This window comes from Heteronotia binoei, chromosome 1, assembly GCF_032191835.1.
Source record: "Heteronotia binoei isolate CCM8104 ecotype False Entrance Well chromosome 1, APGP_CSIRO_Hbin_v1, whole genome shotgun sequence".
Lineage (NCBI taxonomy): Eukaryota > Metazoa > Chordata > Lepidosauria > Squamata > Gekkonidae > Heteronotia > Heteronotia binoei.
The window spans coordinates 154,061,848-154,186,454 of record NC_083223.1 but is presented as its reverse complement, the minus strand read 5'-3'; the positions used below and the strand labels follow the sequence as shown (position 1 = coordinate 154,186,454).

The following is a 124,607-nucleotide window of genomic DNA, read 5'->3' as shown; positions in this document are numbered from 1 at the left end:
CTGGGGCAGACTGCCGGCACTTCGAAGGGACCACACCTGGAAAGGGTGTGCAGCCAATCCCTCCCCTACACTTCCTGGATGGGAAGGACCCAAAGGGTAGTGAGTATGGAGAGAGTAAGAAAACATATTTTGTTATTGATTAATATCATACTGCCCCATTGGAAAACGCCATCAAATATTGATGATGCATGTAACTGGGACTTTGTTGTATTTTGATCTCTGAAGGCGGCCTCTGCAGGCCAAAATGCATCAGGTCATATATGTATCTTTCTTGTGCATTTGTCTCTTTGATGATTTTATGAGGCTTCATTTGGGCCCCTGCAAGATTTTTATATGTTTTTGTAATAAACGTGTACTTTTGTCTATAACTATTGATGTTTTTAACCTTTGGCCCCTTGGAAGAAGAAAACCGTAGATTTATACCCCGCCCTTCTCTCTGAATCAAGAGTCTCAGAGCGGCTTACAGTTTCCTTTATCTTCTTTCCCCACAACAGACACCCCGTGTGGTAGGTGGGGCTGAGAGAGCTTTCAAGGACAACTCTTATAAGAGCTATGGCTGACCCAAGGCCATTTCAGCAGCTGCAAGTGGAGGAGTGGGGAATAAAACACGGTTCTCCCAGATAAGAATCCACACACTTAACCACTACACCAAACTGGCTCTTCTTAATATTCCAAACTTCCTCTGGAGGAGTTTATATATATACTAGAAATAAGGCCTGTTGTGAAAATAAATTCAATGGGCTTTAGAAAGGCTCTGGGTGAGTGGCCCAGTCTTGGGCACTCAGTTTCAATTTACTACGGTGTCATACCATGATGATGATCACACAGATGCTGAAGCTCAGAATTCCTTTCATCTGCAGTGTGTTGTTGACGCCTTTTCCTGTCATATTCAGCCTTGCAACTTTTAGCATCAGCATGTGCTTGTAGTGTGATCTGTTTTTTTGGGCCCGGCAGTGTTATGGTATACCAAAGGGTATATGCTTCAAGATGGCCCATTTTCTGTAGAAGTGATCTGACTTCAGCTTTCCATCTCTTCCCCCCTCCCTGCAGCCTCTAACTAGTACCGTCTTTCTCCACAGTGGGGACCAAAGCAGGAGGGAAGTAACCTCAGTAGGGCATAATGTCATAGAGGCCAGCATTTTCTCCAGGGGTACTGATCTCTGCCATCTGAAGAGCAGTTGTAATTCTGAGTTATCTCCAGCCCTCACCTGGAGATTGGCAACAATGTTCCCCAGAAGGAAATGGATAGTTTGGAGGATGGAGTCTGGCAATGTACCTGTCTGAGGTCCCACCTCTCCTCAAGCCCCACTCTCTCCAGGCTCCACACACCCCCCCCCCCGATCTCCAGGAATTTCCCAACCTATCTCCTTCCCTGTCAACCATCAACCTCTGACTTCAGCTTTCCATCTCCCCCCCCCCCCTCTTTCTGCAGCCTCAACGTAGGAAAACAATAGTCTTTCTCCGCAGTAGGGACCAAAGAAGCTTACAACATCTTTCTCTCCCCCTTTTGATCTGCACAACAACCCTGTGAGGTAGGTTGGGTTGGAAGTCTGTGACTGGTCCAAAGTTACCCAGCTTCCACAGCAAGAACCTGGGTGTGGCAGACCCTGCTCTGAAACACTAACTCTTATGACACACTGGCTGTCATAGGGAGGCTGCTGTTGAATAGTAGCAAACAGCCAGGCCTAGTTAAGTAATGCCAGTCAGGTGGCATCAAGAGGGTACTGCCAGGCCTAGGGTAGCCAACATTCAGGTGGAGCCTGAAGAGCTCCTGATATCACAAGTGAACTGCAGACAGCAGATAGTCCTCTCCCTGGAGAAAATAACTGCTTTGGAGGGCATACTTTATGGCATCATATTCAGCTGAGGCCTCTCCCTTCTCCAAACTCTGGCTTCTGTAGACTCCACAACAAAATCTCTAGAAATTTCTCAGCCTGGAGCTGGCAACCCTAGTCAGCACTGGGCCCAATATGTTTTCTCTCAAAGGCCAAAATAGGCCTGGAAAGGGCCTCCTCCCCCACCTTTTCCTGACAGAAACAATACTATGGTTGCCTAGCAACAGCTACTGAAGGAAAATGGAGGATCCAATGGGATGGGCCAAAAGGATGCAAAGGTGTGGTGCATGTTTCTTTAAGAGGATTATATATAAGTTAGGAATGGGGAGTGGGAGTAATTGCAGCTGTGAGCCATAACAACAGGAATTTAAATTGAGACAGCTTTGAATGAAACTAAGATGTTAAGCTTGAATACTGGAGATGCAGAAAAGGTGGAACCACTGCAGAAAGTTCCAATACAGAGTCAAGATCCTGTAAAGGAACATGCTGAAAAGTCAGGAAGCCAGCGAAATAGAGTATCAACAAAAATATGTTAGCAAATGACTCTAAGTGCCCTGCAAAGAGAGCACAGTGTAATCATTGTTTAAAAAAAAAAACTGGACATTTTGTTAAGGCTTGTTATAATCACCAGAGTAATTACCAGGTGCATGCAATTTGTGTACCTGGTACAAAAGTGTTGTATGTGGATAGGAGTAGGTCTGCATCTGAAGCAAAAAAAATTATGCGCACTCTTAAAATTTATTTTATTCAATTTATATCCCACCCTCCCCACAAAAGCAGACTCAGGGCGGCTTACACATTCATGTAAATACATGGAACATAAAACCACATTAAGATATAAAAATATAAAAATTAAACTCTTTCAAGTGCTATAATGATCTTTGAATTTTTCTATTCTGTTGTTCCAGCTGGGTGTTCTATAAAAAGACCAATCTTAGGTTCATGTTCAAGGTGGTCCAGTTGTTTCGAAGTCTGCTGTAGCCTGTGATCTTAATTTACAAATGCCTGGTGGAAGAGCGCCGTCTTGCAGGCCCTGCGGAACTATGCGAACTCTCACAGGGCCCTAACTCCAATCCACCAGCTTGGGGCACAACAGAAAAGGCCCTGGCTCTGGTCATCATGAACCTGGCCTCTTTAAGACCAGGGATTGGGAGCAGATTTTGTGATCCTGACCGAAGTGCTCTCTGGGAAATGTGGGGAAAGGTGGTCCCTAAGGTATGCAGGTCCCTGTCCATATAGGGCTTTAAAGGTAAGAACTAGCACCTTGAAACGGACCCGGTATGCGATAGGCAACCAGTGCAGCACTTTCAGCACAGGCTGAATGTGCTCCCGTAAGGGAAGGCCCATTAACAGCCTGGTTGCATCATTCTGCACTAGTTGAAGCTTCTGGGTTTGAGACAAGGGCAGCCCCATAGAATCAGAGTTGGAAGGGACCTCCAGGGTCATCTAGTCCAACCCCCTGCACGATGCAGGAAACTCTCAAACACCTCTCCCTAAATTCACAGGATCTTCATTGCTGTCAGATGGCCATCTAGCCTCTGTTTAAAAACCTCCAAGGAAGGAGAACCCACCACCTCCCGAGGAAGCCTGTTCCACTGAGGAATCTCTCTAACGGTCAGAAAGTTCTTCCTAATGTTGAGCCGGAAACTCTTCTGATTTAATTTCAACCCACTGGTTCTGGTCCTACCTTCTGGGGCCACAGAAAACAATCCTGCACCATCCCTTCAAGTACTTGAAGATGGTGATCATATCACCTCTCAGCCGCCTCCTCTCCAGGCTAAACATCCCCAGGTCCCTCAACCTTTCCTCATAGGACTTGGTCTCCAGACCCCTCACCATCTTTGTTGCCCTCCTCTGGACCCGTTCCAGCTTGTCTATATCCTCCTTAAAATGTGGTGCCCAAAACTGAACACAATACTCCAGGTGAGGTCTTACCAGAGCAGAGTAAAGCGATACCATCACCATGTAGAGGGCATTACAGTAATCCAATCTTGAGGTGACCATGGCATGAATCGTCACCAAGTTGTTACGTTAGAGGTGGGGGACCAACTGCCTTATCAGTTGAAAGTGATAAAAGGCTGATTTGGCAGTGGCTGCCACCTGGGCCTCCATTGTTAAAGGGGAGTCCAGGAACACCCCTAAGCTTTTAACCTTAGGCACCAACATCAGTGGCGCTCCATCAAAGGTCAGTAATGAGACCTCTGTTCCTGGACCACCATGACTTAGATACAGGTCCTCTGTCTTTGTCAGATTCAATTTCAGTCTACTCAGCCTGAGCCAGCCTGCCACAGCTTGTAGTGCCATGGTCAGATCTAAGCAGTAGACAAGTGCACCTTTAAGACCAACTAAGTTTTATTCAGAATGTAAGCTTTCATATGCTCTAAGCAGACTTAATCAGACAAAAATGACATGGCAAGCAATCCTAAATATAGAGAAAGTGGGCAGTGAGTTGGCATGTAGAGTCACGGAAATGTTTTTAGCAGATTAAAAGATTCAAATTGGGAGAGCTCATTGGTGTACTATCCACAAGCTAATGGAGAAATTGAGCAAACAACTAAATTGGAAGGAAAGGCATAGGTTGCTTTTACAACTGATGTTTTGCAAGCATACAGGGGCAACAAGGCATGCTACAATGCAAAGACCACCAGCACAGTTATTACATGGGAGAGAGATGCACACCAAATTAAATGCTACTTGAATTTTAAAGGCAAGGATTGATGTACCATTAGATTCTGAATTGAGAAAAAGAGTGGGTCAGAAGCAAGAAAAGTATAAGTCTTATGTAGATAAATGCAGGGGTACTAAGGATGTTAAATTTGAATGTGGCTCATTTGTTAGAGTAGAAGACCTGAGATTTTGTAAAAGGGGGAATATGTTTACTTTGCCTCTCAAGATTGTGGAGAGGAAAGGTCCATACACTTATAAATTATCAAATGGGCATATATGAAATGCTTCTTATTTGGTATCTGACCTGTGTATCTGGATGGAAATGAGTTTGGAACTGGATGATTCTCCTTGGTTAAGAACATAAGAGAAGCCATGTTGGATCAGGCCAATGGTCCATCCAGTCCAATACTTTGTGTCACACTGCGGCAAAAAAAAGGAGGTTCACAAGTGGTGCTAGAAGCCCTTCCACTTTGCCCCCCCACAAGCACCAAGAATACAGAGCATCACTGCCCAAGACAGTCCCAATAATATGCTGTGTCTAATAGCCACTGATGGACTTCTGCTCCATATTTTTATCCAAACCCCTCTTGAAGCTGGCTATGCTTGTAGCTGCCACCACGTCCTGTGACAGTGAATTCCACACGTTAATCACCCTTTGGGTGAAGAAGTACTTCCTTTTATCCGTTCTAACCCGACTGCTCAGCAATTTAATTGAATGCCCACGAGTTCTTGTATTGTGAGAAAGGGAGAAAAGGACTTCTTTCTCCATCCCATGCATAATCTTGTAAACCTCTATCATGTCACCCCGCAGTCGACGTTTCTCCAAGCTAAAGAGCCCCAAGCGTTTTAACCTTTCTTTACAGAGAAAGTGTTCCAAACCTTTAATCATTCTAGTTGACCTTTTCTGGACTTTTTTCAATGCTATAATATCCAGAATTGTACACAGTATTCTAAATGAGACCATACCATTGATTTATACAGTGACATTAAGATACTGGCTGATTTGTTTTCAATTCCCTTCCTAATAATTCCCAGCATGGCGTTGGCCTTTTTTATTGCCATCGCACACTGTCTTGACATTTTCAGTGAGTTATCTACCACGACCCCAAGATCTCTCTCTTGGTCAGTCTCTGCCAGTTCACACCCCATCAACTTGTATTTGTAACTGGGATTTTTGGCCGCAAAGTGCATTACTTTGCACTTATCCACACTGAACCTCATCTGCCACGTTGACGCCCATTACCATTACCATTGATCTAAAATGATGTTGGACCTGTTCATGAGGGGACCATCCTAAGTCGTCTGTTGGGACTTTCAGATACGTCTTGAGAGACAGTATTACCACCATTATTGTGAGAAAATGACCCCTCTGTCACAAACAAGGTTGCCAGGGCGCCTGGAGAAGCAAGCTTGCATCCGCCTGGCCAGTGAATGCGAGTGAAGCTACCCAGGAACTACATAAGACTCCCGTGTACCTATTAACAAGTATAGGAGCGCTTGAGTCAGGCACCGAGTGTCTGCAGCCGCGCTCTAACTCTTCCCCGCCATCGCGTGGAACCCGCCATGGTAAGGAGGAGGCTACGCCGCCACGGAGCTGTCCAGGCGAACGGTGTGTAGCGCTAAGCATGGAAACCACTGTGTTTTGCTAACACCACATGTAGCCATCTTCCTGCCTGGTTGAGCTTCATTCCTTCTATGTGGGAACCTCACGTACACACCTTGAGTCATTCCTAGCCCGCAAGCAACCCACCTAGTCTATGAATGGATTAATGGCTCCACTATTAATCCTGATTGCCCAGTGATTTCCTAAACAACTGTCTTCACCCCGGAGAGTTGAGAAAGAGGAAGGATCTCTCCTGATACCACCAAGCCCTTTTGTCTACACCGGAATACCTAGGTGCATATCTGATTCTCTATTGTCCCTTTCCAGTTAATCCCATCTCCTCCCAATCACCCAGTCATTCCCACATTGATACCAACGGAGCCGCCCCAGGCCCTGTCGCAACCTGGAAGTTTCCAGGATGCCCAGGATGAAGGTGATGTTCATTGGTTGAAGCACACACCCAATCAGGTGTCGCCATTGACCCACCATTGGTCCAGCCGATGTCCAGCCTTCCTGGTCATCAGCAGAACCTCCTATTACCACTCCCAGTCACCTCCCATCCCCTCAGGACTAAGGTGACTCTATATAACCTGTGGACTAGCTACCCACAGGTGTGCCTTCTACTCAGTAAACCCCCATTCCCGCTGGGTAGTAACACCCCCGATTCCTGATCAGTTTCGGGACCTTTCCCCCATTTCCTCATTCGTCGCCATCGGAGCCTTCCATTGGAGTCTGCGAGAGGTAGTATTGCCCTGTATGTCAATTCCTTTATGTTCCCCTATCGATCTCTCTATTTTTCCTAGACCTGTATGAATGTGTGATTGATTTTGTACCTTGTGTGAACGAACTATTGTTTCAAATAAACCACAATTGATTTTATTAAATTAGAGTTCTTTATTGAGCATTGACTCTCTGATCGGTTGAGCCTCGTATACACAGATAACAAAGATTCCGTTGTGGGGCTAGCTGTCTCTCACTCTAATTCCCCAATCTCATTTTGAGAGCAGTTTCCCTAACAGAAATTGGTGGAGAATGCGGGCATTATCCTGTTTGTATGAACGCACGCGAGTCGACACGCGTGTCTTCATACAGACAGACGTAAGGTTACACCGTTCAGAAAGTCTTGCTAGTGAGGCTATCGCGTGAGTGATTGAGTGAATGAGTTCTGTGTGAACGGCTCTAGCGAGCATTTCTATAATTTGTGGGTCGGGCTGCTCCCCTTTCTATCATTCAGCGTTGGACTTCTCAGCCGCCCCGAGGAGGCCAGACACCTCGCAAGAGGACTGAGCCCGATCGAACGCAAGGGGGAAGTCCCGTGAAGTCCGGCCGCCGTCCCGAGGCCTTCTAAACGCGTCTATCGTGGGAGGGAATGTCAGGACAGGCTAGGATTGTTTAAGATCTGGATAGAGCACCCTTCCCTTCTCCTTTTCTTTTAGAGCTTAGTGCACACACGCACACACACTACATACACATACACCTACACACGCACACCCAAGTCCTTACACGAGTCTAGGCCAAGGCTAGTCTAAGGCACCCGACAGTCAAGAAGGCAAGCGGGTCACAGGACCGTTGCAATCTGACTGCTGGGCAACATTTATTTTGTTTTTGTTTGCCCGAGACGCGATCGTTGGGTCGGCTCGCGGCGCCCTTTTCTGGCTGAGACGCGATCGTTGGGTCGGCTCTTGCCTAAAACTCTGCCCGGTGACGCGATCGTTGGGTCGGCCCGTGGCTCCCTTTTCACCCGAGACGCGATCGTTGGGTCGGCTCGTGGATTTTCCCTTTGGCTGAGACGCAATCATAGGATTGGCTCATTGCCTAAAACTCCGCCCGGAGACGCGATCGTTGGGTCGGCCCGTGGCTCCCTTTTCACCCGAGACGCGATCGTTGGGTCGGCTCGTGGATTTTCCCTTTGGCTGAGACGCAATCATAGGATTGGCTCATTGCCTAAAACTCCGCCCGGTGACGCGATCGTTGGGTCGGCCCGTGGCTCCCTTTTCACCCGAGACGCGATCGTTGGGTCGGCTCGTGGATTTTCCCTTTGGCTGAGACGCAATCATAGGATTGGCTCATTGCCTAAAACTCTGCCCGGTGACGCGATCGTTGGGTCGGCCCGTGGCTCCCTTTTTACCCGAGACGCGATCGTTGGGTCGGCTCGGTGCCCCGTAACTTTAGCTGAAACACCACCTGAGGTTGGCAGTAAGCGAAATATAAGTAGAACTAAAAAGAGAAATCCCCACACGCCACAATGGATATTCTTGCCAAGAAGGAAGAGATCCCCAAATTGGATAAGTGGCTGATAAAGAAGGGAGATAATCCCTGGAAAAAGGGACTCTTTAATCAAGGCTCTGATCCCCTCCAATCCCTCAGAGACATTTTTGAAGAGGGTTGTAGCAACAAAACAATTAGCGCCGGCAAAAGAGATCTTTTTGCCGCGTGGGGCTTGTTTGAAGCCCTACGAGATAGCACTACCCTGAATAAGCAGCTCAAGGAACAGCTTGCCCAGAGGGAAGGGCAAATAGAGCAGCAAGAGGTGCAGATGGAAAGAAAGGAAAAAGAATTAGAGGCAAGCCTTAAGAAACATGCAGAGGTGCTGGAGGACGAGTTCCGGAAGCATACCGTAGAAAAGGAACTCTTGCTCCAGACCCATGCAGCAGAGACGGATAAAATTCGGCAAAGCCATGAGGCAGAAAAAGCAGAAGTTTGGCAAAACAATGAGGCAGAAAAGGCGGAATTACATAGGAAATACGCCGCAGAAATAAATAGACTAGCGGGAGAAAATAATAGCTTGGACCTCGACCTGCAGCAGGCAAGTCGAACCATAGAAGAGGTCAAGATAGAGAAAAACACCCTGGCCTTAATACACCAAGATACCATAACAGCTCTAAAGAAAGCCCAAACGCAAATAAAAGCATTGAGCAAAGAGCTGGAGCAAACCAAAAACCGGAATGACAAACTGCAACATGCCGTTGAGATAGCCACAGAAACGGTGAAGAAAACCAAAGAGGCAGCTAATCATGAGGCGTGTAAAAAAGAAATTGCCTCATTGCAGCAGAAGTTAGACCGTAAAAATGCTCTTATAGCAACGGTCTCCCCATCCACCTTCTATGCTTTTTCGGACGAGGAAAGTGAGGATGAGGAGGAAATACAACCCTGGGGGACTGCTCCCGCCCCAGTATACCCGGTAGTCACCCGACAAACCACCACTAGACAAGGGCCTGACAAAGAAACTGTACAGATAACTAAGGAAGTTAAAGATTGGAAGACCGAGGACGTTAAAATGGCCTTCCAAATCCTCGGCCCTTATAATAGGGAGACATCGGTACAATGGATGATGCAACTGAAACGGGAATACCCGGACATTACCATTAAGGAATTAAATCAGGTTTTGCGACTGGCCGCAACAGGCCCAAATGCAGAAAAAGTAAGGGCCCAATTGGTGATCCCATACCCAGATGCACTCACCACCCGGGAATGGATAGCTGAAATATTAGCAGTCACCTGGGAGGAAGAGAGCGTTAAATATGTTTACAACCAGTTCGTACAGGGTCCGGATGAAGACCCCCTGATTTATCTATCAAAAAAACAGTTCCTAGCCGTAGTTGCAGATGTAATCATACCAGACGAAGGGAAACCGCCCGATTATAATGACGAGGATTTTGTCCTTGATGTCATCCAAGGTCTTAATAGGACCACTCGACAGATGTTAGGACCCACCCATGCACATAACCCCGAGTGGGATCTCCTTCATTCTAACCTCAAGAATATCAGTAGATATATAGGTAAATACGGGCCTGATAAAAGGGGTAGCAAAAAGGACCGCGCTAAGGAAGCCGTTAACACGGTTACTTATGCCAACAACGGGCCTCACTCTCAGTATCAGAAGAGGGAAGTTAATCCGGACCCCTATAACCCACCGCAGCCTCCAGTCAATCCTCCAACAGGACAAAATAAGCACGCGCAGGTGCGGAACAATGGGAAACCGGCCAGGCAGAAGCCCGGAGCGGGGGGGGGGAACCCTAACTATCAACCAAGAGCCCCTCCTCCACCCGTGCAGCCCTCGGCCCCTTTTCCTCCTCCCGCAGTGCAGCCGCCTCCAGCCCCACAGCCTAATACAATGACGGGCCCTTATGGGGAGGCATATCAAGATTTGCAGAATCAGAGTCGGGGGTACAAGCCTTCTTATAACAGAAAGGCCGAGCGAGCTCGTTTTTGGAATTCGCTACCGCCCGGAGAACAGACTCAGAGGAAAGCGCTCTGGAACTTTTTACTCCATGCAGGGTGCGACATGACCAATATGGATCTAGCACCCACTGCACTTTTGATAGAAAGGCAACAACAAGTGATGCAGGGGTGGGGAAATCAGCAGCCGTCGGCTCCCCCACCTCCACCAACCCAATCCCATTTTGCAGCACCTCAAGGGTACTCACCGCCCGTAGCTGCAGTAGTTCAACATCCACCCCCTCCAATGCACCCCACTGTTCAGTTATACCCGGCTCCGATAGCCGCGGTCCAGCAGCAGACGGTCGTTAACGGTCCGGAATATGAGGAACAGGGTCTGCGCTAGGGGTGCCCGGGGCCCACTAATCTCCCCGAAGGAGTAGTGGCTAAACTTAAGCCAGACACTTGGGGGAGACCAATGGTAAAGGCAGGCATTGGGGCTCCAGGGAACATTAAACCTGCCACTCTATTAGTAGACACAGGGGCATCGATTAGCGTGCTCCATCCAACGCTAGTTACCCAGGGAACCCAGACAGATAAAACTCTGGAACTGGCCGGGTACGCGGGAGGAAGCCACCTCTCACACATCTGGAAAAAGATTCCAATCACTGTAGGGAGACTCAAAGCCAGCATGAGAGCCTGTAACAATGCAGGAGAAGACGATGGGATGATTGGTGCCCCCTTCTTAAAGAAAAACCATTTAACTGTAGATTTAGCCAACGGACTCCTGTGGCACATCCCGGGAGGCCCGGACTTTATTAATGCTATACACCGATGTGCAGCTCTAAAAGCTCCCTTCCCTGTATGTTCAGTAACGGGAGATCTATGGACCCTAAAGTTTCCCGGGGTATGGATTACTGACAAGGCGGAGTGTGGGACTGTGAGAAACGCTTGTGTTCTCATAGAGGGCAAAGATCCTCCTCCCCAGCGTCAGTACAAATACCCCGCGGAGGCGGAAGCAGGAATAGGGAAAACTATTGAGGGTCTGTTGAAGTGGGATGTCATCCTCCCAATGCAGTCCATCTGCAATGCCCCCTTGTGGCCGGTCCTAAAGGCAGATGGAGTAACTTGGAGGATGACAGTGGACTTCAGAGCCCTCAATGCAGTGACTCCCCCGGTGGCCCCGGTGGTCGCTAAATACAACGAAATTGTGGCAGCCATTGCAGCGGGATCTAAATTTTACAGCGTGGTGGACTTGGCCAACGCGTTCCACTCGATCCGCCTGCACGAATCTTGTTGGTATAAATTTGCATTCACCTTCCGCGGCCAACAGTACGTGTTCAAGCGGACACCGCAGGGCTTCCATTCTAGCCCAAGCATTTGTCACGCGCATGTTGTGCAGATGTGGGACCGACTGCTGCCTGGATCAAAGGATTGTGTGCTCACTTATGTAGATGACGTGCTGATCCACGCAGAGACAGAGGAGAAGGTCCGGGAGGTCACTGAGGAGGTCCTCACCCTCATCCAAGAAACAGGCTTTAGAGCAAGCAGGGAGAAAGCCCAGCTAGTGAAGACCGAGGTGAAGTACCTCGGCATCACACTAGGAGCAGAAGGGAGAACACCGGATTCACAGAGAGTAGAAGTGATTTCTAAACTCCCCGCCCCCACAGACCCCCATTCACTAAGAGCTTTGTTAGGCACCTTTAACTTTTCCCGAGATTTCATCGAGATGTTCTCCGAGAAAGCCCGACCTCTTTATGAGCTCCTGAAGAAAGACGTGCAGTGGTACTGGGGACCGGAGCAGCAAAAGGCTTTTGCAGAGCTCAAAAATGACCTCGCAAAGGCTCCGGCGCTTGCCCACCCCGATGTTACCCAGCCGTTTTTCATTCAATTGGCTATCTCGGAGCACAGTCTGGGGGCTACTCTGATCCAGAGACGAGCGGGATCTCAGAGGGTGGTGGCCTACGCCTCCAGGAACCTTACTTCCGTGGAGGAAAAATTCTCCCCCTGCGAGAAGGTCTGCCTCGCTCTGGTTTGGAGTTTAACCCATTGGGAGTTTATAATAGGAGGAGCAAGGGTGGTAGTTCAAACTACTCATTCCCCTCTTAAGTATATTCTCTCCGGGAAAGTTAAAGATGGGCAAGTTTCGAACCAAAGGATCGCCCAATGGACGCTTGCGTTAACTAATAGAGGGGTAGATTTCCAGAAGGAGCAAAAGGAACCGCCCTCGCCCTATGGCCTCGTAGTTGAAGGGGAAGAGCATGAGTGTCCGCTGCCAGTGGTACAGCATATACCCTGGCCAGTTAATGGAGGGATAACCCTAGCAGAAGCCCGACAACAAGAGCTTGTTTGTTGGTTTTGCGATGGGTCTTCTTTCCATGTAAACGGCTCAGCTCGAACCGGCTACGGCGCCATTAGAGTGCGGGATTCCCTAGTCCTTAAAGGAACCGTCCGCCCTCATTCTAGCCAAGCCGCAGAAGTGGAAGCAGTGCTAGCAATCCTCCAGTTCGAGCCTTTGGATGTTCCCCTAGCCATTTTTACAGATTCTCATTGGACGGTGCAGGCGATCACGGCCTGGCTGCCCATTTGGAAGAAACAGAATTGGCAGAATAGCGAGGGGAAAACAGTCGCACACTCTCAGAAATGGCTGCAAATAGCGGAGAGAATAGAGGCGCGAACTGACTCCACATACGTGACTCACGTTAAGGGACATCAGAGACAATATACAGAGGAAGGGATGTGGAACAATAGAGTAGACGCTATTGCCAAAGAAGCTGCATTCGCAGACAGCAATCCTTTCCGCTCACCCCCCACCTTTCCTTTACACCCGGTCACCACCCGGAACCAGAGCAAGGGGAGGGAAATCCTGATGGATTTGGGCGAGCTCCAGAAAGACGACTCAGAAATCCTGGAGCTTGCCAGAGCCCAGAAGGACGAAACGGGGAAATACACCATCAGTCAGAAAGAGGGCATTTACTGGGCAGTAGATAGCCAGGGGGAGCAACACTGGATTGTGCCCCTGCAAGTCAGAGGGGATTTAATCAAGTTTGTGCACGAGCAGGGACACCGCGGTGCAACTCTAACTTTGGAACGGGTAAAGGAGACGGGCTGGTGGCCGGGCATGCGCCAGGAAGTAGCACAGTGGGTTAATAATTGCCTTGCGTGCGCTATGGTTAATGCCGACACATCAGGACCCAAAGCTCCCATCCAGCACCAAAGAATAGAGGGACCCTGGGCTCGTATACAAATCGATTTTATCGGCCCCCTTCCCCGCACAGCCAGAGGGAATCGATACTGCCTCACGGTAATCGATCCTTTCAGCAAATGGGTGGAGGCTTTCCCTTGTAAACATAATACTGCCGCTACTACTGCTAAAATTTTATTTAACCACCTATGGACGAGGTGGGGAATCCCGAGGGTCATGGACTCGGATTTGGGGTCACACTTCATCGGGGAGGTCACAAAGGAATTGTGCAAAGCCTTGGGGGTGGAACAGCGGTTTCACATTGCCGGGCACCCCCAGGCATCAGGGGCAATTGAGAGGACTAACCGGACAATCAAGGAAGCCCTACGGAAAGTAGTGAAATCCACAGGCAGGGATTGGGACGAGAAGCTACCCATTATCCTGATGGCGCTGAGGGGAACTACTGCCGTCCATGGTCACACACCGCATATGGTCATGACAGGAAGGAAAATGGTGTTGCCAGAAGCCTTCTGGCTCAAAACACAACTTCCATCTGACTGGATGCCGGTGGTTGTGAATGACGCGTGGGTGCAATCGCTAGTCACGGAGGTCCACAATATCCACCTGGAGGTAGCTAAACAACTAGGAAAAACACAGCAGACAATGGACCAGAGATTAGGCTGGGTTAAAAATCCTCGAGTGTGGGATCCAGGCCAGCTAGTGCTATATAGGAGATTCTCGCAAAACGAGCACTCCTTGGAAGCCAAATGGTTAGGTCCCGTCCCGATAACACTGAGGATCAGCCCAGCAGTCTACCAAGTAGAAATTCAGAAAAAGAACGGGGAAACCTGGCGAAAGTACTTCCATTGTTCCCAACTCAAGGAATGGAAGGGGACTGCGCCAGCTAACCCTAATCAGATTCAGCAACCTGAAGGGGCGCCGCCGCAGAGAAGAGCCGAAATCCGACAAATCTCTGTCATGCCCTGCCCTGAACCGGTGGATTTTCCCTTAAGTGACACATTCCTCACCCTTGGTGTAACTTGAACAAGTCCAAGTATAGGAATAAGATTCCTGAGACAGACCTGTCCACAGTAATCTAGGGGGGGAGTGCAGGAGAAAAAGAACTCAGAACACAAACATGTACTTTCAGAACTACAACAGTTTTTTTTTCTCTTTTCTTCTCTCCTGTGAAAATTGCTCCTTCCCTTTCCCCCTCTTCCCCAACCTTGTCTTAGTACTTTGACTCCTTCAAGCTTATAGAAATAGCAAGAAGGGTCTACAGCGCAATCTTATCTTTTATTTTCAGGTACACAATATGGATTACCAGAATGTGAAGGTGAGATTTGTGAGAACAATGATGTATACAATGTATTTAGTGTTGATGTTAATGCAGGAGGAATGTACAGCTGATAGAGCAGTATTGCCCACTATAGTCCCATTCTCTCATTGGAGATGTAAGACAAGCCTATATCCCAAGGAAATCATGCTGTGCAAAGTCATAAAGTCTAATTATGGGGAAAATGACAGCAGACTCCCCAGAAGCAGCTATGACTTTCGCAGCTGTGATGAAGAGTGGGTCAGACCACCTAATATGATTCTGTTATGTGCTGGGACCAGAATGTTAACGCAGGAACTGTACTGTTTCTCTCATGAGGATACCATGAGACCCCTAGTGCCAATGCATTGTGTTTATGTCCCAAAGGGCCCACGGAAATTAACAACAACTCCCACAATAACTCCTAGCGCTACTCCAGCCTCTAAAGGGTTTACTGAGGACATGGGGCCATACTGTGAAATTGCAATCGTGTCGACCGCAGTGTGGAGCGCAAAGAATCCTTTCAAATTTATATTATCAATTGGCTCTAGGATAGAAAAGCCGCTTGCGTTCTCAATACAGACACCTAGTGGAGAGACGCATCACTACCAGCTGACTGCATGGTCAAATAAAAATTGGATTGTTACTGATTCGGAGTTGGGAACACAGGGACCTCCTGACTGGTTTATGGTAATAGACCCTCTATGCCAGCGGGAGTCCGCGATGGGAATGAAATTCACCAAATTGGGCACCTTCAACACAGAGCTTCCATCGGAAGAAGGAAACTACACCCTCACAATAGGGAATTTTACCCAGCTCCAATTCAACCCTCTCATTCCAGACGCGGAGAGGACATTAAGTGCCAACTCTCACATAATTGGCTCCCATGTGATTAAGCGGGATATAAGGGAACAAGTTTTAATTCGGCCACAGATGGTATTAAAGGAGATCAGGGTCAGCCTGACGGGATTAAATACCATCGAAAAATTGCCACAATGTGCTCCCTACCTGGAACCCAGTAAAAAGGGTTGGGAGGCTTGGCTGCAGTTATGGGTGGGGAACACGCCTCGCAGATTGAAACGATCTGTAGGAGACTGGGTTGCACCAGTTGCTGGAGGAGTAGCGGTTTTAGATTCTATAAATATAGAAACCCTTGCAAATAAATTTGCCTACGCTACCTCCTATATTTCCCAGCTGGGAAAACCCATCAATGACTCTTTCCACACCATCTCTGAAGTCCAGCATTCCATTAGCTCCATTTTAGTAAATTGGGAAAACCAAATTGAAAAAGATTTTGCCTTGCTGTTGAGAGGCACTCAATCACTACAGTTAAATATTTCTTTGGCGCTGGCATGCACTCAGGCTCAAGCTATGAATTTAGCAGTAACCATGGGCATGATCAGGCAGGCCACGGAAGGAAATATTCCTCTGGAAATCAAGCAGTTGATTAGACCAGAAATTCCCACCCCACAACTGGAATTGGAAGCCTGGTGGACTCTGGTGAATACCTCTTTCTCAGTGGACAGGCAGGAATTGAGACTTCTCATCCTGATGCCCACTGCACAAAGGTTCTTTTATGTACACCCCGTTGTGCCACTAGGGCTGCAAGTGGGACCTACCGAAGTTCTGTATTCCTTGGACTCAGATAAATGGGCCAGGAATGACAACGGAAGTTGGGAAGCTGTGGATCTCAAGGCATGTGTACACAAAGACAACCTGGGATTTATTTGTGATGAGCAGACTCTACAAACTCACCACCCCTGCGTGAACCCCTTAAGGGACTCCCCTCAGGAATGCAAATATACGCTTAGGCAAGAGAATGCCTCTGCCTTTGTGTACTTGGGAAGAGGGTGTGCTTGCGTGAGGACATATTGTGAGTACCTCATCATAAATACTTTCCACATCCAACCCATGTTGCCAGATGTCAACAGATGTTTCTGCAACCTATCTTCCATTGTGGGATGCGATATAGAATTCACGGTCCCCATATGGACTAGGGAGGAAATCCTGCTGGCCCCTAGTCTGTTCAAATTCATTCAGCCAGTTTTTCTGGGCATGGGGCTGCGGGCGATTAGATCCCTGCTGTCCCATCCCCTTTTAAAACAGACCTTGCAGGAAATCAAGAGGAGCGGAGACACAGCGTCCATGGTGGTTAAACATGATGGACAGGAAATCTCCGGGCTACTGACACAAATCAAGGACACGGGAAAGCACTCGTTCCTTGACGCGCTCCTTGGCTGGAGCCCTACTGGGTCAGCGATACTTAACGTAGCCCTGCACCCCATTGTAGTCATTTTGGTCTTCCAGATTATACTCTGCATTGCAATAATTGTCTTGGGGTGCTGGCTGAGAAAGCAGCTCAAGAAGGTGGACGAGCTCCAAACCATGTGGAGATATCGTCCCCTCGTCATAGAAAAGCCCTAAGTACCGCCTTGAATCCCTTCCCCACTTGTGCGAGGGGGGGGGGGCTCCCTTTCTTCATTCCTTTTCCAAGATCTTTCTTTTACTTGTAAGGGAGGGCTGTAAAGCCCAAGGGAAAGGGAGAGGGGAGAAAGGCGACGAAACCGAACCGTGGAGAGCGGACCAGCAGTGGCAAGGTAGAGCTTGCAAGGGCTGCCACCCGAGGGTTCAGAAGTTTTCATTGGAAGACTCCCATCGGGTGCGTGCCCTGCTTTGCCACTTCAGGCTCCCATCTGAACTGGATCGCGCCAGGCGCTTCAGTTCAACAGGCCCGCTGGGACCCCCGGTTTTGCAGCCCCACATGTTTAACAACAGCGGGGACCGGTCGGGTCACAGGCTAAAGCCGCCGGATCATCCCCCTCTGGTGCCTCGATTCCACCAAGTAGCTGTAGGGTCACAACGAGTCAAATGAAGGCTCTGCCCACACTATATTTTAAATCCCTACACCCTGTGTATGGGTTTGGAAAACTTCCCCCTTCCTAGCTCACCCCTGAACAAGGTTCTAAGGGTGAAGACTCCACTGCCCCGTCGCTCCCAGATCACCATGGATTTGGGGCATTTGCATAAATCTCTTCAGCACATGCTCCAACTTTTGGGATGGGAAGCGGAGGACGATGGGAAATGTAGTCCCCACAGCCAGCCTTTACATTATGCATGTCAGTATATTCCAGCCCCTAGCTCTGTTCCTATGGGAAGTTCTATCTTTTACCAAGTAAAGGGTGGGCTCGTTGGCCCAGGGGAACGGGGTGAGAGGAAGCCCAAATTGAGCAGAACAAACTCAGGGCATTCTTGCAAGTGTTGGATCGCTTCTTGATGGTCTAGATAAAAGTCCCACCAAGTGATCCATCACTACAAGGCCCGAAGTGACCCTGGGACAGAACCTGTTCTGACCCAGAGAGACTCCCAGCAGTCCAGTGTTTGAGCTCTGTGACTCTTCCGGCGCTCCGTGATCCTGAAGGAACACAGGGAACGGAGAGGGGAAGAAGTTGCAGACGCTCAAAGCATCAGGAACCTGGTGCAGCCACTGTTCTGACCCATTGGGACGCCTGAGCGTGCAGCCCTTACCCACATAACTGTGGAAGGGACTCAGGCTGTGCAAGGGCACCCGAACCGAGGAGCTTAGGAAAAGCCACCTCCCGCGGGCACCCTAGGTCCGCCAGCTACCTTTTAGATTGAAAAGGCAGCGCGGGTGAAGAGCGACCTTGGGACCAGTACACCTGAACTATGGCCCGTTCACAAGCCACTATCCCCTCAAAGAGCGGACCGAACCTAGGTCCATATATTTGAAAAATAGTTCATAATACCCCACTCCCAACATGCCTTAGGCTTAGTTCATCTGCATAAACACACCATGCGCATGCACTAACCCAAGGCACAGGACTGGGGACACCTGGGACTTAGAGATCCAACACCCTATGTGGGTAATGAACTGTTGTTATGAAAACTTGTCTATCTTTCACCCGAGAAGGTTGGGCCGCCGAAGCAGCCCGAGGATTAAAAGAGGGCAGGCACTGACACTTGCCCTCCGGAGCACGGAGCTCCAGCTAAAAGTTCCGCCCACCTAAGGGTCTCAGGGGGCCAGAACAGACTCTGCACCAGGTGCCATACTTGCAGGGGCACCCTGAGTTTGTAAAGGCGCACACGAGACCAGGCAGAATGCTTGAACTCGGCCCCCACCGGGAGAGCCAAACGCACCGAAGCACCTATAAGTCACGGTGACTCTGGTTTTCCCCACAAGTAAGAAGTGCCCAATAGTGTAAAACCGTTGAAGCATGACCGCAAACCTTTTGGGGCGATTCTGAAAAAGGGGGTGCCCCACAATGGCCCAAAGAACCCATTTCAAGGCAAAAGAGTATTTGCATATGTGCCTCCCACTTGGACTACTTAATGAACTGAATGTCCTCATTGCCTGGCGCCTCTGTAAACCGCCCTGTCTGCCAGCAGAAGGCAGTGCTCAGCGGAAGACATGACGTGTCAGTCTACCCGTTGCCATCTCCCGGGCGGGAGAAGTAACAGAAAATGGGATTTCGACCCACCAGCCATGTGTATCTATGTTTGTGGGATATTATGCATCTATTTTTGACCAAAAGAAGGGTGCCCGCCCTTGGGTGGGCAGGCTGTGAAAAATTAGAGTAGGCTTTTTGAGAGATTACAATACCGAACCAAGGAGCATGGAGTGGGAGAGCGAGGGAGCCGAGTTAGCCCTTTGACGAGCTATCTCATCAAGCTTTCCCAAGAGGCGTCTCCGGGCACAGGCCTCTCCAATGGTGCAGGTTCGGAGAAGCCCACCCAATGGAGTGACTGGCCCAACTTGACACACTCCTCCCCATGGTTTCCACTACACTATCAGATTAGTGTGGGAAATGGCAGAAATCTCCCAAGCCGCTTTTCAAGAAATAATTTACATATCCCACGCCTACTGACAGGATATGGGCATCATGATATGGGCACGACCTCGCAGGAAGTGGTGACTACCATGCAACTTAGATCCCACCCCTGCCGGTCAAGAATTTGATTGACAGGCAAGGATCCTTGGGCCACATACCAACATGGACCAAGGTTTCCCTGTGAAAATGTTTTTTTTATTTATTTATTTATTTATGTTTTCTATCTTTTACCAAGTAAAGGGGGAGTCCCCCCCTCCCAGTCAGGGAGGGACTCCAATAGGCCCTAAAAGAGAGCCACGCTTAAAGCTGGCTCTCCGGAGCCCAAACGGGCTCCAGATTAAAATGGGGAAAGCGGCCAATGGGTCAACTTCCCCGAACCTACAACATGGGAGAGGCCTTTCCGCGGCCGTGCTCCCCGGTTCGGGGTGTTGCTCCAAAGGCCTGCACTTCCAGGCGTATGCCTTCCCCTTCCGCAGAACCGGGAAGGCATGAGGAACGAGGTACTCCAAGGTTGAGGGGAGTCAAACCAAGGTCGGCCGGAGAGAACTGTAACCTCATTAGGAAAGTTGGTCCTGTAAAAATGCTGTGACAGAGTTTGCTAAATGTCATTCTAAACATGTATAAACAATGTCTAAATGTGAAAAAAACTTCTCCCAGAACCCCATTGTTCCTTAAATTTACATAAGTTCCCTGGAGATCCCTCTAGATAGGATCTCCTCAGACCATGTGAACGGGCCCCCGACCGGGTCCGAGCAGGATCGGAGGCCTCCGTGTTGGGCATGCTCCATGTACGACTTGGCTTCACTATGGGCAGCCTGGATACAAGGGGGGGGGTGGGATATCCGCCGTAGACTCCTCGACGCCGCCAGCCTCCTCCCCTCCAGAAGGAGACTACAGACAAGCTAAATGAGAAGGGAAACTTCTCCTTTCCCCAGCGTGGAAGTTATCGAGGGGGGGGGGAAGAAGAAACCCGAAGACCAAAGGTCAGACAGATGAATTATGTACTAGCATAGTGATAAGATTTGTGTTTTACTATATATATGTATGAAATGTAACCCAGTGATTTTAAATGACTCGTCTTGGGAATCCGGGTATAATATGAAATGTTTATTGCATGTCTGATCAATTATGGCAGCCTAGCCGGTCTAGGCTGCACACATGATTTCTGCTTTTAAGTAACCCTTGATTCAAATACCTTGTATTTGGAGATTTACCATGCTTTTTTTTTTATTTTATAGATTTTAATACTGCTGTATGCTGTTTTTAAGTAACTTTTAAATCCAAATACTTTGTATTATGAGGTTTTTATTATGTGTCTTTATGAATTTTAATACTGTTGTATGAACCCTTGGTTCAGATACTGTGTATTGTGAACTTGTGCCATGCGTTTTAATAATGCTATATGAAATACTGAACATGTACAATGTATCCCAGAAGGCCTCCCTGTAAGCATGAACGCCAAGGAAGGATCTGATGGCCCATTGGCATTTTTAAATTGTGTTTTTGAGTAGTTTTAAGATAGTGGCTCCAACCTTTTTTTTTAGGTAGCCGGTATTCCCTAGTAGACACCCCACGCCTCAAGGGCTTACCGCCCTCTTACCGAAGCCCCGTTTTGTTTGTTATCAGTTGTACCTACGAGACTTTGCCACTAGACGGTGACGTCAGTCTCGAGGGGGGGAACTGTGAGAAAATGACCCCTCTGTCACAAACAAGGTTGCCAGGGCGCCTGGAGAAGCAAGCTTGCATCCGCCTGGCCAGTGAATGCGAGTGAAGCTACCCAGGAACTACATAAGACTCCCGTGTACCTATTAACAAGTATAGGAGCGCTTGAGTCAGGCACCGAGTGTCTGCAGCCGCGCTCTAACTCTTCCCCGCCATCGCGTGGAACCCGCCATGGTAAGGAGGAGGCTACGCCGCCACGGAGCTGTCCAGGCGAACGGTGTGTAGCGCTAAGCATGGAAACCACTGTGTTTTGCTAACACCACATGTAGCCATCTTCCTGCCTGGTTGAGCTTCATTCCTTCTATGTGGGAACCTCACGTACACACCTTGAGTCATTCCTAGCCCGCAAGCAACCCACCTAGTCTATGAATGGATTAATGGCTCCACTATTAATCCTGATTGCCCAGTGATTTCCTAAACAACTGTCTTCACCCCGGAGAGTTGAGAAAGAGGAAGGATCTCTCCTGATACCACCAAGCCCTTTTGTCTACACCGGAATACCTAGGTGCATATCTGATTCTCTATTGTCCCTTTCCAGTTAATCCCATCTCCTCCCAATCACCCAGTCATTCCCACATTGATACCAACGGAGCCGCCCCAGGCCCTGTCGCAACCTGGAAGTTTCCAGGATGCCCAGGATGAAGGTGATGTTCATTGGTTGAAGCACACACCCAATCAGGTGTCGCCATTGACCCACCATTGGTCCAGCCGATGTCCAGCCTTCCTGGTCATCAGCAGAACCTCCTATTACCACTCCCAGTCACCTCCCATCCCCTCAGGACTAAGGTGACTCTATATAACCTGTGGACTAGCTACCCACAGGTGTGCCTTCTACTCAGTAAACCCCCATTCCCGCTGGGTAGTAACACCCCCGATTCCTGATCAGTTTCGGGACCTTTCCCCCATTTCCTCATTCGTCGCCATCGGAGCCTTCCATTGGAGTCTGCGAGAGGTAGTATTGCCCTGTATGTCAATTCCTTTATGTTCCCCTATCGATCTCTCTATTTTTCCTAGACCTGTATGAATGTGTGATTGATTTTGTACCTTGTGTGAACGAACTATTGTTTCAAATAAACCACAATTGATTTTATTAAATTAGAGTTCTTTATTGAGCATTGACTCTCTGATCGGTTGAGCCTCGTATACACAGATAACAAAGATTCCGTTGTGGGGCTAGCTGTCTCTCACTCTAATTCCCCAATCTCATTTTGAGAGCAGTTTCCCTAACATTATTACCATGAGGAAAGGGGGAGATGTGGTGTATGTTTCTTTAAGAAGACTATATGTTAGGGGCAGGGAGTGGAAATGATTGCAGCTGTGAGGTGTGTTTTATACTTGTGTGACTGAGCATAATAATGACTGCTTTGAAGATTAATGTGGAGGTATTACTGATAAGATATAACAGAAGGCAACTTCCCCATTGGTCCAATCCTCATCTGTCCTGGGGCTGGAGGGAATGAGTGACATACAGTTCAGCCAAAGGAAGGGTAGGTGAATCTTCACTAGTATGGTTTGGCTTTTATATCTATAGGATAGGATAAATGTTCTGCACTTCAGGATCCTGTTTGACAGTAGCTGGTGATTATTTACGAACTTATGCAATTACACTTTAAAGAACCTTGGTTGAATACATCCACAAGACTCACCCTGCTTATTCTTCTACTCAGAGTATTGCCAAGAGTTCATTTTATTCACATGTACAAAGTTAGGGAAGGTACAATATAAACAACACAAAAACATTAGCAAAAAAGGGTACTACTTGAAAACATTCTAAGTCACATATTGCTTCAAGCTTTGTTTCCCCCCTCAAGCTTTTCTCTAAAGTGATTTCAGTGTTCCCGAAATCTAAGTGAGGGAGCTTCCTTTCACAGCTACCTCTCACCCCTTTTTCTGTTAGGATTGTAAGCAGGAGCAAAGTTCAACTTTCTGTATAACTTTGCTGCCATGGTTCCTAAGGTGTAATTTGGTTTTCTCAAGGTTAAAGCCAAAAAACTATCCAAACATTTCTCATACAGTCTTACCTGCACAGCTCATCTCAGGGTCACAACCCAATATGTTTTTGGGAGAAAATGTAAACATAACTCTAACATACAGCTAGTAGACAGTGTATGCTCCTAGTTGTATTCTGGCTCAATAACAGTACTTTCCCTTACACATGGAAGCACCAAGAAGCTATTTTTCAGTACCAATGCAGTCTGGAATAAAAATGCAGAAATGGCTCTGAACAGGTAAAAGTACCTATTGCTTAAAGGAAGTGGTTCTCAAACTATAGGGTGACATCTCAAAGAACACCACACATTCTCAGGAAGGGAGAGGATCCTACAGTGGGCTGAGCCAGAGACACTTCCCCTAAGCAGCAGAGAATAGATACTGCAACTAGAAAAAAATTCCATGCCAGTAATGGAAACCACAAGGGGTGAACATGTCATATGGGCGCTTCTGGACCATGATAAGAGAGACTGAGATGCCACTGCTATTTATAACTTTTTATAACTTATTATGATCTAACAAACTGTATTGATCACATTGATTTGGTTTTTAACTGTTGTTTTATACTATTTTTAGAATGCTGTAATCCACCCCAAGCCCGTTTTGGGAAAGGGTGGAATAAAAATTGCCTAAATAAATAATACCAGTGTTAAATTTGTGCTCCAGATCAAACATCCTTTCACCTTGCAGCTGCTCGGTCCCTAATGAGAAGGATGCTTCAAGTTTAGAGTGGGCTTGAACAAAGAGCTTTAAAAACACCAACTTCAATAAAATGTAGCCATGAAGAATTAGTCACTGTAATTAATTTGGATCCCAAAAGGTGTCAACAATCACTAAGCATTCTGGCTTTCCCCTTCTCCTGCAAAGTTTATTGCTAGAAGGTACTCCCATAGAGCACAGGCCATGTTCCTTTCTTCCTCTTCCATGAATGGAGATTCACAGACAGAAAGGACAAAGCAATTTTGTCCCTGTCCCTCTCCACCACAGCCTCCCACCCATATGGCTATTATTCCTCATAAGTCCTGTGTTCCTAGAAATAAAGACTGCTGGGGATGAAAACTATGAAAAAGCTATGACAACCAGCAATCTCCACATGGTCCACATGGTGGATCTAACCCACCATTGTTCATAAATGTGGCCATACAGGGCTTTTTTTGAGCAGGAATGCACAAGAATGCAGTTCTGGCTGGCTTGGTGTCAGGGGTTATGACCTAATATGCAAATGAGTTCTTGCTGGGCTTTTTCTACCAAAAAAAGCCCTGGGCAAAACAATGGTGACGTCAGGTGTGTAGCCTAATATGCAAATGAGTTCCTGCTGGACTTTTTCTACAAAAAAAGCCCTGTGGCCATGAAATGAGAAATCTGACCTTTCAATGTTCATGACTTCATTATGGTGTAAAGATGCAATACTTCATCAAGCTGGAAGAGCAGATAAGAAAATGATATTGTTACTTCACTGCAACTAGTAAAATATTTGTGAGCTAGACTGTTCCATGCACTTGGCAACTGAAGGATGTACTGCTCCAACCTTCAGAGATAATAAAGACAAGAGGACCATAAATGCATGGTAAAACTTCACTGCTGTTTTTAAAACGGAGATATCTCAATTTAAAAAATGCCATTGACAGTCTCCATTTTACAGTTGTATTAACAAAATATACTCATACTTGTCTAACCACAACCTGAAATTCAGATCTTCATCACTATCTCATTTAGCCGCCAGTTCTCCAAATATACTTATCTAATGATTAGTCAGGATGGCTGTTTTTCCATTGCAAACATGGCAGCCCTCAGCATGTTTATTCATAAACAAGTTACAATGACTTCAGTGAGCCCCTCTTAAGTGTGTTTAGAATGACACTCATAAATCCCAATAAAGATGCTCTGCCAAAACCACAAATTATCAAGGTTAAAAAAAATAGTGGCTGTATGTGCAAAACCACCAGCAGTATGTTCTCTCAGAAAACCATATGCAGAATTTTGGTGTTAAGTTACACATTTCTATTTATTTTCAGCAAGCATTCATCAGAAGGAAAGTGCTACAATTCTGTTGAAACCTCATGATTGTTCTACTTTGGGAAGTGAAATCTGATTGGCCAGATTGGCAACTTAAAAATAATGTTACCTTTCATTTAGAAAAGAAAAAACCTTTAGGATAAGACCAAAAAAAAATTAATACACCCCTCTGAGTTCCTTGTCAATGCAAAAAACTGTTACAAATCCTCAGGCAAAATCAGTGCTTTAATTTTGTAGCTATATGGGAGATATGGAACTAGAACGACAAAGGGCCAAGATACCATCATTCCATGGAAAAGCTCCAGAAGAGTACCTGAATATAGAACAAAAACTGAAATTAGTTAAGGCCAAAAGCTTTCTACCACAACCAGAGAAGGGTCAAGTTATTCATATTAGGCAGAGTACCTGATGTATCCTTGGGAAGAACAGATAACAACTCAGCTCAAATTTCACAAAATTACTGAGGTGTGTTTGGAGATCAATACCAATTACACAGAAAAGTTACCTTCTCAAATGTCATTTTACTGAAACAACATTCTTGGAAGAGATTCTGCTATTGTGGCCATAAAGGTTCTTTAAGTGTGTTCTATATACCGACACTAATTTTTTTTCAAGCAAATCACCAGGTTGGAGTCTGACACTAAAAAGATCAATAAAGATACAAACACTAAGCATTACCCAAGATTTGTCACATTCTATAATCACCGATGGCTTCTTCTTCTGACCTATACAGACCTGTTTTTAGGGGGAACAGATATATGTTATATGCTTTGCCCTGTCTACTCAAGTCCTACATGTACCAAATGGAACACACACCAGCTAGATCAGACTAGTAGCAAAGTCCTAATCAGAATTTTAGAAACCACTAACAACCAGAAAACTGTATATCAAAAGTGTTTAGGAAATACATTTTAGTCCATCCACACAAAGCATTAAAAATGCATTACATTCCAGTTCAGTGGCAACAAGTCCTTATTACTGTCCAGTCACTGAACAGACCACCACTACTGGTTAATGATTGTCTATATTGGTCATTTGGTATGGTGGGTTTATGATAGCAAAGAAATGCAGCTTAAAATACAATCACAGCACATTATAATCTACTTCACTGACAAGTCCTAATGGCCACAAAACTCAAAACTGGAATGTAAACATGAAGTCATTATCAAGAGTTGTGAAAAGCTTCAAAATTCTCAAAACACCTGTAAGCATTTCAAAACCACAGTCCCCAACAGCGAGTTCTGAGGGAATCTTGACTATTCATACTGGCCTGCACAATTTGTGATCCTCCAAACCAAGTGGATGCCACCTTCCTCTGAGTGAGGCCATGGAAAGCCATCCTACAGCACTGGAGGGCTCTGTTTGGTTAAGCAGATCACAAGGGCAGATGTACCCTGTTCCAGGGTGAAGTCTATATCACATGACAACACAATGGCATTAACACCCCTCAAAGAATTTTTAAAGCAGCCTTCTTTGTACAGTCTAGCAGCCACCTAATATAGAAAGTTTACATTAGTTACAATTTAACTTTCTTCCAATAGATGTTCATGTGACTTAAAGATCACTTTTTCTCTGTATCAGGGTTGAAGGATGTATCAACATAAGGGGACCGTGTATTAGTCAAGGAATTCTTCCAGGGAGTTTTTGGCTTATTAAAAAACCCATGTTCATTGTAAAAACCTAGATATTTCAGAAGTCAATAGAAATACCTCCTGAAAGACATTATTTTAAAAGAAGTTCTCAAGAAGCTATATTGGCAAATACAGCTCCTATCTGTAGGGCTCCAACTGTTCTGCTTACTGCAGAGGGAAACAAACAACAAAACAAACTACTAGAAAATCCTTTTGTAAAAGCCTTGCATAAGGAGTTCAGGGCTTTGCACTAGTATCTTGAAAGCACTGGAAAACATTTGCTGAATTAAAAACAGAGATATCCAATCAAGCTGTGAATCATCGAGCTCGAGCCGAGTAACACCTCATGTATTCAGTCATCCAGGGATTGTCAGAGCCGGAAGATTTTGTTCTCCAGCTTCTTTCTACTTCTGCTGAGTGAATCCGCCTCTGAGACAACTTCCGTTTTTCTATTTGCCTTCTATTCTTTGCTCTTAATGCCGATTCATGAATCTGCCAGAGATAATCAAGTGTTAGCTGGTTTTCTAGAATATTCAATTTGCAAATTATTTGCTAGGGGCATCCAAATGTAGAATTCTCTTAGCCTGAGGATCTGAAGTACCTTATGTTTCCCCTCTTCAAAACGCTCATTCCCTAGTAAGATTGTTTTTAATGCAAACAGTTAAACCAAATAATTTTGTTATAATTAATTCTCTGCAGTTGTTCCCATAAAATCTCTGCAGCTGTTACCATAAAGAGAAAGTGAGCAATATGTGTGAAGTACATGTTCACCTCATTTTTGTACTGGGGGGGGGGTTACCCCTAAATCTATCCTTAGATATGCTCACCCAAGAATTTTTTCTGATGTTTATGAATGTTGCTGGATTGACAGACTTCTTCTATTTGAACATTAAAAGGACGTTGAACAAGAGTAGCAAAGCAATAGACATACCCTACCTCCTTTTGCAATTTATACATAGTGGATCAGAAATTAAGAAAATTACTACAAGTCAGTGTATTTTGCTAAACTTTAAAATGCTGACTCTCTGCTTAGCTTCAGAGATCTGACAAGATCAAGCCAGCATGGGCTACCCAGGTCAGTGCTTCAATGGCCTAAGCCTACCTAAATTCACTTTGGCTTAATCAGAGGCCCAGTTGATTTCTATGATTCTGCTTGATCTCTCCCATAATTCTGTCAGAAGTATAAGAACAAACTTTGTCAAATCCAACACATCAAACGAGCAGCATTTAATTAGAACTTACAGCTTTTCAAGGTCACTCAAGTTCCAAGAGCCTACCATGATGGAGTCATCAGTATTTCAACCCCTTGGGCCATTGCTAAATTTGAGCTCATTCTGTCTTGCGGCACATGGTGCTAACTGCCTGCTGTTTTTATAAAGATTACTCTTTCCCTCAGATAAAGAATAAGCCATGTTTCTAGCAGAGTTCCTTCCACAGCAGCACTGAAATGGCAGCCAGAAACAGAGAAAAAACACCTTTGCATTAAATCAGTGTCAGCAAGCACAATTCAATGTAATCTGTAAAAGACTTAAGTTTATCTTCAGAACTATATTTTTATTCATTATTACTCAGGTGGGTAGGAAACAGCAAACATTTGAGTCCAGTGGCACCCTTGACACCAACAAAATTTTATTCAAGGTATGCGCTTTTGTATGCAAACACACTTCTTCAGTTATGATCAACACAGAAGTGTAGTTATGTACAGGCTGACATCGTTCTGATTTCAAGGGCAGAACTAACTATGATATTCCATTCTATAACATTTGGAGTTCCAGAACAAAGCAGGCATTCAGCTTGGACCCTATATACACAAGTGCCTCAGTGGAGTAAATGAATTCTCGCTACACTACGATCCTTTCTAACACGGTTCCTCCATTAAGGAGAATAGCAAAAATGGTAGCAACTTGCAGAACATAAATTCAGAATGATCATGAGGATGTGCAGTGGCAGGCAATTAGGGAGAAGGAATACGATTCTGATCTCCACCAGCAGCCCCGGACACACAGGAAGAGGGGGAGGACATCAGAGGAAAAATCATAAAAATGGAGTAGTATCCTGGTCAATTCTCAATCGGCTAATGTGCTGAAAATGGCACAAATAATGGCACGCAAAGGGACAAAAGGGGAGTTCTAGCTTGAGGTTGCAAAAACTATGCAGACCAAGAGAGGAAATGCAGGGACTAGAAATAGACTGGAATGGTGATGGGGAACCTTTGGGAGGTGGGGGAAGATTTTAGACAAGAAGTCAGTCATAAGCACAAAGCTAAAGTTGGCTTACTTCATTTGATGAAGCAGATGCACAGACATTGTGAGTTTTCTGATTTCCTGTATCAGTCTGTTTTTCTCCCCAGCCATACAAAGCAAATGGGTGTTTTGTTCCCTTTGGAATTTCTGTCCTTTGAGGACTTTTGGCTTGTCGTCTGTCCCCTCGGCTGGTCAAAGCACTGTGACCTGGAGAGTTACCAGGTTCATGACTTGTTGAATTGTTCCTTTCTTTCCCTGCAGACTTCTTTTCCGCATCCTTGATTTCAGCCTTCTCTTCAGCTTTTTCCTGCTCTTCTTCCTCTGGAGAGAGTCAGAAACAGATTTAGCTTTAGCCTATGAAACAGGATAACCAGTTATTTTTTACAGTTGACTTATAGCAATCCCTGGTGAAGTTTTCAAAGCAAGAGACAAAGGTTGCTTGCCACCGCCTGCCTCTGCATTTCAACCCTGCTATTCCTTGGTGGTCTCCCATCCATACACTGACCAGGCCCAATCCCACTTAGCTTCTAAGATCTGACAAGATTGAACTAGTCAGGTCAGGGAACAGCCAGTTAACACTGCTCACTTACTTAGTTCTTATCTTCATTTAGCCACACTGCAGCTGAGACTAAGTGCTGTTTGGCACAGGATCCATTGCAAACATGCACTGGATTTCATGGTATATCTTTTGTTAACCCTGCATGTTGGGAAAGGCAACATTTCTTTACCAAGGGAACAGATGCATTTGGATATAGCAGTAAAGGAATCAATGATCAGGAAAGGAGTAGAACAAGGTCCAGAGCTTTCTCAGAGCAAGAAGCCAGATCAAAAATGACTGTGGGGTGTCAAATTGTAAAAGGACTATAGCTCCTTCTCGCACCAGTTTAGCTGGCATTGCAGGTCCTGCAGTTGGCATGCAATAGTCTTTGCTACTGCCTTTTTGGGAAACTGGGGGAGGAGTGGAGAACAAGAAGCTTATGCAGTTTTTAAGATGCACGAAACCATAGCAACAACTTACATAAGCAGCTATGAATCCATGAGAGAATCACTAGTACAGTTAAGGAGCTGCCAGCAAATCTTAAACATTTTGCATCCATGGATGTAAAAGCACCAAAATCAGAAGCATCACTGAAATACATTTAATATGTTGCAAATTCCACCTTTTTAAAGGAGTGTATGTTATTGAAAACAAAAGGCCTTATGGCAAAGTGGTCTTTCAGACCTTTTTTGCTTATCTTGACTGTAATGGGGCTATTCAGAAGCCTACTAAGCAGGCTGATGTCCCTCAGTCAGCATGTGTGATTATGCCAGGATCTGACACACTGTCAAAGTTTCTGATTTGTTCACAGTGAGGCAACCATCCTCTTAGGCAGCTGAATTCTAAGATGGGAGGGAAGAAGGCCTGGTGGTGATATAGCCTGATCTCATCGGATCTCAGTAGCTAAGTAGTGTTAGTACTTGGAAGGGACACCACCAAGGAAGGCATTGGCAAACTAACTCTGCTTCTCACTTGCCTTGAAAGCCTGTGGCTGGGGTCGCCATAGGTTGACAGCACTTCACACACACACACACACACAAATTCTAGGGTGGACCCATACATATTTGGCAGCCCAGTCCTATGCAGGAGTAGACACACCTAGCTCCATTCAGTTCCCTTATGCATACTGTATCCTAAGTGGGATCCATCTGATTGCAGATTATTTTAGTTGGTTTCATGGCCTGGAGACTGTAGTACTCCAGCGTTTCTGCAGAATTTGTTAAGGAACACAAATGCTGCACAGATCTTGTCTCGTTAACGGACAGAAATTAATCGTGCATTTAGAAGATTATTTAAGCACAAAACATTGATCCAGCCGTTCCTAGTAAACTAGGCCCGGTTTCTGAAGCGCACTCGCAAGACTCGGCAGCACGGGGCTTGGAACAGTCTCTTTTCCTCCTGGCAAGAGACCCGGCAAGAAGCGCGGCTTCCCAAGCGATGCCGCTTGCGTCAGGCTAAGAGGGCGGGCGGGCGGGCGGGGGGCAGGAGAAAGGAGGGAAGGTTTGAAGCGAACCAGCCGCCTAGCCGCTGTGCCATGAGGCTTCGGGAGCTGCGGAGCACCTTACGCCTCCCATGCAGTGTGAGAGAGAGCCCCCTCCACCGCCTGCTCCCCAAATCCGTAAACTGAAGGCCGCCGTCCTCTCAAATCTCGCAAGGGTGGGCCTTTTGCTTCCAGCTTCCTTGCCGGAGCCAAGGGGAGGGGGAAGTACTCGGCAGCAGCAAGCGACTCCGTGCGTTTCCGCGAAATAAGGGCAGAACCGCCTTCGCCTGTTCCCTGCGGGACAGATGGCTTAGGCGACTCGGCTTCATCACACGCTCGGCGACTGGAGGCGGGCGTCAAATCGGCGAAGCGCCTACGGGTCCCTGCGCCCTCCTTCTTCTCCGCAACAGACATGAGCGCAGCTGGACACGCAGCCTCGCCCAGCTATTTCATGGTTTTAGAGCCGGAGGGGGAGAATCTCCTCTCTCTCAAAGAGCAACATCCAGTGGCAACCAGGGACGGATGGACGTTCTCGACGCCCACCCCACCCCCCGGCTCCACCACCACTCAATCCTGCCAGCCCGATCCCCCCCACCCCCCCCCCCCCCATTGCCTCGCCTCCCCTCCGCGTCCCCGCAGCCAGCTAGCGAGTCGCTCAAGGTCATGCCAAACGCCCGAGCCACCAGCCAGGCTGTCCGCGTCCCCTACCGGAGGGGCATAAGGGCGTACCGGATGCACGCAGGGGTTCTGCCGGGCTGGCCCTGAGGCTCTCCCCAACTCCATTCAGCCTGCCAGGATGAGGCTCGCTGCTGGGCACTTCCGCCGTCACTGCCGCTTCCTCCTCCTCCTGCTGCTGCTGCTGGGCGGCCGGGGGACTAGAAGTGCTGGGAGGCGATGGCGACCCGCCGCTGTCCTGCTCCCAGTCATCCCAAAACCAGGGCCTGTGCGCTTGTTCCAGAAGGCGCCGACTCAGGCGGTAGCGCAGCAGCTCCTGGTAGCAGGGGCCGCACGCCTCCCATTTGGGCTCCTTGTAGCGCTTCATATACTCGCTCTTCACGCATCGCGACGGCACCATGGCGGGCTGATCAGACCTGCCCCGCGGGGTCGCCCTCGAACCAGGAATCGCCACCCCCGGGCTGAGGGCTCTTCGCCCCACCCTCCCGCTGGAAGGTTTAAACACAAACAGCGACGGCCTGTGTCCGCCTCCTCCCTCTTGAGCCAATCAGCGAACGAGTAAGGAGTCCTGGTGTTACGTCAGAAGCGAGCCTTCGAAGCTCTTTAAAACATCAAAAGATACGTCTTGCTGTTGGGGCCAAGGGGTGAACTGTGCCTTCAGCTAATATTCCTTGTAATCTTTTCCTAGTTGGGGTTGGGTGGTTGTTTTTTTTAGTTTTTTGGTCCCTGGATTTTTTTTTTAAACTCTGCGTGGGTGATGCTCCTTCTGCAGTGCCTTTAGTCATACACTTTTAGTCACCCACCAGTTCAGCTGCTCAACAAACCACCTTATGCACGTGATCGCAATTCTCTGCATCTCAATGTACTTTCGTTCTATCGAGCCAGGTATCTTTTTTTGAAAAAACTACTTCTATCCCAGTTTTCCTATCGTTCAAAGACATTTATGCTAAAATAACTTAAACAAATAGACCAAAACAGCACATTTTAAAAACAGAGCAGCAATTTAAATCTAAAATAAAAAGAAAGAACAGGACAGCCTTAATAGTCTGAGACCAGCAAAGCTATGAGGCATTTTGGGGTAGTGTTAAAAAGGTGCTGAGCAGTTGAAGTATGCAAGAGGAAGGCAACCAAGATGATCAAGGGGGTGGAACACCTCTTCTACCAGAAAAGGAAAAGAGTCTGGGACTTCATGTAAGAATAGTGGTTTATAAAATTATGCATTAGGTGGATAGAAGTTTTTTTTTCTCCTGGGACTTGGTGACACTCAATAAAGATGATGTGGCAGAAGGTACAGGACAGACAGAAGGAAACACTTCTTTACTCAAAAAGTAATTAAACTGCCAGTGGATATAAGGCACCTCTAAAAACATATTTTTGGACAGGCAGGCCCATTAACCATCCTGGGCCCAGAGCATTTAGAATTTTGAAATTTAATGTTACCTATAAACTCTGCTCCTAATGCTGAGGTCTTCATCCTACCTGGTGTACATTCAGCCTCAGTCAAGGTGATGCAAAGAACCCTCCAGCCTGTCAAGGACAAAGGGGAAGGCTGGAGGAAGAAAGCGCCACACCCAGGACCGGATCTACATGTTCTTTGAAGGAGGGGGCAAAATTTTAAAAAATTACGCCCCCTTGTGGGCCCATTCTATCTTATGGGCCCATAGAATAGAACGGGCTCCATATCCCTATTTGGCGCCCCCCCTTCCAGCGGCACCCTGAGCAAGCACCCCCTTCACTCCTCCCTAGATCCAGCCCTGGCCATACCTCACGAGATCACAAAAGCTGGAGGTAGGGGCAAGCAATTTCTGGAATGAGCCTGATAAAAGAATCAAGTGTTGCCAAAAATCAGCATCCAGAGATGTCAAGATCATAATTCGATTCCTTCAGTTATGACCTCCATGTGCCGTCCACTTTCCCCTTTCCCCCAAATCCATCTCTGTCGCTATTAGGATGTCCTTTGTTTCATATGGAGAGAATGCTACATCTTCGTTCAGACATCATATCTGGGACAAAAAAGCTGGTCTCCAACCCTCTCCCCTGTCATTCTTTTCTGTGCCCATCCTACTTTCCTTTTAACTGGTAGAAGAATGTACACGCACATACACATTGTGTGTGCTTGTGCCTCTTTGGCACTCTCCTTGGCGCCTACCCGGTTTGGCACATGACATACTGAACCACTGTCTCCTGTTACCCCACATCACTGTGGATCGACAGATATGTGATTTCACAAGTTTAGTCATGCTTAAGGTGCTGGAGAGACTCCATGTTTGATATTAAAGCTGAGCAATTAAGATCAGGCAACAAGCTATCAAGAAGGACCAGTTATGAAGGTAGAAAGCCAAAAGGGGAGCAGGAGCTATCCATTGTTTTGCAGAGAGTGCCACTTGTATGAGTATCTACCAACTGGGTGGAAATTGTGGATGTGTGTTTGCTGCATAGAGCTCGTGGCTCTCAGGGAGCAGGTTCATTCCCTTGAGGCTATGGTTGCTGATCTGGAGAAACTGAGGCAGAAAGAGAGGCTTGGAAAGAGATCCACCAGTGGCCTCTAGCTACAGGGCTCCACTGCACAGTCTGTCATTGCCAGCTTGTGTACTGGGACCTGCTTCTGCTGCTTCAGAGTCACTGACAGCAGCATCAGCTGGTTTAGCATTAGCAAATTCAGGCTGCCCCATGACAGGGACAAAGTCTGCTGAGAAAAATCAGGAAGGCTTCTGCAAATTCTCATGAACTTTCAGCATTAATCATGACCGGAGTGAGTCCTCAAGAAGCCAGAGAACAGAGCCATGGACAATATGTGTTTGAACTCCCAGGGGAACCTGGCTGCTCTCTTGTGCATAAGAACATAAGAAGAGCCCTGCTGGATCAGATCAATGGTCCATCTAGTCCAGCATTCTGTCTCGCACAGTGGCCAACTGGCTCCTCTGGATGGTCAACGACAGTGCACAGAAGTGGATTCAAGGATAAGTGCCTCTGAATGTGGAGGTTCCCCACAGTCACCATGACTAGTAGTCATTGACAGAAATCTATCTATCCCCCTCATAAAGCTGTCTATGCCTTTGGTCATCATTACATTCTCTGGCAGGAAGTTCCACATTTTAATCACTCTCTGTGTAAAAAAGCAGGGCTTTTTTTGAGCAGGAACGCAGAGGCACACAGTTCAGCTGGCTTGGTGTCAAGGATGTGGCCCAATATGCAAATAAGTTCCTGCTGGGTTTTTTCTACCAAAAAAAGTCCTTTAAAGAAGTATTTCCTTTTGTCCATCCTGAACCTACTGCCCATCATCTTCATTGGATGCCCTCAAGTTCTAGTATTTTGGGAGAAAATGTTCTCTTTGTCAACTCTCTCTACCCTCTGTATAATTTTATAAACCTTTATCAAGCCCCCCGCCTTAGTTGTCTCTTTTCTAAACTGAAAAGTCCCAGACTCATCAAGAAGGTGCTCCATCCCCTTAATCCTCTTAGCTTCCCTCCTCTGTACTTTTTCCAGCTCTCTGCAATGTTTTTTGAGATATGGTAACCAGACCTGTAGACAATATTCCAGATGCTGATGCACCATAGATCAATACAGGGGTATTACAGTATTGGCCATTTTATTCTTAGTCCCTTTCCTAATAATCCCTAACATAGAATTTGCCTTTTTTACTGCTGCAGGACACTGGGTTGATGCTTTTATCAAACTATCCACTACTATCCCAAAATCTTTTCTCCTCTCAGTCTCAGCAAGTTCAGCCTATACTTGAAGTTGGGATTTTTTGTTCCAGTGTGCATCACCTTACACTTACCAACACTGAACTTCATTTGCCACATTGCTGCCCACCCAATTTGTGGAGGTCCTCTTGAAGCTCTTCACAGTCAGCTCTGTTTTTCACCATTCTGAATAATTTGGTGTCATCGGCAAACTTGGCTACAGCACTACTCACCTCTAAATCAATTGCAGTCAATAGATTTAGAAAGGTGTAACTCTGTTCAGGATTGCATTGTTTCTAACCTGACTGTATAGATCCTAATTATTTTCTTCACCTGTGAGGAGTAAAATGCTGGTGAATTGCTATTAAATATAATTTGAAGCCTGTTTGATGTTTCTGTTGCTGTGATTATGAAGAACCTGGGAATCTTTTAGAACTACACAACTTGCTCATACACAAGGCAAACATTTCAATGGCTCCTTAATCTCCCAATGTGAAGGAACAATTTCTGTCAAGATCATTTCCAAAGTTGCCCACTTGAGGTCCTCTGGGAACCTTAGTTTTACTTTCATCTTCTAATGCTGAAGAAATGTGCCAGCACATGAAAGCTTAATACCTTGAATAAAACTTTGTTGGCCTTTAGCTGACGCTGAGCCTTGTACTGTAGGGAAAATTTAAGAAATACTTGCCACTGAAATTATATAACATCAAGGATGCTAGCACCACATTGTTTTGATTGTTTTAATTATTGAATGTTAAATTTTATAACGTTGTGGATTTTAATTGTTGTGGTTTTATGTTGTGAGCCACCCTGAGCCTGCTTTGGTGGGAAGGGCGGGATATAAATCAAATATAGAAAATAAGTAAGTAAGTCTTAAAGATGTCACTGGACTCCAACTTCGTTCTGCATGAAGAATGCTTAGTAGCGCTTGGTTAGTTTTTAGACTTACAGAAAATTATGTGAGCTGGTATCTATTTCTCTTCCACCAACTTTATGAAATAACCCACTTAGCCAAAATCAACAGTTCATACTTTATTTATACCTTTAATGATGCTGAAGCACTTCTAGATATTTTTGCAGGAATGACATAATAAAACATTTAAAAGGAAATCATAACAATGCTAGACTGAAATGATACTTCAGTTGTTCATTTACCAGCCACAATAAAGCATCTTGACATTGCTTGCATACATTCGCCATGTTTAAGATTTCCAAACACCAGTCTTATTTCTACCAGAACAAATGGCACTAGCAGGCACGGGATGGACCCATGCCCACTATTACTCGTAAAAATTCAAATATGAATATGAATTCAAATATAGGCTGGGTTCTGTCAGTAAAAGGTGACGGGTGGTGGGGGGACCCTTTCCAGGCCTTTCTGGTTAGGCCTTTCTGGAAGGATTCCTTGGAACCAGAGATAGAGCTGCCAGGTAGAGGATGGGAAGTTCCTCCATATTTTGTGGTGGAGTCTGAAGAGGGTATGGTTTGGGGGTGAGGGAGAGGAGAGGCCTCAGCTGGATAAAGTCTGTCTTCCAAACCAGCCATTTTCTGCAGGGACAAAGCACACCAATAGCAAGGAACATGGTCCTTGTAGCACAAAGCCAACCAGAAAGCCAAACTGTAACAAAAAGACTAATTGTCTAGAAGCAATACAACATTTATAAAGTAGAATGTAAACATTCTCAAGGAGGCTATATAGCAGATGAGATGAACTAAAGAGATGAAACAATCATTGAGATCAAAGTTCCTGAACTCTTTGGAAGAAGAGTCTCCAGGTCCAGAGGCTGCCAGGCAGAAGGACAGCTTAAGACAGAGGGCAATATTAGCTGTTGGGTGGGAAGGAGATAGGGTTGCCAATTCCAGGTTAGGGAATTCTTGGGAGATTTGGAGATTTGAGAGATGGACTGGAGCCTGGGAAAGTTGAGGAGGGAAGGGACCTCAGAAGAGTATAATGGCATAGCTGCTATCCTGCAAAGCAACCATTTCCTCCAGGGGAATTAGGGTTGCCAATCTCCAGGTGAGAGCTGGAGATCATCTAGAATTACAACTGTTCTCCAGTTGACAGAGATCAGTTCCCCTGGAGAAAATGTCTGCTTTGGAGGGTAGAGTCCAGCTGAGGTCACTTCCCTCCCAAACTTCGCCCTCCCAAGACTCCACCCCCAAATCTCTAGGAATTTCCAAATCTGGAGCTAGCAACCTGCACGAGAACTGATCTCTGTAGTTGGAAGATCCATTGTGAATCCAAGACATCTCCAGGTTGGCAACCTTCAAAAGAGAAAAGGAAGCAGGAAAAAAGGAGCAACTATGGGGGCTTTCAGAAAAGAGAAAGAGGAAATAGTAAGGCTGCCAGGTCCGACTCAAGAAATATCTGGGGTCTTTGGTGGTAGAGCCAGGAGACTTTGGAGGTGGAACCAGGAGCAAGGGTATGACAAGCATGATTGAACTCCAACAGGAGTTCTGGCAATCACATTTAAAGGGACCACACACCTTAAATGCCTTCCCTCCTTTTGGAATAATGAAAGATAGGGGCACCTTCTTTTGGGCCTCATAGAATTGAACCCCCAAGTCCAATCTTTTTTAAACTTGGGGAGTGTATTGGGGAGAAGCACCAGACAGTATGGTGAGCATTTGGTGCCTCCGCCACAAAAACAGCCACCCCAGAGCGCCAGATACTCATAGATCAATTCTCCATTATACCCTATGGAAATTGGTCTCCATAGCATATAATGAACTGCCCAGCAGACATTTCCCTCCCCATCCCCTCTTCGTGACAACCCTGATGCAGGGGAGGGTCTCTAAACCATGGAATCCCCTGCCCCCAACTGTGGATTGGCAATCTTAGGGAGAGGGAAATGAGATTCCTCCTGTAAATTCTTGCAGGTTCCCATTTGATCTCAGAATTTACTTTCTCAATTTGAAAAACATGTCACTTTTGTATTTAAAATTCAACTTAAATACTTTAAAAATTGTCAATGCTGTGGATTACTTTAAAAGAGTAATGTTTCATTACTTGCAATTGCCTAAGGCAATATACAAAAGGCAATGATAAATGTTAAGGAGAGGATCATTGGATACAATGTTTCTTAGGCCTCAAGAGCGCTATGTTGGAGATTCATGACAGGCTGCTTTTGAGTGGCTGGGGGGATTGGATCAGGACCATAACATTAGGAGGGATCAACTCACCCCCCCAAAAAAAAAAAAATATTTCCCTGATCTAATTTACCACCACTACTGGCAGAATCTGCTAGGCCTGTGGGCTAAAAGACCACTGCTGGAGGTAACTTCTGTTGGGGAAACAGTGTGATGAGACAGGGTTAACTTCTTTCCCACCCAGCACTATAACTTCAATTCAGTTTGGACTCACTTCAATTGTTATAAAGCTGCTGCTGCTGCTTAAGGAGATCTATCACAGACCTCTCACTTAGGGTTGCCAATCCCCAGGTGGGGGCAGGGGATCCCCCGGTTTGGAGGCCCTCCCCCCGCTTCAGGGTCATTAGAAAGCGGGGGGAGGGGAGGGAAATGTCTGCTGGGTACTTATTATTTCCTATGGAGACTTATTCCCATAGGAAATAATGGAGAATTGATCTGCAGGTATCTGGGGCTCTGTGGGACCTGTTTTTTGAGGTAGAGGCACCAAATCTTCAGCATAGCATCCAGTGGCTCTCCCCAAAATACTCCCTAAGTATCAAAAAGATTGGACCAGGTAGCGTAATTCTATGAGCCCCCAAAGAAGGTTACCCTATCCTTCATTATTTCCTATGGAAGGAAGGCATTGAAAAGGTGTGTGGTCCCTTTAAATGTGATGGCCAGAACTCCCTTTGGAATTCAATTATGCTTGTCACACCCTTGCTCCTGGCTCCACCCCAATGTCTCCTTACTCCACCCCCAAAGTCCCCAGATATTTCTTGATTTGGACTTGGCAACCTTACTCTCACTTATTGCTTGGGCATGACAAATTTTTACTGTGCCGGGAAGACTGAACATTTTTCTTAATAACCCTGATCATGAATACTGTTAAGCTTGACAAGTATTTACAGTCTTCTTAAATTATTATTATTATTAGTTTATTTCTATTCCGCCCCTTCCCCCTTTTGGGGGGCTCAGAGCGGAGTACAACATGATCTCAAAATTTAACAGTAGCCATAATTGGCATGATGAAAATGATGTTATAATTCAAATTAGCAGAATTTGTTTGAGAATTTACTTCACATTTATTTCCATTCTGCTGAAGGGCATAATCATCTGAAATCAGTGAGGCTGACTATTAAGAAATGTGTGGTGTATTGCAGCCCAAGGAAACAAAGAACATATAAAAGTGAAAGGCAAACAAATTCCTATGGCATCAGCTTTGCAGGCTGGGGAAATAGTCCTTCCCACCCCTGCTATAGAAATCAGTTGCACTGCAAGTGTGAAAGCCAAACTGACCCCTCCTAACTATAACAAAACCATTTAGCAGGGGGGGAAATAAGCAGAAGGAGGAAAAATAAGCAGAGAGATTATATTTCTCAGAGCCACACATTTCTAGGAAGGCTAAGGCAAGCCTGTTTGCAGTCCTAAGTGATAAGAGATGGCAGCAGCTGTGCTGTGTATGGGAGGCAGGAGTGGGAATGTATGTGTCTGTGGCTTCATAAGTGGCAGATGGAGCCTGTGTCTTGCAGTGAATTGCCTTTCTTGAGGGAGATTGGATACAATCCAGAGGAAGCTAGCTCATCCAAATCCCACCAAACCCAACAAGATGTAAAATATTGACAGTGACAATTAAGTATGTTTCCCACTGTACCTAACTTTTTCCCAGACAGGGTCCAGCATCCTGTTGTATTACTGGTTAGAGAGGCTTTGGGGACTGTTCACACTTGACAACATGCAGGGCTGGGAGGGAGGGGCTGCCCTTGTTGGCCATGCCCCTTCCCTGCTCATTCAACACAATGTGAAAAACTTAATGCCTGTACAGTTTATATATGGTCTTTCTCAAGTCATGCAGGTATACTGGGGCAGTAAAGGCTCTGTCCAAAATGTCTGTCACCAGCCTCAGTGGAGCATTACCAAACCTGACACCAACTAAATCTTGGTCTAATCCTATCTTTCTAGGGTTGATAGGATTATAGGACAATAACATTGGGCTGCCATCTTTTCCACCTGATCTTCACCTGATCTTTCCACCTGCCATCTTTTCCACCTTTGGCGGAAATTTGGCATGCAGGAATTTAGCAAGTAAAGCTTGAAAATAATATGATGGGGGAAGACTTCCTCTAATTTGTGTAAGAAAGACACAGGAGCTGAACAAATATTAAAATTTGGCTTACCATCCTGGAAAAGATGATTAACACTGTTGAATCATCAAGACTTGGCTGGGAATCTGCTTCCCAAACCCCCCACCCTGCCGAGGGACCCCTGGATTAGCAGCCTCCTCCCCTGCTCTCCAAAAATGTGGAAGCGGGGGGAGGGGGTGGGGAAACGGCATAGTGTCTCTTTCCCTGGCTGCCTCCCTCCCTCGCAGGCTTTAGGCTTCTCCCTTCCTCCGGGTCACAAAGACCCGCCCACCGCCGGCCTGCTATTCGCTCCAGTCCGGCCTCCCTTCGCGAGGTGCATACTGGGACTCGTAGTCCTTGCATCCTCTCCGGCTGCCACAGGCGTTTCCTCGGGGAGTCTGGCCGTCGGGGGGGGGAGCTCTGCCCCCAGAGGACCATGTGCGTTTCTACCTCTGGAGACTTCAGTCGCTGATTGAAAGGCTTCCTCTTGGGATGGGGTGTCTGTGTTACTTTGAAGAAGTTGGCAGCAACTCGTGAGTAGAGAGGCCAATCCCCCTTCAGTGTTGCCAGAAATGGGGGGGGGGGGAGTCTGCTGAGTACTTCATTATTCTCTATGTGGAGATCGATTCTCATAGGGTATAATGGGGAATTGATCTGGAGGTTTCGGGGGCTCTGGGGGTGCTGTTTTTTGAGATAGAGGAACCAAATTTTCAGTATAGTATCTAGTATCAAAGTATCCCCCAATTTTCAAAATGATTGGACCATGGGGTCCAATTCTATGAGCCCCAAAAGAAGGTGCCCCTATCCTTCATTATTTCCTATGGAAGGAAGACATTTAAAAAGGTGTGCGGTCCCTTTAAATGTGATGGCCAGAACTCCCTTGGAGTTCAATTATGCTTGTCACACCCTTGTTCCTGGCTCCGCCCCGATGTCTCCTGGCTCCACCCCCAAAGTCCCCAGATATTTCTTGAATTGGACTTGGCAACCCTAGGTGGGGGGTGGGGAGGTCTGTAATCTTCTAGCTATGCTTTCTGTTGTGTGTAAAGTGCCATCAAGTCACTGCCATCTTATAGCATCCCATCAGGTTTTCAAGGCAAGAGATGTTCAGATGTGGTTTGCCATTGCCTGCCTCTGCTTAGTGATCCTAAACTTCTTCAGTTGTCTCTCATCTAAGTACTAACCAGGGCCAGCCCTGCTCAACTTCTGAGATTTGATTAAATAGGGCTATACCATGCCACCTTCCCTTGCATACTTTGTGTTACAGAGGTGTAAATCCAGATCAATACCTCAGATTCTTGTAATGTAACTGAGAACCCTGCTTGGCTCATTACCAGCAGACAGGAAAGTGCTACTGATCTGAGCCTGCTGCACTCTATGAATAGGCCTCTTGTCAATAACTAGTGCACACACATACTTGCTTTTCTCTCTGGATCATTTTCAGATTGCCAAATACTGGGTCTAAAAGTCTGTCTCGCTATGTTATTCTATCTAACCCAGATCTCTTTTCCATGAACAGATGATTACCCTAATCCTGAAGATAACTCTTTAAAAAAAGGAAAGAAGCAGAATGTGTTAGCTGTTAGACCAGAAGAAGGGAAATATAAGTTAATCACCATGAAGAGTTAAGCATCCCTCTTTCTTGTCTGCTAGATCTTTCCTTAAGTATCCCCCCCCCCCCATCCTTTGTCACTCATGTTATTGTCAGAAACGTAGACATAGGGACATGTTTTGCTGAACTAATATTTAGTTCCCTCATTTACAGAATACTTTCCACATATTTGCCGTGGACTTCTGGGATGTGTTCTAGCACACAGTATAAGTTTATATGGGCCACTGGCAGGACCTGTTAGTTCTCATGGAAACATAAAAGTCTGTGCTAGAATAGATTAAACTGCAACAACCAGTTGTGTTGGGGAAAGATATCAATCAGGGAGATTTCAAATCATCTCACTGAGATAACCTTGAGAGTACTCCAAGAAAACTCTGGGTTTTCTGGAGCATCTGGTGCTGCATTGGAAAGAAGTGAGAGACTGTTATGGGATGTAAGGGTGGTTTGCATCTACCTAGTCCTTCTTTAGGTTAAAAATTTAGGAGAGAATAGCTTCACCTATGGCTTTCAAAGGTTTGAGAACTTATGTCCCAGCATTTTCATTCTTTGGGAACACAGCTCTAAGAGTACACCTTCTGACCTGTAGCTACAGGGGGTATTTGGGGGAAGCCCCGGGGGGGGGATTAAAATATTTATTTATTTATTTATTGTACTTATAGTCTGCCCTTTCCCATAACAGGCTCATTTTTAAAAAAATGTAAGCTGTGTATGGAGTTTCCAAGATGAACCTGGGCCCAGTCAGGGAAGCTTCAGTCTCATTTTCTTTTTTCCAAGCAAAAAAACAAATAGGTTTTAAAAAATGCAAAATAAAATTGCAAAATGCAACTAGAGATTCCCTCCCCCCTTCCAACTCATGTAGACAAGGAAGCCTATAGAGTCACAACAGCAGCAGTGGAGGTAGCAGATGGCAGCCTTCTGCCCCCTTGAAGCTGAGTTCTCTTCCTCTTCTGCTGGCTGTGGGTGGGAGAGTCATTCTATCAACAGCTTCCAGGGCTTTTCTTGAGCAGGAACACACAGGAACGCAGTTCTGGCTGGCTTAGTTAGGGATCCTGCTAAAAAAAAAGGTCTCCAACAGAGGGAGGGCACAGGCAGCCACGCACTCCCAGATCACGTGCTCTATCCTCTCTGCCACCTCCAGCCTCCAACAGACTTGCAAAGAGAGCGAGAGACATGAGGCTGCCCATGAGTGCCCCCTCCCAGGAGAAGCTGGGCCTGCTGCTGCCCGCTCCACCACACATGGGTCTCTCCCTGGCTATGTTGGGGGGGGGGGTGTTGAAACAAGACCTCTCATTGGGCTGTGTGAGAATACATATCCATGAAATGCAGCTGATGGCACTGTACTGTTCTGTGTCAATATGTGGAAAGTAACCTACTGAACAAATGGTGTCACTTCAGGTGTGGCTTAATATACAAATAAGTTCCTGCTGGCAGCTTCCAACTCTCTCTCCCGCTCTCTCTCTCTTCCCCCCACCTCTCTCTTCCAGCTTCCCTTCCCTGCAGGATTTTCCAATTCCCTGCCACCCAAAATTTTCTGGCTAATCTGCTGACACCTTGATTCTTTACAGGCTCCCTTACAAATACTGCTTCCCCTGGCTTGCTTGCACCATTGGACCAGTTCTGCATTTGATCTGATGTGTGCAGCGCTGGTGCTAGGCTATAAGGCCCCCCAGATCTCCCTTCACCTGCAGATAAAGCATGCCCCCAACTCTAGTTTCCCCCTCCAGGCACCCAGCCAGCATCGCTTCACCTCAGCTGCCTTACCTGAAAGGCATCTCAGAGGTGGGGTGGAGCTCCTTGCTTGCCATGCCCCAGTGTGGTACATCATGTCCTGGCTGCATGTGCTGAAATCTGGATGCATGCCTGGATAAACACATGCACACCACCTTTGCCTCTGCCACCTTCTCCCTCCTGGGTGATTTAAAATGCATAGGAAGGTGCAGGTGAAAGGGGTCACTGATCAACTGATCGGGGGGTCCTTTATCTGTGAGTGGGAAGGGCAGCAGCTCTCCCTTCCTCTCTTGCTTGCTCGCTCCCCCCACCCATCACCCAGGAAGGGGGGCACCCAATTTGGCACCCCCCAGGGCTGCACCCATATGCGACTGCCTAAGGTCCCCTACTGGATGCACCAGCCCTGGATGTGTGTGTGGGGGGTGGTGGTGAAAGATAATCCTATGATTATGGATCATCCTCCCACCCCCCACCCCCAATATTGCAAAGATTTCCTTTCCAAGTCAGCACAAGGTTTTGGATATTACCATGTGCAAAATGGATTACAGCTGTGCATTTTACCACTGATGAAATAATAAGAGCTCTGCAGCAATTAGACTGGAGGGAATAGTTTGGAAAGCCAAAGTGGATATGACAGAGCTATCATTCTCCATCGTGTTTATGGATGCTTTATCCAGTTGCTTTCTACCCAGTTGCTTTATCTATTTAAACAGGTTTTGGTAGTGCTTCAAAAATCTACAAAACCTATTTAAGCTGCTCCTCCCTGCACTCCTCCCAAAAACCAATAATGGGACAAAGAAAATAAATATGTACACCACAGTGAAGTACAACCAAACTGTACATCAGCAAAAGTGGGATCTAATTGCGCCATTATAGTAGTTGCTGATTTTTTTCTGGACAAGACGGCAGTCCAGATCTTGTATGCAGGGTCAGCCTGCCGCCCTGCCTCTAGCAAAGCTTATAACTTTCAGGTGTGTTTAAGGAAAGAAAAAATGCTTAATGCTGCATTTTCTGTTTGTGGTTCCCCAGTCCTTCTTGCTTTCTCCTTCACACGGGAAAATTTCTTTTCTGCTGCCTCTTTTTTCCTGTTGCTATTTTTGTGTTATGGTTTATTTTATTTAACACTGCTTTAAAGTGTGTCAGAGAGGTTTTGATTTCTTAGGATCTCCTTCACAATAATATCACTTCTCTTGCATTGCCTGTCCTTTTTAAGAAATAAGGAATTGTGAAAAAAGGTTTCAAGAGTTTTAAACTAGAACCATTTGTTATGAGGTAGTGATTGTGAAGAACTCAATGGTCTCTTTTCATGGTCATTAACCCCTATCAATTCTCAGTGCATGTAAAAGAGAACTATATACCACTCTGGTTATCTTCTAGCATTTAGATTGGCAAAGGCTCTTTAACATCAAAATCCTCTAGTAACATTTTAAGCCAGTCTAACTATATATATAACTCTGACCTGGATAGCCCAGACTAGCCTGACCTCATCTGATCTTGGAAGCTAAGCAGGGTTATTCCATCATCAGCCCTGACTAGTATTTGGATGGGAGACCTCCGGGATCATGATGCAAAGGCAAACCACCTCTGGATGTCTCTTGCCCTGAAAATGCCATGGTGTCACCATGAGTCAGCTGTGACTTGATGGCACTTTCCATTATCACCGACTCTCTGTGTGCCACCAAAGCTGATACAAATTCTGCCTCAGTAGTTAAGTGGGAGACAGTTTCTTATTACAACTTGCCCAATGTTTATCTGCAGCCCCATAAAAATGCATAGCCAACTAGAACATTTCAAGTCCGATCTTTCTCCAGCCCAGTCTACATCAGCATATCCAAATAGCGTAGGATTGTTAGTGACTGGCAGACTTAATTTAAAGGGTGCACTACCTTTCAAGTATTCCATCACCCTTTTAACCGAAGTCCAATCCTCTACAGTGGGTGACCAACTCTTCTTGACAATATAACTTACAGCTGATGCAGTATTAGGTCTTGTCATTGCTAAGTATAAAAGCTTGCCTACTGCTGCTCTTGACACACACATGAACACACACAAAGCTTCCTTATGCTGAAGCAGACCATCAGTCCATCAAAGTCAGCACTGTTTACTCAAACTGCCAGCAGTACTCCAGGCTCTCAGGTAAAGGTCTTTCACATCACCTACTAACTGGTCTTTTTAACTGGGGATGGGGTGAGGAACTTAGATAATAAAATGTAGACCTCCAATGGCAACTTTTTGTGTTCTGTAAGACAGAAAAGAGTGAAACCACTGAAGGACTATTATACTTTTAATACCTCCTGCCTGCCTACAAAGCAGATCTCCTACTGATCAGCAGCCCCTCCCTTCCCACAGTTCTGCACTTATTGTTATCTGGGTGTGGTTCTCTAGGCTCTTCTTCCTTGCAAAAACTTGTTTCCATTGGTGTAAAGCATTGGATTAATACCTTCCAGGCCTACACTTTCCAGTAACTCCAGTATCTTCTGTTTTGCACTACAATAGCATCCATCTGGTTCCCATTCATTTGGAATTCCCAAGAAAAAGCTAGCATTGCCTTGGTCTTTGACTTCTATTTCTTTGTTTAGATGAGACATCATTTCAGTGGTGTCATTTTGATCTTCACAGCAAATAATCAGATCAGCAAATGTACTCAACATGGCAACCCAAACACCCAGGCTCTGTCATTCCCAAGCACTGTAGGGTTGTTTTCTGCTTGTGAGTGCAGCAAGAAGAGGGACTTCATCCTTCCCTCCTGTGCTGTTTTCGTGAGCCGAAAAAGCATTGCCTGTGCTCTGGGGATGCATGCATGGGACTGCAATATGTGGAGACACAAAAAGGGGCTAACAGGCTTCCCGTTTGCTTTGGGAGGGAGGAGGAAGAGTTCTTACTGTTCATGCTCAGACCAATATGGCTCATAGCCAAAGGGCAGCCCACTTACAAACTGCATCAGAAATAGTCATCTGTTTATATTCCCTGCTTTGAATTACTATCATCTCTGAATTACCCCCTTTAGCTCATTCAACATTGCTCACAATCAACAGAGAACAGTTTTCCTGTGCGATACTTTCATCTTTCTGCCCTTTAGTCTGTGCATCAAGATGTCTACTGTGAATGCAAGAAAAATAGAGTGTAGCCTTTAAATATAGCAGCCATTTGTGCCTGTGTATTCATTGCTGCCAAGGAGAGTGAGCTTCTCTTTCATGTCTCCAAGTAAGTTCCTGGAATGGATTATAAAAATGCATGGAATACCTTTGGTGCTACAATAGCATGCAGCCTGCCGAGTGAGATTTTCCCTTGGGCGGACAGAGACCTACAATGACGGCTGCTGTGGAAATATCAGAGGGAACTATTTCAACACCCTACCCCCAGGAAGCTTTAAATGACTGCAGGAGACTTCTATGGGACTCAAAATGCTGTGACCTTTGCGTTGTAGAACATGGAACAAACGGAAGATATGATTTTGCCTATTTGGGCTCACTCAGTCTTGTCAATGTTCCTATCACATAAAGAGACTTTATAAGGGATCTCCCCTCCTTCATAGAGATAGAGATCTCTGAATTACACAGATTCAAGGGGGTTAGTCTGTGGTTGCCAACTCTGGGCTGGGGAATTCCTGGAGATTATGGGGGTGGAACCTGAAGAGGGATAGGCTGGGGAGGAGAGAGAACTTAGCAGGGTATAGTACCACAGAATTCACTGTTTCACTAACTGTTTTCATCTGGGGACCTGATATATATCATCTGGAGATCAATTGGCAGTCCAGGAGATCTCCAGGTCCCACATGAATGTTGGCAACCCTGTATGATAGCCCTCCTGTTTGTATATTTGGGCTGAGGCATACAAGCCTCACTGGGCAAAGGCTGGACAGATTTAGGGGCAGCAATGTTTAAAAGGGACACACAAGAGGTGCACCCCAGGATTTCTCAAGAGGTCACAACAAATGCTTGAGGTGCACCTCTAGAACTGCACAGTGCATTTATTGGAGGCCACAAAATGTTTGGGGCTGGTTCTATCCCCTGGCTCAGACCCACTTTTGGATCCTGATTCTCTTTCCTTTCCCCTTTCTGATGAGCAGGCCACCAGATGAACACAAGGATCCGTCCACTGGCACCTACTATCCTCTTAGGAGAGAGGGAACCTCCAGATAGTGGCTAGATCTTTCTTCTTCTTTTATTCCTCCTCCTGGCAAATGGCTTCTGCTTTGATTCAGTTTGTATCTGTAATGGCTCCTTGGGTTAGAATTGCATATCCCTGTAATCCTGCAGTCAAAAGTGCACAGGGCAGCAGCTGTAGGGAGGGCTTTTTGCCCTTCTAGCAAGACATCCCTGCCCCTTTCCAACAGAGGCAGTCTTTGGAGTCCTCTTCTTTCAGAGCCACGTCACATCCAGCCATTCATCAGAGATGAGCGTGGATCTGACACATTTTTTCCCTGTCTGAGTTTCTAGCCTCAGTGCTCTGCAATGCACAGTGATGTCCCCTGTGACTTTGGTCAGCTGCTGCCCAGGGAATATCCATATGAAACCTATTCAGTATTCTAAAAATGGAAAACTGCAAATGGTTGCTTGTACCAAAGACAGATTCACAAGAAATGCTCCCAGTGTTTTCCCTTCCTTTCTACTAAGCTTCTTTTTAACTAGAAAAAGTCATTGCACTGACACATAAAAGGTATGGATTCTAAGGATGTTTTCTCTTGATTATCCACATAGAGGGGCCCAAATGAGTCTGTAATGACAACACTTCATCTGGTAATCTTCACAAATTAGGCAGATAAAATACACACCAGATAGCTATGCTAACATTTCTAACAGTTCTCCACAAGGGTCAGTTTCCACAGCAGAATGAGCCCCGAGAGGTTCTGTGAACTACCATTGGCAAAGGCTCCTATGTCTCCTTCACACTTCCTGCTCAGTTTGTTGGGAAGAACCAGGGCTTTTTTTGTAGAAAAAGCCCAGCAGGAACTCATTTGCAGATTACGCCACACCCCCTAATATCACCATTGTTTCACATAGGGCTTTTTTTTGTAGGAAAAAAATCACAGCAAGAACTCATTTGCATATTAGGCCACAAGCCGTGATACCAAGTCAGCTGGAACTGTGTTCCTGTGCATCAATATGCAGATGACACCCAGCTCTATCTAATGGATGGCCGGCCTGACTGCATCCCAAAAAATCTGGACCTGGTGCTGCAAGCCGTGGCAAGTTGGCTCCGACTGAGTGGGTTGAAGCTGAATCCAACAAAGACGGAGGTCCTTTGCTTGGGTCGTGGCGCTCTGGGAAGGGAAATTCCTCTCCCGGTTTTTGACGGCGTGTCGCTGAAAGCGGAACACCGGGTCAAGAGCTTGGGGGTTCAATGGAGGCCCAGATAGCGGCCCCTGCCAAGTCTGCATTTTTTCGTCTTAAACAGGCAAGGCAGTTGGCCTCCTTCATCGAGCGCCAGGACCTAGCAACAGTGATCCATGCAACGGTCACCTCAAGACTGGATTATTGTAATGCCCTCTACATGGGGCAGCCTTTGTGCCAAACCCGGAAGCTGCAGCTGGTACAGAACACAGCAGCTAGGCTATTGTTAGGACTCCCGAAGTGGGAGCACATATGGCCAGGGCTGCGTGGGCTGCACTGGCTGCTGGTTGCATACCATGTTCGGTACAAAGTGCTGGTTATTACCTTTAAAGCCCTATATGGTTGAGGGCCTGCCTACCTGAGGGACCGTCTCTCTCCCCATACAAACCCCAGAGAGCACTGAGGTCAGCAGGAAAGAACCAGCTGAATATCCCTGGGCCGAGGGAGGCCAAATTGAAGAACACAAGGGAACGGGCCTTCTCTATCGCAGCTCCACACCTGTGGAATCAACTTCCGGACAAAGTGCGGGCCCTGCTAGGCTTCCCAATCCCCAGGTCCCAGAGGGGGATCCCCCGGTTTTACAGGCTTCCCCCCTCCCCCAGCCAGCTGGCCGGCAGGGGAAGCCCCGCCCCCAGAGTCATCATGCACCTCCATGAACGATTCCCATAGGGAATGATGGGGAATTGATCAGCGGGTATCGGGGGCTTTGGGGGGCCCTGTTTTTTGAGATAAAGGCACCAAATTTTCAGTATAGCATCTAGTGCCTCTCCCCAAAATACCTCCCAAGTTTCAAAAAGATTGGACCAGGGGGTCCAATTCTATGAGCCCCAAAAGAAGGTGCCCCTATCCTTCATTATTTCCTATGGAAGGAAGGCATTTAAAAATTTGTGTATTCCCTTTAAATGTGATGACCAGAACTCCCTTGAAGTTCAATTATGCTTGTTACACCCTTGCTCTTGGCTCCGCCCCCAATGTCTCCTGGCTCCACCCCCAAAGTCCTCAGATATTTCTTGAATCGGACTTGGCAACCCTAGGCCCTGCGGAGTCTTGACCAATTCTGCAGGGCCTGCAAGACTGTACTCTTTTTAAGATGGCCTTCGCTGAATGCTGAGCAAATGATAGATTCACTGCTGTTGTATTTAGGGGTCCCAACCCTCCCGCCCTGGCGGGGGACCCCAGGATTTCCACCCTCTTCTCCCGCTCCCCCATGGAAGCGGGGGGAGAAGGGGGAAACGGCAACCCTACCCCAAGCCATTCCTCAGGAAACGGTGCGGGAGGGAGCCCCTCTCGCTCCTCCCGAGGAGACCCTACCGCCAGGCACAGGCTGTGCCTCGAGCGCAGCATGGCCCGGGCACCTGCTGGCTGGCTCCTCCCCCCCCCTCCGCGCCCTGCTCCGCTCCAAGGCCCCGCCGGCCACAAAGGGCAACCCCCCCTTTCCTTCCCCCCAGGCCAGCCGGAGGGGCGCTCAGGAGCCCGCTGGCCTCTCGATCAAGAAGGCCCAAAAGGCAAGGAGGGAAGGGGACGGGAGGGAGGGAGCCTTTGCGGTGGGGGCGGGGGAGGCCAACGTGCAGGAGCTCCGGAGAAGGGCAGCACACACACACATGGCCCAGCAGGAGCGCCCCTGCCCAGCGCGCCGCCAAAGAGGCAGTCCCTCTCTCTCCTCCCGAGGAGTCCCTGCCAGTTTGGTGTAGAATTGATCCACGGGTATCTGGGGCTCGGGGGGGGGGGGCTGTTTTTTGAGGTAGAGGTAGATATAAATAAAAAGTATTATTATTATTATCATCATCATCTCTGCTCAAAAAAAGCCTGGGGAGAACAATTCTCCTCATTTCTGTGTACTCCCCAAACTTAAGTCACAACATTTTACTGCCTCAAGTGGCTGCAAATATATAATCTTAGGAAACAGGTGAATGACTGGGGGAGTCTTTCTCAGAACCCCTTTCAGTGTGCTAAACTCTTATCTCTTGCACAGTTGCACTTGCAATCCAATAACTGTGTTTTGCTTTAAAATATATTACTGCCTCTGGTGCAATCAAGCTACCCTTGGTCTACCTCTAGCCCCAAACAGTTTCCATGTAATCTTATGAGGAAATCCAACCTGTGTTCCAGATCACTGCTCTAAATGGAACTGTGGGGAGAACAGAACACTAAAACCCTGATACATAGCACCAGGGGTCCTTTAATAGAAAAAGAGGTGCCGGAGCTCATTAGCGCATCTCATTTGCCTATGCCACACACCGCTGACATCACTGGGAGGTATACTAAATTATATCAGCTCAGCATCTACCTTAAAATGCTTCTTGAATTATACTTGTCATTAGAAAACCTTATTCCCATCATAATTTTTGAATTACTTTCTCCTATGTGACCACAGCGGCATGATGATTTCCATCTGTCTGCTTTACATGTTTTGGTTATTTTCCCATTTTTTGTGGAAAAATATTAGAAAGTTTGTCAAATCTTAGAGTTCAGCAAAATTCTCACAGGGGGGGTTGAACAATTGAGCTCAGAAGCTAAGTTTTTTGGGGGGAGGGGGGTAAGAAAGAACAAGTGCAATAAAATTCAGAGGTTCTGGAGCTCTGCTCCTGTGAGTTCCTGCCCAAAATGACGCCTGCACAGCACCAAAATATGCAAGCACATGTAGCATCAGTGTGACTCATTTAAAATGCTATATGGGGGAAGGATACTTTAAGAAACAGCAAACAGCCTCCCCTCCACCCCAAAACTGCTGGTGAAAATGGTTTGAGAGGGAAACCTTAAACTCCTTGATTCCCCTCACAGTTCTTGGAGTCTCACAAAGCCACAAAATGACCAATCTTACTTCTGACTATGAGTCAGGCTGGGAACTATGTCCTGATTTGTGTCACATTTATCATGTATTCTGGTCTTTCATTTTCCAAAGATTATCAAGAACAGCTGATTTTGCATTTCTCAAACACAGCTCTGATAATACCTATGTTTTGCTAATGTGCGATTGTCTGAATTCATTAATCTCTCTTTCCTTTCTAGGAAAAGAGTAGGTGCCACTGTAACATAACACAATATGTCACAGCAGAAACAGGATACTAAGGGCCATAACAGATGTGATGCTGGATGCCTGTCTCTCTTCCTTTCCGGGGCCATTTCAGTTGGCAAAACCACACAGGGGAGGATTAAATCTCCTTTCCTCTAGCACTGCAAAACTAATCTGGGTCAGGGAGCCATGAGGGATCATTATTTTAAAAAAGACAAGGAAACCTCTTTTATGGATCTCCCAGAATCATACCTATTTGAGGCCTAGGAACATAGGTAAGGACACTGGAGAGTAAATTTTGCTTAGAATTCCACTGTGCAACACAACACTTGAGAAGTTTTGGCCTGTCACTGACAGCATAACATACAGCATCCTACTTAATCCAGTCTGACACACACACACACCCCAACCCTGAAAAACAGTGTTAGCTACTGTATGGGAGCAGGTCTGAAATAAATGGTCTGAAAACCATTTTGACCTGAGACTGTACTCTGTAACATATGTAACCTTATGGTTAATCCGGCATTGAGTTGTAACACTGCCAGGGATATTCATGTAACAGAAAACCTGCAATAATCCCCAAGTATGTTTTTTAATAGCCATAGAAAGCTTGTCAACACAAGGGTCTCCCATCAACACCATAGCAGCTTGGTGGTAACACTGGAGAGAATTTTTTGTATAGAATATCCTGGTGCGAAGAACATGTGAGCACTCCAGCTAAAAGACTGATCCAGTATGAAGTTCTGTGGCTTAGAGTCTTTGCATGAGGTGTTCTCTTCTTCATTCAAGCTAATATTCTATCTCAACACGTACTTCGGTTTCATTCCAGGATGTATTGGTTTCCATGATTTCAAAGGGATGTTTCCTTAATCTGGAGACCAGGTGACACTGATAGTTTTTGAAATGCCACTCGAAGTAGTCCATCTCCTGGTCGTTTATTTTTTAAAAATAGATGTGCTCACATGTATGTAATCTCGGTCATGGTAATTCCATGCCTTAAATGTGGAAAGTGGGGTATGGGAGTCTGAAAGTGGGGTATGGGAGACAAAAAGGGCTTCCTGAAGTGCAGCCCCCCCCCCCAACACTTCATGGTTTATCACTCTACATCTTCTCTCCTCACAGGCTTTTCTCTTCATATGAGCTGAGTAGTAATACTAGAAGTAACAGCTGGAAAATGGGGGTTGGGAGAGGTAAGTGGAAGGGACAGAGAGATGCTAGAGGTTTACAAGAGACATGATAGATTATGCATGGGATAGAGAAGGTAGAGAAAGAAGTACTTTTTTCCCTTTCTCACAATACAAGAACTTGTGGGCACTCAATGAAATTGCTAAGTAGTCGGGTTAGAATGGATAAAAGGAAGTACTTCTTCACCCAAAGGGTGATTAACATGTGGAATTCACTGCCACAGGATGTGGTGGCGGCTACAAGCATAGATGGCTTCAGGAGGGGTTTGGATAAACATATGGAGCAGAGGCTATTAGCCACAGTGTATTGTTGGAACTCTCTGCCTGGGGCAGTGATGCTCTGTATTCTTGGTGCTTGGTGCTTGTGGGGAGGCAACAATGTGAGGGCTTCAGGTGTCCTGGCCCCACTGATGGACCTCCTGATTACACCTGTTTTTTTTGGCCACTGTGTGACACAGAGTGTTGGACTGGATGGACCATTGGCCTGATCCAACATGGCTTCTCTTATGTTCTTATGCTAGCCTCCAATGGGACCTGGGGATTCCCTGGGGATTACTGCAGGTTCTCTATTACAGAGGTCCCCAACCACCAGGCTGCAGACTGGTACTGGTCCATGGCCTGATAGCAACCAGGTCGCACTGCCCCTTTTGCCCACCCAGGACCTGGGCGGATGAAAGAGGAGATGCAGCCTCACTCTGAAGCTGCCTTCCCTTGCAGGGGAGCCAGCCTCAGAGTGAGGCAGAGCAGCCCCATCACCGCTTTCACTCTCCTGGGACACAGGCGGATGAAAGAGGCAGCATGGCCTCACTCCAAAGCTGCTTCGAGCAAGGCCACACCACCCCTTTTGTCCACCTGGTCCTGGGCTGATGGCAATGGCAATGACCTTCCCTACCCCTTGGGGTCTTTAAATGAGATGTGAAGGCAGATAGATTGCTTCTGCCCCTTGCTGCCTGGTGGCAGAAGCAGCCACAGCCTCCCCCCTCATGGGGGCAGGGGCACAGGCAGGGGCAGCAAAGAAAACCAGCACTGCCATTCCCCCACCATCCCTGGAAAAATTGTTTTTCAGGAAACCAGTCCCTGGTGCCAAAGCGGCTGGGAACCACTGCTCTATTACATGAATCTGGCAACTTTATCCCCATCTGCCTCTGGTGCCCAGTGTGTGTGGGGAGAATCCAGCAGCCATAAGAGGGTTTGATTTCCCTCACCTATACACTACTTTGGCTGTTAAACTGGGCTTCTTCCCACTCTTAGTCCCCATATAATTGCTGCTATCACATCTATCTTATACCTAAGAATTGTCTTATTGAGGGTTTATATACATTGTTAATTTCCGCCTAATTTCATATCAATTTCTTCTGCTTCTTTATCTGCTCAAAAGATTCAAAGGAAATTGTGTAGCACAATAAATGTACCTCATCTTTTTCTCTTGCCCTTTTGCTGTGGAGTTTAAGGTGGCAAGTAGGGTTCTCCACTCTACCATCATATCAACCTTGGGAGGTAGAATAGGCAGAAACACTAAATGTGATAGCTGAGTGAATGTAAATCTTCCCAGTCCTAGTCTGACACTTTAACTGGGAAGAGTAAGTAGGGTTGCCAGCCTCCAGGTGGGACCTGGAGGTTTTCCGCTTTTACAACTAATTTCCAGCTGGCAGAGATAAGCTCCCCTGGAGAAAATGACTGCTTTGTAGGGTGGACTCCATGGCACTGTACCATGCTGAGGCCCCTCCCCTACCCAAACCCTCCCCTCTCCTAGATCCACCTCCAAAGTCTCCAGGTATTTTCCAACACAGGCATGGCAACCTTAGGAGTAAGACATTGGCTTTTGAATGTTCTTTGTAGCTCTGAGCACGGGGAGTGCTTAAAGTAACAGGAAAGAGTTATGCTCTGCTCTCTCCCCTGGCAGGTTTCGCAGCAGGAAACTGGAGATAGTCCCAGAGGCCTCACTAGATCACAGGGGCCCCTCGAACAGTGCCCTATTTAATGGTGGATGCAGACATACCAAGCATTTGGCCTGGTCGCTGTGGGGCCCTTAATCAGGTTGTAAGCCATGGCAAATCGTGGACTAAACCAATTCCAGTGTCTGGCCCTGCTTGTTCCTCTAAATTATTCAAAGAATCCGATACTAATACACTATAAGTGTCCAAACCACACTTGGAATGCTTATGTAACATTTCAGATATTGCAAGGAAGCAAAACTTTAAAAATAGAGAAGCCTGGTTTGCGTTGCAGACCATGAAATGTGACTCACAAATAAATCTGCCAGGGAGGAACTTTGCAGACACTTGCTTTCATCATTCGTCATGCCACTCTCCCAGCTATCCTAACAGTTGTCAATACAAACAGCATTCATCGTAAATTCATCTCCTTCATTTACAGGAAGGACTCACTAGGCTTCCCAACCCTCCCGCCCTGGCGGGGGACCCCTGGATTTCCAGCCTCTTCCCCCGCTCCCCCAAAAAACGGAAGCGGGGGGAGGGGGGAAACGGCACCAAGGAGCGTGGCGAGCCGCCCCATCTCGGAGCAGGTGATGCCGCTGCACTGCTGTCGCCTCTTCTCCGCTTTACCGTAGCTGCTCCTCCGAGATGGGCTCAGGTTGAGCCCAACTCGAAGGAGCAGCTACGGTGAAGCGGAGAAGAGGCGGCAGCAGCGCAGCGGCGTCACCCGCTCCGCCTCTGAGGTAAAATCAGAGAAGGGGAGGGTGGAGGGAAGGAAGGCATTTAAAAAGTTGTGAGGTCCCTTTAATTGTGATGGACAGAACTCCCTTTGGAGTTCAATTGTGCTTGTCACACCCTTGCTCCTAGCTCCACCCCAGTGTCTCCTGGCTCCACCCCCAAAGTCTCCTGGCTCCACCCCCAAAGTCCACAGATATTTCTGGAATTGGACTTGGCAACCCTAGGACCCACATTTCTAAAATGTGGCCCCTCACTGATTAATTTATCAGTTCTTAGTAGGGTTGCCAATCCCCAGGTGGGAGCAGGGGATCCCCCAGTTTGGAGGCCCTCCCCCCGCTTCAGGGTCGTCAGAAAGCGGGGGGAGGGGCAGGAAATGTCTGCTGGGAACTCTTTTATTCCCTACAGAGATTTATTCCCATAGAAAATAATAGAGAATTGATCCATGGGTATCTGGGGCTCTGGGGGGCCTGTTCTTTTAGGTAGAGGCACCAAATTTTCAGTATAGCATCTAGTGCCTCTCCCCAAAATACCCCCCAAGTTTCAAAAAGATTGGTCCAGGGGGTCCAATTCTGTGAGCCCCAAAAGAAGGTGCCCCTATCCTTCATTATTTCCTATGGAAGGAAGGCATTGAAAAGGTGTGCCGTTCCTTTAAATGTGATGGCCAGAACTCCCTTTGGAGTTCGATTATGCTTGTCACAGCCTTGATCTTGGCTCAACCCCTAATGTCTCCTGGCTCCACCCCCAAAGTCCCCAGATATTTCTTAAATTGGACTTGGCAACCCTAGTTCTTAGCCTTTTTTGAAGCTAATCAGAATCTTTTGATGGACCATAGATCTGCATAACCTTGTTGCTATTCCTATCATCCTTCCTGAGACTGGAAGTTGTTGCAGGAAGAATGGATATATATGGAAACGAAGGTGCCCTCCATCTATAAATTCGCCACTGTATAGTCCTGGTTGCAGACAGTTATCTAAAATTGTGGTATATTATATAAATTCAGCAGGCAAAGTGATCTTCAAAATCTCCTATCGAAGTAGCAAAAACAAATGATAAGCAGAATTCAGTTTTACAGTACTAAGCAAGTCCATTCTGTATTTATTTTCATTTGTCTTTGTTCTGGTAAAAATATAATAGGTCAATCTTAATGAGGAATAATCCTGTTCCATGTAAGTTCAAGTCAGTCCTCCAGTTTTGATTCACTGTATCACCTAAGGGTAATTTAATTTAATTTAGTTTAGATATTTAGACCTCTCTGTTCTCCCCAATGGGGACTCAAAACTACTTGCAACTTCATTTCTCCTTTCTCTGTCTTTATTCTCATGGCAACTCTATGAGGGAGGTTAGTCACTGGTCCAAGGTCTCCTAGCGAGCTTCAATAACAGAAAAGAGATTTGAATGCAGGTGTCGTAGGATTGCCAGATCCAATCTGAGGACTTTGGAGTGGAGCCAGGGCAAGGTTGTGACAAGCACAACTGAACTCCAAAGGGAGTTCTGGCCATTGCATTTAGAGGGACTGCACTCATTTTAAATGCCTTCCCTTCATTGGAAATAATGGAGGATGGGGGCACCTTCTTTGGGGGCTCTCAGAATTGAACTCCCTGGTCCAATCTTTTTGAAATTTGGGGGGGGTTTTAGGAGAGGCAAGCCAGATGCTCTGCTGAAAATTTGGTGCCTCTACCTCAAAAAACAGCCCTCACAGAACCCCAGATACTCACAATTCTTCATTATACCCTATGAGGACCGATCTCTATAGGGTATCACAGAGTGCCCAGCAGACATTCAAACCCCTCCCTCCTTTCTGATAACCCTGAAGTGGAGGGAGGGCCTCCAAATCAGGGGATCCATTGCCCCCAACTGGGGACTGGCAACCCTATGTCCCACTTCTTAGTTGAACACTCTTAACCACTACATCACAATAAGCCACATGATAAATATATTACATTCACTTCATTATTTTCCTAAATGCAATTTTCAGAATATATTCCTGTGTTAATTGACTGCATAGTCTTGTTGCTGGTATAGCATAGTGACTAAGAGAACATGTTGTGATTCAAGAAGTTGCTGGTTCAAGTCTCTCTGCCGCAAATTCACTAGGTGATCTTAGGCAAGTGATGCACTCTCTGTCTCTCTTCCAGCTTTAGTCCCTTGTTGTAAAGATACCTTTAGTAATATTCATGAAGTGTTTTAAACACTGAAAATGTTGCTAAAATTGTGCTATTAGTTATAAGTGTAATGTTTGCATCAAGCTCACCTTCAGCCAAGGATTTATAACCATTTCAGTACTAAAAGGATATTATGTTGTCTTGGTTCAGGAGGGCAGCTGTGTTAGTCTGTAGCAGTAGAACAGATTTTGAGTCCAGTGGCTCCTTAAAGACCAACGAAAGTTTGTTCTTCAAGGTATGAGCTTTTTTGTGTTAGCACATTTCTTCATGTACATAGAAATGGAAGCTAATGTTTCATATATATGGGCAGATGCCTCTACATAGGTGAACAGCAAATTAGCACACAAATTAATGAAAATGTTTTTGCTGGGAAGGGTACTGGTTCTGGTAGGTACAGATCTTTCTTTAGTTAGCAGAGTGCACAAAACTTTAACACACCAGCTGCTTGTATTGACTCTGAACAGACCATGTGGTTACAAAGTTACAAAGCTGCACACAGCCACTGTTTCCAGTTGAAACTAAACAATAACTACTTTATTACAAAGCAGGAATCAAGTGTCACCTTTAAGACCAACAAAGTTTTATTCAGAATGTAAGCTTTCGTGTGCTAGAAACACACTTCATCAGACAATAGTATGAAATGGCAAGCAGTCCTAAACATGGAGAAAGTGGGCAGTGAGTTAGTATGCAAAGTCATGGAAATGTTTTTTTAGCAGATGAAAAGAATCACAAGTTAGGGTCTGGTGTTTGTTAGTTTGTGTTGACCGGGCTGAAACAACAATGAAGGGCAATATAAGTCAGAATAGCAGATTGATGTCTATGTCATTAAGTATCCTGGATGTGAAGTGCAATAAATGAGAGTCTGTTGTAATGTTAGCTCTGGGTTAAAACGTTGTTTCAGCCCAGTCAACACAAACTAACAAGCACCAGACTCCAACTTGTGATTCTTTTAATCTGATAAAAAAACATTTCCATGACTTTGCATACTAACTCACTGCCCACTTTCTCTATATTTAGGACTGCTTGCCATTCCATACTATTATCTGATGAAGTGTGCTTCTAGCACATGAAAGCTTATATTCTGAATAAAACTTTGTTGGTCTTAAAGGTGAAGCTTGACTCCTGCTTTGTTCTACTGTTTCAGACCAACACTGCTGCCCACCTGGATCTACTTTATTACAGACAGGGCCAGCTCGCTCACTAGGCAAATCAGGCATTTGCCTAGGGCTCCTGGAAGGGGGTGCCAAATTGGGCTCCCCCCCAGCACCCCAGGCAAATGCCTATTTCCTCTCCCCACTTGTCTGCCGGCTCACTGGCTCTCCTCGGCAGCAGCAGTGGGGGGCAGGCCACCTTCTGTTCCCCCCCAAGGGCACGCTCAGACGAGCAATGCCAGCCTTCTCCTTACCCACTTGGAAGGGCAGTACCACGTTGTGACGGAAAGCAATGGGTTAACCATAAACTGAGGACGCACAGGGCTGCGTCAGGTGACCTGAGGGTGGGGGCAAAGTGCTGAGAGCTCTCAGGGAGGGAAAAGGGAGTTGAAGGAGAGAAACTGCTGAGGCAGGAGTTCAGTCAGTTGATGTCTGACAGAGTGGAGGCCTGTCAGAGAAGTCTGTCAGTGGGGACCTGACAGAGACTGAGAGGGTCAGTTCGAGCCTGCCAGAGAGGCTGAGAGGTCAGCTGATCCTGTGAAGAAGCTGGAGACGGGGAAGTCTTCCAGAGACTGCCAGCTGGACAAAACCAGCCAAGAGGGCTGTGTGTGTGTGAGTCAGTTAAGACCGGAACGGTCACAAACACCTAGGAACCACTCTGAAGATCTAGTGAGGAGGTTGAGGGAGTGGATGTGGGTCTGAGACACCAAGAAGGGCTGAGAGGAGAGACTTCAGTCGAGGGGTGAGACTAGACACATCAATCCCAAGAGGCCAGACCTTGGCTAGAGGTGGAGAGTGAGTTGAAGGGAAACTGTGAACCGTGTAACTGTGAAAGACTCAAGAAAGTAAAAGTGATTGTAAAGCCTGAAACAACAGAACAAACGTACTAGCTTATGTAAATATCTCCCATATCCCGTTTAAGACTTTTTGTTACAATAAATCTGTGGTTTAAGTTAAAGTTCTCGTGAGCCTATATTTTGTGGGAAGAGCAAACAAAGCTGCTGTGGTCCCATCAAAGAAACAAGTAAAAATACCCCGAAGAGACTAAAATATAGAGATCCAGTGAGGCCATGAGGCGGGCGCTGCTATACACGTTCTCTCTTAAGAGAGTGCCTGACAAGGCTTTGCTCCCTGCTCCCTTCTGGTTCTGGAAAGGGGGGGAGTAAAGCCTAGTTGGGCACTCTCTTGAGAATGTGGTACTGCCCGTCCAAGTGGGTAAGGAGAAGGCTGGCGTTGCTCCTCTGAGTGCATGGGGGGGTAGTCGAAGGTGGCCTGCCCGCTGCTCTGCACCCCCCATGGCACTCAGAGGAGCGATGCCAGCCTTCTCTTTGCCTGCTACTTCAACGGGCAGTACTGCGTTCTCTCTTAAAAGAGCACAGGACACTTCATTCTCCCCTCGAAAGGGGGGAATGAAGCCTCATTCTCTGCTCTCTTAAGAGAGAACGCAGTACTGCCCATTGAAGTAGCAAGTAAGAAGAAGGCTGGTGTCACTCCTCTAAGAGTGCCAGGGAGGCGAGGTGTGGTGCCACATTGCGGCACCACGAATAACACAAGGGAGGGGAAGGGAGCGGGTATGGCACAGACAGGGTGGTGGGCAAAGAAAAGGGGAGGGGCGGTGGGGTGCAGGGCCGCAGCGCCCAGCAAGTCTGCCTGGGGTGCTGCGAACCCTAGGGCTGGCCCTGATTACAGACATATGTCTGATACTGCAGATTAAGAGAAAGAAACAGATCCTAAGCTATCTATCTGGCAAATGGGGATGGATGCAGAGACGAGCATCCTGCAGTCCCATCTTGTGTGATTGGAAGATGGAAGGGAGGGAGAGAGAGATAGAGAAATAGGAAAGTTGTTTTTCCCTAGGAGTGCTCATCTGCATCTCAAAGGGACAATAGACAGTAAACAGGAAGGAGCTTGGTGTGTGTCTGTCTGCCCTATCTGCTCTGAGGCCAGTTGCTTCTGGAAGTCTGAGACACACCAGGTACTTCCAATGACATATGCAAAGTCTAAATAGCAATAACAAGCTATGGTTATACGTCACAATATAGGTCACATGAGAGGAGATGAATGGTGTGTAATAGCAGAGTCTCGATTACTCTTAAAAATTAAAAAAATATATACATTTACACATTAGTCTCCTACTTATGGCTTTTCCCCATAATTAAATCCAAACATATCCTGATGGCACCTGGTTTTTGGCCACTGTATGACATGGAGTGTTGCACTAGATGGGCTATTGGCCTGATCCAACATGACTTCTCTTATGTTCTTATGCTGTTGCCCTTCATCAGCCTGCATCCAGATGAATACTGCCTCTGGATGTTCCACTTAGCATGTCTTACAGTTTCCGTTTCTGATATTTTATGGGCAATGAAACTTAAATATTTACTTTGTAGTGAGATCGCTGAGTTCCAGCAGATTTCTGGAACTCATAGATCTTACTGCTGTATATATATGAGTGTGTATGTGAGTCACAATATTTATCCCACACAGGAATCCACCCACCTCAGTCTGTAGTGAGGATTTTTCTTTTTAACAGCACTCTTTTTCATTCTAACAGCATTCATGTGATATGTGGTTCCTATTTATTAATGTTACCGAAGCAGCAAAAGTCCATAGTATGGACAAGTAGCCATTCTTGTATTTTTTTTTATCATTCCCCCCTCCTCCTTCATCAGATTTTTGTCAGTATCAGTCACCCATTGGGGAAGTGGATTAGGTTCCAGCAGACTGATTCCAGCACTTCTTTCTCTTATGAAGTGATTGGTGATATCAAACCTATGTGCCTCATCAACCCGAGCAAGACTATTAGCAGCAGGATGTTTTGGAGGACATTAATAAATAGTGTTGGAAGCAACTCGATGGCATTAAACACACACACAGAGATATGAATCATTACATTAAATGAATGGATAGATTTTGCTTGATAGGTTTCTTAATGTGCTAACAGTCTGAATTTCACAACAATCATTTCTCTTTTTGAACATCTCTTCAGAAGGCTTTGGGGCTTCACTAATCAAAAGAACACTACGCCAGTTTAGATTATCTAGTGGGGCAAGGCAAAGAGAAGGGAAACACAGATGCCATGCAATTGTTTGCCTATACGAAGCCATGGCCATTGACCCAGTGTTCTTCATACACCCGCCCAATTTGCCTTCTTTGGTGATGAGGAGACATGTTAGAAGAAACTAACATCTTCACATAAACAAGGAATTGCACAATAGTGGCACCCTATTATGTACAAAACTGCAAATCCTATCATGAAACAGAATGATGTGAATGTGAGGGTAGTTGAAGTCATCCAGCATCACAGCATTATCTGCTTTATTCACCTTCCATATTTTCTTCTCCATCTCAAAATCAGCCTCAAAGGTTTGTTCAGGTGGCCAATAGTACATCCCTGGTTTGTGGTAACACTTCAGGGTTAAAATGTAGGACTAAGACCCAAGATGACATAAGTTAGGAGCCCTCCCTTAACCACAGAAGCCACAGGTAACCTTCAGATCATCTAGGGTGGCCATAATATCTGCAGGCCAGCCAGGGACACTGAGGGGGGAAGGAATGTGTGTGTGTGCGCGCCCCACGTGCGCGCCGCCGGAAACAGGAAGTGATGTCACTTCCGGTGACATCATGCCACCGCCGGAAACAGGAAGTGACATCACTTCCTGTGACATCATTTCTCCCGCGCCACCTGCCGGAAGCAGGAAGTGACATCACTTCCTGTGACATCATTTCCCCCGCGCCACCTGCCGGAAGCAGGAAGTGACATCACTTCCTGTGACATCATTTCCCCCATGCCACCTGCCGGAAGCAGGAAGTGACATCACTTCCTGTGACATCATTTCCCCCAAATGCCACTGCCGGAAACAGGAAGTGACTTCACAGCACTTCCTGTGACGTCCCCAAAAATCCCCCAAATACCACTGCTGGAAACACCAAGATTATTTATAGAGAGGGAAAGGGGGAAATAAAGTTAAATAAAACTCTTTTTTTACTTTTTTCAAAGTGAGAAGACTAGAGAGAACGGGTTCCACGCTGAGAAGCCAGTCAGATTCCAGTGAGATTCCAGTGAGACTGTGCTGCATAATGCAGCCTATTTATTTTGTCCTGTTTGCTCTGTTGGCTCTATCTGCGCCACCTTCATCACTTTCGGGGTGTGGATCCCCCAGTGGGGTGGTCTCCTGACTCCCTCCGCCGGCTGTTTCTGATAGCCCTGTGCCCCCTCTTTCATTTGATATGTGTCCCGTGAGGGTGCCACCCTCCTGCCGGGAGGTGCCGCAAAATGAGCAGCCTGTCACTAATAACACAGGTCAAGATGCAGGACAGGAACCCGGAAGTGACCGACAGGCTGCTTCAGCTGGCCGCTGCGCCGGCCCCCTGGGTCCCACAACGATGGGACCGATGCCACAGGGACGGGCTCGAAACACTCTATAACCCCTCAAAAGAACAGCAGTCTAGCTCGCTTCCCCCGAGCCCTGCCGCTATAAGCCTCAAGGGGGCTCATTTTGCGGTATCTCCCGGTGGGAGGGTGGCACCCGCACTGGACACATATCAAATGAAAGAGGGGGCGAAGGGCTATCAGAAACAGCCAGTGGAGGGAGTCGGGAGCCCACCCCACTGGGGGAGCCACACCCCGAAAGTGATGAAGGTGGCGCGATAGAGCCAACAGAGCAAACAGGACAAACAGGACAAAATAAATAGGCTGCATTATGCAGCACAGTTGAGAAAGTGCCTTATCCCATATAGTGATGAAGTAAATACAGGATTTGAGAACAAAATTGCACCAGAAGACACAAACACAAAGCTCCCTTACACTGAATCAGTGCTTGGGTCCACCAAAGTCAGTATTGTCTACTCCAGGGGTGGCCAGAGTTGCTTAACAAAAGAGCAACACAGAATAAAGGTCAGATGTTTGAGAGCTGCAAGACATGAACATCGGATATTTGAGAGCCACGGAAGGAAGGAAGGAAGGAAGGAAGGAAGGAAGGAAGGAAGGAAGGAAGGAAGGAAGGAAGGAAGGAAGGAAGGAAGGGAGGGAGGGAGGAAGGCAGGCCACCCCCTCCCGCCAACCGCCCCCCCCCGCTTTCGGCCCCCTCCCTCCCTGCCTGCCGGCTTACCTTCTCCCATGGCGTGGCCTCCCCTCCGGGCGGGCGGGCTGGCCAGGAGGCACAGCGGCAGCTGGTGCTGCTGGCGGCGCTGCTGGCGGGGCTGGCGGCGGCTGAGGAGGAGGCGGCCGAGCCCACCGACCCGGGGCCTCCCACCACGCCGCCGCCGCTGGCCCGCCTCCCGCTCCAGCCACCGCTGCCGCCACCACCTCCCTCCGCGGGCCTCCAGCGCCGGCCTCTCCGCCACCTCCCCCTCCGCCACCGGGGCCCTACGCCAGGGAGAGGAGCCGTCGGGCTGCGTGCGCGGGCGGGGGAGGCGGCAAGTGAGGGAGGGAGCGTCCCTGCGCGTGCGCACGGCGATTGGCGGCGGTGTGGTGGGCCCTACGCCGCCCACGCTCCTGGCCCCGCGCATGTGCAGAGCCCGCCACACCGCCGCCAATCGCCGTGCGCATGTACAGGGACGCTCCCTCCCTCACTCGCCGCCTTCCCCGCCCGTGCGCGCGGCCCAACGGCTCCTCTCGCTGGCTAAACCGGGATCTCTAATGGTCCCGGTATAGCCAGCCCGGGAGGCAGGAATTTGCAGCCAGAAACGGGACTTTCCCGGGTGACCGGGACGGTCTGGCCACCCTAAGATCATCACACAGCCTAACCTATCCTCAAATGGTTGTTATTGTGAGGATTAAGTGGAGGAGAGGGGAACAATATGAAAAGTTGCTTTGATTCCCTGTTCAGGGGGGAAAAGGGGATATAAATAAATAGTAATAATAATGAGCAGGGGTTCATTCCCCTAATATTTTCTATCTTATTTGACTCTGTGGTCTCTTTGATATACCACACACCTTCCCCCACATCCCTGTCCTGCCTATAGAGCTTATTATACCCAGGGATTACCATATCCTGTTATTTTCCCCATTCCACCATATTTCTGAAACACCTACTATATCTCGATTGTCACTCAGCACCAAGCACTCCAGCTCCCCATCTTGGCATGGAGTCAGTAAGCCACACCAAAGTATTGCCTTGCCAGTTTGTCACTGGACATCCATTGTATGCAACACTTCCAGTAAGGCATTCTGGAAAGCCAGTTTAATTCATTACTAAGCATTATGAGCTGGGTTTATTTGACTGAACACATCTTCATGTATGTTTCCTTTGGCACAGGGCCTGTGGCTTGCACCTGCTTTTTGTACACTGTGACTAAGCTGCTGAAGGCATTGGTATTGTTTCCGTTACAATACAGCAACTGCCAAATGGAATGGCTGTGGCTTGGTAGATAGAAGGACCCAGGTTCTGTGCCTGAGGTGCTGGGGGACCGCTATCAGGCACAGCAGCAATTCTGAGCTACAAGGCCAATGGAGCAAGGCTGTTTTGTACAGCTGAAAGCATAAGCAGGGTTCTTGTTCAAACACAGCAATCCTAGCCTTGGCCCATCACCCTCTCAAAGCTAGTGTTTTACCTGCTGCATAGTGCTAAAGATACCCAACAGCAGCCCAAAGGATTATGTGGGATGTGATCTGGAAGACTATTAGGGAACTGAGTTTGGTGACAACTGATATTCAAAGTGTAGAGGGTGGGGGAACTTAAACTTGTCCCAATTAGGGAAGGATGGAAACAAAGTTGCCAATTGGATAGGAAGAATGTCCCGTCCTTTAATAGAAGTTTTTTGAGTGCAACTGGGCAGTTGAAGCTTTTCATGGCATGGAGCTAAATACCATCAACTGCTAATTGCTAAAGCGACAGCTAGAGGAACCAATTTAAAAGCTGGCAACTCTAGATGGGAATGCCCTTACTGTGAGTGAGTGGAAAGGATTAGTGGGATTTTTATATTGTCTACTGCTATCTAGTACATAAAAAATGAGGAAGAGAGAAGGCTAGACTGCAAGGGAATGAAGGCGATTCCTTTTTGTTCAGCCAAGAGGTCGCCCCTAGTTTAGATGCGAGCCTTCCGGTAGGGAAACATCTTATTGCACAATTCTGTAACTGCTCTGAGCCCAGAGGACACCACAAGTTCAAGGTAAATTAGACCAAATGACCTTCAGGCCCCTTCCAATTTTAGAGTAGCTCAGTGAAGAATATGATGTGATCAAAAGATAACAGCTGGGATGGGACATCCTTTAGCAAACCAACTGTAGTGGGCTGATCTGACCTGACCTCTGGGGTATTTTAGTCCCTTGGCTCAACTAGATTCAACACCCAGTAATCAAAGAAGGGTCTGAAGTTGAGGGGCAAAGCATATGTTTTTGCATAGGCAAGATTTCAGTTTTGACTCTTGGTGTCTCAAGTTGCAGGATGTCAACAGATCTTTCCTTAAAAACTGGAGCGCTTCTGCCAACCATAATATTCAATCTAGAACAGGGTCCTCAACCTTTTTGAGCCTGTGGGCAGGGCCAGCCCTAGACTGTCTGGCTCCCTAGGAAAGGCTAACTTCTGGTGCCCCCCCCCTCTGATAATATCAACAAGTCACAAGGGTGGTGCCCGATTCAACACCCCCTGAAGGCTAGTGCCCTAACCAATGCCTAGTAGCAGGGCTGGCCCTGCCTGTGGGACCTTTGACACAGAATGCAGTCACAAAATGGCTGCTGCAGGAAGTGGAGCCAGCCACAAAATGTCAGGGGGTGAAGTCATGCATAACTCTATTGGTAACACTTCAACATTTTAGGCAGAAACTCTGCCTGACAGGATGCCTTTTGAAAAGTATATGTATGTTTCCTTGCTTTCACACAGCTTTATCTTCAGCCATGCAGTGCTGTGATAGCAGCAGTTGACAAAGTTTTTAAAAATTTTCACAGCCAATCAGATCTCCAGTGGCCAATCAGAAGCCCTGCTGGGCAAAAGTCCCATTTTCCGAAAACACTTGGTGGGCACCAGGAAAGGTACTGGCTGATGGCATGACATCCACAGGTACCACGCTGGGGACCCCCAACCAAAAGAGCTTAGTATAAGGCAGCTACTTATAGCCTTAGAAGGGAATTTTGAATCCTGCAGCTAAGCAACTGTTTTCAGAAAGAAGCTGAATGGAAGCTCGCCTGGTATGAAAGTTTATACAGGCATCTCTGCATAATTTGATTGCAAAAGCAGAGACTGGGCTTTTATTTTGCAAAATCATAGGCATAGGAACACTAATGTTACTGAAATTCTTTGTCTTGTTTAGAAAGATAATCAAATTCTAATTAGTTCTGAGTGGTAGTGTAGTACAGTGTGGGTGTATTAGATTTGCACATGGAATCAAACCCCTCCCTGCCCAACTGTACCCACTGGGTAGCCTTAGACATATGACTAATCTTTGTATACCCAGCTGGAGAATAGGTTATGCGTATATTTCAGGCAAATGTCCTCTCCCTTTCATATGGGTACTTCACAGAGAACTGTGTGTGAAGTATTCTGGAAAATCAAAGCCAGGTGAAATGACATAGCAAGGTTGTGATATGAACTGACCCACATAGCATTCTCCCTAAGTGCATAATCCCTCCTCACTCTGTTTTCTATAACACAATCACACACCCCAAAAATGTAGAACAAATATTTTGAAAGATTCCATCCCAGAAGAGTCCAGAGCAATAAAGGACATCAAAGACAGCCGTATTGGGGCATGACAGAATGACTTATGATTTAATGCTTCTTGAAGTTTTTTTTTGTTTCCTTCCACAGGGCATGGTTTGAAAAATAACAAAATGAGGTAAAATAAATTAATTTTATGTACACTTTACATACACTCTGTGTCACATGGCGTGTGCAGCAACAGTAACAAAGACATTGTTACAAAGTAGAAAGTTAACGTGGCCATTGCAGGTGTTCAACAGCCTGCAATTCACAATGTCGTCATCCTGAGACTGGTTAACAAGTAATAATGATCCTTCTTTTTGTAAACATGTTTAGAAGCATTTACGGTGGACAATGGATGGGCCAGCTTCATCATATTCCTGTTTTGTGATCCACATCTGCTGGAAGGTGGACAGAGAAGCCAGGATGGAACCACCGATCCAAACAGAGTACTTACGCTCAGGAGGAGCAATGATCTACAAGAAGCAAAAGAGAACAATTCAGTTAGCAAAATGGGGGTAATCAATGATTGGGGGGTATCAAAGATAGCAATGATTTTGCAACAGAGGATCAAGCATTCTTTCTTAAAAGAATACTTGATCCCCTGTTGCAAAATCATTGCTATCTTTGATACCCCCCGAACCAGCAAACCAAAGATAGACAACCATCAGCATACTGCAGTGCTTTGGACCACTCATTTTCTGCCATATGTGTAAGGGCTAGACTTGTATTGTCTTGGTGTTGTAGGAGTGGAAAATACACAAGAATGATATCTAACCCAGTCCCCAAGCATCAGTTCACATCCTCCGCATTCTTTAACACCCAGCACACAGTTGTATTAAACAGTAAATTATCTGGCAGAGTTTGGACTGGACTGTTACACAAGCAGACAGGAATGTGCAAAAAGCTGAGCCACACCAGCAGAGCCTTAAGGAGATTGCTTGAGCCTTCCTGCATAAGCATAGGAGACTGATCTACAGTTTAAACTGAATTCCACAGTGGCTATTAGCCACAGCTTATCATTGGCAGTGATGCTCTGTATTCTTGGTGGTTGGGGGAGCACAGTGGGAGGGCTTCTAGTGTCCTGGCCCCACTAGTGGAACTGACTTCAAATCTGTAACTAATATTTTCTGGACTGGACCCAATATTTTTCATACATTCTTTACAAATGATAAAAAATTTTAAGGAAGGGAACCATGTTCTCCTTTTTCCTGGTGTACACGACTGAAGAGTTCTTCAACCGTTTGATGCAATACTAAAGTCAATTATCTGCATTGTACCTTCCTTTAGCAAATTCTGCAGTATACACAAACATTCTGTCAGTAATCCATGGAATGAAATCTACCTTGATTTTCATTGTGCTGGGAGCCAAAGCAGTGATCTCCTTCTGCATGCGGTCAGCAATACCAGGGTACATTGTGGTACCACCAGACATGACATTGTTGGCATACAGGTCCTTCCTGATGTCAATATCGCACTTCATGATGCTGTTGTAGGTTGTCTCATGAATACCAGCAGACTCCATACCTGGTGACATTGAGAAGATTAAGGAACAGAGAAATGAATGTACCAACTTGATCACATACATGATAGGTGCTTCACAGGAGAGAGATGATTGGGAAGAATCCCTTATTTACCTACCAATGAAAGATGGCTGGAAAAGGGTCTCTGGGCAACGGAAACGTTCATTGCCAATGGTGATGACCTGCCCATCAGGCAATTCATAGCTCTTTTCCAGAGAGGAGGAGGAGGCAGCAGTAGCCATCTCATTCTCAAAGTCCAGAGCCACGTAGCACAGTTTTTCCTTGATGTCACGGACAATCTCACGCTCAGCTGTCAAAAAGAACAGAGGAAGAAGAATTAGCAGCCTGCCAAGAAAGAACAAAGCATCCAACCAGCAGAGAATGAGAAAATGGGCATAGACAAATTGTACGTAACTGTGACGCTCAGTTTTAAACAAGGTGTGCATCTGCCTCTAGAAGGAGAGCACATGTGAGAATTTCTAGCTTGTGCTATTTAAGAATGAAGCCAATAGCACAATGTGCTTTCTCTGGAATTTAAAGTCACGATTCCACGGAGTCTGGCAGCATTAACCAAGCATAAAAATGCCAAGCATGTGCATTAGCCTCTGGGCTCATACTGTGCTTGTTAAAGAAAGCCAAAATGACAACTTCCTTAAAAGAGAACTGTGCCAAGGGCTTCTTAGAGGGCAGGGGAGTCAGTGACAAAAGGCATTTACAGAGCAAGTAAATACAAGTCGAATGGTGCTAGAGCTGAGGAGGTTGTTCTTCTTACCGGTGGTGACAAAAGAGTAGCCTCTCTCAGTCAGGATCTTCATCAGGTAGTCAGTGAGGTCCCGGCCAGCCAGGTCCAAACGCATGATGGCATGTGGCAGGGCATAACCCTCATAGATGGGTACATTGTGGGTGACACCATCGCCAGAGTCCAGCACAATACCTACAAAAAATAGGTGTAGAAGAATTAACAAAATGGACTGCAAAACCTTCTTACAACAATCTGCAGTGTTGGGTTTACTTGGGATGGACCTTGTCTATGTTTAAATAAGCATACAAGAAATTTCCAGTAGTAACACAGGCAGTGTTAGCAGGCAAGGGTTCCCTTTCCTTAAGTAGTTATGTGAGCACCTCACTATGTTTAACTGGATAAAATTCCAGATAAGAGCTCAGGTAATTGGCTGGGTTCCTCTTTCTCTTAGTGGGCTGATGGAGTTTTTGTTAGTACCTAGAAGGCAGAGTGCCACTAAAGGCAACAAAGAGATGTAGTATCAGACTGTCTGTAATCTGTGTGTGTGATATGAAGTTGCAGCTCACTTAAGGCAACCCCACTGAGTTTTCAAGTAAGTGATCGAGCACAGATGTTTGCACCATTGCCTTCATCTGCGAAGTCTTCCTTGGTTGTCCCCCAACCAAGTACCAACCCTGCTTAGCTTCTGAGATCTGATGAGATCAGGCTATACTATACCATTCTGCATCCCTGTAATATCTTTTAAAAGGTAAAGGTAGTCCCCTGTGCAAGCACCGAGTCACTACCGACCCATGGGGTGACGTCACATCATGACAACTTCTTGGCAGACTTTTTGTTGTGGGGTGGCTTGCCATTGTCTTCCCCAGTCATCTACACTTTACCCCCAGCAAGCTGGGTACTTACTGGGTAAGAATATCTTTAGTGCCTTTTATTTATCTTTCCTTGCCTGATAAGGCCATGCCTGTAATTTGGTGCCACCTTCCCTGGTAATTTTCAGACTATGACTTCATGCTTAAAAGAAATGGTAACTAATGGATTTCCTTTGACATCCTCACTTTCTGCTCCTCCCTTTTTAGCACTGTCACTCACCAGTGGTACGGCCAGAGGCATAGAGGGACAGCACAGCCTGGATGGCCACATACATGGCAGGGACGTTGAAGGTCTCAAACATGATCTGGGTCATCTTTTCACGGTTGGCCTTGGGGTTCAGAGGGGCCTCAGTGAGCAGGGTGGGGTGCTCCTCAGGGGCCACACGGAGCTCATTGTAGAAGGTGTGATGCCAGATCTTCTCCATGTCATCCCAGTTGGTGATGATGCCATGCTCAATGGGGTACTTCAGGGTCAGGATACCTCTTTTGCTTTGAGCTTCATCCCCTACGTAGGAGTCTTTTTGACCCATACCCACCATAACACCCTAGGAAGGAAGTGGGAAAGGGCTCAGCATCTCCCATAAGAACATAAGAAGAGCCCTGCTAGATCAAACCAATAGTCCATCTAGTCAAGCATCCTGTCTCACACAGTGACCAAGCAGTTCCTCTGGAGAGACAACAACAGGGCATAGAGGCTGAGGTCTTCCCCTGATGTTGCCTCATGGCTCTAGGATTCAGAGGATTAGTGCCTCTGGATGTGAAGGTTCCCCTAGTAGCTATTGACAGATATCCTCCATGAATCTATCTAATCCTCTCTTAAAGCTGTTTACTCCCGTGGCAATCACTACATCCTCTGGCAGCATATTCTACATTGTAATCACTTTCTGTGTAAAGTAGTATTTCCTTTCATCCATTTTGAATCTACTGCCTATCTTCATTGAATAACCTCGAGTTCTAAGCAAAGAAGCATTAGATTATCTCCTGTCAAGACTCTGACCTACTTCCTACTAAGCAGGAAGATGATACAAGATATTTGGCAGGAAAAAAAACCTAGCAGCTGCAGCACTGGATATGTTTAGGTAGCTGGACTACAGAGATTATATCCTTGTTTTATAAAATGATTAGCACTGTAACCATTTAGATAGAATGGTCAGCTGGCTCTTATTCTTATGTATGTCTATTCATTATGTGAAGCAAGTACAGGCTTGTGGACAACGCTTACTATCTCAATAAAACTTGGTTGGTCTTAAAAGTGCAATTTGACTCCTGCTTTGTTCAACTGCTTCAGACCAACACGGCTGCCCTTTGGACCTCCTATTTATACCCACCTTATCCCCCATATAATGCCCTATAACAAATATCATGCAGTTGGAGGCCAAAAGTGTAGCTTTGTCATAAGAGACAAGGTACCTGATGGCGGGGGCGGCCAACAATGGAGGGGAACACAGCCCTGGGAGCATCATCCCCAGCGAAGCCAGCCTTCACCAGGCCGGAGCCATTGTCGCACACGAGCGCAGTGGTCTCATCCTCATCACACATGGTGTCGGCTTTCTGTAGAGGGAGCAACAAAAAAAGAGTTCATAAGAGGGGAACAAAACCCACCCAGCATTCATCCACCGCTATGTTAATGATAATTTAATATAACTTGTAAATTGTTTTAATGATGATTTTATAATTATAACTGTTGATGTATATTATATTTTTATGCTGTGAGCCGCCCTGAGCCTGCCCCGGCGGGGAGGGCAGGATACAAATAAAAATTATTATTATTATTACTGCTACCCAGCATTCATCTTCTGCTTATGGATTTGAAAAATGCTGCTTGAGGACAGTTTGAATAGTTCCTCAAGCCACGAAAATAGCCAGTGGACTCTAGCAGAATTTCACTCTACAGAAGTTTAGCAGGTTTCCTCAGGTTTATGGAAAAGGGCAGTCCAATAGAGCAGAGTCTGCTCATTGGATAATCAGCTATTACCCTTAGTTTGAACAGGCAAATCTGAGGAAAGCAGCTCATGTCAGGCTCAGATTTCCTCCCTTATCTCAACTCACCTGTTTACTCCACTAAAATGTAAACACTATTTCAAAACAACAACATAAATAATAGCTAGCTACCCAGTACAAGTTAAAGTATTTGGATATAACCAGTTTAAGAGCTTTATCCATAACAATGTTTAAAGCCACTGGTTTTAATAAGACTTGCTTCCAAAGCAAGCTGGTTTCAGATTTAGACTCTCCACCCCAAGCAAATCTAAGTACTTCCATTTAAATGAGTTGTGCTTCAGAAGTCTGCCCATCTCTGCCTCTTTATATCAATACTAAACACATATACCTGGAATGAAGTATCTCTGTCACTCCCAAGTAAGTGCACTTCAGAGATTTTGCAATGATTACCTCTTCTGCCTCCCGATACCACACTTTAATACCAGATTAAAGTGACCAGAAATTTCAGGTGATAAAGGGGATCCTTTTTCTTTTTTAAAAAGCCCTCTTAAGTGGAGATACTACAAAACCGGTTCCCATTTTTTTAAAAAATGAAAATTTTGTGCTAATCCGAATAGCAGGCACATAGTAAGATCTCGAAAATACAGGTTATTTTTGAAAACTGGGGAGGTGGGAAGAATGGAATATATAATAGGCAATAAAGCACTTCAAATCATGCATCCTTGGAATGCATTTAAAACAGTTGTTATGGTTAAGGCATTTCTAGACAATGCTAATTGCAAAAGGTGGAAGCAACTGGACAGCTGAATGGCCCTGCAGACAAAGATCTCTCATCCCCAAGCAGAAGTGAGTGACAGAGATTGCCAGCTGGCTGAGTCTTTCTTCTCTGCCTGAAACCACAGAGGCCATATAGAATTAGACAAATGCAGCACAAAAATGTAATCATCTACAAATGAAACAGCTTCTTCTATTTGTAGTCCAACATCTTCTGTCTCACCTACAGTTAACATTCACCAGTATACAAGCAAAACAAAGCAGTGTGATGGATCCTTCAGATGCAGACCCATTCCAATTTCTGGCCATTCATCTGTAAACTGCAGTGGAACCAGCACATTTCTAGCAATGAGCTGATCTGATCATTTAAGCTTGGCCTGAGGGCAGTTCTGGGTTGTCCTTTTCCTTATTGGTTCCAGCTGGTTAATTACTTGCCCCAAGTTCATGGCAGGGGCAGAAGCTAAGCCCACCCTTTCAGAACTTCACTGACAGTGAAGACTGAAGAGGAGTTATTATTGCTTAAAGCCTCAAGAAAAGTTTACTCATTACTAAAAAGGCTGCTTACAGCTTTGCCTTGTTTAAAAGCCGCTAGGCCAAGGCACTATCTACATTGTCATGAAAACAAGAAAACTGTAGCAGTAATTACTGAGAGAGGGGAGGGCTAGACACAGAAAGAGAGGCTGGTTACTCCTTCCATTGGGAACTCCTCAGCTGATTGGTTGCTCAGTAGGGCAGTGTTTGGTCTCTTCCTCCTCTGGCCCAATCCCTGCCTCGCTCCCTCCCTCTCTCCCCCACCCACCTACCTACCTAGGGTTGGTTCCTGGCTCTCAGCTCCGGTTGCTGCTACTCCCAGCTCTGCCGCTCGGTGCCTTGAGAGAGCGCGGAGATTTTTATATAGGCTCTGGCCGGCCTCTCCCCTCCCATGCCCGCGTCCGGCATGGCCCCCTCCGCAGACCCACAGGAATGTCTCCATATTTGGCTGTTGGGCATCAAGCGAACCCTGGCGGTCCGGCCGGAGCCCCCCAGGCACCTTGCGCTGCCGCGGGGCTGCCCAAAGAAGGAGCGCCTGGCCGGGGCCCAGGTAACACGGGCCGGGCCGTATAAGGAGTGTCTGCCGGTCGGGACCTCCTCCGACCCCGGGCCACGAGGGCTCTGTCCCCAGCCCTGAAAGGAGAAGCCCCCGGCGCTGGGAGGAGGGACCCAGGGGTGTGCGCGCGCGGAGGGGGCCCCGGTGGCCGGCAGCGCGAAGAAGAGAAGGCAGGAAGGAAGCGCTGGCGGGTGGGGAGAAGGGGAGACCCGGCGGCGCTGGGACCCGACATCAGAAGCAGGATGCGGCTTGCCCGGCCCCCTTCGGAGTACGCGCCTGGGTTTGGGAGCCCTACTGCCCCAGCTTGTGTCTGTTTCCACAGAAGGGATTCCCACTTCGTTCGTTGGGAATTACTTCCAGATACAACAAAGTTGGACTCCAGTAGCGCCTTTAAGACCAACAAAGGTTTATTGAGAATGTAAGCTTTCGTATGCTAAAAGCACACTTCATCAGACAATGAAGTGGGGTAAATGATCTTAAAGGTAGATCCAAGAGGGCAGCATGTTGGTCTGAGGCAGTTGAACAAAGCAGGAGTCAAGGGGCACCTTTAAGACCAACCAAGTTTTATTGAGATCGTAAGCTTTCATGTGCTCTCTAAGCACACTTCTGCTGGACTTCAACTTTTGTTCTATTGCTTCAGACCAACCTTTCAATATACTTTCCAATTGGATTTTGCCAGTTCACACAGTAAAATCCAGTTTGAAAGTGGATTGAAATTGCATTATTTAGTCTGTGTGATTGCAGCCGTAGTTAAACGAAGCCTATTCTGGATTAATTCTAATCCAATTTAGGGAGTGTAGACAAAAATCACACCTGGATGAATTCTAATGTACTTTTATTTTGTACCAAACTTACGATCAGTAAGTACTGTTTTACACAGGGCCGGAACTAGAGGGGACAGAGGGGGTGCCGTCGGAGGGGTGTGTGTGCCAAACTGGGTATGGAGTGCATTCTATTCTATTGGCCCATAAAATAGAATGGGCCCATTAGGGGGCATCATATTTTAATTTTGCCCCACCCCCTCAAAAAACATGTAGATTCAGTCCTGGTTTAGTTTGGATTGATTTTTCTGTTGATATGTACAAACACTGTTTATAGCTCACCTATTTGGAAGATCCACCAAACTCAAGGGAATTTACTTTCCTATTCATGACTTTAGAATTGAATTGGGGCAGAAATATGACCTAATGTCCTTCTCACTCTAATTTGAAAACAACCACTAAATAGTTTTGTATTCCTAGTAACCAACCCTGCATTCCTAGAATTGTTTAACTGGAGTTAATTAAGACTGTGTTAGTAATAAACACTTCATCAGAGGAAAATGTTATCAAAATTAAAGTGGTCTGATTTCAGGCCTTTAAAGATGAAGGAAGCACAGTATCCTGCTGGTACTTTGTTTAGCTGGCTCATAGTCCCTAAACATGTGGCATATATTATATGCAGAGGGGAAAGCCTTTTCCCTCTTGGCTCACACAGTAGATACAGATTGGGGTTCTTTCACTGTCAGTTTGCTTCCTCCCTGCTGTTGGATATGGTTACAGGAGGAGGCATCAGAGTAAATTATTTGTATTTAATTAAATTCAGAATGAATGAGTGTTAACTTTTTGAAAGGTCCAAAAATATCTTGACTGAATGCGAAGCATAATTGCATTGGCACATCAGCTATTTTTAGAATCAGTTCCATTCAACTTCTCAACAACTGGATGAATAACTAATAATTCTACATAGCAGAAACAATAGCTGAAAAACAGGGAAGGGGTTTAAAGCCTCATGGCTGAACTAGAATTTTAACCCAAGCCTTCTCAATTGACTAAGGGCTATAAGGCACGTTCTTGAGTCATAATACCTGTAAAGGATTGTGATGCTGTACAAAATTCACTTGCAAAGTAACATGTATATGAGAAAGATCTGACAATGTATGTTGATTGGTGACTAAGTCATCATGACAGACTTGGTGTGGGGGAAGGAATTGCTAAATACCATACAGACCACTTTTAATGATTTAAAATGCTGTGCAAAATCAGTTTATATATAGATGATGATGATGATGATAAATAGTCAAGGGTCTGGCTAGGTGCCAGATTGCACTGAAGAGTTACCATACACCACAGGCTTGCTCTACTTAATGCTATTTATACTACTAAAGTCTTCTGATTTAAAAAAAAAATCTCAAGAGATTCATATCTAGTTAAGGCCATAGAGGACTTTAATGATAGGTTTAGGGAACAGGTAGCTGTCCCCATTAGGATGGGAAGTGGTACTACACCGTATTAAGGATACTGAATTGCTAGCTTAAGAAGACTGTGCTGATGTATTGAGCAGCTTAGAAGAAAGTAATCGTCACCAGGGTTTCAGAAAGTGCAGCAGAGACAATTACTTTTCAGCAGTTTCACAGGCAAGATAAACCCCAAATCCTAATTTATGGGGATTACACAAATAGACATTTATGTAGTTTCTGCTAAAGTTCCAAGATATAAAAGTATGACAATGAATGCCACCATTTTGACTGATACCTATCATATGTGAGACTTTACTAGCTTTTGCAATATAGTTCTTCCAAACTATAAACTGTATGATTAGGTATTTGTTAAAATGGCACTACCAACTTGAGAAATTGGCATCCAGTATAGAATTCTGTATTTCATCACAGAATACAAACAGCTGTGTACATAAGAATATGGCTTTAGTTGCATGTTTTCAATACTGGTAATACCATAGTAGTTAGCAGCAGTAGTGGTGTAATGTTATCTGAAAATGAATTATTCTAGTTATGTATATGAGGCTACTAATGAATACATTCCATTAATGAGATTTAAAGATGGAGTTATGTGTGTATGTGTAGCACACACCATACTCATGCAAACATGAACAGTTGTTATGGTAAAAAGCATTTCTAGACAATGCTAACTGCAAAGAATGGAGATTCAGGTTTTTCACGTGTGCTGCTATTTTTAAGAACATTTAAATACACACAAAACTTGAACACCTAAAACTGAATGAGATTGCCCATAGCTGAGTGTCACTTTATGTAAAAGCAGAAAAAGTTGCCAAAATTGGGAGAATGAAGAGGGACATTACTGCATATAAAACTGCATTAAACACAGCAAGTTGATGAATATTAGATAGCAACGGTTCAAATTGAGTTTTTAAAAGCTAGATTGTCTTGAGGTAATAGATGAGAATTGTTCCTCTATAGCAGTGCTACAATCCACAGCACTGTATTGTTCTAAAGATGCTAAGTAGTTCACTTCGAATAATTATTTCAGAAAGATATTTAGTGAAGTTTCTTTCTGCAGGCATCAGTAGTCTATCCAGAAGTCAAGAGATGCTGCACAATAACAGCATCAAAAAGAGAGTTTGCAATGTTTGGATCAATCCCCAATATAATTTTATACCTCCCCATCTTCTGCAGCCCTTCCCCACAGCTGCTTCAGGTTGTAAGAGCCTCATGACTGTGGCTTGGCATTCAGAGATCCACAGACCCTCTCGTAGAAATCTAAGATTCCGAGCCAAAGCCAAACTATGTGTGGCATTCTTGGCAAACCTGTGTGTCTACAGAAAAGCCATCAAGTTCAATCAAGTTTACATTAGATTAGATATGTTACCTATTTAATTGTGAGCTTGCCCCCTAGGCATAGTCATGGCACACTTGTTGATAGCAAGACTAAATAGATCCATTCTTTTTAAATTAATCTATAACATTTTGAATTTTAAAAGATACGGGATTAAATTAGCCACTTTAATATAGTACATCAGATGTTTTTGTTAACAGCCAGATATTGCAAAGAAAGTCCTACCAAATGTAAGACTGATTCTCATGTATATGCAATTCCCTCATAACAATCTTGCGAACCATGAACTGGATACCTATTTTAAGACTTAATGGCACCCATCTTGCAAACAGCCATACATCAAAGTGCCTTGGCATTACCCTTGACAGGGCCTTGAGCTATAAACACAATCTTACCAATGTAGCAGTGAAAATACACATGTGAAACAATATTCTCCAAAAATTCTGTGGTACAACTTGGGGTGCATCTGCTACACTACAACACTTAGATGCTCAGCCCTGGGGTTGGTGTATAGTACTGTGGAATATGGTGCTTCAGTGAGGTTCAGCAGCTTCCATATCCACAAGCTTGATGTCCAACTCAACATAACGAGAACCATCAATGGATGTATTAAACCCACTGACCTATTGGCTACCTACATTGTGCCTCATGACTCCCTTACATATCCGAAGGCAAGATGGTGGTCTTTGTGAATATAAAAAGATAACTGAACACAGAGAATTGCCCACCCACAGACATGGCTGACACAGGTCTATCCAGACTAACACCTAGCAATAAGAGCTACACAAATCCTGCAATTACAAAATTTCAATCTAGGGAGTGAATGGTTGCAAACATGGATGCAATCAGTTCCACCTGATATCCCTAATCTGATAAACATCAATGAGAGGCCCGCAGGATTTGACTTGCCACATAAAGTACAGAAGACAGCTAATAGAATACTAACAGGTCTTGGCAGTTGTGCAGACCTGTTATTTAAATGGGGCAAAATATCAAGACTCCAATGCAGTTGTGGTGCAGCTTGCCAAACTGTTTTCTGTCTGTCACAGGAATGTGAGTGTTGTGCTTTCCAGGGAGATATGATGGAGATCTTTGAAGTCTCCTTAGCTACGACTGAGAAGATTGAAAAGTTAGATATTAATATTTAGGGGGATTGCCCAATTGGTTTGCATACCCATTGTATAATCTTGTATATTATTATATACATCCTGTCTGTAACTCTGTTGTATGATAAATAAATAATAATACCCCATAAATCAGATTGATAACATCAGTCCAAAAGTTTATGTAGCATCAGATGGTGAGCTCTGACTCCCAAAAACCTATGCTGGAATAAATGTTGCTAGTCTTTAAGAAGTCTTACAAACTCCTACTTTATTTTGCTGCTAAAGACTAACTTGGCCACTAATCTGAGACTTAATATAAAAGCAAACGCTGCACTTATATAATTTTAGGAAGTCATGTAAGACCAGGCCACTATACTTTTTACTGATAAAAATATTGTATGTTAACAATGGAAAAAGGATATTACAGTTAATATAATTTTTTTTTTAAAAAAAAAGAGTTGGACAATATGTTCATTAGAATGGATACAGGCAGTGCATGGAAATTACATGTTTAGCTATGTTATGATTGGCAGTATTGCAATAGAATAATTTTGGTAATAAATTCATTTCATTTGTAAAGGTTTCTCTAATCCCTCCAAGCAAGTGGCATTTCCCCTGTAAACATTCTCGGGGATTAGAATGCAGGAAGATAGGCATGAAGGACTAAACCAATATTTTCTTAGTACTCTGCTACAACAGAAACAAGTCAGGTCAAATTCCAGCAATGAGAGCTGAGTAAGAGAAAAGTTGATCTCCATAGGAGACATTGCTGTAGCTTCTCAAGTCTGTCTCAGTGTAAGTAACAACTTTACACCCTTGCCAGCTACTTTAAATCATATTATGGTTTCAGAAGTGTCACCTGGAAGCTGCAGCATTTTCCCCCTTTTAAAGAATTCATACATTTTGTAAAGAAATAGGTGGATTTTAAATTCTCAGCACAGCATATTCTTGGTGAATGGAAAATACTGTAGAAATAAATTATCCCCAGTAGAATGTAACAAGATGCAATCTGCAGAGATAAATTTCTACATGTGGATACTTTCCTGGTTTGTGCACAAATCCTGCATCTCCAGAGTCTATACATGTGTTGTTTTTCTGGCCTGTACATACACACATCTGAAAAAACAGGCTTCTGTGTGAGGCTACTGGAAATTTGCTAAAATGTTACCTCCTCTTTTTTTGCAAGATTACTTGTCACACTGTGCCTTTTTGCAATTATATGCTGGATTGATGCCGGGATTCCACTCACAATGAGCTCCATGGTTGCCAAAAAATAGCTGGCATTTCTGTGCATCCAGAAATATATTAGGCTCTTTAGACAATCAAGTTCTAAGGAAACTTACTATCACCTTCGTCATACCATTGTGCAGGAAAAGCTTATTATCTGACCCCCTTTTCTAGCTTTAAAAGTGAATTTATTAAAAGTTGCATTTGTTGTTCAAGTTACAAACAAGTTAAACCCTGAAATGAAGAAGTGTTTTGACTGCGTTGGAACAACTGGCTGCAAAATGTAGCTGCCTCAAGTTATTTTTGTTTTGTGCTGAAAATTGATTTAATTCTTACAACCTACTCCTAAAGATATGCACCCGTGCTTTAATAGTTTGTGATATTACACATCACAGAACAGTTACTTTTTGCCCAAATTGGAAATAAAGAGCACCACCCGTTTCAAAAAGAGTCTCCAAAAGAAAATACTGTTTTCGCAGTTGCGATAACACCTTCTGTGTGAGTAATCTTTAAATTACATTCCCCAGTTAAAATAATTACTTGGGCAAACTGACTCTGGGAAAATCATTACTACCGGCTTTCATAGCACTTCTCTGTTGAACATAAGTTGAGAAAAACTCCGGCAAGATCTTCAGGTTCATTGGGACTGCACATTGTTTGCTAAACACAACGCTTATTATAAACTAATACAGAAAGCATGGGGATAATAAGAATAGGACACACCTCTTCTTTTCCCAAACATGTTCCATGTATTAGTTTTAAAATATTTTCCTACAACTATTCTATATCCTCAAACACTTTAGATCTTTTTTTAATGCAGAACTGAGGTATATTAAATGACTCCCTGCTATGTAGTATGCATCTATTTCTAGTAGTGCTAATACATTTTTTCTTCTATGTCTGAACATCTCCAGATAAGTCTGTTCTTCCAAACATGTTCAGATCCTCTGCTCTCAGAGCCGTATTAGTAGAGCAAGAAGGGAAGCCATGGAATGAAAGCTGTGCTTTTAAAACTAGAAATTGGATTCTCTTCAACTGATTTAACTTATGACCTTTTCAGCTGCTGGATCAAGTTCTTTTCGCAGGCATCTAGCCAGGAGAGAGAAGTAAAATGTAAGGGGATGCAATCTGCTAGGCAGTCAATCCGTGTGTGCTTAGCTGTCTACAGAAAGATTCTCTTGTAACATTTATTAAAGCAACCTAAATTGATCCATATTAACCCATCAGCTCTGAGAAGTCAAGAATTTTGTGGATTGTGCAGCAAATAACTACCAACCTGATATTGAGGAAACAGTCATGTAAAGTATCTTCCAGGAGAGACTCTCAGAAGAACTGCTTTCTAGGCTTTTTGCCATTACCAAGACTGTAGTAGAACATGTTACCATTCTGTGGTGAGCACTGGAAAGTCTCATTCTTTTATATGTAAAGCATATGAGGATCTGTATTGTGTTTGTGTGGAAAGCATTACTCAAAATAAGATAAGATGCATGAATAACGATTTGTTTTCAGAAACGGAACACTGGATTATGGAAATGAGAGAAAGTTTGTTCTAAACCATGCCTTTCAATTCACTTGTGGAATACTTGGAGAAACTTGCTTATATACAACTAAGTTTTCTTCTTTTAAAAATAGAAAATCACCTAGGTTTCTATAGACACTCCATTCTTCAGCAGTGTTTTCTTGTAAATGCTTTATTTCAACTTCAAGACAGTGTAAAAAAGTGACTGTTTAATTCTTTCTGAAATTCAAAACTCATGTCCGTCTGTAGACATAAAATTCATAATTTGCTTTCAAAACAAATTCAAAGTATGGGTTGGATGTTAAATTTCCAAGTTCATTGGCTTGCAGCAAATCCTTCACCTCTGGTAGATATTTACTGAGCTGAACTCCTACAAACAGAAAGAACAGTGTGTTAGTCAGTGTGCTTGGTTATTATAGAAAAGTACAGGCTATCTTGCCTGGAGCTGCGATACAGCAACAGTACTACCATCTTTACAGTGGGATTAAGTTTTAATTTTCAAAATAAAAAAGGCAACTTCCTTTGGCCCTTTGCAAATAAATTCTCACTTCAATTTTGACAGTAATGTATTTGTATCTTTGTTGCAAATGCTATTTTTTCCTGCTCCTTTAATAACACAGGTGTTATACATATATATAAGAAGATTTACAGATATTTTTAATACAGCAAAACAATATACCTTCTTTCAGCAGCTTTTGTAGTATTTTTACAAATATGCTGTCTTTAGAGGCATCAATTGGATCATATTTGCCTTCTGAACTAGACCAACTGTAATCAAAAAATAAAAGCGATAAAGTAGCCTGCTGCATTTGAAATAACATTACTAAACTAAAATTTCCAATGCGTTTTTTCCTGTGTACTTTTTTAGCTCAATTATTTGCAATTGTCTTGCACATTTAACTAGTACTGATCACTGAAGTTCAGAAATGTCAAAGCAATATTGTTAAAAGGTATGCTGTATATTATAAAAATTCAAATTGAAAAAGTTACTAGAAGCACATCTCAATGTTGTGGATATGCGCTTCACTACAACTATTACAATGCAGTCTAGGCTCTGCTGAAAAGAAACATGGAAACGTTGGCACTAGCCTGGCTCCTTCAACAATATTACCAGTCAAGTTCCCGGGAGCCTGTGCTACAGAAATCAATACCAGCCAAATAGCAACACTGGTAGGCACAATCAACATTGACACCAAAGGACATGGAAATACCTTTTAAAGCTTCTGGTTTATTGTTCACAGTATTACATATGTGGGCACCAGGGCAAACATTAATGCACCCTTATATGTAGGTAGTTAATTGTCTGGCTAAGAGGTTAACTGAACTCTCAGACTGCCAAGGTGCATCTGTTGAAAGAGAAATCTGAAATCATACTCTTGAGTTCCAGTATGGTGTGAATAAATATTATTAGTCATAACAACAGTAATATCCCTGGCCACAGCACAGTTACTATGCACAAGACTGCACTGTAAGAAAGGTGTAGCCCTTCCCTAAATAATAAAAAAGATTTAAAAACAACCCCTCCCCCCATAAAACTATTTTCCAAACCTTTTGATAAGGTACTAAACCTGATGTGATGAGACCCAAGGTGATGAGAAAATTTCCTATGATGCTTATTGTATGTATTTCTTGTATATCTACCATACTTTCCATTCATTCCTGCTGAAATGGTGGTAGTGAACAGAATGAAGGAAACAATCTGCTACCATGTTAGGAAGTCATTAAGGATGCCCCCATGAGCATCCAATTGCTACCCAAGAATTCAGTACCATAGACAGAGATAAAACTTGGAAATATAAGAGTTATGCTCACTCCTACAGGACAGGTAGGACAGAGAATACAAATGTACTACTTTAAAGTGGACTTGGCATTCACAAGAACATGATTATGCTTCTTAATCTAAAGGTTCTTCGATGGGCAAACACAGTGAAATGCTTAAATACGCTACTTGAATAAAGATCAATTTCTAACAATACCCGGCCTGCAAAACAGATATCAAACTCTAACAGAATTATATTTAGAATTTAAATACTAGTTTTGAATGCTAATCTCTGTTCAATTAACAAAGAGGAGTACTGTTCACAATAGAACCTGTGCCCTAATCTGTCTACGATTCAGAAAAGGAAAGACACTGCACTTGCAAATACTGACCCTCTTCAGAACATGGAATAAGTGTTTAATTAAAAAAATTAAAAGCAGGCACTGCAGTTTGTCTGTGGCTCGCAAACTGGGCACACCATGAACCACACCGCTTTTTCCCAGTTCATGTCCATCCCTAATACCATACATTATTCTAAATAGTATATCCTTTTTTGTATCATCTGAATAGTCAATCAGACATCAGAAATTAGAAGACAGTACAACATTTAACACAAATAATTTTGTTTACTTACTTGTCTCTCAGGAGAGCCTTGCTAAGTATCTTCAGTTTCAGATCATTTATATCCACTTGCTCATCCTTCATTTAAAATGGAGAAAAAAATCTTACATTTGATATTTCAGAGGAAAAGTGTGATTTGCTGCAAATTTGATAGCTCGTCTAAGCTATAAACTATATTACTGAAAATAGGGAACAGGTTTCAGTTTTACAGGTGTGCTCCAGAAGAAATTCATGTGGGATGGAGAATGGAAGATGAAAAAGGAGGCAGCTAAGAGATATGGAGCCCAGATGGTTCAAATTTTTGAAAAATGCTAGTAAATGCAAAAGGAGAAAAATTATGTTATTCTATCAAAAGGCAATCAAGATAGTTTAAACAGATATCCAAATAATGGAAGGCAAGAGAAATAGCAGAAGATGACAAAGCAGCGACTACTTTAGACAGTAATGATGGGAAGGAACAATGCCAAGAACAGAGGAAATAAGCAAATGAAAGAGCTTGACAAAATGAGATGATGCCAAGGGTTATGGACAAAAGAGATTACAGTTGTTGTTTTTTTTTTGGGGGGGGGGATGAAACAATCATGCAAAACTGTAAATTCACCTTTAAAATGGGTGTTTAGTGAAATTTGTAAAGATTTTCTTAAGGAGCATCACCTGACTATTTTTATTCATGATTCTATGCAGTTATTTGAAAGCTATTCTAATAATCAACCTTCAAAAGACAATCAGCCTTCTAACCCTTTAAAAAATTGTGCCATGGTTAGAACACTGATATGTTTTGTTCTGAAAGGCTTGATCCTATAAAAAGACAGCCAGCAACAGCAAGTCCACATTAGCTGCCAAAAGGACTAACAACTTAAAGTATCTTCTTGTATACAGAGGGTAAAATCTATTATTCCTTACAATGTTTCACTGACCTCTGATCATTCTCATACCTCATCAATATATTCAAGTAGATCAAGTGCCTTCTTGAAGTCGAATTCATTAGCCCTCCTGTTCTCATCACATATGTACAGCTAGAGTATAAAGAGTGAAATACAAACATTATTTTAAGTCTCCAGAGAAGTGTAACTGATCTTGTGAAGAACTCAGTGTGGGAAGTCCACCCTGTATTCCAACAAATGACCTTTTCAGGGAAATATGCCTTGATTCAGCAGCAGGTATTTTTATAGTAAGGGAGAGAGAGAGACAGAGTCAAGGTTTAGAAATGCATTCCACCCATATTACAATGGAAAGACTGCACTGATGTAAGGCTGCTATATGATAGGCTTCAAATCTGTATACCATTTAAGGCTGCAGCATTCCCAGTCTATTGTGCTAGGAACATAGTTCCACAAATAAATACTCCATTATAGAAATTAGCTTTATTTGCATACTGGTGAAGACCTAATAATAATCTACAGTGTCTCTAAACTAGATAAAGTTCTAGCAACCTTTTCTAGCTCCATACAACCTTTTCTACTTAATACCTGAATATGTTTATTTTCCAACTGAGACCAACAATATAACATGGACTTTTACACAATATGCCTTCAGTTTAGATTGTAAACTGAAAATTAACATCTAGTTATTATTATTGTATTACCATTCACAACTGCTGACTGAAAGATTAAGTAACTTCCCAAGAGCAATTAAAACCAAAAGGCAATTGTACCAATGTCTGGAAAATTCTTAAGTAGCAGGTCTTTCTATGACAGCCAGCGTGGAGTAGTGGGTGAAGTGTCAGATTAGGATCTGGGAAACCCAGATTCTAATCTTTGTCTATCATTGAAGTTTACTGGGTGACTACCTTGGACCAGTCCACACTCTTAGCCTATCCTGCCTTACAGGGTTGTTGTGAGGGTAAAATGGAAATGAGGAGAACAATGTAAAGGTCTTTGGGTCTCCCTCACTGGGGAGAAAGGTGGAATATAAATAAAAGAATACAGTACTCTGTTTTTGTTGCCATTCTGCTCTGTTAAAAAAATTTCTACACTACCATGCATTTCTGTTTAGTTTACAACTACCTTTTGCCTTTTTGGTAAACGGGATACCAGCATGCTGCTGTGAGAGATTTGATGTGGGGCCTGAAAAATCAGATACAGATTTCTCAGTAATGCAAGAGAGAGCAGAAAAGTGTCTTGATTTTTAGCAAAGGTGGTTACAGAAACTCTTCCCACCCTACTCACAGTTATTCAGTGCTCTTGCTATACCCAAACAGCAATAACCTAGATCTTCTTTTTGCCTCGAGAATGGTGAAAAAAAAAGAGAAAGGTGTTCCTACATTTGTAGTACCTTTATCTAGCTAACTACACTTCAGCCCCTACAGCTCACTCACTTCAATACAATGCTGAAGTACAAGAAGCACCATCTTTTTAATTTAGAGTTGCTATCAACAGTATTAGTACTGTAAAGCATGTCTGGGGCTACATGAGCATTCAGCTGAATTGGATCCCTACCCATCTTGCCCACTGAATTTTTAAAAATGCCATATCTGTAGGGAGGAGGTATAACTGTCACTACTTAATAATTGCTTCAAGAAAGGCATAAGGAATCTAGGGGGGAAAGGGAGCAACGTAACACACAGAGAAAAGAGCTCTAATATGACCAGTTTCCATACAGAAATACCGTTCTTCAAAGTATTTCAGACCAGCAATCTAATATGTTAGTCTGACACACAAAAACAAATTGAAGATCCAGTTCCTTAAATAAAGTGGAGACTTCAGCCCACTGTCAAGACAGCACTACATACCTCTATCAGCTGTGGAGCACTTAAGACAGGCATTTCGTTAAGGTTTAATTCTCTCTCAGCCAACAACTGTTCAGGTAGAGTATCCTGGTACAGCAGAAAGCACTCTTGTTCTGTCATTTCTTGTAAGACAAAGAATGATGCACATTATTTTCATTACAGAATAAAAGTGAGTGTGAGTAAAATAATGTTTTCCAAAGTTTTTATTAGTTTAATTTGTGTGTGAGTTTCATGCTCCCCAAAAGCCTCTCTCAACAAGCCTCAACAGTTCAGAAAGATATTGGTATATTTTATTTGGAACAAAGAAAATACCTATAGTCAGACTGCCTATCCATAAAATAAGTGTAGTTTGAGTAAACTGAACTAAAGGAAGAATGGTCCACAGAATCTCTTAACTGAAGAATGGTCCACAATGAGTTAGGGAGAAACACCAGAGCTTCTGTGTGATAAAGCAAAGTATGTATGAACCAAGTCTAACCTAGCACCCTTTCCTTCGTACCCACCTAACAGTCACTAATTTTGTAGAAAAGTGCCCTTTATAACCATCTATCAATGCGCAAAGTGGTTCCCCTCAAAGCAATAGCTTCTTTAAATCTCTTCCATTTATTTTTGTGTGACAGTAAGATGTGACGAAGTGTGATGAAACAATTCATCTTCAATTAAACATTTAAGAGACTTTGCAAGGAAGGATAGTTCGTATTTACTAGCAAAACCCTGAAAAAGAACAAAACAGGACAGAACCCTTGTCAGCAACTATCCTTACTGCAGGGGATGCCTGAGAAGTAGTAGACAGCAGGTAGTGAGCTACTACATCAACACTCCTCCCACCCCATTTCTGCCTCACATTCTACAGTCACACTTTCTGGAAACTAGTAGGCATCTCTCAAGGGTTTCATTTGTTCCAGAGATTGTCAGTTCTGTAGTCCAAGTATAGAATTTAAGGGGCCTCACTGATAGCTGCTTTTACAGTGGTGAGTAACACATTTTGGCCATGTATTCAGTAGGACCTTTAAACTACAACTTCCAGCAATTGTCATGTGCCTACCAATAGTTAAGACCATAATTTGATACTCTATTTCCCCCTCCTATCTCTGCAATGACGTTCACTTTAAATTCTATGAGATTAAACATTAGTGTGTGGCCTTTCTAAACACATGCTTCCTATATAATATGCAAGTTTGTCCCTGTAAACCCTTGTTTAAAAAATGGTTAAACTAAAATACACAAAATTCCAATTCCAATACAAAATGGTCTAGATTTTCTTGGCTCAGTCTCATCGCATACTATATTAAAGTAGTCCATGAACATTTTTTTAAAAAAAATATTATCTTGATTTTTGTTGTTGTTATTTAGATTTGTGAATCACCTTATCCCAGCCGATGCCAGCCTCGAGACTATGTACATCAATTTAGAGGGCTCACAGGCAATAAATACCCTCAACTCAAATATTACTACAAAGTAGATAACAGCATCTTAAGGGATCGTCATTAAAAACAGACTTTTTTTAAAAAATGATGCAAATAACTTTGTTAAGTAAATCAAAGTTACATCAAGGGTGAAGTGTAAATTAAAGTAAGGGATCAAGTATGCTAAAAGTATCATTGCTACATAGATATGCAGTGATAATCATATCAAAAGGATGTACAACAGTATATAACAAAAGCAGCAGAAAACATCAGAAAAATAATAAATCTCAATAACATGGATTTTTAGGAATGACATTTTGCTTCGCTAGATAGTCTGCCCCTGGATACCAAAGTGTTTGAATTTTTTGTTGGCATTTTAGTAAATCCAGGATTAGGGAACTGTGTGTAATCTTATCTTACCTTATATAAAAGCAAACTGTGTTTTGCCACTGTTGAATCACTGGGAAAGCTTTGTCTCTCCATTTGACATTTGTTTTTAAAGCAAATTTGCTGTACTGGTTAAGAGTGCCGACTCTAATCTAGAAGAACTGGGTTTGATTCCCTACTCCTCCATATGCAGCTGATTGTATGGGCTTGGGTCAGTCATAACTTTTCTCAAAGGTGTCCTCTCAAGAGCAGTTCCTGAAAGAGCTCTCTCAGCCCCCCTTACTTCACAGGGTGTCTGTCGTGGGGCGAGCAAGGGAAAGGAGATTGTAAACTACTCTGAAACTCCATGTGAAGGGTGGGGTATAAATCCAATCTCTTCTCCTCGGTAGTGGGAAAAGAGCAGTGAGGAACTGCCAGATTGCTTTATAATGCAAACCTTGCCACTGGTGTCCATTTTCCACTGCTACTTGACAACTATAAAGCTGGTAAGATGCTAGATGTAACTAAAAAGGAGAATTCCACCATACATGCAAAAAAAAATTCATCTTTTAAAAATTACCTTCAATTTTTTCATTTGCTATCACATCTGATATGTCAGAAGCCAACACAGCTAGCTTACTCAAGCCAAGCAAAGTTTTCTTCCTCGCAAAGTACCGTGTTTCTGTATTTGCTAACTTCTGCAGAGTTCGGTGAGCCTAACATTGGGGGGGAAAAAACTGAAAGGCTGAATATATGGGTAAATAGACCAAAACCGCAATAATATAGAGATCTAAATAAATAATTTAAAATTCTTACTCTGTAGTTATATATTATGCCGTTTTATAAACTTTATCTTCAAATCTGAGACTAAGTAAGAAAATACTTTTCTTCCTATTCTATACTAATAATTATATAAAATGCTTCAAAAGAATATAATCCAGAGGCAGCTGGACTGTTCATTATAAAGTACGACACAGATTACAACATGGAGCTTGAAAGTCACAAATCAAGACAGGAACTGAGGCATGGCCAGCTTGGAGTACGCCATGTAGGAGCCTGTCTACATGCCGCATGGCCTATGGGGCACCACTAGGCGCCCCTCCCCACTTGCTAGCCAGTGCAGCGCCACCTCTTTCGCCCAAGACCCAGGCGGAGGAACAAGGCGGCTCGGCCTCACTCCCAGTCTGTCTCCCCTGTGAGCGAAGGCAGCCTGAGAATGAGGCAGAGGCCCTGCACTGCCACTTTCCCCCACCCGAGATTCAGGCGGGGGAAACAGGCAGCTCGGCCTGTGAGGGAATGCAGCCTTAAAGCCAGGCAGAGGCCCAGCACCCTCTTTCCCCCACCTGAAACCTGGCCAGAGGAAAGAGCTACCTCAGCCTTGCTCCCAAGGCTGCCTCCCCTGCGTGGGAAGGCAGCCCAACAGCCAGGCAGGGACCCAGTGCCACCTCTTTACCCACCTGAGACTTGGGCGGAGGAAAGAGCTGGCTCAGCCTCACTTCCAGGTTGCCTCCTCTGCAAGGGAAGGCAGGCTAAGAGCAAGGCAGAGGCCCTGCACTGCTTCTTTTCCCTAGCCGACTTAGGCAGAGGAAAGAGCTGGCACCACGGGGACCTCCTCCCCACCATTTAAATATTCCCGCTGATCAGCTGATCAGTGAGGGTCTTTAAATGGAAGGGGGGAAGTGAATCAGCTGTTTCTGCCGCTTCTCCGCCTAGCAGGGAGGTGGCAGAAGCAGCCCCACCTCCCCCCTTTTAAAGACCCCCCATGGAATTGGGGTGGGGAGGAAGCTTGGGGCAGCAAACCCCCCAGTGCTGCCCCTGAACTGAGGTATGTGAGCATTTCAGAAAAGCATGGTTACTTTCAAGTAATTACATCTACTGAATTTTTAAAAGATCCCTAAAGCATTTGAATCAACTTTCTAATGTTGTAAACTACCAAAACATTAAGAAAAATGAATTAAAAAATAACAAATAATAGGTGGGAGACAGCAACCCCTGTTCAAGCAAGTCTTCACAAATCTTTCCTGTTTTTTCCTGCCTTCCAGCAGCCATTTCTGACTCTAGGAAAGTTGATTGCCTGGATCAGAGGATCTGTGCGAAGTAAAAAAAAACAAACTCCCCCACAGGTTGGTGGGCTGTAATGAGAAATCCCTTCCCTTTTCTTGTCATCAGAGCTCTGCAAATTGTAGAGGCAGGTCCATCAATAACGGCAGGAAAGGCAGTTCTGCTGCCCCTCCCTTCTGCTTCCCCTTTACCACCCACTGACTCATGTGCCTATTACTCCACAGAGAACTTGCAATCCTGGGAATCAACTTTCTTAGGTTCTGAGATGGCTGCTGGGAGAAGGGGGCAGAAGGGAAGATCCAAGACTATCAATACTTTCTGCTGATGGACTGCTGGAGCCAATTCAATAAATCCCATAATTAAAAGGATCAGGAGGAAAAGGGTTCTGCTAAAATTGCAGTTGGCTCTTGCAGATTTGGAAATTAATACAGAAGTTTATTCACTACAGTATTTGTTAAATGTATTGATATTTTCTAGTTAAACACATCACCCTGTCCAGCATGTAATTAAGAACTTGGTAATAGCAAATTAAGTTTCAGAGCTTTGCATCTTTTCTGTATCAGTTTCCTGGACCAATACGATACTGACAGATCCTCAGAAGAGGTCACAGAATACCCAGTCTCAGTCCTGTACTCAAATGCAGCTAATGTATTCATGAACAACTGTACTTCGGAGTCATTTTTAACAGATCAATTATTCTGAAAAGGGATCATTCAACCTCCAAGAGAGTAAGCTAAAGAGCTTGGGAGATATTCAGAACTTTGGGGCACTTGGGATTTCTGGAAATCCTTTATCTTCATCTGCAATTGTTTTTTATATCAAGTAGAGGATAGTTGTTTCATCCCACTCAACCCAGAGCTTAGCTTTCTCCTGCAGGTCTTTTAAAAAGCGGCCACCTTAAACTAGAAGCAAGTATGACATTAAAGAGCTGGCTAATGACCATCAGGCACAAGGGTGTGCCTGAGAACTGCATACTATATGTATACATCATAAAGTTATTTTGTGTGGAGCGCTGTTCTTACAGTCTAATTTATTCTTGTTACATCAAGGGTGGTGACAAGAACAATCAAAACAAATGACAACTGGTCTGAACAACTACAGCTGTCTTTTTCTCACTGCAGACTCTGTAAGATAAAGAAGTGTTACAAATGAAATTCCAGAGGGTCTCTACCAAGGAAAGGGCTGTTATTTGTCATAATTATAACTAGAAAAACATACCTTCTCCAGATCATGGCTGTTAATGTCATGTAGCCAACTGAGATGCTCGTGAGCTTGTAAGAAGTTGGCCAGCTGACCTTGCTGAGCAATGGGCTGCGATAGCAGCTTTCCTCGTTTTCCCTTCTCCAAATACCAACGGAAGAGGAAATCTGAAAAATTCTAAAAAAATTACAATTACATAAGCACTTGTTTCACAGAACTCGGCCAACTGCAAAACTGATTGGTGCTAAAAATAAAGTTTCTAAAGAAGAATCCCCTCACATCCATGGGACAACTTTCAATATTGTGGTTATTGGAGACCTTCCTAAAAGTGCTACCATGTGCTTCAAACAAGGTTATCATTTAAGTACAGTTAATTACAGCTTTTTAAAAATATATATTTTCACATGAACAGGGACACAGCACTCTATCGTACTGCAAAAACTATTGCTTCTAGCAAACTAAGAGTGGTATGTAATAACTCAGCTGTAGAGGACCCAAAGTAGCCAGCACATATAGCATAAAGGATTCATTCTTTATAACATCTCTTATCTCTGATTGTGGGTGATTTTTTACACAGAGAATAAAAATCACCACGATTTTGGAATAAAAATGCAAAAAATAAATTCTGTGGCATAAATTCAACAGCAGAAGTTGCAAAAATTCATAGGGATTGAGCCCTTTTTATCCTTCCCCAATCTTTCCCATCAACAGCTTATAGGAAGTACAGCTAAATATGTCATGAGGCATGAATTAATGGGTTATTTCTACTTGTTCAGTTCTTGCTACTGTTCGTCTTCAAAAGTTTATTGAAAGAAAACAGAACACACTGAAGAGTAGTCAGTCTCAATTCAGGCTGAGTTGCAAATTAGAGTAAGCTCTCCCACTTCACCACTAGCATCTCCAATTTATGCTTATTGTGACAGTAGCACCAGAAAAAATACCTGATCATATAACTATATGACAAGACAAGGGAAAATTAAATCCTGGCAAAAAGTTCACATTGAGGGAAAGAACATCCAGTGGCTGATACATTATCAAATGGTATCCAAATATAAAGAACAAACAGCAAAAGGAGGATGCTTAAGAGAGAAAATGGCCTATGAACAATTAATTACAGGAGCCCTGAAACATTATTAGGAAAAATCTATAAAATGCTATTGCAATATGAAACAGAAACAGAGCAAGTGAAAGACTGTATGATCAAATGGATGTACATTTTGGAGGAAAGAAATTAAATTTACTGAATCTCAAATATTAAGGAAGAATATTACACCTAATGAAATTGCAAAAACTAATAAGGGTTATAATGTCAGAGAACAGATGCAACATTTTATCATATGTGGTGGACATGTAAGAAATTAAGTCAATATTGGATAAAGGTTGATGAAGAAATACAAAAGATATTTAAACTTAAGTTTGTGCTGGATTCTAAAAATATGTTATTAAACATTTTACCAAGTAACATTACAAGAAAACACAGTTTATTCAAATATATGGTAATGGAGGCAAGGGTGACATTTGCAACTAAATGGAAAGTGGAAAAATGTCCAGAACTGATGGAATGGAAGAATAAATTAACTGATTATGCGACAATGGCAAAACCAGCATCTTATTTACATAATAGACAGACTGCAGAATTACAAGAAAAATTGAATGAATTCTTTAATTATAAAGCTGAAAATCAGGACCAAATTGTTAAAGCGGAGAATAACTAAGAGTCAGGCAATATGCAATTTCTAATTAAATGTTAGAAATGAAACAATGAAGAAAAAATCGATTAAAAGTAAATAAAAGCAAAAATTTAGAACATATAACAATGAATCATATGCAAACAAGTAAGCTCTGATTTACAATTCTAATAAATAAATTACTGTAGTATTGTAGTGTATGTAAGAATTAGATATGGTAGATGTTCATGCTTATGCAACTCTATGTGATATATATAATTGTAGTGGTGTATTTTATATAGATTTTTGCGTTCGTAAAATTTGTTTTAAAAACTGAATTCTTCCCAACATGAGGTGTTGGCATTGTTCCCAAAGCACAGCATCCCTACGGCCTCCACCACAGCTTATAATTAATTGCTTCAGGAGACACAAGACGACAATCTTTCCCCATTCATCAGTTTTCCTTCCTTTGGGAGAACATCCTTCAGATATCCCAATACCAGACAGTGTAAGGCTTTACATGTAGAATGCGGACTTCAGATTCTGTTTAGAAACAAACTAGTAAACAATCTTAATGTTCTCCTTTGGTGTATGCTGTTCAAACAGATGGTGACTGCACAACTTCAGTCATTTCTTGATTAAATTGATCAACAGGATTCATTTCAGTGAAGCTATCAACATGGTTTTGAAACAAACTTTTTTGAGTGTAGGCACTTTTTTTTTAAAAAAAAAGCACTAACAGCCATGGTATCCCTCTAGATTCTTCTAGCTTGAATAAGAAGCTCCACACTGGTGGCTGTATTCTGGTCAGTTTCAGAAGGTAATACTAGACCAAGGGTGTCGAACTCATTTGTTATAAGGGCCAGATCTGACATAAATGAGACCTTGTCGAGCCAGGCCATGTGTCATAAAATGTAATGCCAGATAATGGAGATATAAACTTTATAAAAGACACAGACAAACAAAGTCTTAAAGGTGCTTTCTTTGTATCTTTCCTGTGTGATTTAGGGAACTGAGAAAAGGAAGCTCTGGCTCTTTCCTTCCTTCCCCAGGGGACCAGGTGGAGGCGTCAGCCAAGAGAAGGAAGAGAGGCTTGGCTCAGTAGCTCTGCTGTGAAATTGAGAGAGCCTGCCAAAGCAAGCTATTCCTCCCCAAGGGAGGAGCCTCAGCCAATGGAGAAAATAGAGGTTTTGCTCTTTAGCTCCTGTGCGATTGAGCAAGCCTGGCAAAGCAAGCTGTGATGCAGAAGGAAGCAAGAGAGAGGGAGAAGGAAAGCAGTTGACAGCCAGTTGCGCGGGGGTCTGATAGGAGCCCTCTAGGGCCTGATTTGGCCCCCAGGCCGCATGCTTGACACCCTTGCTTTATAGCATACAACTCCCACCTGTTCTTCAGTTGGTGACACAAGGCTACTTACCAGAAATGTTATGTGCAATCCAAAGAAACCCAGTAATAGCCTATTGCTTTCAGCGCAAGCATGTATAGTGGCAAGAGCGCTGGACTTTGACTAGAGCAAGAGTGGCCAAACTGCAGCTTGGGAGCCATATGTGGCTCTTTCACACACATTGTGTGGCTCTCAAATCCCTCACTGTCCCATTGGCTGGTTTGGAGAAGGCATTCAACCCTTTAAATCACTTGTCCAAGTCAGTCAGCAGTTTGCAGAATGCATTTAAAGTTAAAGTTGCTTTCTTTCCACCTCTCCCTCCCCATCTATTTTCCTTCCTTCCGGCTCTCAAACACCTGACATTTATCCTATGTGGCTCTTATGTTAATCAAGTTTGGCCATCTCTGGACTAGAGAGACCAAAGCTGAAATTCCTACTCAGCAATCAAACTTTCTAGGGAGCTGTAAAGCTGCAGTGGGCGGAGACTATGTATACTGTTCTGAACTCCTTGGAAGAAGAATGGGGTAAAACTGAGACAGAATACCTGATCAGCAAATTGAGTTATGTATCTTTGTAGTCTGGTCTGGTTATCAGTCAGCTCACATATTTGTATCAAAGAATCAAAATCACAATATTTTTCTGCCAGAAACGCAGCTAACTGGTGCTGTCCTAGGGAAACTGAAAAAAAAAGCAAATACTCAGAATAAAAACACATTCATCTTGATGATATGCCTCAGTACAGATGATAAACATTCACATCATGACAAAAAGAACGTGAAGGGTTTTTTAAAAAAAACCCAAAACGTATACAGATCACTGATATTTAATCTACCTCAAACCTATCAGATGTGTGCACAAATGTGGATAGTGGGGCAGTCTAGCTCTGGATACCACACATTTGAACCAGTTGATCAGGATGCAGTGACTAGTTATATAGATTTACCAAAGTCTCAGAAGATTTTATCTTAACAGGCTCTTCTTATTTAATTCAGAATAGCAGGCCTATATTTTGTTGCCACCTTAAGCAGTAAAGACTGCTAGCAATTTGTAGGCAATTAAAAAGCAAGACAGATTTGTTCTTGCGCACATAACATTATGAGCAATATGATATCCCATTCACATCAATGTGTTAGGAGATCTGCACTATAGAGCCAAAGAAAGGAAAGAAGAATTGAAGACATTTTAAAAGGTTTACAAACTGGCTGGCCAGACCACTGCTAGCAGAGAGAGCCTTGTCAGCATCTGACATTTTATTTAAAAAGACACATGAATATTCCCCATGCTTTATGCTTTCAGTTGTGGGTGCTGAAGAGAGGAAGAAATGCCAGTGCCTTTATGGAGATCAGTCCAGAATGTTCACCAAATAGCATGGGCACTTATGTTGCTTTTCAGGTTCAACTACATAAGCTCTAATGAATAGGTGCCTCTGTTATTTAGCTTTATACCTAATCCTGAGCATGGCTCCCAGATAGTGGATCATGGGGCCATTTACAGATGGAGGATTTTTCTACAAACCTGAGGAAAAACCCATGTTTGCAGAAAAATTTGAAAACATTTTTAAAAACCCAAAGAAAAGAAGCAATGTCTGTACTTGTGCAGATCTTGCCACTCAAGCAAATAAAAAAAAAAATGCTGATCAAGATCCTGCAAGCTCCTGGTCAGCATTACAGCTGAGCATGTGGGGAAAAAATGATGACTGAGAAGAGAGGGAGAAAGCAACAGCAGGTGAGGGATTCTTAGACTGTGGGGATGGGCTGAATGAGGCAAAGCAGCAGTGATGGAGAGGAGAGTGGCTGCAGGGTAGGTGAAGGAAGATGCAGCACTGCTGAGAGAAAGTGGGGAACAGCAGAAGAGACTGAAAAGAAAGTACCCAGGGTGGGTCTTCTACTTCAAGCCTTCTACTCCTAGGCATGTGAACTTGAACAATAACATCCAGTGCACTTTCCACTGCACTCCTAATTCTCCAGTCACCACCAACTGGCTGATGGTGGTCAAAGGCATGCAGTTGAAAGCTTCAATTCCTCCATCAGCTGGGTGCAGGAGAGGCAGTGGAAGTAAGAGCACAATGCACTTTCAGCTCTAAGCCCCATTCCCCTCCAGGGAGAATGAGAGAAGGGAATTAGCAGGTGCCTTCCTCAAAGTTCTCACAGGTTCCATCTTGCACAATTATATTCTTGTGCACCTAGAATCACAATATATGTGGTCACAACAAATATTTGAGCAACAGGCTTTTTATGATACAGAAAAATTGTTTTGAGAGAAGTTCAGATCCCATACAAGCACAAAAGAGGTTTGCATTTTCTCATCTTAAAATCCAGTGTAGAACATGATGATGATATTAGATTTATACCCCACCCTTCACTCTGAATCTCATATCTGTCTGCAAGGGACTCAATTCCACCAGGTGACCCCAGTATTCATGTGGCTAGACAAACATCTGCAGTGAGGTCCTTCATGCATACATGTGCACATGCAAAGGTACTTCCTTACAAAGGATGATCCTCACTGCATTGAGGAACCTATGCAAATGCATTTAAGTGCATACAGGGACTCACTGCAGATGTTGAGTTGAACACAAAGCCAGAGATCCCATGCACCCTCTACATACATCTGAAGATAGCTGAAGTCTTCCATCTGCAAAAAAATAAGGCAATATTGGGCTAATTCCACCAAAATCTTTTTGAAATATAAAACTCCTGTGCTAGAATGCAAAATGCACAGTGGAGGTAAAGTAGGATTACACATTGTGACAAAATGCCTTCCTTGTTGGAACTTACTTTTTAAAAAGGGCTGTTTTTTTCTGTGGGAGGGAGTCAGCTTAGAGCTCACTTACAGCAGACTGCTCTCTCTCCCCCCTCCCCTTTTTAACCACAGAGGAGGGAGTAATTTGCTAGAGAGGCAAGACAGAAACAGGAAGTTCCAGATGTGCTCTGGGGCTTTTTTCCCCTCCCTAGAGTGCTCTAGGAAAAAGATGACCAGTTCCTGCGCGGGAAGGAGAGTTGAGAAAATATTCCCTGCTAAGAAGAAAGAGGGGTGGAGAGTGCTGGGCCCTCAAAGAAAGCAGATCTCTTGCTGGGCTGTGCTACATGACATCCATTTTGAGACCAGGCAGCCTGTTGGGAAGCTGCCGATCTCTCAGTAATGTAAGGGTTACAGACCAAACTTTCAACTTTTTAAGACTTCTTATGCCTACTCTGCTTGAAACAACTAGCTAGAAGTATGTGTTAGAGGAGGGAAAAGAGGACTGCATTTACTCCAAGTTTCTTTTGTTTTCATTTTGCTGATCTGGTGCTGGGTTAAAGATGTACATGTAGACTTGTTCTTTTCAATAAATATTATTTTTTGATTCTGGCAGCGTTCTCTGGGCCACATGGGTCTCCAATCGCCTTAGAGCATGCTACATTAAGAGGAGAGCCCTGGGAAGGAAGAGGGCAAGAAGCCAAGATGTGGGTACCAATCCTCAAGGAGCCCCCCAAAGGATAACTTTGGCCTCTGTGGTAACCAGGGGTTGGGTAGCAGAGGATCTTGAGGCCAGACCTCAGAACTGGAAAGGGGGATGAAGAAGCCTGTTCCTCTCAGTCAGGACCTCCAAATTGAGCAGGTGGTGGCAGCGCACCCTAGTGGCAGGAAGTGGAATAGCTCCCTCCAGGAGTTGGCAATCCAACGGAGGGAGTGGGGAGAACTGGGTCTGCAAGGAAAAGCAGGCAGACATGAATAAACTCTCATCTGCTGTTAAAAGTAATCCTTATCAGACTAGGATCATAGAATAATAGAACTGGAAGGGACCTCTAGGTCATCTAGTTTAACCTCCTTCACAATGCAGGAAATTCACAAATTACCTCTCCCCACATGCCCCCGATAACACCTGCTCCACGCCCAGAAGATGGCACCCCCTCCCCCAAACCCTCCAGGATCCCTGGCAAAACTGGCCTGGAGAAAAACTGCTCAAACAGTATTTCCCTGGGTATGAGAATTAAGAACTGATGCTATCCTTCCGGCCCTCCTTTTCATGATCAGCCTAAGTTCACAGAATCAGCACTGTCAGATGGCCTCTGTTTAAAAATCTCCAAACTTGCCCTGGCAATCAAACCCACTGGCTAACACCATACAGAGATCTGGCAATACAAGAGATTTGAATTCAAAATACGGAATATAAACTTTCACTATTTATGGATGATCTATTAGTCTTAACTCATCCTGAATCATCTATTCCAAATTTGCAACAAGTTCTTCATATATTTAGTACAGCCTCTGGGCTACAAATATATCATTCAAAATTTATTGCTTTATTAACACTGAGTGGCACACTGAACTGGTCCTTAAACGATCCTATTCATATAAGTGGGTTAATGATTTTCTTCCATATCTGGGGGTGAATATACCTAAAGACCTAAGAGACATCCAAAAATTTAACCATGACAAGATTTATTTATTTATTATTTTTATAGCAGAGGTACAAAAGGACTTATTGAGGTGACATTAAATGGCCCTGTCATGGATGGACAGATAACACATCATTAAAACTTTCATTTTACCTAAATTTATTTTCCTGTTCAGGACTATTCCATTGGGAATCTCTAGTAAGCAACATCTTAAATGGCAAAACATGTTGTTGGACTTTTTTTGGTTGTATAAAAAGCACAAAATTGGATGTTGTTGTACATTATATAGACACACAAAATGGGGAGGCATAGGCCTTCCTGATCTTCAGCAATACTATATAACTATTCAATTGTCTAACATAATGTTACTTCCAACCCCCATCCCAGATTAGATTCACATGTCTGCTCTTTCATTACCTTTCAGCACCAAAGAAATATAGCAAAAACCATCTGAGCACCCGAAAGACATCTTTAAGAATACCTTCCTGCAATCAATACTTATGTGATGGGTCTGCTATAGGAAAGTTGCTTCCTCCAATTTTGAGTTTTTCAACCCTTCACAATCAAATGTGGTTTTCAACCTGGATTTCTAAACAACGCATTCAAACAATGGAAGACAGCTAATCTTATGACTCTTCAAGACATCACATCCAAACAAAAACTGCTCTCAAAGATTTCAGGTTTTCACGGCTGGTAACATCATTAGGGTTTGTAGAATCTTTCGGGATCAAGTGCCGTGTTCTACTGGAGAAAGTTTTCCTTCCAGACGTTTCGTTCTCAGCTGCGGAGAACATCCTCAGTGGCATTGCAGCCGGAGCAGGCGCTCAGACCTTCTTGGCTGCTGCAGTAGAACACGGCACTTGATCCCAAAAGATTCTACAAACCCTAATAAAAACTGCTCTCCAAGTCGGAACTGGAAATGAAGATAAATGGAATGATCCTCTGGATACAATACTTTCGATTGTCCCATCTCTGCTCCCATGTAAACATTAATACTATTTTCAATCAACCATTTACACGATTTGAACTGCTTCTTATGATAGCCCTCACATCTACAAAGCACATGATATCTTCTCTATATAATATTCTTGTGATGATGATGATAATGATGTTGGATTTATATCCCGCCCTATACTCTGAATCTCAGAGCGGCTCACAATATCCTTTACCTTCCCCTCCCCCACAACAAACATCCTGTGAGGTAGGTGGGGCTGAGAGAGCTTTTACAGCAGCTGCCCTTCCACAGACAACTCATACAAGAGCTATGGCTGATCCAAGGCCATTCCAGCAGCTGCAAGTGGAGGAGGGGGAATCAAATCCGGTTCTCCCAGATAAGAGTCTGCACACTTAACTACTACACCAAACGGGCCCTTTCTGTGGGCTTGCCTTTCCTGTGGAAGCTTCAGAACGTCTGTGGCACTCTTCTCCATTCAACTCCAATATTACAGAAGTGAAACTACAGTCTTTCAAATTGATTTCCTTTGGTATTTGACTCCTAGTGAACTAGCTCACATATGAAGACCCCTTCCCATGCAAACTGCTGGGGAATGTGCAGGGGTATTGGAGACTATCTTCATTGTTGGCTGTCTTGCCCTATTATCATTCATTTTTGGAATACTATACAAAATCAAGACAATTACTCACACAGATAAATCAAACTCCAGAAAACCTTTTCTTAAATGGGTGTGTCTTGAGGAAACATCCTTCTTTGGCAACTGAAAGGGTATCATTGTTTTTAGCTGCTGCTTAAGCAGTTGTTCTACATAATGGCAAAACTTACCAATATTAGACACTTTAAGATTCAAAATGCACCCTCTTAATTTTGCATTCATATGATTTCCTGTCTTTGAATATTTAACATTCCAACAGGAAATTCCTAAACTTATAGATGATCTTTGTCTGTGGCAACATTATAGTATCATTTAAATATTGTTTACAATTTATTGTTTACAAATAAAAGCTGTAATGTTCATTATATGATCTATATTTCTGTAATCTTCAACTTCTTTGTGAAAGGTCTTCAGTAATGTACTATGCTCTATGAATTTATATTGTATATTTATTTGGTTTTCAAACAAGTAATTAATTTACCAAAAAAAAACCCTCCAAAGAAGAGCCCACCACCTCCCAAGGAAGCCTGCTCCACCAAGGAACTGCTCTGTCAGGAAGTTCTTCCTAATGTTTAGTTGAAAACTCTTCTGATCTAATTTCAACCCATTGGTTCTGGTCTGACCTTCTGGGGTAATAGAAAACAACTCCATATGACACCCCTTCCAGTATTTAAAGATGCTGATCATATCACCTCTCAGTTATCCCCTTTCCAGGCGAAACATATCCAGCTCCAACCTTTCTTCATAGGACTTGGTCTCCAGACCCCTCACCATCTCGTTGCCCTCCTCTGGACATGTTCCAGCTTGTCTCTATCCTTCTTAAACCGTGGTGCCCAAAACTGAACACAATGAAGTCTAACCAGAGCAGAGAAAAGCAATACCATCACTTCTGTTGATGCAGCCCAAAATCACATTTGCCTTTTCAGCAACTGCATCAAACTGCTGACTCAGAATAATAATCTGAAGTTGAAAACCAGAATTCAGAGGAGTGCACAAGCACGTGGATTGTTCATCTCAGCAGCTATTCAACAAAACTTTTTCCCTACCTCTTCAACTGCTTCTTAAAAGTACCAACTGGGGGGGGAGGTTTTAGGATTCAGGGTAGGAGTGTGTTAAAAAGGAAGTTGGAGAATGCTTAAAAACTTGTAAGAGACAATTTTATCAACGTGACAGTCTATATTTTGTAATCATGCTTTTCAATTTGTTTTCCATATTGTAACAATCTTAAGGGGGAAAATTTCTTGCTAGGAATGAAATGTTTTGGTAGGTGGGAATATCATCCTTTTAGCATTGTACTCTGTGACTTGATGCTACAAATCCAAAGAAATCTGTGCCATGAAAGCTAAATATTAGGGGAGGGGCTGTTCCTGTTTCATTTTTTTGTTGTTGGATTGCAAGCCATTGGGAAGAAGCTTGTAACACAGTAGTAGCTCTCTGAATAACAGTAACAGCACTTACGTAGTGGCAACAGCAGTTCCGACCTTTTCTGTACATATTCTGTTTCCAGACTGCTGTACCGTTCCTGATACTCAGGGCTGCCCACAGACTGAAGCTGGGAAACATAGCCATCCAGAAACCAATCTAGTAGTGCCACTAGCTGTTCTATCACAGTGCAACGAAGGTTACTACTGACTTGAGGATAGATGACTTTCAGAATAATTTCATGTTGACGTATTATTGTGGACCGCACAGCACCAGATGCTTGAACAAAAGAAAAAAAAAGTATCATAAAACCATCCTATTTTACATATTTAATGAATATGGACATGCAATAATGAGGGGAAATTAAAGGCAAAAATATAATATGCAGAGCTTGTTAATTACTTCCACAGCCAACAGTCAGCTCAAACAGAAAAAAAAGGTGAGCATGACTCTAGCTGAATAAAAGCTAGCAGAAAGAACATCTTTCTTCCCCCGAGGTTAGTTTTAGTTGTTACAAAACACACACACAGAAACACACCCGATTAATGATGCATATTTTGTACAGAACTAAATTTTGTGAAGTCTAAATTACTGGGCTATATGCTAGCCTCAAGGACAAGTTAAGAAGCGTCTCTATTTGTTGGGAATGACCTCTGATATACATTACCCTAGCTGTACGTTATTTTCAGGAAACTACGGATTTCGGCCTCCTGTGTATAGGATGCTATGCTACAACATTCTTAGCCCTGGATCACAGGAACACATTTATACACAGCATCTGGTATCAAATTTGTGCAAACTCCACCTATCCTCTCCTGTCTCTGCACTCTACATAGGAAAATAGTAATGTAAGAGTGGCTGAAGGACCACACATATTTATAGTGCAGACAGCCATGTCAATTCTTGTTATAAACTAGAACACCATAAGATCAGACAGCCCAGGTGTTCAGGATGAGCATGCAAGATACAAAAGGAAGAAATCCAAGAGTGATTTTCCAGAAACAAAAGGTTCGTTGTTATAGATTGCCCCCTCCTACCACAGACTGCTTTGCCTCTCATGCTATTTCTCTGGGTCCCCTGGGGACCCAGTGGGCAAGGTTGGGGGCATAAACAGGTTCAATTCTATTTGTGGAAGAGCCTGAGGTTGGCTGAATGTTAAACTTTCAGATCCAGCCAAAACAATTGAACACTAACATTTTAGCTTCCTGCCTTAGTGATCATGGCAGTTTGGGCAACAATATGTGGCAAGTAAAGTAATTTTTGGTGTGTAAATATTATATAATTAGAAATATCACTTTGTAAAATAGTAGCAAAATGCCTTAACAGTTTCATTATTTTTACCTGTCCATGGAACATACTCTGGTTCTGTTTCTCGGGGCTCTCTTATTTTATATAAAGAGACTTTAGACTGGCGTTCATGGACAGCAGCTTGCAGCATATCCTAGAAATTATTAACAAAGAAGACACAGTGGCTTACCAACAAGAGACCAAAGTAACTTACTTTTCAGTACTTGCTATTTTTAATGTTCTATTTATTTATTAAAAGACTGTAACTCTGGACATATTACATCACTCTGCTGAATGGCCAAGGGCACCCCCGTTAGTATATTGCAATAATCTATAATGGAAGTTACCAACGTCTGGATCACATAGCCATGTTTCTTTCTCTTAGCAGGAAGCAAAGTTGGCAAATCAGCCACTGCTGTCAAAAAGCACTCCTGGAGATGTAGGTTCTAGAGCAGAACCAGATCCAGGTACATCCCCAAAGTCTCAACCAGACTCATCAAAGGATCAACTGGTGAACAGTCTCTCCCTTATTATACCCCTGTCTTCTCTGGATTGACCCAGAGTACATGAAAATTACATGCTGATCAACTGTATTAAGATTTTCATATCTGACAAACATTTGATATCTGTGTTTCCTGAATTAAGATGTTAAACCATGCCCCCGCCTTTTTCTATTCAGTTTCCTGTTAAGATAAACACTTATTTTGACTGCTACTGCAATCTTTTTTTACAAGAACTCAGTGGTCCATCTAGTCCAGCATATTGTTTCATACAGTGACCAACCAGTTAATCTGGAGGGTCAACAAACCTGGAGGCACAAAGGCAAACCCTTCTCTCAGTATTGCCTCCTAGTGCTACCATTCAGTTGACAGGAAAGTATCTTTACAAATTAACAATTGTTCTTCTTCCTCCTTTTTATGCTATCAGTATACACTCTGGAAAACTGTTTCTTACTAAATTAGGGCATTGCCAAAAATAAAAAATGTAAGCAAAATGTTGAGCTCTCACACTGAAATGTACAGATAAAAGAGTATTTCAATAAGGGAATTATGACCACAGTTTACCAGGTCAGTGCACGGACTTTTTGCAATACTTATGGCATTAAATACCTTTATGATATTGTTTATATTGATAACCATTTCAGCACAATCAACTGAATCAATAGGTGTTTCCTTCAAGAATTGCTCCTCCTCTTCTAGTAAGCACTCAAAAATAGTATCTATCTGTGACACCTGAAAAAGAAAGCCAAAAAGTTACATTGACAATATATTTTACGGAAGACAGTCTGAGTCTGAGATTTTACCTGCAGAATAGTTTTAGTTAGCAAATCAAAACTTGATAGAGCTTTTTGCCATTTTATTTTTATCATTAAAATCAAGCCTTTTCTCCCCTAGCCATAATAAAGTGGTAGTAAATTTTCACATTGGGAAAACAATAGTTATCTTTAGTCCCATGAGAAGTGTGGAGGCTCACATAATGAGGATATGTGAAGATATTATTCACATAGTTCAGTTCATAAGAATATAGGAGATGCCATGTTAGATCAGGCCAATGGCCGATCCAGTCGACACTCTGTGTCACTAAGTTGCCAAAAACCAGGTGCAATCAGGATTTCCACCAGTGGGGCCTGAACTCCAGAAGCCCTCTCAATGTTGCCAGCTAAGCACCAAGAATACAGAGCATCACTGCCCCACGTAATTCACATAGCATCAGTTGTTTTCAGATTTCTGTTTAGTTCCAGAGTCTACAACCCAAATCCTACTGCCTTGTTTATTGGTAGTTCCACTCTGCTGACTGTATTGATTTACTGTGTAATATGCCTTGAGTCCCAGTGAGAAAGACATACTATAAATATTGTTAATAAACAACCTAAGTATTCACCTGTAATTGTAGCTTATGATTGTGCCTTTAACTTACCTCTCTAAAGAATACATCTGCAGGAGTTAGACTAGATGGTATGTCACTTTGTCTTCGGTTCAAAGCAATTTGTATTGCAGCATTCACTACATTTGGCAGTCTGGAGTGATAGTTCTTGAGAACAATGGTTGCAGATAACTTTTCTGCATGTTCACAAAGCAACAACCGGGTTGCCATTGGCAGCCCTCTTACTGGAAAACAACGCAGACGTGCAAACAAGCCAACCTTGAACAAAGAAAAATGTACATAATTTTCTACACTGCACTCTGTATCAGCACCTATACTAAAAAACTGGAGCAGGCAGAAAGTCACCAGTCACTTTCTTACTAATTAAAAGTTATTCTCTGCCCTCCTCCAACATTGCTTTAAACACTCTCTTGCCCTTCCCTTTAAAAGCTACTGCAGCAGCTCCTCTCCACTTTCTCTTTCATGCAAAGGAGGAGGTACATGTGTGCACATATGAATCCCTGCTCTGGATGGGTAAGCCATATACTAACTTTTCCCCCTGCACCAAAGCTGCTATTTGCCTCTTCCAGGGAAACCACACAGGTAACTGCAGGGCAAGTTACAATTTGTGCAAGTGGTCTGCAACGGAAAAACAGCAAAGATATCCTCACCCAAGCATTGCAAATGTGCTCTGATATAGTATAATTCTTATATGTTGGCATTTTGGGACCAGCTCTGCCCACCAAGCCATTTTGTAATGGATAGCCCCAAAGACTCTTGAAAAAAATTAAACAAATCCCAGAAACGTATTTTGCCCTCGTCTGCTTCAGAACATAGCTACCTACCTGGTGAAGAAAGTCAATGAACAAAGAATGTGCTTTTGTCTTGTTTTCCAGATGATGAAGAAGAATGAGGGATGAATGAGTGAAAGTAGCAGCTTCTGCACAAAAAATTGGGGGGGAGGGGAGGAATTAAATTACAGTTCAAATTTACCACTTCTCTAAATATAAAAATTTAAAATATTTTCAATTAGATTAAGCATCTTTTAGCATATGAACTTCCTTTGAATTTACAATAAACTTTACTAGGCTATCTTGAAAGTAGTTAGGAGATTACATATCTAATATCAAATATCTAAGATTTCAGGTTTTCACGGCTGGTAACACCATTAGGGTTTGTAGAATCCTTCGGGCTCAAGTGCCGTGTTCTACTGGAGAAAGTTTTCCTTCCAGACGTTTCGTTCTCATCTGTGGAGAACATCCTCAGTGGCGTTGCAGCCGGAGCAGGCGCTCTGACCTTCTTGGCTGCTGTGCATTGAGTGAGGCCAGGGCTGCTGGAGAGCTGCTATTTATAGGTTGGAGGGGGTGTGATGAAAGGGCAATTGGTTTGTGGATGTGCCCATTGTTTGGTGGGGCTTCCTGGAAGGGTAGTGATAAGGAAACTGGCTGCTAAATGTGACCATTGTTCTGTGTTAATTGCTGGGAGGGTTGGGAGGGGTGTGAAGATAAGGAAGATGGTTGTTGACTGTGCTGATTATTCTGTGGAATGTGCTGGTTGTTCTGTGAATTTCTGCAAATTATAGTCTGTAGGGTGTTTTGCAGAGCTGGTACCAAGATTGGTGGATCCCAGCAATTAACACAGAACAATGGTCACATTCGACAGCCAGTTTCCTTATCACTACCCTTCCAAGAAGCCCCACCAAACAATAGGCACATCCACAAACCTATTGCCCTTTCATCACACCCCCTCCAACCTATAAATAGCAGCTCTCTAGCAGCCCTGGCCCCACTCAATGCACAGCAGCCAAGGTCAGAGCGCCTGCTCCGGCTGCAACGCCACTGAGGATGTTCTCTGCAGATGAGAAAGAAACGTCTGGAAGGAAAACTTTCTCCAGTAGAACACGGCACTTGAGCCCGAAGGATTCTACAAACCCTAACTCAAATATCTGTTTTATAAGAGCGTTCGAGCACATAGTCCCCGAACTGTAACCTAAAGTGCAACAATCCCAGACGTTACATTAACATGACATATCTGAATATAGCATTTAGTTTAAGGTGTTAAAAATAAAATAGTTTTTGTTCAGGAACAGACCCACATACCCCTCTCTTTCCAAACTCTAGAGATATTTATTTATTAATTACTATTTTAGATTTCTATCCTGCCCTCTCTGCAAGCTGGCTCAGGACAGGTGACACAATCAAGACATTAAAAACCTGTTAGAATAAATTCTAAAAACAATACAATTTAAAAACAACTAAAGATGGCAAAATGTAACATAAGCTGAACAAAATGAAATATTACAATGTTTGTATTTCTTTACATTCTGTTGTTTGAAACTTCAGTTTTGCAGCAAGTTCTCACCTGGTACAGATTCAGCCCATCGTGGGTCAGATGAAGGGTAATCATCCACTAAATTCACACTGATCTGGGTCACAGTTTTATCCAGTTCAGTATCAGGATCTTCATCTGGAGGAAAGAGCTCATCAATGATGGTCTGTGCATTGTCCAAATCATTCCTGCAGCGAAGAGAAAGTTGCAATGAATTAGCTTTTATAAGGACACAATGTATTTGTCAGCCTGTATAACCCAACTTTGTTACCAATTTTTAAAATGCAGTTACTGAGTGCTGCATTTAACACTTCTAAAGAAAATTTTTGAAATTTTCCATATCATTCTGTCAAGGTCAATAACATCACGTAAGCAGCCACTGTGAAGCCTCCTCCCATCCTCGGGCATCATCCCCCTTCAGAGGTGTAATCTTCTTCTCACAGTGCCAAAGATGGGTTAACATGAGACCCTAGTCTAGTCACTTCCCCTTTCATTACCTCTACCTGCTCACACCTGGGTGCTGGGGCTGCTTTCCCAACCTAAATCCTTCTCCCAGCTCATTAAGCTCCTGTCCTGGCCACTGTTCCCTTCCTGCAGGTTAAATGCGCAAAGTTCCTTCTGACTCCCTACTGGGCCAGGAATGCCACCTTCTAAGTATCCAGGAGTCTAGTTACTCCATAACTTGCAAACATGATATGGCTAGTTTTCCAACAATCCTTAATACACAAATGGAAAACTTTGAAAGGCAAAGCAGATAACTTAATTAACATTACTTCACACGGCTGATATTGTACCTACACACCCTGCTATCTAGAATGACAATTTTGTACCTGCAATATTGTAAGAAAGTTGTTTTCAACAAATTAGTCTTATCTTCTTGTGACATAATATCCATTCCAGAAATAACATCAAATTGTGGACCCTAAAGTATAAGAACAGAGAACAAAAACCATCAGTCCTTCAGGAGGAATAATCTTTTCCCAAAGAACAACCTGATGTGACCAAAGATTCAAACCTGCCAGATTACTCAATAAAAGCCACCACAGGAATTACATCTTTACCCCAAGTGAATCCTGTCAGGACAATACTTTTCCTGCCAGTCATACAAGTGCTCAGTCTAATTATTACCTCATAATTTGATTCAGCTACAGCTGAAGCAAGAGAATCTTCAATGTCTTCAGGAAGTGAGGAAATATTTTCCCTTGAATATATAGCTATAAGTCCATTTCTTCTGGTGAAAAAAATAGGAAGTCCAGCACAGGAACCTGCTCCCAAAATTCTATCTCCTAAGTCAAGAAAAGCAAGTTGTATGGTGAAAATAAATTCAAGCTTATTATAAGCAAGACCACCAGTTTTGAGGGCTCTGAGATCAGTCCTTAAATGTGAAATGAACAAGACACTTTATAAATCATTTCTTGCATCTGCAATGACCCCACTGCTACGCAACACAATTTGTGTTATCTTGTTGAGCTTACCTAGCCAACAGAAGTGGCAGCACCAGTGTGATTTCACTTCTGGAATGCATCAGCGCTCAAATGTATATTGTGCATTCAAGTAACCTTGTACTATTCTGCCTTACTAGGCAAATTCTATGCCTAATCAAGGATCTTACATAACAGAGACCACATCAAGTATTTGAAAGTGTGACTTCAAAAAACCTGGGCCCTACATCTCTCAGTTCTTACTGCCTGGGTTTTAGTCACGCTTTAAGATCCAAGGTTGGAAAGAAAGCAGAGACAGCCTTGTGTGCAGCACAGGAACTTAATGCTTGTGAATCTAAGATGGCTGTCCTAAGCAAAGTGATGTTTAACAATGCAGTGTTGAATTTTAAAGGTTCTCTCCTCCTTCTGCCAGTTTTAGAGCCTATATGCTCAAAATCTTCTACATAGACACGCCTGGGAAGCTTACATACTGAAGGTGCAGCAGCAGTTGCTAAATTCAGAGCAGTGTTCCCTCTAAGCTGCAGAGCCTTCTGAGCAAAAATTCTACTTTGTGAGCTACTGGCATTGAAGTTGTGAGCTACTGGCATTAAAGTTGTGAACTACTGCATAAATTAGTGTGCTCTGGGGTCATCCTTCCTGAACTAAGACAAAAATGTGTAAGATGCAGGCTAAAAATCTGTGAGCTGGCTCATACGAACTCAGCTTAGAGGGAACACTGAAACAGAGAATTCCCATTCACAAGAGCTGAAATCAGGGAGCAGGAACTTCCCATTCACAGGATCATCAGCATCTTGCATACATGAGTTCCACAAACACACTGCTTGTGCAAGTTGAGCCTATTCTAACCAATTTATAATGTATGAATTTCTTTAAAATCAGTAGTTTTCTTTAGAACATAAAGAGGAAGGTCCATGATATAACCAGTTGTGTGGTTATCTGCAAGCCTTATTTTATCTCTCTCATGCTGACTCAAACTGCCCCTCTGAAAATGTAATGCCTACTGCCAATCCATAGCTTTATTCTGTTAAATGTTTGTGTTATTTATGTATCTAACACTGAAGAAATATGACAAAACTAGAGGAAAAGGTAGGGAGAAAATGACAGAAATGGAGCCAAAGCTTAATATAAACACAATATACAATACAGCTCTGACAGTGCCCTTTTACATATAAAGTTAAAAACTGAATACTGAGATAAATAAAAATGTAATAGAGAATAACAGACCAGCATTAGTATCACAGCATATTAGGAAGTTTTACAGTTATACAGTTCAGGTTTGTTTTGTTTTTTTAAAAAATGTTTACCTTGAGCACTGAATGTAATTTTTTCCTGTGGCAAAGAAATTTTTCCAGTTTCAGTTGAAGAAGCAAATATTTCATCTTCTGTGTAAAGATAGGCAGCATGGCTGGAGAAGTCTGGAACTACTACTTTACATATTAGTTCTTCATGCTGAAAATATTAAAGGCTACACTGTGACACTGAGAAGACAAGACAATAATGCTAGGAAAAGTTGAAGGCCTCAGGAAAACAGAAAGACCCAATATGAGATGGATTGGCTCAATAAAGAAAGTCATAACCCTCAGTTTACAAGACCTGTGAATGGCTGTTAATGATAGGATGTTTTTGGAGGACATTAATTTATAGGGTCCCTTAAGTCATAAGTAACCTGATGGCATTTAACACACACACAGCATGGCATTGGCCTTTTTTACTGCAGTCGCACACTGTCTCGACATTTTCAGTGAGTTATCTACCATGACCCCAAGATCTCTCTCTCTCAAGGGTGTTAGTGCCCAGGGTATAATTCTATAGTCTAGATACCTAATTTACTAGGGGAAAGAGACTGAAAGGGAAAATCTGTCACAAGTTCAGTCAATCCTCTGAGTGAGTGAGATAGTGTGCAGAGATATATTTGAGAAGCCATCTATCTTTTAAAGTCTTTCTATAGTGAATGAGTGCTATCCAGTGTGAGGGAAACACTGTGTTATATTATAATATCAGCCTGCTAATATAAGAAGTGTTCTTGAGTTTATTTGATAGTGCTTGGATTTTCTGCCTGCCAACTAATTTTTTAAATTTTTAGAAACAATAATCTGATATTATGTCCTCCCTTACTAGCCTTTCTGTACATAACAAATCTATTATTTGGTTTGAACTTTAAAATGCTGTCAGTCCCTTCATTATTTCTGACAAGGTTTATTTTGGGTTCTCCTGAGATAAAGGTGACAAAATTCAAAGTGGTCCCTTTTTTACCCACTGACCCTGACTGTCCTGCACACCCTCCTCTTCCCTTTTACTGATAGAAACCAAGGTTTGAAGGAAGGCAATACTGTTGTGGTTGCCTAGCAACCACCACAATGGCCAAATGGCATTCTTTCCCTAGAAGATATTTCTTCTCTTTTACGTAACCTCCCCTAGAAGTATTTTTGAAGACCTGATTTTTCTGTAAATCTAGGCTTTTCTCAGGTTTGTAAAAAAGACCTGTCACTATCTGTTCATGGCTCCAATCTCTGGAAAGTATCCACAGATGGGGGCATGCTGAGTATTAAATATATGTATTGCACACATAAGCTTGTACTTGGATTGTTTTCTATATCTTAGGCACTAGGCTATTTAATAAAAAAACACACCCCTTTTAATTTTTTGGAGAAATGCTTAATCAGACATGTCTCTAATCACAAAAATGTTTTACAAACTAGGCCAAACTAATTCATACAACCTATGACTATTTAATTTCTTAACACTTACGCAGAGTAAAATTAAACACAGATATAGTTACTTTTGAAACGCCTTGCATATTTGGAAATGCCAACTTATATCTAATCAACCAAAGGAAAGAACATGGATTCTTCCAAAATTCTTGTATAACTCCCCCCACCCCAGTCCCTTTGGATCCTGCAAAGATTATTCCTTGGGTTGCAGGATTTACACGGATGAACAACCATGTGGGTCAGGAAGGCTGCAGAGAAGAAAGGTCTGAAATTGTTCCTCTCAACAGAAAAAGGAGCAATTTCACGCCCCTCCTCAGACCCATCTGCTTGTGTCCATACCCCAAACCCTAAGATTAATCTTTCCAGGGAACAAAAGAGATTGCAGGGAGGGAGGGTGATGGAAACATGGGGGAAATCTGTAGTACTGGTGACTGGTTAGAGCTGAGTCTCCATTTTCAGTCATGAATGCTCATCCTTCCAATTCAGATGTATGTCTGTGGATATGGCCACAGGCAGTTTCATAATAAATGAGGAAGAAAACACGAGTGGAAAAAAGCAGCAATGCAAGCTATTAAAACTGTTTTGATAAAGAAGGTATGTGATGCTGTGTACTCATTTAACGCCCCCCCCCATGACCAAATGACTTAATCTCCATTTTATGCATTTCTAATCAGTCTTTGGGAACATTTAAACATAAAGTCAAATGTTCATTTAGCACAAGGATTACCTGAAAAGGTGGGCAATAAAGTGTGACCTCCACATTTACACTGTCAGACATTTGATAGCCACTGTCCTCTACTGTTGTCAAAGTGTAGTAGGTGAGACATGGTTCATCGCTAGAACGCCAGGCTGCAGCCAAAATCACCACTCCATCACTATTTATTGAAAAGCAACACACAAGAGATTACTGTCCACTCATCTTGCATTTTACTTAAAACTTGCACACACAAGTTGACAGTATGTATGCATCTGGTCTGAAATGCTAGTTATATACTTTGCAATAACTGTATTTTATATTACAGAACATAGGCACAATGGTTATTCTAACAAGTGGGGAACTTAACAAGAACTTACCAATTTTGCTGCAAATCCAAATACTGCACGTTCACATCTCTTTTAATTTCCTCATAGTTGCTTTCAGAACCCTGTGCAAATAACAGATGTTTATAATGCCAAAAATAAAATACTATATTTTGTTTTCCAAATTTAGTGTTTCTTACCCAAATAGCTTCCATGATGTTTTCTCTAAGCACCCTATTCATATCCCAGCTGAGAACATGACGCTCTATAGAATCATCTATTTCCCATTTGTGCAGATTTGAGCTGGTCATTGCATAAAATCTGGAATTCTTTCTGTCCCAGAGAATACTAGAAAGCTGAATTACAGAACAATTATAAATAAATATTGGTATATTTAATACAAAGCATTGATTGAACATTTCTATGAGAAACGAACAGAACTGCTTAATGCCCCGATTATAAAACCAATATGGTATTTCTCCATACTTTTAGGAAGAACGACCTCTGCAAGTCCTTCTTTTGACAGGCTAAGTACTGGAGTAAGAGCTACAATATACTGGACCATGAGAATATGTGGAGTGCAGGGCTCAGCTACAAAATAACACAGGCACAGATACCGCGTTCTTCTTTACTGATGTCACAGGTGGCTAAGATGCTAGTGTGACACATTCTGAACAGCACTCCTAACTGCGGTGACTTGACTAGTTGGAGAAAGAATGGCATTTTCCAAGCAACAACATATTAAACCTTGGGAGCCAAAAAAAAAATACAATTTATACAAATTAGAAATGCTTCTTTGAGGGCAAGCACGTGATTATTCAACAACAAACAAATGATAATTGCACATTTGGTGCATTACAGAAATCTGTGAAAACATTCACATTTTGAGGGCTTTAATATTTCATGCACATTTACCAAAATATTTTAAAAACAACACTTACTGAAGCATCAGTACTAGGCGACAAGATCCCAAGTAGAGAAGAAACCCTTCGGCCTATGCCTGAAAACATGCCTTGTCCTTGTGGTAGGCCATGCTGATGAATCTTACCAGTACCATCTGGTGTCAGACGCATAAACTGACTCCTTGAAGCTGATAAAATAAAGCTTACTCCCTGGGGGAAAGAGGCCCAATTTAGAAGAAAAATCCAGTAACACTTTTCTGTAGAAACAGCATCAAGCTTGCATTTGTTTTCAGAATACAGAATGCGGATTTGCTTTAAATTGTTCAATTTTACAAAATTATAAAGAAGTCCCCATTCTCTTGTGGGTTATGGAGTAAGATTCAGTCATCTGCATGAATGGGGTCTTTCCCACTTTCTCTAATCACCAGCAGTCCCTTTCTGGCCCTAAAAAACTTTATTCCCAGGGGAACAAAGTTAAGAGTCCAATAGCACCTTTAAGACCAATACAGTTTTATTCAGGTTGTGAGTTTTTGTGTGCATGTATACGTCCTCAGACAGAATGGAATGGAAACAGAAATAACAATCTCACACACAGAAGGTGGGCAATAATTCAGCATACAGAATAATTAAGATTTTTTAACAGATTAAAAGAATAAGCTTAGTTATATGGCTATCACCTCCTAGGGTTCAACGGGAGGGGGGGCAACATCACAAGGACATATATATGTCAGAATTGATCTATTCCAAGGGGGTAATGGAACCATGCAAAATAATAACTATGTGGGTCAGGGGACTGCAGCGAAGAGGGCAAAATCTGTACCTCCTTTCCTTTTCATAAGTGCAGCCCCTGACCCATGTAGCTATGACCTCATGTAGGTCTTACAACCTTGAAATTAATCTTCCCAGGGTTAGAAGGGACTGCTGGGGAAGGGGAAGAACTATGACCATTTGCTTACAGATTACTAGATCAAGCCTTCATTAATGACAAGAAGTAATCCAGATTTTATGGAATTTTAAAATAAAAGTTGCAGGAAGTATTTGACCTTACAGTTTTTACTTTACCTTTACAGCAGTTAGAAAACTGCAGAGAGCACCTCCAAAGTCTACAAATGTTTCAGTAAAGGAACTTTCATGCACGAGAGTTGGCCAATAGCGTATTGATCCTTCACAGGTGGCAACCATTACTGACACATACTTGCAAAGACAGAAAGAAAGATACAGATTGGGTATGTACTCATGAGTTCCAGGGCATTTTTGCAGTACAAACTTACGTTTCAGTGTAATGGCTCCCAGACAGGGTGAACTGGGATCCACAGTTATGTGACAAGGTGAGGAACTTCTAATAAAATAATTTCAGCAGTGCAACAAAGCTGCCACATATACAGTTCTGTTTCAAAGTAATTTAAATATTAAGTTGAGCTGCAAACTCCTTCTCCTTTAGGAAGAAATCCTAATCAGTATTTAGACAGACAACAGAACTTTAGTTCAAATTTTGCTGTGCTTATTTTTCTTCCAGAAGAAACTGCAGTTTCTTATTTTAAAAGCAGATCGTTTTAGAGACTGAAAATCAATATAATCACATTATAGCATAAAAGGACACATTCAGTAAAAACTACTACTGAACTTATAATTTCTGACTGCATTACAAGTATCATTTCCAAATGATTTCAGGACAAACTGCATTTACAAGTAATTTCCAATAGTTAATTAGTTGAAATTATTCACCTGTAAAGATGTTTCACCAGGGGGATTAAGACAAGATATTGCTACTAAACTTGAATTCTGCAGATAGTCACTGGGTGGCAACTGCAGTTCCTTGCACACAGTTAGCTGCAACACAAACACAAGTATATCTTTTGGTGTGATGTTATTTCAGATCAGAAAAATATATTTATATTACAAAATATAGCCTAAAACCTATCTGGCATTGAAGTGTAGGAGATCTTTAACTAAGGTATAGTGGGATCTCCTCAGTTTTGTTATTTACGAGTACTATGATTCTATATTTTCAACACTGAAATTTATTCTGACTGTGAAATTTTTTTAGTGTAACATGTTTTATATATCCATATATTTTATCTACAATTTTTGTACTATTCTTGCTGCTCTTAAACATTAGCAATAAAATTGTTGTTGGTAATTTCCTCTTCATGTTATTCATAAAACAACCTTTATTCCAGTTGCTACTCATTCCTAATTCATCCCAACATAGGGACAAGTATGCTGATCTTACTTTCCAAGCTATCTTGAACATGATACACGCATCCTTTTTATTAGGTCATATATTTCAAGAAGGTACTATCAAAAGTTAACCAGAATTCAACAGAGATGAAAGTACAACAGGAATCACAAATTTCTTATGCTTCTCCATCACAACACAAATCTAATTTTAACATCTATAAAGACAAATACAAATGTTCTCAATGTGGGGAGCACAAAAATTTCATTTTAGCCACAACAGAGAAGCCTCATTAAGGTCCAGTTCTCATATAACAGTAGTTACTATGGCAAACATCTTTGCCTACTGAACTACTACAGATGAAATTTTCCATGACTGATTGCTATTGCTGCTCTGCACAGAGAGGGATTCTAGTCTCACTTTCTCCATAACATAGCAGTTTCATTTATGTGGGACCCTTTTTAATACAAATGAGCATTCCATCATGTGATCCCTCACTTGCAGTTTAAAGTGGTACTGTCCATACACAGGTTTGTCACATCAGTAGCTGTTCATGACAGTCTGAGAGCGCACTGCTATGATAGTTACTCTGGTCTAAGCCCAGTGAAATAAATGGTATAAGAGTGGAGTAATGTGCAAGAATGTGCTGTAAATCTATTTGCTGTGGAATGAAGCAAATTTTTCATTTAACTAGGTAACCATATTCTTTGTAAACAAATTTACCTAATGGAATAGGTGAATTTTGGCAATGTTAAGAACAGGCCACACAAACTATATTGCACATTTCTACTAAGATATAGTATATGACTCTATAAGCCATATAGAGGATGGTGTGGAATTGTTTTCTATGGCCCCGGAAGGTAGGACCAAAACCAATCAGTTGAAATTAAATCAAAAGAGTTTCCGGCTCAACATTAGGATGAACTTCCTGACAGTTAGAGCGATTCCTCAATGGAACAGGCTTCCTCGGGAGGTGGTGGGTTCTCCTTCCTTGGAGGTTTTTAAACAGAGGCTAGATGGCCATCTGACAGCAATGAAGATCCTGTGAATTTAGGGGGAAGTGTTTGTGAGTTTCCTGCATTGTGCCTGGGGGCGGGGGGGGGGGGGAAGTTGGAAGGTCCCTTCCAACTCTATGCTTCTAAGATTTAAAGGATGCAGTCTTAAGTGCACTTACTTAGTAATCTCCTTAAAATCAAGCATGTCTTCTTCCAAGAAATAATGAATAATCCTGGATATTCATTCATTCCTTTCATTATTTTTTGAATATATATTATATTAACATGTTAATTAACGGTTCAAAAAGAATGCACAAAACTTTCTTTAAAGCGTAATACAACCTGGGACCAACATACCCCCTAAGGACCATCTTCTTTCATATGAACCTACCCACTCACTTCAGTCATCCTTGGTGGTCCTGCTTTTGTTGTCCCTCCCATTTGAGGCCAGACAGGGGACTACCTAATTGAGGGCCTTCTCTGTTATGGTACCAAATCTTTCGAACACCCTCCCCAGGAAAGATTTGTCTGTTTCCCAGTATTGGTGTCTTTCACCAGCTGAATACCTTTTTGTTTCATCTGGCATACCCCCAATAACAGTTTTGGTCTTTCCTTCTAGTTTTATTTATTAATTTTAACTGAATTTTATGCTTTAGCTATATTTTAATTGCTCAAATGTTTAATGTTTTTATGTCTGTTAACTTGTGGACCTTAATCAGGTAGGAGGTGGCATAAAAATGTTTTCAATAAATAAGTAAACTTTAGTGGGGTTCTGAGCTTGCTTATTGTTCTGCTGTTTAAACTTTTTATTTTAAAGATCTACAGGATCAGCACAAAAATCTACATTAGGTACAGCCTACTGTTGATTTACCAAAGAGCCCCATAGCACAGAGTGGTAAAGCTGCAGTACTACAGTCCAAGCTCTCTGCTCACAACCTGAGTTCAATCCTGGCAGAACCTGGGTTCAGGTAGCCAGCTCAAGGTTGACTCAGCCTTCCATCCTTCTGAGGTTGGTAAAATGAGTACCCAGCTTGCTGAGGGGAAAGTGTAGATGACGGGGGAAGGTAATGGCAAACCAAAAAAAAAGTCTGCCATGAAAAGATCGTGATGCGACGTCACCCCAGAGTCGGAAATGACTGGTGCTTGCACAGGCGACTACCTTTACTGTTGATTTACCTTAGCAACTGATGACTGACTCATCTTCCAAATAATCAATCTGTCTCTATAGACGAGCCAAGCCCATCCACTTTCATCCAGCTGTACACTCACAAAGTCCTCAGCTAAAAGGAAGAACAAATTTATAGCAATAATGTATCAAAGGTTTTGTTAACAAAATCTCCAATGGCACTTTACATTATACTAGATGGCAATCTGTGTACCTAATACCATTGTCAGACTGTGATCACGTAAAATAACTAACTGAACAAATGTTGTAACAGTATAAATAATAAAAATAACACTGCCAGTGGTACCTCAGTTGATCACAAGTAATATCTCTTGAAAGACTGAATCACTCACCATCAGCCATTCGTAAGGCTTCTATTACTTTCACTGGCAAAGAAGGGCCAAAGGCTTTCACATCATAGCTGACAATTTCACTTCTTGAGGGATGGTGGAGAACTCTTGCGGGGGTACCTCTGAGCAAAAGAGGTGCCATGTTCAGTATTTTTGTCTCATTTAATTAGCATTATTCTTTTAGTAACTGTTTAATGATAAATCATTGTTATAATAATTTATTATTGCTGGAATATCTTCACTTAATCCAATCTACTACAGATCCCCACTAAAAACACGACTTAAATTACTGTAAACAATGCAGCATCCATCCGGTTAAGATTGTCATTTCTTACACAATTCAGTAACAAAGGCATCTGGGATAAAAAGACTATCCCTGAAAGCATCTTAATGAAAAGATCAGAGCAATGACAAACTACAGTGAGGTTCCTTTGGCGGTCATTAATTTATAAGGCTGCCATTTGTCGGAAGCGCCTTGACACATTATACAAAAGCATCTTCCGACCACTGGTTAGAACTCGGGACAGACAATCAAGACACGAAATGTTCTGACGTGACAGCCTGACATGCCTTTCACCTGGCCTGGCGTGCGTATTTAGGTTCTTCCCAGTTGGGATACAAAAACTAATCCACAGCCAGCACTCACCGCGCAGAGAAGGCACCGGAGCTCCTCCTAGAAACCGGAGAGAAGAGTGCCGGCGAACTGAATGACGATACAGCCAGGGCTGGGTTCTTTCTACCTCCCGTCCGGAGGCCTCTTCGGCACGACCCGCCGCCGCTTGGAGTATGAGGGGAACCGGGGACGGAATGTAACATTGTTCCACCAACGCCACAACCACCCCGCCACTTGATGCCTACAGCTAGGAAGCTCGCGCGCGCAGCAACCGTCCCCCTTTGACGTAGCGTCCCTCCCGATTCCGCGCTCAGATTCTACGTCATCGTTCTGTCGAGTACATGATTGGCTGAAAGCCGTACTTGTTTTGCTGTATTAAAATTAGCCTAGATCGTTCCGTTGTTGGTGGATAGCGGAGAATGCTTGCTGAGTTGCTGTAACTAGGCGGCGGGATCCTTGTGTCTTGTTCTACGACCTACATAGAACTTTATGAACATATATGAACATATGAAGCTTATACTGAATCAGACCCATGGTCCATTAAAGTCAGTATTGTCTTCTCAGACTGGCAGCGGCTCTCCGGGGTCTCAAGCTGAGGATTTTCAAGCCTACTTGCCTGGACCCTTTTTGAAGATGCCAGGGATTGAACCTGGGACCTTCTGCTTACCAAGCAGATGCTCTACCACTGAGCCACCGACCCTCCCCTAACTTTGAGCATTTCTTCTGGAAAGGGTGGCATAAGTCTTCTAAAGAAATATTGAAACCCGTGTTTATTTGTTTGGTTCTATTTAAATTCTGCCCTCATCGCAAGCAAGCTCAAGGCGGTTTACAGACAACAGTTTTGTTGTTGTTCAGTCGCACAGTCGAGTTTGACTCTTTGCGACCCCATGGACAAAGTCACGCCTCCTGTTTTCCACCATCCTCCGAAGTCTGCTCAAATTCGTGTTTGTTACATCAGTAACGCTGTCCAGTCATCTCATCTTTTGCCGTTCCCTTCTTCTTTTGCCTTCTGTCTTTCCCAGCATCAGGATCTTCTCCAGTGAGTACTACCTTCTCATTGGTGGCCAAAGTATTTCAGCTTCAGCATCTGACCTTCCAGGGAACAGTCTGGGTTCATTTCCCTTAGGACTGACTGATTTGATCTTCTTGCAGTCCAAGGGACCATCAAGATTCTTCTCCAGCACCACAGCTCAAAAGCATCTATTCTTCTGCGCTCGGCCTTCCTTATGGTCCAGCTCTCACAGCCATACATTACTACTGGGAATACCATTGCTTTGACTATACAGACTTTTGTTGGCAGGGTGATGTCGTTACTTTTTATTATACTGTCCAGGTTCGCCATAGCTGTCCTCCCAAGGACAGTTTTACAAAGGCATTAAAACAGTTATACACTAAAACAAATACAAATAAAACAAAAGCAGGTAGTACAAAGATAATAAAATTTGCAGTCTGGAGTCACTGGAAGCAGTTGGTCGTAAAACAGATAATGAGGTCTGGGTTTATGTGGACAATGTGCATCTAGAAGCTTCAGCAGGGGAGGCGGAATAATTGGGTGTCCGCTGCATCAGTCAAAACTTTGGCGAAACAGCTATGCTTTCTGTGCCCTGCAAAACTGCAGTAGATCCCACAAGTGAACTCAGGTGGGAGCATGTTTCACCAGACTGGAGCCAGGGCAGAAAAAGCCCTGGCCCTGGTTATGGCTAAGCAGGCCAGGAAAAAACCAGCAAGTGATGTTCTGCTGAGGTTAACACATACAGTTTAGCAGGCATCAATGTCAGCAATCTCAAAGCATGCTGCGTACCAACTTACCATGGAAAAAAGTAAAAGCTGGTTCTACATGGATGGATCCTCTAGTCATCTCTCTCCCCCCCCCTCTTCCCGCAATTCCCTCAATCCAATGTCAAGATTACAGACTGAACCTTTAAAAACAAGGACAGGTCAGAAGTCAGGATTTTTCATTTAGTGGGGGTCATAGCCAGGATTTTTGTTTGGTGGGGCACATTTTTTTGTGGGCTACCAATTTTCTTTTTTTGGGGGGGACCAATTTTTTTTGTGGGCCATCAATTATGCTTAAGACTAATAAATAAATAATGCAGACAAGTCATTTATCACTCAAAAATGTTTCAGGTTTATTCAGGGCTTTTTTGGCAGAAAAAGCCCAGTGTGAACTTATTTGCATATTAGGCCACACCCCCTGACACCAAGCCAGCTGGAACTGTGTTCCTGTGCATTCCTGCTCAAAAAAAGCCCTGGCTTTATTTTAAAAAGGCTAACCATTACAGATCTTGTGTAATACATTAAAATGTTTTTGGCTTATCACTAAGATGCTTACCATAACAGATATACTGAAGACAAGTAAACATGTTTCTGGCTTATCACTAAGATGCTACCATTACAGATATAATGAATACCACTAATGCTTCTGGTTTATCACTAAGATGCTAACCAACCACTACAGATTTAATGAAGATAAGTCATTTATCACTCAGAAGTGTTGCATACTTGTATCAAAACCACTAATCATTACAGATCTTGTCTTTTTTGTCACTCAATATTTCTGGTTCTAGGACCTGGTTACAATTAAATTGCTTTTCTCAGGCTCAGCCTATTACAGTTTAAGTCTGCGTAACTGGGCACAATTTTTTTCTGTGAAAGCATTCATATCAATGTTTTTTGTGAGTGTTTCCTCATAACCTAGCAGTACCAGATTGTGTTTCCAAATATGGGACATTGACAGCCTCTGTTGTTTTAAAATGCAAGTAAGGCAAGAGGATGCTGCCTTGCATGTAGCTGTAGATGCTTCAAAAGTTACAGCAGCTGCAAGGACTTTATACACGTTATGGTATCCATCTCTACGTGGGTCCAGCACTGATAGAGCATTGTGGATACTGCCTTCTTTCTTCAGAAGTGGATTTGTTGGTGCAAAATGTTTCATTTTTAGAAGACCTGTTTTTTGTGCAAAGACATCCTCATTAACCAGTTGTATGAGAGGCCTTACAGCTTTTACATCCAAAAACGTTTGTGAGCTTGGAGTCAGGGTATTCCACAATGAGGGTGGTTTCACACAGGAGATCTGCCCCGACCTATCCCCACCTCTCATTTGGATTAAAAATGCACGATCACACAAACACATCTGCCCTCTGAGCTGCACCCACTCTCACCCCATCTCCAGACGCCTCCTATTCACATAAAAAACCTACCTAGATTTTCCCAGTAGCATCCCCCTGAATCAGATGCAGGTTGCATAATTGGCTACTGTTAGAATGCCCCAGGGTGACTCATAAGCAGAAGAGCTGTGTGATCGGGCCAAGCCGTTTCCAGCAAAGAGGGGGGGGGGTTGTTCTTAACTCCTCTCTGAGGAGCACTTGTGTGCTTCTCTGATTGAGCGCACACACTGGGGCCTTTTTTAAAAAGACAACCCTTTCCACATTGGGTCCATGTTTGAGCTGGGCTAGCAGTGTGAATGGGCAACCACTGACCGCTGCCGGGATCCTGTCGCTTCAGCAGGGGCTGTCTGATAGCCTAGAATGGTTCAAACTGAAGTAGATTTTTTCACAACAAGATAAAATTGTGTCAGTTTCAGCCTATGTTTAGAGAATCTAGCTTCAGCTCTTTTGACAGTGACATGTTCCACCATATGCGCTTAAAACAGGTATTCATCAAAGTTTTTGCTATTTTGTCTCAGAGGCTTGGGCCCCCAGATCTCTCTCCCATATTTGAGTGGGACAACAACTGGGAGGGGGATTTAGAAGACGACGACATTGGATTTAGGTTTGAATCCTCACTCTGCCATGGAATCTCACTGGTGGCTTGGGACTAGACACTTTCTCTGAGCCTAACTTTCTTATCCCAGGGTTGTGAGGATAAAATAGATGGGAAAAAGGTGTTGTTTTAACCTGCTTTGGGTTATTATATAATGATATTTACTGCTTTTTAAAAACCCTGAAAAAACAAGGCAAGGGAATGGCCACTGACAGGGGACTGGGGATGGGATAAATACAGGAAAACCTGCCAAGTTGCTGATTCAGTGTATTGGCAGCCACAGCAGCAATCATGAAAGCAAGTAAGTATATTCTGTGGAAAACACCTCAATGTTATTATGTAGTTTTATGTAATTTATAACTTTACTCTGAGAAAGATCGCATGTTTGATTTTTTAAAAACTATCAAAATATTTGTAATGTTATTAGATAACAGGGCAAACAACATTAAATGCTAGCTGCGGAATATGATATATTTAATAATTTTAATTCATTAGACACTATTTTAACAACAGGATGGTGTTATAAAATGCTAAAGGGTGCATCCAAAATTAATGTTTCATTTTAAAGGAAAGTTAAATATTCAGAAGAAAACAAATAGCATTTAGGGTTCTAAACAGGCAAGCAGACATGGAATTCCCTGACTTAGTGATACAATAAACAGCCATGATTCTTTCAGGATTAAGTGGTTGTACTCCAC

The 124,607-nt window shown here is 43.7% G+C and overlaps 3 protein-coding genes across 4 annotated transcripts; all 3 read right to left on the bottom strand.

Moving 5' to 3' along the window:
* Positions 1–25,298: 25,298 nt before the first annotated feature.
* On the bottom strand, positions 25,299–32,409 carry CCSAP (centriole, cilia and spindle associated protein). 2 transcript variants are annotated; one of them, XR_009555624.1, is made up of 4 exons: positions 31,958–32,409; positions 29,245–29,531; positions 28,210–28,409; positions 27,176–27,459 (listed from the first exon to the last, which is right to left on the bottom strand). XR_009555624.1 is itself a non-coding variant. In XM_060242883.1 (3 exons), exons 1-3 carry the CDS (start codon positions 32,301–32,303, stop codon positions 27,286–27,288), a joined length of 807 nt encoding a protein of 268 aa, XP_060098866.1. In that variant the 5' UTR covers positions 32,304–32,409; the 3' UTR covers positions 25,299–27,285. The 2 variants fall into 2 exon arrangements, 1 of the variants encoding a protein (XP_060098866.1); XM_060242883.1 differs by lacking the exon at positions 28,210–28,409 and having other exon boundaries at positions 25,299–27,459.
* Positions 32,410–68,371: 35,962 nt separating this feature from the next.
* On the bottom strand, positions 68,372–75,342 carry ACTA1 (actin alpha 1, skeletal muscle). Its single transcript, XM_060242882.1, has 7 exons — positions 74,986–75,342; positions 72,874–73,014; positions 71,684–72,008; positions 70,625–70,786; positions 69,971–70,162; positions 69,675–69,856; positions 68,372–68,805 (listed from the first exon to the last, which is right to left on the bottom strand). The coding sequence occupies exons 2-7, from the start codon at positions 73,000–73,002 to the stop codon at positions 68,662–68,664; spliced, it is 1,134 nt and encodes a 377-aa protein (XP_060098865.1). The 5' UTR covers positions 73,003–73,014; positions 74,986–75,342; the 3' UTR covers positions 68,372–68,661.
* Positions 75,343–82,649: 7,307 nt separating this feature from the next.
* NUP133 (nucleoporin 133) lies at positions 82,650–120,368 on the bottom strand. Its single transcript, XM_060242874.1, has 26 exons — positions 120,181–120,368; positions 119,538–119,656; positions 119,196–119,299; positions 116,571–116,675; positions 115,908–116,039; positions 114,885–115,055; positions 114,144–114,299; positions 113,998–114,068; positions 113,651–113,798; positions 111,517–111,661; positions 109,899–110,056; positions 109,601–109,692; positions 108,804–108,958; positions 107,288–107,382; positions 106,497–106,721; positions 105,689–105,811; positions 104,634–104,733; positions 103,329–103,571; positions 96,423–96,556; positions 92,849–93,007; positions 90,150–90,285; positions 87,801–87,919; positions 86,005–86,085; positions 85,083–85,147; positions 83,369–83,457; positions 82,650–83,059 (listed from the first exon to the last, which is right to left on the bottom strand). The coding sequence occupies exons 1-26, from the start codon at positions 120,348–120,350 to the stop codon at positions 82,923–82,925; spliced, it is 3,432 nt and encodes a 1,143-aa protein (XP_060098857.1). The 5' UTR covers positions 120,351–120,368; the 3' UTR covers positions 82,650–82,922.
* Between the last annotated feature and the right edge of the window lie 4,239 nt (positions 120,369–124,607).

Bases quoted from the DNA above. Each gene is read 5' to 3' on its own strand.
- CCSAP (XM_060242883.1), bottom strand. From the start codon at position 32,303: ATGGTGCCGTCGCGATGCGTGAAGAGCGAGTATATGAAGCGCTACAAG. The intron at 29,532-31,957 runs GTACGCCCTTAT...GACTCTCTCCAG, and splicing joins AGAACCCCTGCGTGCATCCG to AGGAAGAAGAGCAGGAAAAA. The intron at 27,460-29,244 runs GTAAGCCAACTT...TATCTCTGGCAG, and splicing joins CATCTGCTTCATCAAATGAA to ATTCATGAATCGGCATTAAG.
- ACTA1 (XM_060242882.1), bottom strand. From the start codon at position 73,002: ATGTGTGATGAGGATGAGACCACTGCGCTCGTGTGCGACAATGGCTCC. The intron at 70,163-70,624 runs GTAAGAAGAACA...TCTTTTTGACAG, and splicing joins CTACTCTTTTGTCACCACCG to CTGAGCGTGAGATTGTCCGT. The intron at 69,857-69,970 runs GTAGGTAAATAA...CAATGTCACCAG, and splicing joins TTTCCAGCCATCTTTCATTG to GTATGGAGTCTGCTGGTATT.
- NUP133 (XM_060242874.1), bottom strand. From the start codon at position 120,350: ATGTTACATTCCGTCCCCGGTTCCCCTCATACTCCAAGCGGCGGCGGG. The intron at 106,722-107,287 runs GTAGGTAGCTAT...TCTTTGTTCAAG, and splicing joins TCATTGACTTTCTTCACCAG to GTTGGCTTGTTTGCACGTCT. The intron at 86,086-87,800 runs GTATGTAGTGCT...TTTATACTCTAG, and splicing joins GTGCTCCACAGCTGATAGAG to CTGTACATATGTGATGAGAA.